The 144,179-nt window shown below is 42.1% G+C and overlaps 1 protein-coding gene across 1 annotated transcript; it reads right to left on the bottom strand.

Annotated features, from left to right (window-relative positions):
- Window positions 1-32,586: 32,586 nt before the first annotated feature.
- On the bottom strand, window positions 32,587-82,151 carry LOC147631962 (ubiquitin-conjugating enzyme E2 7-like). The gene is made up of 6 exons (XM_086808500.1): window positions 81,848-82,151; window positions 81,643-81,745; window positions 81,241-81,338; window positions 80,743-80,843; window positions 80,516-80,593; window positions 32,587-32,945 (listed from the first exon to the last, which is right to left on the bottom strand). The coding sequence occupies exons 1-6, from the start codon at window positions 81,891-81,893 to the stop codon at window positions 32,868-32,870; spliced, it is 504 nt and encodes a 167-aa protein (XP_086664626.1). The 5' UTR covers window positions 81,894-82,151; the 3' UTR covers window positions 32,587-32,867.
- Window positions 82,152-144,179: the final 62,028 nt, after the last annotated feature.

The following is a 144,179-nucleotide window of genomic DNA, read 5'->3' as shown; positions in this document are numbered from 1 at the left end:
ACATCTACATGCACATTCATGCATCCACATCCATACATCCATATCTACATGCACATTCACATCTATACATCCACATCTATATGCGTACATTCACATCTACATGCATACATCCACATCTCTATGCATACATCCACATTCACATTCACCTCCATACATCTACATCTACATGCATACATCCACCTCCACATTCACATCCACATCTATACATCTACATCTACATGCATACATCCACCTCTACATCCACATCTACATCTATACACCTACATCTACATGCATACATCCACATCTCCATTCACATTTACATCTTTACATCTACATCTACATGCATCCATCCACCTCCACATCCACATCTACATCTATACATCTACATCTACATGTATACATCCACATCTCCATTCACATCTACATCTATACATCTACTTCTACATGCATCCATCCACCTCCACATCCACATCTACATCTATACACCTACATCTACATGCATCCATCCACCTCCACATCCACATCTACATCTATACATCTACATCTACATGTATACATCCACATCTCCATTCACATCTACATCTATACATCTACATCTACATGTATACATCCACATCTCCATTCACATCTACATCTATACATCTACTTCTACATGCATCCATCCACCTCCACATCCACATCTACATCTATACACCTACATCTACATGCATCCATCCACCTCCACATCCACATCTATATCTATACATCTACATCTACATGTATACATCCACATCTCCATTCACATCTACATCTATACATCTACTTCTACATGCATCCATCCACATCTCCATTTACATCCTCATCTACACATCTATTTCTACATGCATACATCCACATCTCCATGCATACATCCACCTCCACATTCACACTCACATCCATACCTCTACATCTACATGCAAACATCCATATCTCCATGCATAATAATATTCTTTTAATTAATCTAGGATGATAGTTCCTAGAATATGGTAGGAAGTCCTCTTTTTATGCTTTGAATGAAATTATTTTATGCGTAATTTCTATAAAAATTTTGCCATAGCTCTGCTACTATGACTGATAAATCTCAATTTTTTTCTAAGGGATAAGGCTCATTATTAAAGAAATAATTTGAATGGTCTCTAATTGGATCATCAATCCATAATGGTCTCTAATTGGATCATTAAGAAAATAATTAGAATGGTCTCTAATTGGATCATCAATCCATAATGGTCTCTAATTGGATCATTAAGAAAATAATTAGAATGGTCTCTAATTGGATCATCAATCCATAATGGATTGAATCATCAATATACATAAACTAAAAGCATAGAAAAAAGCCATTAATTTGGCCTCAAACATAGCTTAATCTTGGATTAAAGAAAAGCCTTATGAAAAGCTTCATTTGGATTGAAGAGGGTCATGAGTATGACCATTTCTTAAGTGAGAAAGAGAGAAAAACCATTAGAATTAAATATAAATAGAATTTTATGTAATTCTTTACTATCATTAATTAATTAACTTCAATAGCATTTCAAAAACCATACCAATTAAGCTTCTCAAGCTTGAGAGGGGTTGAGAAGAGAGAATCATTGAGAAATTATAGAAAAGATCATAATTAACTATACTTATCTTATAATTTGCTTGATTCTTTGTTCACGGTAGAGGCCCCCAACCAATCAATTGGTTTAGTATGGTGATGGAGCCACCAATGGAGATTGAAGAAAGAGAGAAGTATCAAAAACTAGTGAATTATTAAAGAATTCACAGTTCTTGGCTTAGGTAGAGTAGAGTAACAATGCATAAGACATTATATTTTTTTCAACAAGGGGAGGCTTCTATTTATAGGAAAATTTGAGCTCCTAACCAAACAAACTGATTCTAGAATTTTCCAAGTCAGTTAGGTCACTTTTTGACCATTTTTAGGTCAGTTAAGCTAACTTTTTGGAACTAGACTTGAATGAGAAGAGAGGAGAGATGAAATATCTCAATTTTTATGAGTTTAAAACTCATTCAAGCATGTGAAATATGCACCTCCTTTAAAGAACTCTCCTTCCTGACATATACATGTCATAGTTTTTTTTTTACTAATAAACTTTGTACATTTTCAACTCTTCATCTTATGTGAAATATGCACCTCCTTTAAAGAACTTCCCTTCCTTACATATGTGTTTTTTTTTTACTAATAAACCTTGTACATTTTCAACTCTTCATCTTATGTGAGCATTTACTCATTTTTGGATACCCAAAATATCTCATATTTTTAATATTGCTCATAGTTTTTTACTAATAAACCTTGTATATTTTCAACTCTTCATCTTATGTGAAATATGCACCTCCTTTAAAGAACTCCTCTTCCTTACATATGTGTCATAGTTTTTTTTTTTTTTACTAATAAACCTTGTACATTTTCAACTCTTCATCTTATGTGAAATATGCACCTCCTTTAAAGAACTCCCCTTCCTTACATATGTGTTTTTTTTTTTACTAATAAACCTTGTACATTTTCAACTCTTCATCTTATGTGAGCATTTACTCATTTTTGGATACCCAAAATATCTCATATTTTTAATATTGCTCATAGTTTTTTACTAATAAACCTTGTACATTTTCCACTCTTCACCTTATGTGAGCATTTACTCATTTTTGGGTATCTTCTTTTTACAAATTGAATTTATCTCCTCCCTACACATGTATTGATGCTATTGGCCCATAGGAACCTTAATTGGACCATAGTCTAAAGATTTTTGAAAATCTAGACCCTTAGACTAAGGTTCTTTATACCTATTTCCAATTAATTTCAATTGCATATTTAAAAATTCTTTTTGAATTTCTATTTCAGGGGAATTCATCTTAATTATATGAGATATTTTTCTATCCAAAAATATTCAAAATTTGAATATTCTCTCTCTAGAATATTTTCTCTCTCTAGGTTAAAACAGTTAGAAACAAGGTCTTTATATTTCTGAAGAGGGATTGATTACAGGGGAAGATACTAGACATCAAAAAGGGGGTTGGGGGAGGAATCTTACATTCTACCCCACTTAAAAAAACACGAGATGTCCTCATCTCGCAACTTGTGATAAATTCGCAAGATGCACGAATATGAGACTTAGAGAAAAATTTTAATCAAGATTAACCACCAAGAAAAGTCTTAAAAAGAGCAAGATTCAAAATAAGAACAAGATTTAAACTTTATTCATTCTCGAAACTTATACAGTAAAGATAGAAGAACTCTTTACACTTCCATAAGCCCGTCCATCATATGGTCACAAAAGCAGTCCTCACAAGCTGCACAAGTATAGGGTAACTCATCTATGGGAATGATTCTGCTGGTTATTGCCGCACCTATCTCAGTGGTATGAGGTGATCTAACAAAAGGACCTCTGAGAGGCAAGCCAAAAACGGGGTAAAGGCATATCTTCTCATGAGGACGAAAACACGCCAGTAAGAAGACCCGCTCAGAAAACCCAAGATGTCTTGATCTCATGACGCAGTAGTATCGGGGACCCAAACCCAAGGCTTCAATAACCATGGCCAAGCGGACATTATTACGAAAGTGCTGCTGACCCCAGGGTGTTACCCTAGTTATGTCTTGATAGGTCCGCCATTTGGTCTGCGCTACAGAAGTTCCCAAGTGAGGGAAAAGTGAGCGCTCATACTGTTCTATAAAATCTTTCTTCACAGACTCTCTTGCGTCTTGAAGGTGAGAAATCATCATGGATAAAACTAATTTCTGTTGCCAAGCCATGAAGGAGATTAAGAAAGAAAGGAGATTGATGGGAGTAAGATTACTGTGAGCGACAAGTAAAAGTTATGACTTATATAAAGGAAGGAGCTAGCATAACCTAGAAGCCAACGGTAACTTGCCACTGAAGTTTTACCGTCTTTCCATGATTTGTGTTTGACACATTTTTCTATAGAAGGCATTAAAAATTTTGAGATGAGGAGATAAAAGAAGCTTGTAGGCTAAGTCACCTACTTTCATATTGAATTCAGATATAAGGGTCACAATATCTGGGGGATAACTTCTTATACTCCCCAAGAGTTTATGAACTTCTTTTGAGCCGTACTCGAATGAAACCAAAACCTTGATATCCAAAACACCGATTCTCACTTCTGAACTCATTGTTCTAAATCCTTAAAAGGTGGGACTCCTGAGAAGTATTCTAGGAAAAGGGTCTTCCTTTTTTTAAACAGAAACTTTCTTTTATTTTAGAGAGGGAATAATTATAAGATCAGAAAGGGAGATTCTTACTCCTTTATACCTCGAAGGCTGGGGAGGAATCTTACACTTGTATTTAATCTAGGTAATGCTAACCCTTTTTATAACACCTTTCAAGGTACATGCATAAACCCTCCATATACCGGTTATTTTAAGTCTTACGTTTTTATTATTAGCACCCTTTTTTGAGTCAGATTTAGATGTTTCCTTTTTTCTCTAATTGTAATTAGCATTTTATGGCCAAAGTACACTTAAACATTTCTTTTCTTTGGCTAACTTAGTAATAATATGACCTTACTTTGAAAAGTACCACCAAAGTTTGAAGGAGTTCCATGCCTTCCCATCCATACATAAAAATCAAAATGCAAAATAATTAGTCTAGTATGTCTACCTTCATCACTTGAAAAATCATTGGATTTGGACCTCGAGAGGAAAACGTTGTCATGAGAGGCCAAGTCCATGGGCGCTGAAGTTGGAAGAATCTGACCAATAGGATCCCTAGACAAATAATTTATAATATGATAAGGTCACAAGAAAAGTTTTATAGAACATGATTGAATCATAAAGAAAATTCTTGTACCTTGAAAAGTCAATATAAAATTTGATCCTCGTCACTAATCAAGCTAGTGGGACACCAAAAGAGAAAGCAACATCTTTGTCAGAATCATCTATGATCACCATGCCAACACCTCCAACGCAGATAGAACACTTATGTCTTCATCATTGTCACCGTTGTCACATAAAACTATCTTTCCCTTCACTTTCGTAGCATCCAAAGAATTCGTGCTACAAGAACTGTGATGAGAGAAAAAATTTCGATTGAAATGACATAATAAGGAAGGGTAATTGATGCACTATAATTGCACCAATGCCACAAAATATAACTAAAGTGTCAATATGATCTTTACCGTGCAAATCCATTCAAGCTAGCATCTGCAGCATATATGAGAGGATATGTGCCATTGGGCACCTTGGTGTTGATGGCTTTTCCCTACAAGGATCGACCACAAATGGTTAACATACATCCACAAGGGACCTATACAACTTGCAATGAGTAAGGAGGTGACCATACCATCAAGGGGTACTTCATTTATCTATTGTGTGTAACGTGTGGGTGCACATTACAAGGACTTATCTATATTACGTGTAACATGTGGGTGCACATGTTACACATAATGAGGATTTATCTATATTATGTGTAACATGTGGGTGCCCATTATGAGGATGAACATCATCTATATGCAATGGCTAAGAGGCCTTTTACTACAAAAACCCTTGGATATATGGTAAGAAGGGTATATAAGTAAAGTTTTCAAGGGGGGCATATTTCAAGGAACAATGCATGTAGTAATGTATGTATTAGATCCACCATCATGTGCAAAAACTGGGTAAAAACACATGTAGATTTTGAACATACCTGTAGAGTTTTATTGTTTCCAAGCACCACATTTGATATAAATTGGAGATCAATGAAGCTTGCTCCCACAGAAATCACCCAAGGTGCCACATTGACACCAATAGCTAATCCTGGACCATCATTTCCTATTGCATAAGAGACCAGGATTCCATGTTTCATGGCATGATAGGACCCAATGGCAATGCCATCTGTGAACAAGTAGTTGCCAAATACTCCCATGGAGAGAGACCACATCAACACCATCATGAATAACATCGTCAAATGCAGCCAACACATCCACTTCACTGCCACTTAGTCGCCACATAACTTTATACGCACATCTCTTGTTGATCGATAATCAACTTGTTTAGATGTATAGTGTATGTACACATTTGAAGGTGTTTAATTGTATAGCATATGTACACATAATTGATGTATAGCATATGTACAGTTTGATGAGATGAGTAGTTGGTATGCTACTCAGTTGAGCAAGAGTGATACGCATGCTATAACCCTGTCACACGTGAAATGAGGGTAAGCAGGGATGTTGTGTTTGATAAGATGAGAAGTTCGCATGCTATTGAAAAACACTCTGTTGGGGTGGTTGATATACATAAGCAAGTGGTTGCACAAAATACAGGTCAACAACAATCACAATCATTGAGTGGATCTTGGTTCCTTTGAGGGATGATGACTATTTCATCACCTTAATTCCTCTCACTCCCTCCCTCCCACTCACCCACAATCCCCTGCCCCCTTTCCCCTCCCCTACCCTCCTCCTCTCCTCTCCCCTACCCTACCCGCCTCCTCTCCTATCCTCACCCACAAGCCCCCGCCCCCTTTCCCCTCCCCCTCTCCTATCCCCTACCCACCCCCGCCCCCTCTCCTCTCCCCTACCTGCCCCCACCCCCTCGGTGTTAAAACCCTAAGATCTCTCTAGATAATCAACATACATAAATCAAGCATACTCTCATCCACCCAACCACCCCCGAGCCTAAGGGATGAACACATGAATTATAATAAAGTACCTCATATCTTAACCTTGATGACCTATACCACCAAGAGGTATGACTCCAATCCAACAACACTCAGCTCTAGTATGAAATGGCAAGAATGTAGAGACAATCCTCTACACAAGAGAACATCCCATGAGTGTGCCCCCCATGCCCCTATTATATAGAAGGGCCCTCAAGTGACTCTTGACTCTCCATTTCCCATGTGTGACCCTTGGATGCCTGACCCTAACCTTAAGGTTAGTCCTAACCCATGCTCCACTAGAGCTTGTTCCCATGCTCCTATGCTCACAAGCCTAATGTGGGTTAACCTCCTAGTATATGCACATATAATGTGCATATAATACTCGGCTCCTCTCCACGCCCATGCCCCCACCCCTCCCCCTCTCCTCTCCCCTACTCACCCCTGCCCCTCTTCCCTCCTCCACACACCCACTCGCCGCCCCCACCCGCTCTGCCCTCCTCTCTCTCTTCCCCCCTTCTCCCTCCCTCCCACCTACCTTCCTCCCATGTAGCCCCACCTGCCCCTTCCCTTGCAACAAAAAAACAAACAAAAATTTAATTAAAAAATCTTTAAAAAGACCCCCCTCGCAAGAAAAGGTAGACCACCGAGTGAGCTAGGAATTTGTCTTTCAATTGGAGGAGGCCACTCTTGCCCCACCAGAAGGCATGGGATGAAAAGCACGGTGCTAAAGTGGAGGTACTCATGCACAAGGCCAAAGAGCTTAAAGAGCAACTCAACCAAGCGCACCTGCACACACAACATGCCGAACGAAAGTGCTCAGCAACACTTCCACAACCTCTCCAACTTCCCATCGCCATATCCTCCAAGCGGATGTCAGGAGCATCCAATCCCTACTTGTGGGTGGCTAAGAGTGCCTTGACGCTGCCACCTACCCCCACCATGAAAATCCAGCCAAAGTGGCGGCGTCAGTGGCTCCAAAAAAAATTACTGATGCAACCCTCATCTATCGCCAAGTGACTAAGACCTCATTCACCGTTGCTTTGTTCTCTACAAAGCAAAAATCTTTCCTTCCAATGAGATATGCACTCATTGTTGGTTTGCATTTCTTCTACATCATTGTATGTGTGTGTATATGTATGTGTGTATATATATATGTATGTATGTATGTGTGTATGTATATATATATATATACACATACGCACATACATATGTATATATGTATGTTTGTATGTATACATACACACACATATATATATATAGTGTTGCAAGATAAGGGGCACCACTTTTGACAGTTGGTCACCCTGAAGGTAGCCTGAAAACAGATATCTTCACAACTTAAAGGTCCAATCTCACGTGGTTATGTTTGAAATTTAGTGGCATGGTGTTTGGGACACATTATACATATAGTGGGTATTCAAATGGCACCCCCTGATCGAAAATCCAATTTACTTTAGGGATTGTTTCATTCCACGGAAGTTTCGTTATTTACATTTTCTAACTTTCTTTACTGCAGTATATGTCACACATAAAATGCTTAGTACTTCCGCATCCCAACTCTAATGATCATCCCAGCTCGAACATGAAAAGATGCATTGTATAGAGTTTAACTTGATTTATTTGAAATTTTTTAGGTATTTAACTATTTTTTATAAATATTTTTTCTCCACTTTATATTATAAAGCAACATATAATTTTCCATTCAAGATCTTGGCAAATATGAAGCTCATCATTGAAATCCAACGGTGAGAAGTTAGACAAATATGTATAGAATGTGGCCATATTGTCAAATTGTAATTTTAAGGGTTGAACTTCTTCTAATCTTCTATAGAAAATTCACTCAGTCTCTTAGAGGACCTGTAGAAGTTTAATAATTTAATTATATAAATTGAATACGACCCTCATTGTACTTCAATTTCTTGGGGATCAAAGAACTTGTCATGATGAATTTAATAATAAAAAATAGATTGAATTTGAGTAAGGGAAGCCCATTTTCCAATCATCTTAATCAAATTTTCATTGTTTATCTGCCCAAAGTCTAAAACAAAGGATGCCTATTAGGCTTAGTGTTTCACCACGCCTAGAGATGCCATTTGTCAAGCAATTGAGCTATGGTAACATAGTCTTAGTCCTACATGTACATGCCACATCATATGGAGGAGAGTCCACATAAGCATCTTGCCATCTCATCATGCCACCTCAACTTAGTCAACAAGGTTGACTCCCTAAAGTCTACATGGCATGGCCACATCACATGCATACATGGCATTTCCACGTAAGCAAGAATGTCCATGTCATATTGCCATCTCAGAGCATAATCAACTTGGTTGACTTTCTGTGCCTACATGGCATGGCGGCACATCATATACATGCATGGCATTGCCACCTCAATATTGAGCATAAGGAATGCCCATGTGAAGGTTCCATGTCAACAACATTTTACCACGTGGCAAAATGCCTGCCACCTCACCATCATTTTTCTTGATTTTAATTTTGAAAAAAATAAAAAAATATTATTAAATTTTTTTAATAAAAATTTTAAAATAAATTTATGTAATATAGTTTTAAGACTTTCCTCCAAAAATAGAAAAAATATAATTTTATTTATTTATCAAATAAATATTATTTATTCAAGTTAATATTATTATATAATTAAATAAATTCCTACCATTTAAAAATTTTATATTATTAAAATATTTTTTTGGAAGAAAACTTAAAATATATATTAGAAATGGGTCTAAAGATATTTTAATATTATTTATTAATCAAATAAATTTTATTTATTAAATAAATAAAAAATAATATTTCTTACTTAAAATAATTAATTAATTCATCATTTCTAAAAATTGTAATTATATTTTAATATTTTTTAATATTTTACACAAATTTATCATTATGTGTAAAAAGATTAGATAAATTAACAGAAATACAAATTTTATCCATAATCTAATTTAACCAATGAAAATAACTAGCTTGGTATATATAGCCCAATTTTTTGAGTCTCCATCATTCTTAGAGCTTCACCAAATTTGGAGATAGCTCCATTACAAGCTTATGTTAATCTTGTTCTAATATTACTTTAATCTTAATTATCTTCAATTTTATGCTTAATCTCTTTTTTCCTACATCTTAGCATGGGTTCACAAAGTTGTAGGAGTAGAAAAAGTAATAGGCAACAAGATCCACCGGTCCACCTTATTCATGTGAGGAGCAAGAAAGGGTTCACATAGAAGATAGGAGAAGAAGAGATTGTGAGCGCAAAGCAAGGGCTCGAGCATTGCAACACACGGCGGGTTCAATTGATGAGACATCATCTCCTCCCCCCATCCATTCTCCATCTCTTCCCCATGACCCCACTCCACCTCCTTCTCCTCCTCATTTTCCCACAATTCTTTCTCCACACTATTTTGAGCCCTTTGCCACTCCTCCCTTACACCTTGCCCATGCGGTTGTCACTCCATCCTCAAGTGCCACCCATGAGGTGGACACTCCTATCTTTGGTGCCCTCCACCTCTTGGCACGCCCTCTGAGTTTGGCACTTCTCTCTTGGGTGTTGCCCACCATGAGCTAGCCACTCCTCCATTGGGCACCTCTCCATCTTTGGGTGCACCATCTGAGCTTGCCACTCCTTTATCAAGTGCCTCCCATGAGCTTGCCACTCCTCTACCCGATGCCTCTCCACCTCGCGCACGCCCCATGAGTTTTTCTCACCTCTCTTGGGTGACACCTACGAGCTCAGCACTCCGCCATCTAGTGCAGCGCACGACCTTGATGCCACTCCTCCTCGATGTGGTGTACATGCCCTTCCTGCCCGACACTCCTCACTTCGGCAATGCTAATGACATTATCGACCATGTGCTTGCCACTCTACCCTCCGGTGTTGCTCATGAGGCATCTTCTCATGGGAAATCCCTTTCCAGGTCTAGTGCACGAAAACTATGCCAATGCTATCTTCGACAAGTACCAGGACATTTAGTCAGAGTACTACTTTTTTGAGCAGGTATTCCTTGAGACATTGTCAATTTAAGGTCTTCAAGATATTTTATATTATTGTTGTCTATGAATCTAACATTTCCCATTCTTGAGTGCTTGACTAGGTGGCCATCATGGTGCATATTAGTTATCGGCATGTAATGGCGGTAATGGATAGCATAGCAAGCACCCCAGAGGAGCGAGTCATCATTAGAGAGTCTCACTTTTACATTAGTGATGATCGCTCTCATAGCACCCACTTTGTGCAACATTGCTTCCATAGTCATGATGCCTTTTTGAGGGAGCATGGAGTCACATGGACAGGGCAGTGGATATGGTGACATGGATGTGGGGCACAATTCAAGAGTGCTCATCAGTTTTACTGGCTATATTCTTGGCATTGCATGAAAGGCTACCAGGTGATTTGGAGCTTCTTTGCGATAGGGCATGGAAAGGGGGAGCACAATGGTGTGGTTGTGTGTGTCAAACACGCCCTCGGATGTCACCAGCTCCACTGTGACAGCAGTGAGCGCTTTTGAGATGCACAACAGGTAGTGGATTGGTGCAATGCGCATTTGACCACTAGTGCTACCTCTTCTGTCCCCCTCAGTGAGATGCCAGGATTGTGAGGAGGTTCTTTTGGTGTGTTGGCAATAGTGTCCTTGATGGTGCTTCTCTAGATTGTGCGATAGTGGATGGCACACTTAGGCTACACTCTCCTCCAAAAAGTAATGGTAGAAGAATCTTGAAAGTATTTGTTTATCTTGGTTGATTACAAAAGTCCTTAATTATAGTAATCAATATATAAAGCTTGATGACCCCACCATCTTCACACACGGTGCCGTTCATGCTTTTGTGGGCCATGCATCAATGGTGACTACTCATTGTCCAAGATGGGAGAGTGGGCTGATCCTTGGTTGGATCAGGTGTTGAGGACAGAGCGAGGAGCATTACCCTTGATTCTCTCACACTACCTGAGGGGGCAGATCATGATTGACAGTGGGTGATGTTTTTGCAATCTCATTGTCGAGAAGGGCAATGAGGAGGAGATGGACTACTACATTCTAAGGTGCACTATGCCCAAGTGCACCCTTGAGTGTGATGCGATTGATGATTATGGATTCTCATTTGATGCCCACAGCATGATAGTTGTAGGTCACTACTATGTGCAGGGTCAGATGCACAAGGGAAGCATTGCATTTGTGCAGTATTAGCAGAGCAAGGAGGTGATTATATACTCTCATCTAGTTCTTGCTATGAAACTCACGCTTTGGCAAGTTAACAGCAAGGGAGGCCCCCCACGGTGGTCCTTAGCCAAGCACGAGCATGTGAGCATCTTGGAGACCCTTAGAGCTAGAGAGTCTATGGATTGATATTAGAGCCTCCTCCCTCTTATTTGTAGTATCTACTTCTCTTCATTTTGTATCTTTCTCCCAATTTGTATCTTCTACCTATATATATTATGAGTTGGCTTTTCATTTATGCCCATATATTTTGTATCTTTCTGTTAACGGTTTGGGGCTGAAACTTTGCGGTGGGAGGGACGTCACACTCGTATGGCATCCGATGCAAGTGAAACTTTGCGATTAGGTCCATGCTGCTACTACTAGCCCTCTAGTTTCACCACCACCATCGAATGCTAGATGGGCGGGAGGGTATGTTGCCACCCGCTATTTTTTGCAGTGTCCAAGGGGTTCCCTATGCGAAAAATTATGGGTTTAGGTGAGACATCACACTTGTATGGCATCCTATGGGGGTGAAACTTTGCGAGTGGGTCTATGCAACTTCTTCCCCTCCACTCGCAAAAGTCTCACCACCATTGGATGCCAGATGGGCAAGAGGGTGTGTAAACCTGCTATTTTTTGGATAGTGCCCAAGGGGTTCCCTATGGAAAAATTACGGGTTTGGGTGGGACATCACTCTCGTATGGCATCCGATGAGGCTGAAACCTGGGTCCATGGGACCGCTACTCCTCCACTCGCAAAGTCTCACTACCATCGGACGCCGGATGGGCACGAGGGTATGGTGATGCCCACTATTTGGGACATCATGCTTATATGGCATCCGCGATGGGGGTGAAACTTTGCGAGTGGGTTCATGGGACTGCTACCTCTCCACTCGCAAATTTTCACCACCATATGCCAGATGGACAGGACGGTGTGTTGCCACCCCCTATTTTTTGCATACTATCCAAGGAGTCCCCTGTGCAAAAACTTATCGGTTTGAGCGTACATCATGCTTGTATAGCATCCGTTGGGGGGTGAAACTTTACGAGTGGGTCCGTGGGACTTCTACCCCTCCACTCGCAAATGTTTGACCACCACCATTGGATGCCAGATGGGCAAGATGGGTGTGTTGCCAACGCCACTATTTTTTGCAAGTGTCAAAGGGGTCCCCTATGTAAATAATAATGGGTTTGGGTGGGACATCTTGCTCGTATGGCGTCCGATAGGGGTGAAACTTTGCGAGTGGTTCCATGGGGCTACTTCACCTCCACTCGCAAAGTTTCACCACCATTGGATGCAATATGGTGGACAAGACGGTGTGTTGCCACCCGTTATTTTTTACATAGTGCCCAAGGGATCCCCCATATGAAACATTATGGGTTTGGGTAGGACATCACGCTCGTATGGCATCCCATGGGGGTGAAACTTTGTGAGTTGGTCCATGGGACTGCTACCCCTCCACTCCCAAAGTTTCACCACCATTAGACACTAGATGGGCGGGAGGTTGTGTTGCCACCCACTATTTTTGGCATAATTCCCAAGGGGTCCCCTATGCAAAAAATTATAGGTTTGGGTGGGATGTCACGCTCGTATGCCCAAGGGGTCCCCTATGCAAAAAATTACGGGTTTGGGTGGGACATCACACTCGTATGTCGTTCAATGGAGGTGAAACTTTGCGAGTGGATCCATGGGGCTGCTACCCCTCCACACCTAAATTTTCACCACCATTGGTGGATTCTGGATGGGCAAGAGGGTGTGTTTCCCCTAGCTATTGTTTCCATAGTGCCCAAGGGGTCCCCTATGCGAAACATGACGAGTTTGGCTGGGACATCACGCTCGTATAGCATCCCATGGGGGTGAAACTTTACAATTGGGTCCATGGGTCTATTTCCCCTCCACTCGCAAAGTTTCACCACCATTGGACGCCAGATGGGCGGGAGCGTGTGTTGCCATCTGCTATTTTTTACATAGTGCCCAAGGGGTCCCCTATGTGAAAAGTTACAGATTTGGGTGGAAAGTCACACTCGTATGGCATCCGATATGGGGGTGAAAATTTGCGAGTGGGTCCATGGGGCTGTTACGCCTCCACTTGCAAAGTTTCACCACCATCAGATGCCGGATGGGCAGGACAATGTGTTGCCACCCGCCATTTTCTGCAAAGTGCCCAAGGGATCCCCTATACAATAAATTACGGGTTTGGGTGGGACATCGCTCGTACAATATTCGATGAGGGTGAAAATATATGATTGGGGTCCATAGGATTGCTACCTCTCCACTCCCCAAAGTTTCACCACCATTGGTTCTCATCCGATGGGCAGGACGTTGTGTTGCCACCCTCTATTTTCCGCATAGTGCCCAAGGCGTTCCCTATGTGAAAAAGTACAAGTTTGGGTGGGACATCAAGCTTGTATGGCATTCTATGGGGATGAAACTTTGCAAGTGGGTCCATGGGACTGCTACCCTTCACTTACAAAGTTTCACCACCATTGGACGCCGGATGGGCAGAACGGTGTATTGCCACCCATAATTTTTTGCATGGTGCCCAAGGGGTCCCCTATGCAAGGGACATCACACTCCTATAGTGTCTGATGGGGTAAAAATTCATTACTAGTGGGTCCATGCGACTGCTACCCCTCCACTCGCAAAGTTTCACCACCATCAGACGCTGGATGAGCAGGACAGTGTGTCCCAAGGGGTCCTCTATGCGAAACATTACTGATTTAGGTGGGACATCACACTCACATGGCGTTCGATGTGAGTGAAACTTTGCAAGTGGGTCCATGGGGATGCTACCCCTCCACTTGCAAATTATCACCACCATTAGACGCTAGATGGGCAGGATGGTGTGTTGCCACCTGCTATTTTTTGCATAGTGCCCAAGGGGTCCCCTATGCGAAACATTGCCGGTCTGGGTGGGACATCACGCTCGTATGGCATCCGATGGGTGTGAAACTTTGCGGGTCCATGGGGATGACACCCTCCACTTGCAAAGTTTCACCACCATCGAATGTCGAATGGGCAGGACTGCCTGTTGCCACTCCCTTTTTTTTGTAGTGCCCAAGGGGTCCCCTATGCACAAAATCACGGGTTTGGGTGGAACATAGGGCTCATATGGCCTCCGATGAGGTTAAAACTTTATGAGTGGGTCCATGGGACTGATACCTCTCCACTCGCAAAGTTTCACCACCCACCATTGGGCAGGATGGACAAGACAGTGTGTGTTGCCACCCATTATTTTTTGCATAGTGCCCAAGGGGTCCCCTATGCAAAAAAAAAAACACGGGTTTGGGTGGGACATCACACTTGTATGGCATTCGATGGGGGTGAAACTTTGTGAGTGGGTCCATGGGCTTGCTACCCCTCCACTAGAAAAGTTTCACCACCATCAGACGCCATATGGGCAAGACGCTATGTTGCCACCCACTATTTTTTGCATAGTGCCCAAGGGGTCCCCTTTACAATAAATTATGGATTTGGGTGGGACATTACACTCGTATGGCGTCCGATGTGGGTGAAAATTTACGAGAGGATCCATGGGGCTGCTACACCTCCAATTGCAAAGTTTCACCACCATCGAACGTCGAATGGGCAGGATGGTGTGTTGCCACCTCCGTTACTTTTTGCATAGTACCCAAGGGGTCCTCTATGCAAAACATTACGGGTTTGGGTGTGGGACATCACGCTTGCATGGCGTTCGATGAGGGTGAAACTTTTCAAGTGGGTCCATGGGGATGCTACCCCTCCACTCACAAAGTTTCACCACTTCAAGCTAATATTTTTTTTTAAAGAAAATCCTTGCAAAACTTATGCCAAAATAAACAAGGTGGACCTTGCAAGATTGCAAAACTCATGCAAAAATAAACAAGATAGACCTTTCTACTTTGTAGAGATATACATCATGTCAAATGGAAGATGCACGAAGCCAATGTTAATGAGGAGGACGAGGCTAGTATAAATCCTCCTGGGTCAAATGGATAAATGTAGTATGCATCACGGATCCTCAAATCCAATGTAACAATAGCTCTCGGGAGAAAAGAAAAGCTCAAGTCTGAGGGATAGCTCATAAGCCCATCCTTGTGACTAAAACATGGAACTGGCATCCAGGGTATCCGCCAATGGAAGCAAAAATCGTAACTGGAATGTTGAATATTCCATGTAAATCAAGACCAAGAGATGTCACAAGTGCATCTGAATGGTATGCCACATGTAATCATCTACTTTACATCCCAAGTAGCATATGATGCACCCGAAGATAAATATCCCGGCTCTAAAGAAACTAAGGTCATGCAAACAATCATGGAAGCCGAAGAAACACATCTCAAAGTCGGCATTGTGGAAGAACCCATGTGAACCAATTCCCTCATCCACTATAGCATAGCTTGAATCATCTAAGGCATGATCCACTATATCAATGTGTATATGGGCACCATCCAAAATATACAACATGCCCTCATGTGTGAAACCCTCTGCATGCGTGGTCCTCCAAAAAGCAAAAGAATGATCAATAGGATCGTTCATAAGCATCATCATCACTGAATACTGATAGTGTATCCACACATGATATGAAAGTGGCATCATCTATCAAATCATTGACCATGTCATCCTCACAATCTCTAAATTCATCATCATGATCATGGTCTATGTCCATTAATGGTATCCATGTATGATTTATATCCCAAGATAGGTCAACCTCTCTAATCACTGAATCTAAGAAAATGTTTAAATCAAATATAAAACTCTCTAGATCCATATGCACAATCTTGCCTCTCCTACAAGGTCTAACCTCAAAAAAATCATCACTACTCTCATGCACTATACCTAACTGCTCAAATACATGAATTCTATCCACACATGAACGCTACCAAGAATGTTATTACTACTAGGAGTGGTGGTCGTATCAACGATATCTCTATAAATAGAAATCCTAAAAGAATAGCCTGATGCATCTGGCACTAAGAACTCGGGTCTATGCTCATAGGTGTCTCTGTCACTCGTATGCGGAGTATCACTACCCTCAAGTGTGCTAATGGATACACCACTAATCAAATGTACACTATCCTCTAGCATGTCACCATGATCAACTAGAGTGTTCACATGATCCATAGGAAAGACGATAGGCATAGAAATGTTGACGCTCGGTATGCTCGTTATGCCATTTCTACCCTCGAGATAATGACCACATGATCTGACTAACACATCACTATCACATACACCGTCATCATGTGCATGTGTCAGTAGCATCATGTGCACGTATATCACTATGATCATGTGCATGTGTGTGCGATACATCAATGTCATCATGTGTGTACAATACATCATGTGATACAGCATCATCATCATGATAAGTATCCGTGTCGGTGTAGTCTGCATCCTCCGTAATATAATTATGGTGGCTCAAGAGTGTTGGACACTCATGTAAGCAGCTGAAAGAAACCTTGTCCCATGCGAACAATGCCGTCTGTATTAAGGTAACCAAGCAATGAAGCAACAAAGTCACCGTTTGTGGACCATCTAGACCATCTAGCAGCACAAACCTCCCTCTCATCACAAAAAATACTGCCAGTGAGACTAGACAATAAACCCGCAAGCTTGAACATCCAACCGTGGCACGAGTATGCCACCTCATCATAGCGAGAAGTCAACGTATGAGAATGTAGAGGTCTAAGACTCGATGTGCCAAAGGTATGTGTGAATGTGGAAAATGATATGTGATTCACAACACCAAGTGGCAACTCATGATAACGAGCATAGAGCCATGAAGATAATACATTGGAGGAAGCCCTATGATCAAGATCCGTTAAGAAAATGAAGTGACATCGATGACGAAGGTGACGTGTAGTGCACCATATCTATCTGTTTGACCCAGGAGGGTTGACCAACCGCATCATCAACATTGGCTCTCTACATTTTCCATTCGATCCAGGTGATTCAAGGGCGATTGCTTTGGAGTCTACATGGCTTGGGTTTCTCTTTTATCCAAGCGGATGTGGTTGTATGGATTACTTCATCTTCGGGGGGGGGGGGGGGGGGGGGATTCATATCTTTTCCATTTGACCCTGGAGGATACCCGACTTAACCCTGAAGGATACCGACTAGCCTCATCATTGATAAGAGTCCTTTATCTTTTCATTTGATCCCGAGGGTCATGAGATCCATGTATTGGTATTGGTGCTCTGCAATGGTGCCACTTGATCATCTTTTTAGTTCATTGTATATAGCCTTTGTATTTGTTTTGTGCACGACCACCCTTCGATTTTGAGGATGAAATCATGTTAGGAGGGAATAGTTTGTGACAAAGTGTTCTTAGGATACACATGCACATGGGATGGGCCTCGGCACATGGGCTTAGTATCGTTTACATATGGGATTAGGACACATGGGCCTTTGGACTATAAAAGGCATGTGCTCTAGGAGTATTGTACCTTTTGATATACCTCTTGACACTCATTACACTTACTTTCCATATTCCTTAGTGCCTGCTATGAACACTTGAGAGAGAAGACAGTCGTTGAAATGACTGAGAGAGAAGAGAAAGCCTCTATAGTGCTCCTTCTGACTGCAACGCGTTTGTAGCTATCCTGCTACACCAGATGGCCTAGGCACATGAAATGGAAAGCTCAATGACTTCTGCTGCCCTCAAAAATGTATGAGTGTCCGCCGATGTGCAAGTTGCAATTATGAGTGGAGGGGAGAATGAGAAGGTGCAAGACCTCTTCTGCTCGATGTGACTCCCTTGTCCCTTAGTCTAGAAACTGTCGGAGGAGTAATGGTTGTCTTTAATCCTCGCAACACATACATTGCATTTTAACCTATATGGCTTGAGCTAAACCTTCCAAAAAATAATTAAACACAAAAAGTCTCATCAACTCACCAAACTAAGGCTCGAGAGTCTAACCTACTTAAACATAGATGCTTCTCATAATGGGATAAGAGCATGCACAACATTTTCTCAATATCCACCTAAACATAAACATCACCAGGTTATCCACATGTATAGGTATGTAGCACTTAATCTAATTATTATAATCTATATATATGATCACAAATCCACCATTGTGGTGTCCAATAAGAAGAAGCAATTGAATCAATTTGCTAATTTGACTTTTCCTATAAATCCATGAAAACAATAACCCCTTCTATTTAATTTGCATGTTACCTTATGTACTTCACTTTTTCAATTAAATTTTCCTTGTGTATGTACTTTTTCTATAAATCCAATAAAACAATAACTTCTATTGAATTTGCATGTTATCTTATGTACTCCTACGAGATCCCAAAATGTTTTATCGAGCCCCCAAGGTGTTCGTGTCAAACATTATAAGGATTTATATGGTTCACCCTTAAGATGGAGTGGAACAGATTAGATCACATAAGCACCCACTATACTTATCAAGAGTTGTGAATAGCATGATGGCCGCACATACTTGTGATGTAGCTTATGCACCCACAACTTATGAGCAACCCCAGTTTCTTTGACCGGATCCATCAAGGCCTTTGGTTATATGTGCATCAAGTTCTACTCTACCTCCTCCTAGAGATGCACATATTGATCCAGATCATGTCCTCATGATAGAGGGGACTCACATTGACCACCACAAGAGGAAACTAGAATTGCTCTAGACCCTTTTCTTCACGAGAGGGGACTAGCATTAACCACAAGAGTGTCCTACCCCTTGAAGTGAAAGTGAAATAAGACCTTGAAATAAAACAAGAGCCCTTAACATATGTACTATATATAGATAGAATAGAGACCGAGTTGATTGAAAAGGGTGAATCTAGATGACCACCTCTATGATTCTTTGATTGCAACGGATCCCACAAGGTTTCTGAATTCCTAACCAAGTGCTCTAAGGAAATGCCTAACCAAGTGCTCTTGTAAGATTCCTCTCTCCAGCTTTTGAGGTGTAAAGGTATAAGAACCTCCCCTTCTGTTCTTGTAATTATTCTCCTCTGAAATAGGAGAAAGATCTTGTTTTACCCTGTTTTGACCTAGAGAGAAAATATCTAGAGAGAGATAATCTAAAACTGAGATATCTTTAGATATAAAAATCCTCCTAATGTCTAAAATGATTTTTCTCTGAAATAAAAGTTTAAAATAAACTTTCCAATGTGCATTAGGAATCAATTATAAATGATATAAGGGGACCTTAGCCTAAGGGTCTAGATTTTCAGAAATTTTTGGATTATGGTCCAATTAAGGTTCCTATGGACCAATAGGATTAATCCAAGTGTTGGGATGAGATAAATCCAAAGAATAAAAGAAAATACCCAAAAATGAGTAAATGCTCACATAAGATGAAGAGTTGACTGAGTACAAGGTTTATTAGTTCAAAACTATGAGATATTACTAAAAAAATAAAATATTTTAAAATAATAATGCATTTTTGACACCTTGGTAAGGAGAGGGAGACTCTTGAGGTAGATGCCTAATTCACACATGTGAATGAGTTTTTAATTCAAAAAAAATTTATGATATTTTTCTCTCCTGGATCAAACCAAATCAAAAAGAGAGCCAAACTAGTCCAAATTGAGTCAAACTAAACCTAAAAAATTGAGTCAAACTAAACCTAAAAATTTCTAGAATCCAATTAGACTTGGTTAGTGACCTCCCTCACCTATAAATAGATCCTTAGTCTTTTGTAAAAAAAATCTATGAACTATACTATACCAGTATTATATTAAAATAATGATATATTATATTATCCCTTAAAAATCCTCTACTTTTGAAAAACTTAGAGCTTATCTCTCTTCAACAACTCTTGGAGCTTTCTTCTCAACATACTAAACCAATTGATTGGTTTTGGGAGCTTCCTTCTAAGATAAAGAAGCAAGCCAAATCAAGAGGTAAGAAGTAATTTCATGGTTTTCATTAATATTCTCAAAAGATTTCTCTTCTCAACCCCTCTCAAGCTTGAGAAGTTTCAAATTAATTGTTTTCAATGCAAATCAAGCTTTCTATAAGAATTCTAATGATTAATCATAAAAAGTTAGTTTTTATACTTAATTATGATACTTTTTATGTATCTCTCTCTCCCTAAAAGAAGTCATTCCTATGACTAATTCTTTAGCAAATGAATGCTTCTCATTGATAAATTCTTAATTCAAAATCAATCTCTAAACTTATTAAGCTAGAGGTTAGAAAAATAGCTTTTTATGCTTTTATGCTAATAAAATTATGATAAACTTATAAATTAAATTCCATAAAGTGGATTTAAGTCTAATGATAGTATTCTATCATAATTGTATTACAAAGTCTTATTCTTTTTAAAAATATTAAAAATTAATACATAACTCATTTTTATGTATAATGTGAAAAGAGAACTTCCTATTCTAGGATTGGACATCCTATGCTAAAAGAATAATTTTCATCAAATTCATGAAAAACTAATTTTTAGTATTTATGCATAAATAATTAATTAAAAAAAGTATATTTTGATATTTTTATTTTTATGCAAAAAGAAGAATTTTCATGATAATGGAGATCCATGTAATTAAATAAAAAAAGAGATATTTTGGTATATTAAAATAATAAATATTTAATTTAAAAAATAGATAAATTTATTTTATGCATGAAAAAAATTAAATGATAAAAGAGAAATTTCCATGACAATTGAAATTCAATCATTTAAATGGTAAAAGTGAAATTCTTGGCATATTTGAAATAATGGATATTTTTATTAAAGAGAAAAATTTTAGATAAATTTATTTTATGATAAAAGAGAAATTTCCATGACAATTGAAATTCAATCATTTAAATCCAAAAAGAGGAATTTTCATGATATTTGAGATCCAAGAAATTAAATGAAAAAAGAAAAATTTTTAGCATAATTCAAATTATGAGTATTTATCAAAAGTGAAATTTTGAGCATTATTGAGAAATATAAGTAGAATTGATTTTTATAAATCCCATGAATCTTTTACTCAAAAAAAGAATATTAAATATATTTCACTTGAGAAATTTGAGAAAGAATATGAAAATATCCATCGAAAAAAAGTACCTTTGACTAGACCAAGCAATTGACAGAAATTTAGAAAAAGTCCCATCGGTATCGAAAATAGAAAATATTACTAAATGTGAATACGATGTGAATACGATGTGAATACGATGAGAATACGATGTGAATACGATGTGAATACGATGAGAATACGCTGTGAATACGATGTCAATACGATAAGAGTACAATGTAATAAGATGTGAATGCAATGTGATAGGATGTGAGTGGACGTGATAAGATGTGAGTGGATGTGATAAGATGTGAATGTAATGTAAATGGATGTCGATGTCATGTGATGTAAATAGATGTCAATGTGATGTGATGTGATGTAAATGGATATGGATATGGATATGAAGAGATGTGGATGGGATGTGATGTGATGTGGATGTGGATGTGGATGTGGATGTGGATGGGATGGGATGGGATGTAAATAGATGTGGATGTGAATGTGATGAGATGAGATTGAGATGTAATGATATGTGAAAGGAAGTGATGTGATGTAAATGGATGAGAATGAGATGTGAAATTGATGTAATGTGAATGGGATGTATGTGATGTGATATGGATGTAATGAATGGATAGATGTGAATAGATGAGATGTGATGTGAATGGATGTGATGTGATGTGAAATGGATGTGATGTGAATCGAGATAGATGTGAATAGATGAGATGCAATGTGAATGGATATGATGTGATATGGATATGGATAGATGTGAGTGGATGTGATGTGATGTGATGTGATGTGATGTGAATCGAGATAGATATGAATGAATGAGATGTGATGTGATGTGAATCGATATAGATATGAATGGATGAGATGTGATGTGAAATGGATGTGATGTGATGTGATGTGAATCGGGATAGATGTGAATAGATGAGATGTAATGTGAATAGATGTGATGTGATGTGATATGGATAAGGATAGATGTGAATGGATGAGATGTGATGAGATGTAATATGATGTGACTAGATGAGAATGGATGGACGATGGGAATACATATGATTGAATGTGAATTAAGCAATGTGAATTGATGTAAAAGAATGTGGAATAACAAGAAATGATGTGGAACAATGTGGAAAGATGAGAGTTCGTTAGAAACTGTATTTATAACCTGTTTTTAAATGATTGTTTTATGTCAAGAATGCTGGGGAAGCATTTTGACCATTTTGTGAATAAGGTCGTGGAGACCTAAGTTTTCGGGTACTATGAGCTAGGAACTATTGAAAAGGTCCCTGAGTGAACAGGTGGTGAGCGTTCTGGTTGCTCATCTTCAACAGAGAGTCCATCTGGATTTTTATAAGTGAATATATTTTCGGGTACTATGAGCTAGGAACTATTGAAAAGGTCCCTGAGTGAACAAGTGGTGAGCGTTCTGGTTGCCAATGATGCCTAGTAGATGAAGGAATGATTAAAAAATAGAATTCAAGCTAGATATTTTGGAGAATTATGATCAGTGATACTATGGTTTCATTAAAAGATTGTTTTAAAGACAGCTAAATCTGTGAAAAAGGTAATTTCATATTGTGGGTGTGTAAGTGGTGTAACTATCTTGAACTTTGCTTGAAGCGCCGGCTAGGGGACCTGGGAACTCTTTTCCCTAGTACTCGGGGCAAAACATAACCAAATTCTTAAATGGATCCTATCACTACAGTGGTTGGGCGGTTGGCTAACCCATGGAACTAGATGGGGTTAGGCTGGACTAATGGATCCCTAAAATGTCTCAATTCTGTTATGGTACGATAGATAAAGTAAATCCCGGATAGTCCTTGTTCTATGGAAAAGAATCAACGGCTGTGCCTCTCGACGATGAGAAAAAAAGCATTGGTCTGTATGATCCAAGTGCAAGTCTTCTCCTTGATCTGACCATGTGACTTACGGGTTCGGTCGGATCAGTTTGGTTAGTTAACGTTCTTGACTACGTTAGAATAAAAATATCTTGGAGGAATCGCTCGTGCTTTCTGGGCGAGGGAAGTTTTTTCGGGTTCGGTTTTGGAAGAACCGAGGGATTAGTCTCTTGTCTGGATATCCGTGGACGAGGCTCCGAGTGAGAGGCTTTGCCGTGTGCAAGAAGTGCTACTTCCGCTGCTAGCACCCCCGAATTCGTTACGCGGAGGGAGCAGGGATCTTTCTGCTCTAAGGAAATTATTGCAATATTAAATTGCACAAATGTGGGATAGATCATCTCTACACAAATTTTTCAACTCATGTAAAGATGAAGGGAATTATAGAAGAAATGGAACCACTCTCACTGAGCTAAACCTCTTGAGTGTGCAATGACGAGTGTCACAATTGCAAGCAAAGGGTGTTGCCATATATATAGGCAGTGATGTGTGTGAACACACTTAGGACCGCCGGGGTACTTTTTCCCTCTTTAGGAGGTTTTTTCCCCCGGCTTGTAGATACGCCCATTATTCTAGGGCTAACTTATCTTTGTACATTGACACAATCTAATACACTGTGTGTTGTGTGCATTCTTGCTACTTTTTCTCCAAGCTTTGTGTGCTTTTCTGCAATCCTAATTCCAACAATTGGTATCAGAGCAGGCATCGGCTCCCAGGGCTACGTCGCTAGCACCCTCCGACTCACGTTCTCTGATTGAGGTGAGCTTTCACGAGCGCTTGCAGGTCCCTATACTCTATAGATCGGCCCGTACGGCTCCGTGTTCTCAGAAATTGCATTTGAGGTCGTTTCGGGCTCCATTTTTGCATTACAAGTTCTGTACATGTGTTTTCGTCATTTTGTGCAAAAATTTTGACATTGCAATTTTCTACAAAACAGGCATACGTATTCTATTGTGGACCGTGCTACATAGCACGAGTTGTTTTCTGTTCAGTCTTTGCTTCATTACAGGTAGCTTTTGCATCAGTTTCAGTCAGTGGCCATGGCTGATAACAGCAATGATGTATTTCGCATGTTGTCTGCTGATGACAAATTGGATGGAGACAGCAACTACCCACTTTGGGCATACATGATGCAGCATGTTTTGGTTGCAAAAAGAGTGTGGAACATTGTGCAGGGTATGGATGTACGTCCAGGTTCTATGGATGTAGGATCTGTTTGAGGATGTTGCAGGTTCTAGCAGCTCTACTGTTGCTACTGTTTTACCCACTGCTGAACAAGCTCATTGGGATGGTAAAGATGCGCAGGCTCATGCCTTGATTGCACTTTATGTCAAACGTAACATCACTCCACATATTTGTTCAGCTAAAACAGCAAAACAGACTTGGGATATTCTAGCTGGTTTGTATGCAGATCGTAACGAGGCAAAAATCTCTTACCTGCGTAAAGAGCTAGAATCGAAGATTATGCAGGAAGATGATGACATGAATGTTTTTCTTGCTGAGATTAAAGATCTCAAGGAACAGTTGATTTCTGCAGGTGAGATTATTCCTGATCATTCTCTTGTGCAGACTGTTCTCGATGCGTTACCTGAGTCATATCAGACTTTTGCTTCCACGTGGAGAGTTGTTACTGAGGACAGACCTGATGTTGTCAAGTATGATACTTTAGTCAACAAGCTCTTGCAAGAAGCGCAGTCCAGGCAAAATAGGGCTAGGCAGCTACAGTTGATCAGGCATTTGTTGCTGCCCAGTAGAGAAGAAGTGGTAAGGCAGCCCCTTCCACTGTTTCTTCTCCTATTAGTAGGTCTGCAACTTCTTCTCCTTCCACAGGTAGCAACAATAGGTCTGAGAAGGCTCTTGATAAAGGCAAGAAAAAGATCAGGTGCAACTATTGTAAGGCAACTGATCATGTCATTAAGAATTGCCCTAAGCTAAAGGCTAAAGAGGCAAAGAAGAAAGAGTCAAATGCAGCCACAATAGTGGATGCTTCTACAAATGCAGATTCTGCAAATGTTGTGCAGGATACAGAATGGGCGTTTAGCGTGTATTGCCAGTATGACCCATCTGTACATGATGCATGTTTGGCAGTTTCTGTTGACTCTAATGTATGGTATTTTGACAGTGGTGCTACAAAGCACATTACCTCGCATCGTGATATGTTCACTTGTCTTGAGGCTGTCTCTAATGGGAATACTGTCACATGTGCCAATAATGCTTCTTACCCAGTGAAGGACGTTGGTAAAATTATGCTTACTACTGCAAATGGCAGCACTTTCACACTTTCAGATGCTTTGTATGTGCCAGGGATAAAGAAGAATCTATTGTTTGTCTCTGCGCTTGCTAGACTTGGACTTGTAGTCAAATTTGTGGATGACAGATGTACTGTTCATGATTTGACTTCTGGTGATACGATTATTGCATCTGGCACCTTGTTTCGTGGGCTGTATAGGCTCAATTCTTATGACAAGTGTGTGGAAGATTTAGCAAATGCAGTTTCTGATGAAAAGGCAGTTTCAGATGCAAAACTATGGCATGCTCGTTTTGGTTATCTGAACTTTGCTAGTTTGCTGCGTTTGCAAAAATTTGATATGGTTGCTTCATTGCCCCCTCTTGAGGCACCATTGAAACATGTTTGTGAAGGCTGTATTTTGGGCAAAATGCAGCGTTCTGCGTTTCCAAAGGATGGTTCTGTGCGGGCCACTCGTAAATTGCAACTTGTATATAGTGATGTATGTGGGCCTATGCAAACTCCGTCATTTGGTAAACACTTGTACTTCGTGACTTTCATTGATGAGTACTCAAGGCATGCATGGGTATATCCACTAAAGGCAAGTCCGAAGTGTTTTTGTGCTTCAAACAATTTTTATTTATGACTGAAAATGTATCCAGTTGTTGTACTGTGGGCACCCTCCGTTCTGATCGAGGGGGGGAGTACATGTCTAAAGAGTTTGATGCATTTTTGGCTAGTTGTGGGATAAAACACAAATGTACAGTGCCGTATACCCTCAACAAAATGGTGTTGTTGAGAGGAAAAACATGTCACTTATGGAGATGGCACGATGTATGGTCAAGAGCCAAGCTTTGCCACATGCGTTTTGGCTTGAGGCTGTCATGTGTGCTACATATGTACTCAACAAGTGTCCCACTAAGGCCTTGCAGTCTGTTACTCCATACGAAGCTTGGCATGGCAAGAAGCCTTCTATTGGTCACTTGCGTGTCTTTGGTTGCTTGGCCTATGCTTTAGTGCCTGTGCAACAACGTAAAAAATTGGATGATAAGGCTGTCAAATGCATTTTTGTTGGTTACAGTGCTAAGAGCAAGGGTTACAAATTATATCATCCGCAGTCAAAGCGTATCTTGATTAGTCGTGATGTTTTTGTGGAAGATGCTGTGCAGCCTTTGTTATCATGTACCAAAGAGACAGGTGTGAGCTCCACGGGATGCTCGTTTTGGTCATCTGAACTTTGCTAGTTTGCTGCGTTTGCAGAAATTTGATATGGTTGCTTCATTGCCCCCTCTTGAGGCACCATTAAAACATGTTTGTGAAGGCTATATTTTGGGCAAAATGCAGCGTTCTGCGTTTCCAAAGGATGGTTCTGTGCGGGCCACTCGTAAATTGCAACTTGTACATAGTGATGTATGTGGGCCTATGCAAACTCCGTCATTTGGTAAACACTTGTACTTCGTGACTTTCATTGATGATTACTCAAGGCATGCATGGGTATATCCACTAAAGGCAAAGTCTGAAGTGTTTTTGTGCTTCAAACAGTTTTTGCTTATGGTTGAAAATGTATCCAATTGTAATGTGGGCACCCTCCGTTCTGATCGAGGGGGGGAGTACATGTCTAAAGAGTTTGATGCATTTCTGGCTAGTCGTGGGATAAAACACCAATGTACAGTGCCGTATACCCCTCAGCAAAATGGTGTTGCTGAGAGAAAAAACAGGTCACTTATGGAGATAGCACGATGTATGGTCAAGCGCCAAGCTTTGCCACATGCGTTTTGGCTTGAGGCTGTCATGTGTGCTGCATATATACTCAACAGGTGTCCCACTAAGGCCTTGTAGTCTATTACTCCATATGAAGCTTGGCATGGCAGAAAACCTTCTATTGGTCACTTGCGTGTCTTTGGTTGCTTGGCCTATACTTTAGTGCCTATGCAACAACGCAGAAAATTGGATGATAAGGCTGTCAAATGCATTTTTGTTGGTTACAGTGCTGAGAGCAAGGGTTACAGATTGCATCATCCGCAGTCAAAGCGTATCTTGATTAGTCGAAATGTTGTTTTTGTGGAAGATGCTGTGCAGCCTTTGTTATCATGTACCAAAGAGACAGGTGTGAGCTCACGGGATGTATTTGATACGTTGTTGCCTCTGTTTACATGTGGGAATTCAAATGTAAGTCCTAATGAGGCAAATATTCAGCATATGCAGATTTCAAACGACATCATAGATCAGCCTATTTCTGATGCAGATTTACAAGATGTAATTTATGAGGATAGGGCTGAAAATGAGCAGGCTAGAGGTATGCCTAAATGGCTGGTGCAAACCTTGCGTGATAGTAAAAATGATGCACCTATGTCTAGTCGTACTCGTTCAGGTTTTCAGCATGCCTCTTATGCATCAGATTGTTATGCTTTGGTTGTGTCTAGTATGTGTGAAGAGGAAGAACCTCTTTTATTTGATGATGCACAAAAATCAAAAAATTGGTTGGCTGCAATGCAAAGTGAATATGATGCTATAATGAAGAATGGTACATGGTCTTTGTGTGATTTGCCTATTGGTAAAAAGGTCATTGGATGTAAGTGGGTTTTTAAGTTGAAACAAAAGCCAGATGGCAGTGTTGATCGCTATAAGGCTAGACTTGTTGCAAAGGGTTATGCTCAAGAAAAGGGCATTGATTCTGATAAGACCTTTGCTCTTACTTGTCGTATGACTACCATTCGTAGCATTTGTGCATTGGCAGCTCATAATGGTTGGAATGTACATCAGTTGGACATAAAGACTGCGTTCTTGAATGGAGATTCGCATGAGGAGGTGTATGTATCGCAGCCTCGTGGTTTTGTTCAAAGAGGGCAGGAAAACAGTGTGTGCAGGTTGAAAAAGGCTTTATATGGTTTAAAGCAAGCTTCATGGATGATGTACATCTTATCATTGCTCTCTATGTCGATGACATGCTGCTCACAGGACCAAATGAGAGTCATATTGCTGATTTTAAGGCTGGTTTGAATGCCTCTTTTGAGATATTAGATTTGGGGCATTTGCATCATTATTTGGGGATACAAAGCAGTGTGATGGAGGTATTGCTTTGTGTCAAACAAAGTATATTGAGACATTGTTGCGGAGATTTGGCCTTGAAGACTGCAAGCCTATTGCTACTCCAATGGAGACAGGTTTGAAGTTGAGTCTTCATGATGCTGGAGATCACTTTGATGTCACACTCTATCAGACAGTTGTTGGTTGCCTCATTTATGTATGCATTACGAGGCCAAACATTCAGTTTGCAGTCTCACAGGTGAGAAGATTTATGCATAGCCCAGGGTCTCAGCATTGGAAGGCAGTTAAACGCATCTTTCGCTACTTGAGTGGCATCATACATCTTGGGCTGTTTTATCCCAAGGGAGGATCGTTGCCGCCAGATTTACATGCTTTTTCGGACTCAGATTAGGCTGGTGCTATGACACAAGAGTGTCCACAAGTGGTTTTTGTTTCATGCTCGGTAGCTCATGCATATCTTGGTTGAGCAAGAAGCAACCTACTGTGGCCACTTCTAGTTGTGAAGCTGAGTACAAGGGACAGCTTTCACAGCTACGGTTGAGTGTGTGTGGCTCAGACAGCTTATGGCTGACTTGGGTGTTGGACAGGAGTCTGCCACCTCTATCTACACTGACAGTCAGAGCGCATTGGCAGTTGCGAGAAACCCAGTTTTTCATGCTCGCACAAAGCAAATTGAGGTGCATTATCACTTTGTCAGGGGGAGAGACTCTCAGCAGGAGAGATCAGCTTGGCATATGTGCAACCTCGCCGATCTTTTCACAAAGGCGCTTCCTCGTCGTGAGAAGTTTGAAGCTTTCCACAAAGCTTTGGGCTTGCTCCCCTTTGTGGACTGATCTACTTCAAGCATGGCACTTCCCTATACATGAGTGCCAGCTCTCGTTTACACCATCACTCCCAGGGGAGATTTGTTGCCATATATATAGGCAGTGATGTGTGTGAACACACTTAGGACCGCCGGGGCACTTTTTCCCTCTTTAGGAGGTTTTTTCTCCCGGCTTGTATATACGCCCATTTCCTGGGGCTAACTTATCTTTGTACATTGACACAATCTAATACACTGCGTGTTGTGTACATTCTTGCTACTTCTTCTCCAAGCTTTGTGTGCTTTTCTGCAGCCCTAATTCCAACAAAGGAAAGGCTTAAAAAACCTCAAAAAAATAGAGAACAATTTAAAATTACACACTTTCCTAGAATAATGAGAACCCACAATTGATCTTGAAAAACAACAGAAAAAGACAATCAAAAGAAAAAAGGTGAGATGAACTAGAGGAGCAATGCTAGTGTGAAAACAATCCTAGAGATGAGATGAACTAGAGGAGCAATCCTAGAGTGAAAACAATAATGAGATCATCAAGGCAAAAACAACTACAAATAGAGCCTTAAAAACTACCCAAGAATTCAATGAAGACATTAGAAACTTGGAAAATTCCTGTAATACTGAGAAACCTCAACATGAGGATCAAATATCCAAAGAACTGCAAATTGGAGAGTCAATCTCCATGTGAGAAACCATGGAGTGATGCAACACGATCAACATGAACAAGATGGAAATATTATTGCTGACAAATAAATACATGCGGTACAAGATCTCCTCTCTCTCCACATGCGTTGGGCCAAGACCTTTAGTTGGTGGAGACTCCACGTGTGATTCATACGGCTATCATTGAGTGGATGATTATAATGCCAGACCTTGGCCCTAACTAATGGATTCTCATTGATGAGGTCCATCCCTAGAACAAGTTTCCGTTCCTATAAATGTTTTTGTTTAGTGACTCGATGGCATCCCCAATGAGCACATAACCAAGAAGAGGCTTGGGCTCCCCCTTCTTACATTGTAATTTCTCCCATTCACTAGTCAACTTCTTAATCGAGAGTTTGTACCCAACATCACACTTCACTTTCATGTATCTCCTGAGAATCGATAATCCCAATTTCTTGAGACTTCACAAAATGATCTCAAGAGTTGGGCAGTGTCCATCTCAACACAAGAAATCTTAGAATTTGAGCTCCCATGTTAAATCTTAGAATTTTAGCTCCCATGTTAAGGAGGTACCTACTAAAATCTATAGTGTGCACGTATAATGAGCCCATGGGCAGCTCCCATGTCGAGGAGGCACCTACTAATATTTGTGGTTCTATGATGTCCTCTGCATCCATATATCTCTAGGTTCTCTACCTCATGTATCAAGATGGGGTCTCCAAATTCTCCAATAGATGAGCCTAATGACTCCAAAGTCCAATAAATGAACCTGATGTGGTTTCCAAAAGCCAATAAATGAACCTCATGTATCAAGATGGGGTCTCCAAAGTCTTATTGCACTCCAATATGATGTTTCAGATAAATTGTTTCATGCAATGAATCATTGTTGAGTCGTGCAAGGATCTCAAACATGCTTCTTTTGCCTAGGTAGCTAGAGATATGACAAATCCTCTCTTAAAGACTATCTTACTTTTATCTAAACCAACTAGCTGGCCATGTGGTTGGGCGCCAATAGTTGACTAATGATCATGTTTTAAGGCAACCATATAACTAATAAGTTGACGAAGATGATTTTAATTCTATCTGAATTGACTCACGAGTCATCTAACTAAGATAGGGCGGTTGATAAACAAATCATGTCTAAGATGCCCGTGAGAGTAGTTCTTCTTTAACAAGAATATAACCTTGTCAACTCTTTGATGATAATGATCATGTTTGAGGAAACCAGCTAGCCATAGTGATGTGGGTGCCAAATAATTATGATAAGCAAGGACTCTAGCAGCAGCAAGAACTTTTAATTTAAGAAACCCCTTCCCAATGAGGAATCTCTCTTTCTGTTTTGAGAGACATGTACCAACTTGTTCATACTCCCAGTCTTCATCTTTGGTCTTCAATGAACAAAAAGGGATATTTGACCAAAGCTGGTCAGAGAGCCCGTGAAGGGTTATCCAAAATAATTAACAATAAATCAAGCTCTTCCTTATACTTGTTAAATTTGCTCACCCTATTCAATACTCTCTCCCCATGCAACTTGGGGCCTGTAAATCCAAGTTAAATCTAGGTTTACTGAATATACTCTCCTCACTTAGCATTATGTCAATGCTTCCAGAGGCTTCTAATATAGCACTTCCCTGATATCCCCATTATAAGTGTTTTCTCCCTTTCAAAAATGGCACTTCCCTTGACTCTCCATTCCTTTGATACCGGTGACCTTCATTCACATGTATGACCTTTTTGCTCGGAGGCTCTGATTTAAATAACATGAGTAAAAGAGATTGGAGAGTTGTAACACCCCTCTCGTTTACACCTGGGTTGTAAGAGCCATCACGTATACGCGTGTGTGTGTGTGTGTGTGTGTGTGTGTGTGTGTGTGTGTAGAGAGAGAGAGAGAGAGAGAGAGAGAGAGAGAGAATTTAGTAACACCCCTCTCGTTTACACCTGGGTTGTAAGAGCCATCACGTATACTACGTGTGTGTGTGTGTGTGTGTGTGTGTGTAGAGAGAGAGAGAGAGAGAGAGAGAGAGAGGGGATGCGACCTTGTTGTTGGCAGCTAAGCCACACTCCATTCACCAAGATACATCAACTTTAATATCTCTGGCATACAAAAGGAAGACATCAACTTTAATATCTCTAAAAGAAAGAAACCAACTTGCTATGGCCAATCAGCAAGCTAATATATGTAACCAAGCAGGGTAAGCAAGACTAGTTTGATGAATGTCCATTAAGAATCTTCTCTTGATTGAACCTTATTACCTTCGTAGGCATTCAAACAAAACGTGCAAATAGGCGTGGTCATCATCACTACCAAAAGAAGATTCAAAACAATAGTTCCTCCAGTCATTCATAAATACCAAAACAAGTTCTGTGTACACAACTTGTTCTCCTTCTATGCCTAGAAGATCCTCGTAAAAGCAGAGTTTTGCTTCTTTGCCATCTATAAGCTTTCTTTCAAAATGATCCATCTCGTCAATGTACCGCTTCGAAAGATCACAGAACTTCCTGAGAGCGCCGGACTATTCGACCCACTTTTCTTTTGAACTCCTCTCTATTCTCCCGCCACTCTTTCTGCATTGTTAAAGCACAATGTTTGAACCAACATTTTCACTGGAAAATCTCTCTTTAAATATGTAAGTTGTGAAACAGATTTCTTATAGAAAAATACTCTCACCACAAGATATAGTTGAAAACAAATATCATACTCTTCCAATGGTCACCATTCAAGCACATTTACCAGGAAAGTTACGATTTGTTTGCTTTTCATTGTAAATGCCTTAAATAAATTCTTTACATGCTACAAACACGATACATGTATATATGCCATTAGCATGTACCTTTCATCAATTGAACACAATTTGTTATTATTTCTCAAAATTACAGCAATTACAACGGTTTTGAGCCACCTTTTAGCATTTTAAAAATTTGAACTTTGCCAAATATATGATTTTTTTTTCGAAGCTATGCATAGATGCATGCTGGCTACACTAAAGTAATTTCACGTTGATTGCTTTGTTTTTCTATATTCCAATGATTAGGCATTTGATAACGGAAACTTCATTCCTGCGTCTAAACCGACACCTATGAAATATGCATTTCAATATGTTCACCTATCTTATGTCCTTCACATGACAGCTATCGCTAGGGAAGTACTCGTTTCTCATTTTCCTTTCCAAGAAAAGGACCTTCCATTAGGATAGAATTAGCATTTCTCTAATGAGCTGGGGTTGTTGGGATTTGGAAGGTTGTTATGTACTTGATGCTAACCGCAAGGTTAGTCGACCTAACCTCGGGGCCAGGGAACTTAGGGATTATGAAAGGAGGCTGATTATAAGGGTTAAGGCTTATAAGATAATAATCCCATACGTATAGCTTTGATTGGCAGAACAGGCTCATTATAAGGTTCAAGGCATGTAAGATAATAATCCCAAAAGTATAGCTTTTATTGGTAAAAGGTATGTAAGTGAGGGTTATGTGATGAGTGGATTATTGTATTGTTGTAGCCTTGAGATACGATGGTCAATACCTCGGCCACGAGTGCTAATCCACTCAGTTCATAGTGCCATAGGCAGTCTATTGATGGCCCCTTGAGGCAAGTCCTAGTGGTACAAGACACCAAGGTGAGGATGTATGGACGAGAGCCTTGACCCCTATGCTTGGGGTTGATCCATTGTATTGGATCTACAGTTGGGTGGCGGCGTAACCTAATTTGGATTAACCGTGTTTTATGTCTTGTGTTTGGGAGATCTTGGAGAGGGTTTGGTCGCAACAAACCCCTAACATTTGATATCAGAGCAAGTGCTACACTCATGAATCACTCGTGGATCCACACCTTTTTTTTCCCGGTCTGTGGCCTTAGGCCCAAGATCCCCTCATAGTTACTAATTTTTCGCCGCCCGTAGGTGCTTAATTATATGCCCGTAGGCGACGCCACAGAGGAAGCACCAAGGAGGATTTTGAACCCAGAACCTCTTGGTCCTAGGCAAACACCTTCACCACTTGAGCTATCACCTCATTGACTGGAAGTCTCGATCGACATACTTTATGTGGATTTCATCCATGGATTACCATGGGATTACCAATTTGAGGGTCAAAAGAACCACAACAGCAAAACCGAGGAGGGTATCCACTTCGTTAAAATCTTCAACCAGACAATGAATGGCATTACGAAGAATGCCTTTTGGAATCCCTGAACCACCACTACTGAGCTGGGACCCAGGGTAAACAAAAGTTTAAACCTAGGAAGGCCGTTCAAAAGCAAAGCGATGCCAATTCACAAAAACCTCTTGTGAAGAGACTACGGAATCTTCGAGAGAGTTGATGCTTTAATTGCAACCAGAAGGGCTACACTCAAAAATTTACTTGCAGACAAAGAATAGTGATGGGGCGGCAACAAACGTGAAAGCTTAAAGGTAATCCTAAGTTTACTTCTATTGATACTTTTCTACTTCTTGAATTGATTGAAACTTTATTTCGGACGTCTTCGACCCCAATGATCTAATCGGGTCAATCACGCAGAAGACTGTGCTCGTCTTATTTGATCTTGGAAGTACTCACAATTTTGTGAATACCCAATTGATGTTGAAATAGGAGGTACCAACGTAGCCAAGTGATCACATGTATCAAGTGAAATTGACAATGGCACATTGACAAGTATGGGATGGACGAGTGTCCCAACTACCTATTGTGATACAAGACCATACCGAGCATCTAGATTATCTACTTATGAATCTAGATAGGGTAGATCTTATTTTACATAAAGAAAGGTTCTATGGTAAGAACCAAGATGTCCATGTGGATTGGAAGGGTCGTACCATCTCCTTGACATGTGGTGTCCATTTTGTTGGGAGTAGGGATGCAGGAGCAACAATGCACAGAGAGACACACACAGTCATGGAGATGCAGAGAAGCGTGAGAGGCAAGAGAGCACAAAACTCGATGGAGATTACTTGATAATGAAATGTGTACCAAGTACAAAAGATAAGTACACCCCCCCCCCCCCGACACAAGCAAGAGTATTTACTTTATTTCTTCTTCTGAAGAACTGTATACAAGCTCAACTGTGTCCACAAGACTAAGGAGACAAACTGACTAACTGACCACCAAACAAGGACAAAGAGACCAAATGTTGGGCAAAACTATGCATAAGCCTTAGGCGACTGTGAAGCTATCTTCAAGAGAAATAAACTGGCCCGAGACTGAGGGTAGGTGTGCTGAGTACTCCTAAAGAGACTGAGCTTCTTTGCCTTGGGCTAAAAGCACAAGAGTGGCTATAAGTATGCAGAAGCAGGAGCCTAGGCATACATGCTTGACTTTTCTTGATAATCTCTAGTTTTACCTGTTGATTTCTGGGACTGAATATGCCTTGCCTTTTTATATGGCTCAAGTCGGCTACCTGAGGAGGTTGTCGGCCTGTAGAAAATCTCACAATTAGCATTAAATGCTTAATCGGCTGGTTTTGTCTAGTCAGGCTGCTAATGCATTTCAAATTCATTGCTTGGTGTAGCAAAGATTATGCACTGGATGTGTTCCAAGTTCATTGTCCGAGGTTTTGTGACATGATGTGTTCACAGTACACTGTTGGGGGATTATGGGAGTGGTATGTCCGTCAACTCATCATTCTATACTTGGAGTTCATTGCACATTGGTGTGGGAATTCGGAGCCAAGCAGATTTCTTTGTTATTCAAGGTGGCATTCTGTTTTGAGAAGACAAGTTGGTAGGTGCATCTTCCACGGTGTATCCAATTTCTGCAGTACTACAGTAAGGGGGTGTCAATGTTCGCATCTTCATCACCTTTTCTTCTTCAAACATTTGCACACTATGAGCCGCAGAGGGAGTGTCAAAATATGTGCATGGTTGTTTCTCGTACCGGTACGAACTTGTTCGTACCGTACGATTCATACAGTACGGTACAGTACAATATCGTATGCTATTGTACAGTCCATTGAGCACAATTTCGATTGTTTGCAGAAGTGCCATTTTTTGCCTGTTTTTTTCTGTTTTCCAACAGTCTTTTTTTTGGGCTTGTCTCCGCTATAGGCTTGAGCTTTTGAGCAACTCCTTTAAAGTACCCTCCCCCCAACCTTCCCTCACATTCAAGCTTGAAGCTCCATAGTTTATAAGTGTTAAAAAAAACCTTGTATTTTATCATACGGTATCCCAAATTTTCATATCGTACCAAAAATATTGTGCGGTATCGTGCCCTACGGTATCGTATTTTTGTGCCGTGACAACTATGATCTCATGAGTTGTGCGGGACTGGATCTTATATAAGGGTTGGCCACTTTATTAAGTTGTTCTTTATTAATGCTAGTCGTGAGGCTTCATGCAGGTCATGGCGCTTTATGGCTATCCTATTTAAAGGCCCCTCTCCCCTCTTGTTATATCCATCCATCGTCCAACATGCATATTGTTGACGCCTATATTTTGGCAAGTATTGCCCATTGTAAACCTCCTGCTAATATCAAGGTGATCTTGTATGCAATCTCTCTCTCTCTCTCTCTCTCTCCTCTTGTTCATGCTTCCACTTGTGCACTCCAAAAATCAGACTCTCCCTTGCATAATGATAATGCACCTCAATGTGCTTAGTGCGAGCACGCAACTGCCAATGCGCTTTGACTGTCAGTGAATATGGTAGTGGAGGCTGATAATCCCAAAGCCCAGATCAGCCATAAGACATCGGAGCCAGACACATTCAACTCTACCTATAAAAGCTTCCCTATACTCAACTTCACAGCTCGAAGTGGCCACTCTTGGTTGCTTTTTAGTGAGCCATGAAATACATGAAACACCAAGATGGAAGCAAAAACCACTAGGGGACGCTCTGGTGTCGTAACATCCAACCCAATGGGAATCACTAAGGCATGCAACTATGGCCCCCCCTCCCCCCGATAGAACAATCGAAGGTACTGAGCACCCTGCAATTAGCAGAAAACCCACTTGACAACCTACCAATGCTTGGTACCTAGGATGTGCGTAAATTTTCAGTCCCCAAACTCCATGTCTGGCCTTGTATTACATAAGTAAATCAAACATCCAACAGCATGTCATCAAAAGGGTCAACTGGATCCTTGAGACTAAGCATGGCACCTATCTCTACTCGTGTAGCAAGTTGCAACTGGCACTTGGATTCTGCAGACTAAGCATGGCACCTGTCTCTACTAGTGTACCAAGTTGGTTACAATCTTCAAGATTACACCTCTTCAACAACTTTTGTATATACTTCGACTGCAACATGACAATACCATCATCACGCTAAGAAACTAAATGCCCAATGGACCCAAATCTGTTATCTCGAATGATGCATTTAATTCAGCCTCAAAGACTCGAATCTTCTCATCATCAGAGCCTATGGGCAGCATGCCATCAACTTATAGAACAATGACAAAAATTTCCTCTTTAGTCTTCTTAACATAGACGGTACTTTCAGTTGGACTGTTGCAAAAATACATTTGACCGCTTTTCCTGCAATGTCGCCAAGCACAAGAATAGCTGAACACACGCATGTGAGCCACATAGGTCTCCATGCCCTTCCAAGCTTCATAAGGCATCATAGTCTGCAAGGCTTTGGTGGGGCGTCGATTTAGCACATAAGTGGCACACGTTACAACCTCCAGCCAATAACTATAGGCAAATCTTGCCCCTTTACCATGCAATGTGACATCTCCATAAGAGCCCTATTTTTCCTCTGCCACACCATTTTGCTGAAGTATGTAGGGCATCCTACATTGATGGTTTATGCCTCTTTCAAACACGTATGTAGAAAAATTCCTTTAATATATACTCTCCCCCTCGAACTATACCGAGGGTACCAGGTTTACGTGCAGACACATTTTCAGCCATGGAGAGTGACTGAAGCACATAAAAACCTCTGACTTCTGCTTCGACAGATACACCCAAGCATGCCTGGAGTAATCATGTCACAAATTAGAGGTATCCCCCGATTGATGGTGTCCTCATATGGACCGCATATATCACAATGCACTAGCTGTAATTTTCTGACAGCTCTCACTGAACCATCTTTCGAGAATGATGCCTGTTGAATCCTTGCCAGAGGATGGCTGAATCTATTTTAGACTTGTTTCCCCCCCCTTGGTGAGAATGCTTTGCCTTTACCACACTCATATGCTGCAAAGGCACAATCCCCAGTACACATAAGACCTGTTTTGCCTCTGGCAATGATGCCCACTGCATCCTTGCCAAAGGACTGGGCTAAATCTGTCTTAGACTTGCTCTCTCTCTCTCTCTCTCTCTCTCTCTCTCTCTCTCTCTCTCTCTCTCTCTCTCTCAGAGCATCGTGTTGCTCTCCATGGCATGACGTTGCGCAAGCCCCCCTCCCTGCTCGCGCTGTGCGCTGGTGGTCTCTCCGCCCTTGCTGTGCTGCGCCCCCCCCTCTGTTCGCGCTGCACGCTGGCGGCCCCCTGCTCGTGCTTGTTGCACCCTTGCTGCGCATCCACTCCCCTTTTCCCCACCCGCGCTGCGGTACTGTGCCTGTTCGCACCCTTGCTGCACCTGTGTGTCAGCTCCCCTTTTTCCCACCCGCGCTGCTGTACTGTGCCCCCCGACGAAGATAGTGCAAAATCGCCATAACAGAGTTTCGGATCCGAAATGAGACCGAATCGCATCTGAACACAACAAGAAAGATCCGGGTTTCTTGCCACACATTTGTCCATGCATGATTCGAATTTCATGCCTCTTCGGTGTCGTTTGGGCTACTGTTGAAAATTTTCGCCATTTGCCACGCTCGTGCATCTTTTTCGAGAACCCGGATTCGGACAGTTAGAAGTTGAGAATCCGGGACCCCATCAGAGAACGGACCACACAGACTTGTGCTAGGGAAGTTTCTCTATGTCCACATCAATCCGTGCATGGATTTGGGCATCGCAACCACTTCTCCCAGCGCGTCAAAGTTGGGTCCCGGCGAAGATAGTGCAAAATCGCCATAACAGAGTTTCGGATCCGAAATGTCCGAATCGCATCTGAACACAACAAGAAAGATCGGGGTTGTTTGCCACACATTTGTCCATGCATGATTCGAATTTCATGCCTCTTCAGCATCGTTTGGACCACGGTTGGAAATTTTTGCCATTTGGCATGCTCGTGCATCTTTTTAGAGAACTCGGATTCGGACAGTTAGAAGTTGAGGATCCGGGACCCCATCAGAGAACGGACCACACGGAAGTGTGCTAGGGAAGTTGCTCTATGTCCACATCACTCCGTGCATGGATTTGGGCATCGCAATCACTTCTCCCAGTGCGTCAAAGTTGGGTCCCGAGACGAAGATAGTGCAAAATCGCCATAACAGAGTTTCGGATCCAAAATGAGTCGGAATTGCATCTGAACACAACAAGAAAGATCCGGGTTGCTTGCCACACATTTGTCCATGCATGATTCGAATTTCATGCCTCTTCGGCACCGTTTGGGCCACGGTTGGAAGTTTCCGCCATTTGCCATCCTCGTGCATCTTTTTCGAGAACCCGGATTCGGACAGTTAGAAGTTGAGGATCTGGGACCCCATCAGAGAACGCACCCTTGCTGCGCATGTGTGCCCGCCTCCCTTTTTCCCTCCGCGCTGCTGTGCAACCTGCCTGTTCGCAGCCTTGCTGCGCCTGTGTGCCCGCTCCCCTTTTCCCCACCCACGCTGCTGTACTGTGCCTGTTCGCACGCTGTGCTGCACCCTTGCTGCGCGTCCGCTCCCCTTTTCCCCACCCACGCTGCTGTATTGTGCCTATTCGCCACCACCCCCCGGGCTGCTGTGCTGCCCCCCTTTTTCCGCACCCGCCCTTGCCCGCCCCGTGCTACTGTGCTGCCCCTTTTTCCGCACACACCCCCCCCCCCTGTGCTGCTGTGCTGCCCCTTTTTCCGCACCCACCCTTGCTCGAGCCCCCAAGGCAGAAACTAGGGGGAAATAGCCACAATGAACCTACAGGAGCTGGAGGCATACATCAAGACAGTGGAGGACAACACCAAGAAGTTATTGAGCGAACAAAAGAAGGTGCTAGACAGGGTTCTGAACCAACATGAAAAACAGTTGGAAGGCCTCCGCAAAGAGATACAGGGAAAGAACAACAAGATTGAAGAACTGGAAGCCCAGGTGAACCACCAGGAAGAGGTGATTCAGATGTTGAAAGAGACCCAGCTGCAACAAACAGGAATGCCAGAGGCTGCCCCAATAATAGGGGAACTCCGGGCAGAAATGGAAGCCCTAAAGGCTACCGTCAAGGACCATACAGTAGAGGAAGGGGAACTGAATATTCAGGAGGGTTTAAGGACTGACTTGGAGCAGTTGAAAGCTGCGAGTGATAAGCTGCGGGAAGAACTGCAGACCACTAAGAAAGATTGGGTGGAGGTGGTGAAGAAGCACAAACTCCCACAAAGTATCATACATGAGACTCTCGAGGAGGAGAAATGCAGGAAGGATAAGGCCCTCCATGTGCGAGTACGGGGGCTTCCCCCAAGGAGGATGCCATGATGCTTTGCCAGATGCTAGGAGTGGACGGGATCGCCCCCCCCTTTGCAAATTCATGGAGGGCAGGCAAGGATATGACACGAGAGCAGCCCCTTATCATTAGATTCCCTGATGCCACCAGCAGACAGGCCTTCTTAGACAGGCGCGCTGCCCTCAAGGGCACACAGATGTACATGGGAGATGATCTCACTCCAGGTGGCATGAGGCAATGGTGACTATTCATGCGGCCTGCAGAGCAAGCAAGGAGTCATTATCACTGAGCGTCGTCCCAAATAGGGACGCGGGGCCTATGAGACCAAACACCTAAGATTGGCAGTATGGAACTGCAATGGCATGCTGTGGTCGAATCCAAGAGGCTTGAGCGAGATTCTCAAAGGCACGGATGTCATTTTTTATACAGAGACTCATTAGAGCCCTGAGAGGGGCTTACCATACATAGCCGGGTATGAGTGGGAGTCAGCTTTTCGAGGCGAGACCCGCACGTCATCAGGAGTACGTGGCTCTGGGGGGGTAGCTGTCCTTTTTAGATCCCATCTCCAACAAATTCTCAGCATTGTCCGGAAGGACAAGGATGCCCGATATCTTTGGGTGCGCGGCTACAGCTTAGCAATGACAGAGTCGTCCACATTGTTGTGTGTTATTTTGCACCACTCACTCCCCTTACGCCGCACAACATGGCCAGTCACCGTACTTACCATTATATGATGTCCGCAGCAAACCAATAGTCCCACACCAGATTATCCAGGCAGAGTTTGCTGCAGCCCCGATGGTAGTGGATGCACTCAACCAGACAGTCACATACCTCCATCGCATCAGTCACAGGGATCCCCAGAGGTACCCGAGGCTTGCCCTGGAGTCCTCCAGACAGCTAGCACTTGAGGGGCACTCTGGAGTATGGTATGCACTAGTTTCCACTTGGTTCTCAGTATATGGGCTCTGCCTGGACCGATCCAGTTAGATCTTCTCAACCTCTACACACATTGCACATGGATCACACCTCCGGAGCTCCCCATCACAAAGATGCACTTCTACAGAGATCTCTTCCTCACACTCACTGAGGATGGATTCATCCAACAGCCGGGCTACTTGAGTGTTCACATGTCCCATGCCATGCAAATTGCGAATGGCCAGATACGGGTTTCATCCCACCGCCTCAGAGTGGAGACAAGTAGAGCTGAGCGCATCTTCAGAGCCGGGAAGCTCATACAGAGACCCAGAGAGGAGAGGATCTGCCAACTATGCCACACAAAGGTTGAGACAGAGGAGCATTACATATGCCGCTGCCCAGTATACTATGAGATCCGCGGGAGGTTTCACTGTCTATTTCGTGAGGGATTCGGTCCACTCTCCAGGATCATTGACTTCCAGGACCAGCGTTGCCTGGGCCTCTTCCTGCTTGAGCTCCGCAGACATAGGGACACCTTCTTGAGAGAGCCTCGGCCCCAGCCACACCACCCCCTCCCTCGCCAGCCAACCATCACCAGACCCAGGAGGTGGAGGACACCGACACCTCAAAGTGGATCTTGTGGACCCTCAACGAGCTGCTATGGACCTACCTCACCCGAGAGGAGTTACCTCGGACCGAGCCTTTGCACTCCAGCGTGCTCGACGCGCCCCGCCCCCCCCCCCCCCCCCCGCCCTGGTCGGCCACAATCACCTCATCAGCTCCAGATCCAGGACATGCTCCACCACCATCAAGCTACCTTTCCACGTGACATAGCTGAGGGAGACCTCTCGGCCATACTCATTAGCCCCATGCTTGATATTTTGGAGAGTGGTATACCATCTACTCGGAGCTGATGTTGCTCTCATGTTTCTATGTTCTTAGTATTCCATTATGAGTTTCCAAGGACAGTTTTGTATCACCCCAGTGAGATAGCTATGTTTATGTTTTTTTTCTGTTTTGTTTTCCATTCCATGATGAGAAATGCCATGGACATTATTGTATCACTTTGGTCTCATAGGCACATTGGGTCTTTAGTAGACGCCACACACTACCATCTACTTCACACATGACATGGCAGACATATACACTGGCAGAGTAGAGGATGGGCTCCTACTCATGGATCCCCTGGCACCTATGGATACCATTAGAGCCCAGCTGGCATCACTCCTACACACAGCTGCATTACAGAGCTTCCCACATCATGTCCACTCAGGAGAGCCTGCGAGATCTGGGACGATGTCACCAATTGGCCGACCATTTGGTCCATTCCCACATTTTTGCGTCTCGTTCACTTGAGGCCAGGCCGGTGTCTCATGTGAAGAGGCCAGTATTTTGCTGACATGGACGGGAGCCAGACTGGTGCCACCCGTGTGTTAGCAGGATGGTGTCGTATGGACGGGAGCCAGATCAGTGCCACCCGTGTATGACCTGGACTGTGTTCGATCCATGGGACTGTCACGCCATGGAAGAGCCAGTATTTGTGCCGTGTTTTACCTATGGGACTGTCACACCTAGGGAAACTCGTGCCTGGAACTGTCTTACCTATGGGACTGTCACTCCATAGGAAGACCAGGTTTTTATGTAATAAATGTCGTGCCAGTTTTGTGCCGACAGATATTTTGTACATGTTCCATGAACGGGAGATATGTCCATGTTACTTTTTGCACATGCACACATATTTTGCATGTTTGAAACTGTTTTCGCATGACATGTATTCGTGTGTTTGCCTGCCTGACGTGTTACTTACTGAGCGGGGACGCCTGCCAGTGAGTCGTGAAGTGTGCCCTGTATTCTGACGAGTTTCAGTGCATGTGAACAGGTGGTAAGTATATGGTACATGTTGTTTTAATGTTTTAAATACTAACCCTTTGATTTATAAGGTGAAGTGTTCACATTCATTTAAATGTGGGCACCCACTTTGGGGCCAAGGTGGGGAGCCCCATTTAAGTGAGTGTGGGGGTGGGCAAAGGCACCTACCCAAACTCCCCCACCCTCATGCAAGCGTGGAGTTAAACTCCACATTAATTTTATTAAAAGAAAGGGCCCCCTTCAAGCGTAGCATCCATCGCTTCTCCCTGGCATTGATTTTTCACCAATTGGCGACTCTTCCCATATAATTCTGCTGGCGACTAGCTTACTGCAGGCGGCTCCTTTATTCTGCACGTACCTGTCCCCAGGCGGCTGGCTGCGAACTGCACAACAGGTGGCCACCACCTATCTACGTACTGCTGCGCATGTTGTCATCCAGGTGGCTGCGCAGGTTGGTGTTTACCCACAGGCTGTACTGCTGCGCATGATCTTCTCTAAGGCGACTACACTTCTGTACCCTCTGCTGGCGGTTACAACCTAAACTAGTGGCTGCGCTGGTTATCCTGTGGGCTGCTCTCTACACCACAGGTGGCTGCGCCTACACCACCTTCACTTCTACAGGCGGGCTACGCAGTCTACAGCCAAGTGTTACTGGTTGCAGCCAAAACCCTCTTACATGCTCTTACAGGCGGCAGTAATTTGGCAAATAGGTGCTGCTTGTTTTATCTTACAAAGGTGGTACATCCTATCTCCATTGGTGTTCTACAAGGAGACTCCACATCACCTGGAAGACCTCTTCATACTCTGAGGATTGGTTTTCATATCAACCATCTACAAGTAAGTGATTTTCAGATTTGAGTAAAGTATTATATGTTTAAACCTGGTAAAAGATTCGTCCCGCTCGGTCTACACCCGTTCGGTGCCGGGTTGTCCAAGCTATATGGGCGAACCTCGGTCCAAAGGTGCTGAGATCGGGAGAGCCAGGCGTTAGTACGAGAGCGCCTGTCTGTGCGTGGTCTCGGAACACCAGTGTGGTGCTCTCCGCGGAGTCCAGTGAAAGCACAGGACCGTAGCGATTGGACCACACTAGTGGTCAATCTGCTTCGAGCTTCTACATCGAAATTCGAGCTATTTGTTTAGTACTGTTTTCATATGTACATGGACATTATCTGGTTCTCAGAACCCATGGAGCATTGTATTCTTTAAATACTCCCAATAAATATATCATATATTGAGGGGGGGGTCGGCCCGTTCCGGCCCCAGTGCTGGTGTCCATCTTTCCATTTCTGTTCATTTAAATTTCAAGTTGTTTTAAGTTGTCCATTTCATATTTGTGGTTTTAAAGTTGTGCTATTAAACGTGTAGGTGTCCAACTGAGTCTTTCCCACTTGACGGGATCGGTTTCATTGGTATCAGAGCCACGGTTGTTTCCCTCTTCCTAGTGGGGAAACGAACCTGTGTACTGGACATCCCGCTTTTAGCAAACTTTGAACACAATGGACAGCCAAGGCAACCCTTTGGAAGTACCAAATTCGAGGGGTCCCTCTAGTGCTTCTCGTGGGTCTGATGCCCTGCGAGGTAGACACAAGCCCCTTGAAAGGGTTATGGATAGTGAATCCAAAGGTCAACTGTCTCCAGGAAAGACAGTTATGCTTGAACAAGACCCTGATGCTATGAGGGCTGAAATGGAACATATGAGAAAACTTTTGCAGGCTCAAGAGCAAGAATTGAAGTTTTTGCATGAAGATCCTCATCTACAAAGTGCTATTGAAGCCAGGAAGGCTGAGGCTATGGTTGATGTAACCTTTGAATCAATGGCTCGTGAAGTGGGCAAGAAACCAAGGGAGTTGGCACTTGCCTATCTCCTTCGCAAAGGTGATATCAAAGAGGGGGATGACGGAGAATTAAAATTCAGAAATCCACCTCGTTTGAAGCATGGAGATCCCGCATCACAGAGGCTGAAATCTTTTATGCAAAAGGAAGAGGTGACTGTCACCTCTCGTCATGCATCCTCTCCACAAGGCACTAAGCCTGACAGACGTATGTATGCCAGTGCTCATGGAGGGCATGAGAGTCACATGCATGCAAGATATGTATCTCATGGTGACAGGTCTGCTTCCAGAAAAATTTTGCCTTCTGAGTTGTCTCATGGAGAGACCATGCCATATGCAGGTAAGTCACATGCATCTGAGCTTCGAGTTCGTGGAGCACATGCCACCGTGCCCCATGAAGCTTCTATGACGGCCCATGGAGCCCATGCAGACAGGGCTACCCCGTTGGATAAGGGGAAAAGAAAAAGAGAGGACCATGAGCCTCATGCCAGGAAGCTCAAGGAGTTCAAAGCAGGTGATAAATCTGTCAAATTTGATGTCTTTCATGGTGAACACGATGCTTCTAAGGTGTTAGCGTTTGTGGCACAGTTCGACATTGCTTTTAGCGATGAGGACTTTACAGAAAAGTCGAAGGTGCGCCATGCTAGCATGTTTCTGAAAGGCACTGCTGCCCATTGGTGGATCACCGAAAAGATCACCAAGGATCCCATCTCTACTTGGAAGGAATTCAAAGATAGATTTTATGCTCAGTTCTTGCCACCCAATGCAGAGCAAACTCTCACTCAAAAGTGGGATAGGCTGGAACAAAAAGATAACGAGAGTGTGCAACAGTATGTTAACAAATTTTGGAAAGTGTTGCTGGAAGTGACTCCCTTCATGTTAATCTCTGAGGAGGAAAGAAAGAGGAAGTTTCGTTCTGGATTGCAACCTGCATATAGATCGGGTATTGAATTGCACCCAAAACATACGTTGCAGCAACTCACAGCTTCTGCCCTTGCTACAGAGCAATTGGTGCTCAAGATCAAGCAAGATCAAGGAGGTTCCAAGGCAAAGGACAAGGCTGTCCCAAATCAGCAAAAGGGTGGACAGCCACCTAAAAAGAACTTCCGAGAGCCTTACAAGGGTGGTAAAGCTGAAAATATCACATCCAAAGAACAGGGCCCAAGGAAGAATAAATTTGGATTAACCCCGGAGCAAAGAGAGCAATATGCTAAGGATGGAAAATGCTTTTCTTGTGGTAGCAAAGACCACATGTTCCGGCAATGCCCAGATCGCAAACCAAAGCACGAGGACAAGCACACCAAAGCAAATGTTCATGCAGTTCCTGATGTGCAAGGTAATACAGGTCATGATGCTAAAGAGAGAATGGTTTGCAAGGCTTGGGGGCAAATCAAGGATCAGCCCGCACTCTTTATGTTTGATGACTGTGCAACTGACAATTTCATCTCTATGCAAATGGCAGCTGCATTGGGAATTGAGGTTGAAAGCATGGGACCTCAGATTGAAGCCGAAGCTGCATTTATTGGCAAAGAGGTGCAGGTTACCCCTTTGATTGGGAAGTTGCGTATTCATATTCAGGGCTATCTGGATAATGAGCATTTCTTAGTTGCTCCACTGAATGGATGTGATGTATTGTTGGGCAAGCCGTGGCATCATAGGCTTGAGCCCCGCAAAGACTACAAGTCTAATATGATTTCTTTTATGCATAAAGGCCGCATGCACCTTATTGATGCTGGCAAAGAAGGGGATTCTATCCCAGTTGTATCACACATCCAAATAAATAAAGCAATGAAAAAGAGTCTTTCAGCGTACTTGATTTTTGTGCGTGATAGTCTTGTGCCAAATCATCAAAGTGTGGATGCTATGTCTAATGATAGGCTGAATTTTCTTAATGCATTCAAAGACTGTTTTGCTGACTCATTGCCAGGTGAACTACCTCCCCAAAGGCCCGAAGATCATTGCATAGATCTTGTGCCAGGTAGTTCTCCACCTAACAAACCCGCATACCGAGTAAGTGCTGCACAACAAGAAGAAATTATGAAGCAGGTTAACGAGCTTTTAGAGAAAGGTTTGGTTCAGCCCAGTTCCTCACCTTACTGCTCTCCTGTGCTTCTTGTTCAAAAGAAGGACGGATCATTCCGTATGTGTGTAGACTATAGAGCTTTGAACAAGCTTACCATCAAGAACAGATTCCCTATTCCACGTATTGATGATATCTTGGATAAGCTTGATGGTTCAGCTTGCTTTAGCAGACTTGATTTGAAGAGTGGTTATCACCAGATTCGCGTGGTGCCACAAGATGTCCATAAGACTGCATTCAGGACAGCCTTCGGATTATATGAATTCTTGGTAATGCCTTTTGGTCTCACCAATGCTCCTGCTACTTTTAATCGTATGATGGATAGGATATTCCGATCCCATCGCAAGTTTACAGGAGTCTTCTTTGATGATATCTTGGTTTTCTCCAAGAATGAGCAGGAACACAGAACTCATTTGGTCACAGTGTTCGAAGAGTTGCGGAAGCATAAACTTTTCGTCAATGCCAAGAAAAGTGAGTTTTTCCTTTCAGAGATTCATTATCTGGGACATATTGTATCCAAGGATGGAGTTACAATGGATCCTGCAAAGATAGAGACTATTCGGAATTGGCCCGAATTGCAAAACGTACATCAAGTACGTAGTTTTCTGGGATTATGTTCGTATTACAGGCGTTTCATAAGGCATTTTGCTATGATTGCCACTCCTCTACATGATCTCACAAAGAAGAAAACTGTTTTCAAATGGACTTCAAAGGAACAGGATGCTTTCTTGCAGCTCAAGCATGCGATCATATGTGGTCCAGTATTGATTGTTCCTGACTTGCACAAGTCATTCGTAGTTGAATGTGGTGCTTGTGGTGATTGCATAGGAGCTGTCCTAAATCAAGAAGGGCATACGAGAGCCGTCGTTTGCATGATGCTGAGCTTCATATGGATATCTATGAGAAAGAGCTCTTGGCTGTAATTCACGCCTTAAAGATTTGGAAACATTATCTTCTTGGGGCTGAATTTGTGGTCAAGACAGATCATCAAAGCTTGAGATACTTTCTATCTCAAACCAAGCTTTCAGAGAAGCAAATGAGAATGGCGAATTTTCTTTCCATGTTTCATTTTCAGATTGTGCATACTCCAGGAAAGAAAAATGTCGTGGCCGATGCACTATCTAGGAGGCCTTATATTGCTGCAGTCTCAGTGGCCTCTCATGGAGATCTATCTGCTATGAGAGATTTGTATCATTTGGATGCTGATTTTTGCCATATATGGACTGATTTGATGGCTGGTCATTCACATGCCTCTTATGTTATCAATGAGGGTTATCTCATGAAGGATAATTGCCTATGTGTGGTGAAGGATTTGCGTCCAAAGGTTATGGACGAATGTCATGCTCCACCTTATGCTGGTCATAGAGGTATTATGCCTACTACTCGCATGATTCAGAGGTATTTCTTTTGGCCAAGCATGCCTAAAGATATTGAGGCTTATGTGCGTGCATGTATTACTTGCCAAAAGGTGAAATTTGACAGGCAAAAGCCTCCAGGTTTGCTTCAGCCATTGCCTATTCCCTCGCAACCTTGGGAAAGTATTACGATGGATTTTATTATGGATTTGCCTAGATCCCAGCATGGGAATGATGCTATTTGGACTATTGTGGACAGGTTTAGCAAGCAAGCTCACTTCTTGCCCGTCAAGAAAACCATTAAAGCTGATCATATGGTAAAGCTTTTTCTTGCTAATATTTTCAAGCATCATGGTATGCCTAAATCCATTGTTGGGGATAGAGATCCCCGATCTACAAGCCTATTTTGGAGGGCTTTGTTTGATAATATGGGTACTAAGCTTGAATTTTCATCAGCTTATCATCCCCAAACGGATGGCCAAAGTGAAGCTGCGAATTCAGCAGTGTTGGATTTATTGAAGTGTTATGTGGCAGATCAGAAGAGTGCATGGGAGAAGTATCTTCCACTTGTTGAGTTTGCTTACAACAATACAATCCATGCTTCCACAGGAAAGGCTCCGTTTGAGATTATTTATGGCAGAGTGGTCTTGCCACCCATCCTTCGTACCAAGGATGAGATTTTTGCTGCTGATGAATATGTTCGAGACTTGGATGTTGCCTTTGGTCAGGTGCGAACAGCCATTGCAAGATCTCAGGATAAGCATAAAAAGGCTGCTGACAAGCATAGAAGGGACATGGAAGTCAAAGAAGGTGATTGGGTATTGCTGAAATTTGAGAAGGCTAGGCTTCGGAAGAGGCCAGGACGAGAAGGATCATATCCTAAGCTTTCTCCTCGCTATTATGGACCCTTCAAGGTGATTCACAAAATCAATGAAGTGTCCTACAGGCTTGCTTTACCTAATCATTGGAAGATTCACAATGCTTTTCATGTGAGTCTATTTCGGAAATATGTGGGGCCAGATCCTGCTGAGCCTGTCACAGAAGATCCGCCAGAGATTGAAGAGCTTGAGGAGATCCTCCAGCCAGAACAGATTGTTTTTCACAAGGAGAGAAAGCTACCTGCAGGAAAGCTTTCCAGGAGATACCTTGTGAAGTTTAAGAATTATTTGCCTATTGATGCCAAATGGGTAAATCAAGATTATTTTGCAGATTATCCACAATTGTTGCACGCATATCTTGAGGCTTTTAAGTTGAGGTCAACTCTTTAGAAGCCCGGGGGGATGTCACCAATTGGCCGACCATTTGGTCCATTCCCACATTTTTGCGTCTCGTTCACTTGAGGCCAGGCCGGTGTCTCATGTGAAGAGGCCAGTATTTTGCTGACATGGACGGGAGCCAGACTGGTGCCACCCGTGTGTTAGCAGGATGGTGTCGTATGGACGGGAGCCAGATCAGTGCCACCCGTGTATGACCTGGACTGTGTTCGATCCATGGGACTGTCACGCCATGGAAGAGCCAGTATTTGTGCCGTGTTTTACCTATGGGACTGTCACACCTAGGGAAACTCGTGCCTGGAACTGTCTTACCTATGGGACTGTCACTCCATAGGAAGACCAGGTTTTTATGTAATAAATGTCGTGCCAGTTTTGTGCCGACAGATATTTTGTACATGTTCCATGAACGGGAGATATGTCCATGTTACTTTTTGCACATGCACACATATTTTGCATGTTTGAAACTGTTTTCGCATGACATGTATTCGTGTGTTTGCCTGCCTGACGTGTTACTTACTGAGCGGGGACGCCTGCCAGTGAGTCGTGAAGTGTGCCCTGTATTCTGACGAGTTTCAGTGCATGTGAACAGGTGGTAAGTATATGGTACATGTTGTTTTAATGTTTTAAATACTAACCCTTTGATTTATAAGGTGAAGTGTTCACATTCATTTAAATGTGGGCACCCACTTTGGGGCCAAGGTGGGGAGCCCCATTTAAGTGAGTGTGGGGGTGGGCAAAGGCACCTACCCAAACTCCCCCACCCTCATGCAAGCGTGGAGTTAAACTCCACATTAATTTTATTAAAAGAAAGGGCCCCCTTCAAGCGTAGCATCCATCGCTTCTCCCTGGCATTGATTTTTCACCAATTGGCGACTCTTCCCATATAATTCTGCTGGCGACTAGCTTACTGCAGGCGGCTCCTTTATTCTGCACGTACCTGTCCCCAGGCGGCTGGCTGCGAACTGCACAACAGGTGGCCACCACCTATCTACGTACTGCTGCGCATGTTGTCATCCAGGTGGCTGCGCAGGTTGGTGTTTACCCACAGGCTGTACTGCTGCGCATGATCTTCTCTAAGGCGACTACACTTCTGTACCCTCTGCTGGCGGTTACAACCTAAACTAGTGGCTGCGCTGGTTATCCTGTGGGCTGCTCTCTACACCACAGGTGGCTGCGCCTACACCACCTTCACTTCTACAGGCGGGCTACGCAGTCTACAGCCAAGTGTTACTGGTTGCAGCCAAAACCCTCTTACATGCTCTTACAGGCGGCAGTAATTTGGCAAATAGGTGCTGCTTGTTTTATCTTACAAAGGTGGTACATCCTATCTCCATTGGTGTTCTACAAGGAGACTCCACATCACCTGGAAGACCTCTTCATACTCTGAGGATTGGTTTTCATATCAACCATCTACAAGTAAGTGATTTTCAGATTTGAGTAAAGTATTATATGTTTAAACCTGGTAAAAGATTCGTCCCGCTCGGTCTACACCCGTTCGGTGCCGGGTTGTCCAAGCTATATGGGCGAACCTCGGTCCAAAGGTGCTGAGATCGGGAGAGCCAGGCGTTAGTACGAGAGCGCCTGTCTGTGCGTGGTCTCGGAACACCAGTGTGGTGCTCTCCGCGGAGTCCAGTGAAAGCACAGGACCGTAGCGATTGGACCACACTAGTGGTCAATCTGCTTCGAGCTTCTACATCGAAATTCGAGCTATTTGTTTAGTACTGTTTTCATATGTACATGGACATTATCTGGTTCTCAGAACCCATGGAGCATTGTATTCTTTAAATACTCCCAATAAATATATCATATATTGAGGGGGGGGTCGGCCCGTTCCGGCCCCAGTGCTGGTGTCCATCTTTCCATTTCTGTTCATTTAAATTTCAAGTTGTTTTAAGTTGTCCATTTCATATTTGTGGTTTTAAAGTTGTGCTATTAAACGTGTAGGTGTCCAACTGAGTCTTTCCCACTTGACGGGATCGGTTTCAGACTATGCCCCAGAACAGATGGTATGATGACGAGTGCAGAGCCCTATACTCACGGCTCCGCTTACAGAGAGCCTTGGGAGCCATCACAGAGCAGGAATCGAGGAGAGAGATGAGGAGACTTACTCGCCGCAAAAGGCGGGCCTTCGCAGAGATACAGGAGCTAGAGATCTTCCATTTCTTCATGAGTAGAGATAGCCCTATCTCATGGCGGCACTTCAGAGAGCCCCGGACACCGACACCCATTGCAAACCCACAGACATGGCACACATATGCAGAGGGCCTATACCACGCCCCACAGCAACCACCTATACCTCAGCCACACGAGCCTCGACCTACCACAGCTAGCTTCTTTACCCACTCGATGGTAAAGGAAGCTATCCGCCGCCTACAGCATGGACGGGCCGCCGACCATATGGGCCTACAGGGTGAGCATCTCATATATGCAGTAGATTCTTTGGCTCCTTTTCTTGCACACCTGTTTAACAGGGCACTAGCAGAGGGTTTGCCTGCGGAGTGGACGATGCACACCATTGTGCCGATCCACAAAACAGGGGATATGCTCGATCCGAGCAACTACAGGACGGTTATGGTTGGTCACGTGTTGGCCAAACTCTATGGTGCAGTGTTGGAGCAAGAGCTTAGCTTATATGCTGAGCGAGCAGGTTTACACTCCTCAGGGCAGGCAGGCTTCAGGAGAGCTTTCTCTACCACTGACCATGTATTCACTTTGAGATGTATGATTGATCAGGCCAGAGTGAGGAAGAGAAAGCTCTATTGCTGCTTTGTGGATTTCCGCAAGGCATGACACAGTACCACGAGAGAGGCTCTTTCAGCGCCTGTAGTCTCTTGGCATACCAGCAAATATGACATGGGGCATCTATGCATTATATGAGCAGGTTTTTGGGCAAGTCAGATGCCTAGGAGGTATGTCCGAGACTATTGCTAGCACCATTGGTGTGAAGCAAGGATGCCCACTTTCCCCCACGCTATTTGGGTTATACATTGATGAGGTGGCTGACTTCATTACACGGGGAGGCGGAGATGGAGTTGATCTAGCAGGTACCTCAGTACATATTATGCTTTATGCTGATGATATTGTATTAGTGTCTGAGTCTCCAGGAGGTCTACAGCAGCATCTACATGCACTCGATGATTTCTGCACACAGAAGGGTCTTACTGTGAACCTTGGGAAAACCAAGGTTATGGTCTTTCATACATCGAGACAGGGCAGGAATCAGTTGACATTCACTCTCGCAGGACGCCAGGTGGAGGTGGTGACATCATACATGTACCTAGGGGTTACCTTCTCTGCAGCAGCCACGCGCTTCACCATGGGTTCAGCAGCCAGAGCCAGATTGACACGGGGATATGCAACATTGGCTATGCTAGAGAGACAGTGCCACCAGGCGCATTTTCAGGAGCCCCGGACGAAGGGGTGGCTATTTGACACATTAGTCACACCGGCACTGATGTATGGAGCAACGGTATGGGCGCCAGGACTTGCTACCCATTGGTGGACACAGATAGAGAGACCACAGGCCCTCATGATGGCACGCATGATACGCAACGAACCGTCAGTACCTCATGACATTATCCGAGCAGAGTTTGCTGCGCCTCCTATGATGGTAGAGGCCATATTCCAGACTATATGCCTGCTAGACAAATTCAGAGAGATGCCACAGGACAGATTGTCATACAGAGCTTTTGAGGCATCTAGAAAGCTGGCTGAGGCAGGAGACAGAGGATCATGGTATGCACAGGTCACACATTGGTTCTCACAGCATGGCCTAGACATGGATCATCTACCACCATTCCAAGCCGCACGGATCCCCCGAGAGGAGAGGGTATGCAGATTGTGCAGAGAGGAGGTGGAGAGTGAGGAGCATTATGTATGCAGATGCAGAGCATATACAGCCATCAGAGAGAGATATCCCATTTTATTCAGAGAGCCACATTCCCTACGCCAGATCTTTGAGGCAGCAGACCAGCGCATACTGGGGAGATTCATTTTAGACATACAGCGTCACAGAGAGACATCATTACAAGCTCAGACAGCTCCAGAGGGGGGACGACAGACACAGATTACTACATTTTTTCAGAGATCCACCCCACTCCCAACCCCTACACAGCAGGGAATTACTCTCCAGAGAGCAGAGACACTCAGAGCCCGCAGGAGACAGAGGACACCTGGCTTTCGGACACCACGCCTATACCAGAGAGAGATGACAAAGATCAGAGCTCAGTTTCACAGAAAGGGTGCGGAGCGACTAGCTCGCTTCAGAGCAGACCCAGGCATGTTCTTCAGGGAGTTGTGGACACCCCCTTCATTGATGTATACCATTCTATACCCCCAGTATGGTACAGGATGGAGCTAGCTAGGTTGCATATCATGATTGTGTACTCCATGCATATAGCTTTGCATTCTCCTAGTAGTAGAGCTCCATCACCTCCCCCACTCATTGTACTTATTGCACACCCAGATTCAGCTTTTTAGTTCAATACTTTTTCATTTTGTTGGGATGACAGAGGATACCCCACATAGGTACACTGATTTGTCTCATAGGCCGAGTTCGGTCTTTTGGAAGACGTTAATAAAATCTTTCTTTCTTTCTCTCTTCTCCCCCCGCCCGTCAACTGCAAATATGGGATATGCTTCATCGACACCAATCAGCCCCTTGCGACCCAGTGGATGTCACGGATATCTAATCTACTTGTATCACCCATGCTAGATATCCTAGACGGTCCTCTACCCACCCCGAGGAGATGATCATACTAGCTCTAATGATGATGTATTTTCATGGCAGTTTCTAGTAGGCAGCGGTTGTTTCTCGTTTTTCATTAGTCAGCTTCATTTTCATTTTCTCTTTCTTTTGTTCCATGGCAAGATATAACATGGACTATGATGTGATCTTTTGGTCTCATAGGCCCTTTGGGTCTTTTGAAGACTCTCTCTCTCTCTCTCTCTCTCTCTCTCTCTCTCTCTCTATGTTCCCATGGACAATTGTGTATCACCCCAATGAGATAGCTATCCGATGAGGATTGGCAACTAGTTGAGGGGCCCTAGGTCATGATGTTCTAACGTACGATCCGCAACAAACCATATGTCCAATGTCAGGAATATTCACATTCACGGTAGTAAAAATGTGTAATGGGTCGGTAAATAAAAAGGGTGCTAGGTGGTTGTGTAAACTAGCACTTGTTTGTGTGTGAACAAGGGCTTTAATAAAGCGGTAAAGCGGTTCTAGTGTGTGCAAACAGAAGCTATTCATTTATGTGTGAGATCACCCCCTTAGAAGGATCTTATGTGGTGTTCAGCCCATCTCCGCAAACTGCCCACCTCCCAGGCGCATCCTGTCTAGCAGAAGCGCTGCCCCCAGTCAACCTGCCTCAGCCATCACCTGGGCCTGGGCGTTTCAGGAGGATAGAACCTGCTGTTGCCCGCCAGGGTCCTTGAGTTCTTTTGCGCACCTGTTGTCTGATGGTCAGACTTGAGGCATACCTACTGCTTCTGTTCAGAGGTCTACATCATCTCCCATGCCCATAAAATCAGAGGTGCTGCTGCTGCCTGAAAATCTGCATCTCCTGCCACCTACACAGCCACAAGGTGACCAAGGTGGTGAGTGTCGATTATTCAAAGGCTTTAGTATCTTTATGACTTTGTGGTGAGCATAAAGAAGAGAAAAGAGGAAGACCAGTACACACCAGCATCTTCTTCACACAGAGGTAAAATCAAATTTGGGCCTTTTTGCATATATCAGTTTTTTGGGCAAATCAAAGGCATGTCTTGTGTGAATTTTGGGGATTCTTGTTTATAAGAGGAAATCAATGGAGTGGGAGCATCTCAAGCACTCTTGTTTCAGTGCAATCTTGGTGTTGTATACCACACCTCCTGGTGCTAGTATACCACACATCTTGAAGCAGCTAGGTGCTCATCTTCTAGAGCAGTGAAGCTCAGCTAGGTGCACATCTAAACCTTGGAGCATTTCGGTCACAAAATCTTAAATCCAGTATTTTCTCAGTGCAATTGGCACATTCCAAGTGTACCTTTCACAATTTCAGTGTAGTAAACACATTCCAGGTCTTGTGACATCTACTTCCGTTGTTTTCCTAAAGGTGTTTTGAAGCTCTCATCACAAGGGGGGCTCTTCTTGTACACACCAGAAATTGCAATAAGGAACTCAACAATGCATGACAGACTACAGTGTAGCATTCAAAGCAAGTGCTATCCATAAGAACCAATTCCCATCATCATACCATTGGCCACCTGCAAAGCATACCTTCTAGTACTTACAAGTTCTCATGGCAGGAGAGCAGCACATGCTTGAAATGGTGCCAATACAAAAGGGAGCTTCACAAGAGAAGATCCTTGTGGAGCTGAGTACAGAGAAGCTGCCAAAATCAAGCATGAAGAAGAAGCCGCTGCTGGACATCCATCCTTTGTAGATGACTCATCAGCAATGGACCAAGCTTCAAGGGAAGAGAAGAAAGAGTGCCCACACGCAAAGTTCAACGCTTTCGGACAAGTCTTGGACTTCCAGTCATTTGGGACACATCTCTGTACATACATACGTTACCATTACCACTACAAGGGATTTTTAAGAATATTCACATTCACGGTAGTGAAAATGTGTAATGGGTTAGTAAATAAAAGGATGCTAGGTGGTTGTGTAAACTAGCACTTGTTTGTGTGTGAACTAGGGCTTAAATGGGAGAGCATCACGGAAATAAATATTATCCCTGAAAGCGTGAAAGGAAGCAGGCAACTTACTAAGAATTTGTTGATGGTGCTCCTGTACTCCTCAAGCTGCAGCTTGAAACGGGTGAACCCTCCAATCTTCTCAATCAAGTTATCTGACTCATTGATTGTAAGGTTCTCTAGATCTGACTCCAATTTGGCAATCTTCACTGTCGAAATTCTCCCATACCTCCTTTGGATCTCTGTCCACATCATTACTCCATGAAGAGACAAATTGTGCCCGTATAGATGGAGTCATGCAATGGACGATGATAAGACGAGCCCGAGCATCCAATATGCTTCTCAAAGCAGGGTCCACCAAGTGAGGTGTGGAGATAGCCATCCACACACCGGCTCCTTCCAGCAACAATTGAGTGTAGAAAGACCAAGGATGATAGTTGGTTGCTGTAAGCTTCATGGAGTCACTGACTTGGGAGGATTGTAGGATGGTATGTGGGTAGGGGTGGGAGCAAGACCTAGATGAGAGAAACTCACAGAGGAAAGATTGGAAATAGGGACCACCTATGGAGTAGCGGGAGCAAGGGATCCAAGCTATGATGGAGCGGGAGAAGAGAGGATAAGGAATGGCTGTAGAGAAGTGGTCTCCTGAAGCCATGTCTACATACAAATAATCTTCCTCTGTCGCGCAGATGGTTTGCTGACAACCTGCTACGCACCAATGTTGTAGTGCATAAGAGTATAGAGAAGTAACGGGGGCAAAGAATACTCTAGTAGCCCTGTCCTCTGACAAAGAATCCTTCTCTTACTCAAGTGTGCTGTAAAAAAAACAGCAAAGTACCTCCTCTCAAGCTGTGCACAGCAAGAGAAAGAAGAAAGAAAGGGAAGGGAGGGTGGGAATCTGAAAATAGAAGAAGCAAACTATCTCAAGGTTCCTATCCTAAGCACCTATGAAGAGGGTTTCAGCTAATAACAGCAAAACACAGAAGCTATGTAGAAAACACAGCCTACATTAGCAAAATGCAACCACTCTGTAGAGAACGCAGCCCTGATGTAGGGTTCTACCACTGGTCCGGGGTATGACCACTTTCAGCCAAAAAATATCCTAGATATAGAACATGGGCTCTGATACCATGAAAGAAAATGAAAACGCAGAAAGAATGCCCAAGTAGATGGCTGGAAACTGAGTTTATTGCTGAATAAGAACACGCGGGAAACCCTTAGGTGCTTACAAGATGCAGATAGGCTATTGCAACAGCCAATGATGATAGGTTTTATCACAAACCTGAGATAATTGAATGAGGAAAGTAGCTAGGCCTTAGATAGTCCTAGGGGAGCACGTAGGCCTATTGTAATAGGCGGACAGCAGCAAAGTGGACAAAATAATCATCAATAACCTAAAAATGCTAGAAATCACCAGAATTGGTGCCAGAAAAATAGGTAGACTAAATGCAGATGCAGGGCCTCATAAGTCTGGCATGTACAAGCTTGAATAGACCTAGATATGAGTCCATCTAGAGATGACACTTTCCAACACCTCCTCTTCAGCGCCAGATGGGTGGACCAACTCCGGCACGCTACAAAAAAACGTCCAAAGAGTCTGAAGGAACAACCTACTCATAAAAGGTACAAAGCTCGCGAAGATATAGTACATCTAAGTACTGAGAAGGTCTCCGAAAGAAGCCACGAGAAGATCGAGAAGATATCGAAGACGAAACACCAGGATCAATCTGGAGAGAGAAGCCCTCACGAGATGGAACCATAGATGGCTCCGAAAAATGTGGTACCTCCTCTCCATCTACAACAAATATCGGGACCGAGGTAGAATCCTCCTCTCAAGAAGGAGGAAATGCAACAACCACTGGAACAAACTGATCATCAGTGATAGCTGAATTTGCCAGGTTCGAAGTAGGAAGAGGCTCCAAGATGGTCGAAGATGCCTCCTCTGAAACATAAGAAGGAGAAGCAATTGCCAGGAGAGAAGCCGCCAAAGTAGGAAGCTCCAGAATATATGAGGATATCTCAACAAAATCATTCACCTGCTCTGTAGAAGAACCATTATCCTCCTCTGAAAGAGAGGAGAGAGCAATAGTGGGTGTAGAACTTGGTATCAATATATGCTCCCACACCCCTCCCCCCCCTGACACGCGCGCGCGTGCACACACACACACACATAAGAGCATACATTCATACAAAGGTCTGTGTACTGAGTTTCTGTCATAGCTCCGAACATAAGGTGACATCTAGGATATTTTTGGGTGAAAGTGGTCATACCCCGGACTAGTGGTAGAATCCTACATCAGTGTTTTCTCTCCAGGAGCTGAGGTTTCTTCAAAGGGCTGCGTTTTCTACAGAGTGGTTGTGTTTTGCTACTGTAGGCTGTGTTTTCTGCATAGCTTCTGCGTTTTACTGTTATTAGCTGAAACCCTCTTCATAGGTGCTTAGGATAGGAACCCTGAGATAGTTTACTTCTTCTATTTTCAGATTCCCACCCTCCCTTCCCTTTCTTTCTTCTTTCTCTTGCTGTGCACAGCTTGAGAGGAGGTACTTTGCTGTTTTTTTACAGCCCACTTGAGTAAGAGAAGGATTCTTTGTCAGAGGACAGGGCTACTAGAGTATTCTCTGCTCTCGTTACTTCCCCATACGCTTATGAACTACAATAGTGGTGCTTAGCAGGTTGTTAGTAGCCCGTATCAAGCTGCAGCTTGAGGAGTACGGGAGCTCCATCAACAATCCCATCCATAAACTTCTTGGTAAGTTGCCCGCTTCCTTTGACTCTTTCAGGGATAATATTTATTTCCGTGATGTTCTCCCCCCCTTTTGAGGAAGTTATCTCCACGACAAGTGCATGCTTCGCGAAAAAGGCAAGTCAGAGTTTGCCTTTGTTGTCTCTGGCAAGGGCAAAGGCAAAGGCGGAAAAGGGAACTCCAACAACAAGCAGAAAGTCACCACAAAGTCATCTTCCGATGACGACGATTCTGACAATTCCAACAGCATCAAGGGTTCTAGGATGAAGGATTCTTGTGAGTTTTGTGGCCGACTTGGTCATTCAGAGGCCAAATGTTTTGCCCGACAGGCTGCTTCCTGCCAAAGCTAAAGCCAAAGCTAAAGCAAAGCAAGAGTCCTCCTCCGATGGCTCAGACACTTCACCCACGACAGATGGCTCAGATACTTCACCAACGATTGAGGAGAGTACTAAGTCTTATGCTAAGATGGCTTTTCTTGCTGTCTATGATCCCCCTGTTCTTTCATCTTCACAAGAGCAAGATGAGTCCATCTTGGTTGTCACACAGGAGACTTTTGATTCAGAAGTCAGTGCCCTATCTGCAAAATAGGATTATTTATAGGAGTTTCTGACAGAGATCTTATCAGTTCCACTAATCCCTTTGGATGAGTATCTTCCTTCCCTCGTGTTGTTTCATGCTGATGCTATTATTGTAGATTGGCACTGATGACGTTAGTGGGGATGTCGTAGTATCCAGTCCATACTATGCATGATGGTCTTGATAGTTTATTGTCTTGTGGATGACTACCATGAGGTTATAAATTGCATATTCTTATAAGGTGAATTTGGGCATGTTCTTGGATTCATCTAGGTATACCTTAATGCTTATCTTATCTGCTGCACTAATAAGGGATTAAGCCAATTCATGCTGAAGATTAGCCATGGCACGGGCGTGCAAGTGACATTCCCTTCTGCTAAACTTGATTATGGGGTGGAACCTTCTTTGATTGATGTTTTTGGTCTGAACACCTTCACTCCTGTTGTCCACTTCCAAATCTTGGATGAAGAATTGAGCATCTGTTCATTGCTGTCCCCATGCTTGCTTTTCCTTAACCTTGACACAACGTTGGGTCACCTGCCGGAACTGATCATGTTGTTGCTAGGCCTTTGGAACTGATCTAAGAGCTTACTGAGGTACTGGGTCTGCGTACCTACCCTCAGGGACTACATCTGCTAGCTTCCCCTGTTTTGCAGACCACTCCATCGGCTACCCTACTGCATCCTTCCTGCTGGAACTGTGCACCTTCCTTGGGAGATAGCTTAGTGGGCTGAGCTTGAATGCTCTGATACCAATGTTGCATGCGCGGAAGGCTTGCTGTACTGATCCACAGCCCTAAGCATACTTAAGAACATTGATGCTAATTAACATATGATTAAGACGAGAGGAGAGAGAAGAATAGAGAGATTAGGTATCAAGTTTTCTATATTACTATGTTAGAAAAAGATAACGGATGCTTTTACATGGTTCAGGGCCTGTGGTCAGCCTATGGGCTAACCCTTAGCCCTTCTGCTTATGCTCTACTACCTGTCATGCTGAAAACGATGATAAATCTGACTTGTCTTATGCTGAATTATGAGATGTGCTTATATATGTGTTGCGGCTGTAGTCGGTCAGCATACTAATTGAGTCGGCCACTTCTGTTGGACAAAAACCCCTTTCACTTGCTGATTATGCTGCGCTTTCCCCCTTATACTGTTGGCCAAAGGCTGAGCACCCAGCCGCCTGTTGTGGGACCTTTGATGGTAGCCGACAACATACCTGCTAGCTGCCGATAGGGTTGACATTACTTAAAGGATTTTACATTAAAAAGGCCAAAAAGGGTAATACTTACCACCTGTTCACATGCCACACCACCTCATCAGCAAACAACACACCCACGGTACACTGGGGGCGTCCCCGTCCAGTGTACTGGCACACCATAGCAGGCAAACACACGAGAACAAGTCATGCGAAAACAAGTTTATGCATGCAAACATAAATGCAATGCACATGTAATGGACGAAATCTCCCTTTCATGAAACTTGTACAAAGATTTCTTGTCGGGCACGAAACTGACGCGATAGAAATGTGAAGTCCTGTCCCAAAGGCACAACACAAGTCCTTGCACTGGCCTTCCTATGGAGTGACAATCCCATAGACAAGGTCGGCACAAATATCAATCCTACCATGGAGTGACAGTCCTATGGATAAGACATAATCCTGGTCATACACGGGTGGCAGCAAATAGGCTCCTATCCATATGGCACAATACTGGTCACACACGGGTGACACACAACTGGTTCCGTCCATGTGACACCAAATGATTGACCCTTTCACATGGGGCATTGGCTTGGCCACATGTGAACATGGTACAAATCTGGTTGCTCTATGGAGTGAGAGTCCCATAGAAGTGGCTCCAGAAGTTGATAGGGCATATGCACCACTAAAGATAGAAGAATTAACACAATATCAACTCGCTACAACTTGGACAAAAACTTCACAATGTGAAATTTGCATGTCCGCTAGTACAGCATAAAAACATACCTAGATGAATCCAAGAACATGCCCAAATTCACCTTATAAGAATATGCAATTTATAACCTCATGGTAGTCATCCACAAGACAATAAACCATCAACTCCATCATTAGTAGCAGAAGCATTAACATAAGCATTAGCATCAGCATGATCATCATTAGCATCATCAGCATCAACAACCACAGTATCATCTCCATCAGCATTAGCATCTTCATAGGGGATTGGGAACCCTGTCAACAGCCAGCAGGTATGCTGTTGGCTGCCATCAGAGGTCCCACAGCAGGCGGCTAGGTGCTCATCCTTTGGCCAACAGTAGAAGTGAGAAAAGCACAGCATAATCAGCAAGTGAAAGGGGTTTTCGTCCAACAGAAGTGGCCGACTCGATTAGTATGCTGACCGACTGCAACCTCAACACATATATAAGCACATCTCATAATTCAGCATAAGACAAGTCAGATTTATCATCGTTTTCAGCATGACAGGTAGTAGAGCATAAGCAGAAGGGCTAAGAGTCAGCCCATAGGCTGACCACAAGCCCCGAACCATGTAAAAGCATCTGTTATCTCTCTCTCCTTCTCTCTCCTCTCTGTCTTAATCATATGTTAATTAGCATCAATGTTCTCAAGTATACTTAGGGCTGTGGATCAGTACAACAAGGCTTCCGCGCATGCAGCAGGATTGGACCTGCATATGGTTTTAGCCAACTGACATGGAACACATCGTGCATAGTCCAGCTCGGAGGTAGCTTCAATTTCATTGAAGCCTCATTAATGTTTCTCTAGATAGAAAAAGGTCCGAAGCTCCTGAACGATAACTTTGGGCATCGCTTGCCCACCTGTTTCAGTCTTTGCTTCATAATCCGAAGATAAACCCAATCTCCTTCCGAGAACTTCACATCCCTTCGGTCTTTGTTGGCCTGTTGAGTGTAGGCCCCTTGCGCTTTAGCCAACCTGTCTTTCACTACCTCTAAAATCTCCTAGTAAGACTCCATCATTATGTTCGCTTCAGGTACTGAAGACGAGGTTCTGGTCAACAGCGACTGGAATGGTCTTCTAAACGTTGCTTCATCCAATAGCTAAAGAAAAAGAATCATTCAAAACAGCTTGAACTAAAGACAAATATGATTCCCACTCACCTTGTGGCGAACTGGTTGTAGATTTCTATCTGGCCATCAGTCTGTGGGTGAAATGCACTGGAAAAATTCAATGTAGTACCAAAGTTACCAAACAATGTCCTCCAAAAATGACTCGTAAACTTGGCATCTCGGTCTAGCACTACGGTCCTAGGGATCCCGCCAATCGGGTACCAATTCTGAATGAACAAATGGGCAACATCTTCTGCGGTCACATTGACCTTGCATGGGATAAGCATAACAAATTTGCTAAATCTATCAACAATAGTCAAGCACTGAGTATTACGCTTACCCGGTTTGGGTGGCAGATTCGTGACAAAGTCCATCGATATATCTTCAAAAGGTCCTTCGAGAATTAGTAAAGGCTGTAACAGCCCTATCTTCTTCCCACGAGGAGCTTTCGCTTTCTGACAAACGTCACACTGTTGCACATGAGCGAACCCATCTCGCCTCATTCTTGGCTAATAAATAATATTGCCTTTCTAACTTCTCCAAAGTCGAATTCATGCTCCGATGACTACCAATGATGGTGTCATGTGCATCATGGAGAAAAGCTACCCTGAACGACTTCATGAGACACAGCCGGGCTTTGGAGAAAAGCCACCCATCGCGTATCAAAAAGTGGCATGATCTTGTGGCATCCATGCCTACTCCCACTGTGTACCAAATTCCTCGGAATCCGCGTACGTGTGCGTCATCTAGTCCCATACCAACAAGGTCGAGTCTAGTGGCCTGAATCAATGTCACTATTCCCTTCCTACTCAAAGCATCGGCCACTAGGTTGACCTTTCTTGGGATGTACTCAATCATAATACCACCAAATTGCTGGAAGATTTGACTCCATCTGCAACTGCTCCCTACGGGAGACCAACCACGATCGGAAAACAAATGTACAAACTTAGATCACTTAAACTTGATATTAATGAACAATATAAGCATCCACAAATCTGAAAATGACAATACACAACTTGACACCACCACTGGGGCCGGAAAGGGCCGACCCCCCCCCTCAATAAAAAATGTATTTCTTGGAATATTTGATGATTACAAGTTTCACCGGCATGAGAGCCAAGCCAGATTCTCCAAAACATGGAGTGAATACAAATACTAGAATAGTATATGTGTCGGTGAAGAATTCCGTTGTGATGAAGACCAATCTCGGGCAATCCTCACCTTTCCTGGGCTAAACACTTGCACGAAACTCGTGTTCCGGGACCGTGCACGAAGGCACTCCTGTACTAACACTTGACAAAGTGCTCAACCACGGTGACAGGATAGCCGGTTCACCTAGAGAAAACACTCCCAGCTTCAATCCAGGTCTCTTGTCCCGTCCTCTAGCATCCTGACTCTTGCATCCTCAAGAGCTCCATTAGTAGGAAGAGATTTGGCTTGCACAAAATTCTAGAAAAGCTCTGCAAAACAGGGTAAAGAGATTTGGCTTGCACAAAATTCTTGCTAGACAAAAGCAAAAAAACCTGTTTTTGCAGTATGAATTAGTGCCATTCCACGTGGAGCTGAACGGTTCAGCCTACAGGCTCAGGTGCATACTAGTTCGGGCAGGTACTTGGTATACGGAGTAATAACCATGTTGCACACAGGTTGGTTCAGGCATATACTTGTTATACGAATCAGGTACAACTTGCTGTACAGAGTAGGTACGATGTGCTGAGAGATACCGGCTGAGTTACAGGTTGTCGCCTTTTTCTTCTTCGCATGCTAGTCCAAGAAGAAAGAAAGAAAGAAAGAAAGAAAGATTTTATTAACGTCTTCCAAAAGACCGAACTCGGCCTATGAGACAAATCGGAGTACCTGTATGGGGTATCCTCTGTCATCCCAACAAAATGAAAAAGTACTGAATAAAAAAGCTGAATCTGGGTGTGCAGGGGATGGAGCCCTATTACTAGGAGAATGCAAAGCTGTATGCATGGAGTATACAATCATGATATGCAACCTAGCTAGCTCCATCCTGTACCATACTGGGGGTATAAAATGGTATACATCAGTGAAGGGGGTGTCCACAGCTCCCTGAAGAACATGCCTGGGTGTGCTCTGAAGCGAGCCAGTCGCTCCGCACCCTCTCTGTCAAACTGAGCTCTGATCTCTGTCATCTCTCTCTGGTATAGGCGTGGTGTCCGAAAGCCAGGTGTCCTCTGTCTCCTGCGGGCTCTAAGTGTCTCTGCTCTCTGGAGAGTAATTCCCTGCCGTGTAGGGGCTGGGAGGGGTATGGATCTCTGAAAAAATGTAGTAATCTGTGTCTGTCGCCCCCCCCTCTGGAGCTGTCTGAGCCTGTAATAATGTCTCTCTGTGGCGCTGTATGTCTAGAATGTATCTCCCCAGTATGCGCTGGTCTGCTGTCTCAAAGATCTGGCGTAGGGAATGTGGCTCTCTGAATAAAATGGGATATCTCTCTCTGATGGCTGTATATGCTCTGCATCTGCATACATAATGCTCCTCACTCTCCACCTCCTCTCTGCACAATCTGCATACCCTCTCCTCTCGGGGGATCCGTGCTGCTCTGCCAGTCTCAATCTCCAATCGGTGTGATGAAACTCTGAGCTGACCAATAGCCACTCGGGAGCCGTGTGGTAAAAATCCCTCCATGTATCTAGGCCTCTCAATAAATCCATCATCAGTGATACTCATGAAGTGATCTAGGCCTCTCTCTGAGAGGCCTAGATACTCATGTATCTAGGCCTCTCAGAGAGAGAGAGAGAGTGTCACAAACCCCTATATTCTAGGGACATGCGGATGCGTGTCAGGCCTAGAAACATGCGGATGCATGTATGTATTATACCTAGGCATGTGTATGGATCATATGAGTGGATGCATATGGGTCCAAGGACATGGCAGGACATTTGTGGACTTTCGGGCAGTGCCCGTGTGGATTCCGGCCATGCACACATGGTGTGTTATGATGGCAAGCGGAATATTTTCAAGTAGCAGAAATGCTTATGGAACTCCAGGTTATCTATGCCTGCGAGTGATTGTTTTATCTTGTTACTTGAGCCCACCTCTCATCCAAGGTGTGTGGTCAGAGTACCAACACGGAGTGCAAGTGGTAAAGTGGACATGACGGGACTTATGTCTATGCCAAGGGTCATGTGGACCGATGTCTTGTTGGCAGGAGACTTATTTTGTCTCGCCCATTTACTTGGGACATGGATTATGATATCTGGACTTATGGGACTGATTTGTCTCGCCCATTTATCTTGGGACATGGATTATGATATCTGGACTTATGGGACTGATTTGTCTCGCCCATTTACTTGGGACATCATTATGATATTTGGACTTATGGGACTGTTTTTGTCTCACCCATTTATCTTGGGACATGATTTTGATATTGGTATTATGGAGACTTATTTAGTCTCGCCCATTTCTTTGGGACATGGATTCTTCAGTAATATTGGATTTTTGAGACTGTCTCGTCTCGCCCAATCGATGGCACATGATTATATCTTGGATATATGGCTTGAAGCTTAAAGTTGCAGACGACTTTTAAGAAGCTGGGGAGGATGTCACCAGCCTGGACATTTCCCAGTCTGAAAGGGATCTGGTGGACTCCAAGATGTTTAAATATTTGGAAAGTACAAGCTTTGGGAATGGGGGATTATCCTAGAATACAAAGGACCACACTCCTAAAATTTAGGAGAGTTGCTATTTTTGGCCCGACTCCGATGGAAATTCTGTTCGCGTCATTACATCTGGAATTGAGCAGATACCAAGAGTTGGCAAAGTGCCTATGACAGAATGTCTACCAGTTGGGATATTTTTAGAGGTAAAGATTATGGAAGGACCCATCTCTTAGATTGGGACATGTGGCAAGAAAGTGGACCAAAGTGAGACAAGTGGCCTGACACTTGTTAGAAAAAGGATCAAAGTGAGACAAGTGGCCTCACACTTGTCACCTCAGCTATTGTGTGGCTCTCCACTTGTCATCGTAACCTTCTCTTGCCATTTTAGCTCATGGGAGGCCCAAATCTATAAATTGGAGCCCTCTCTCTTCATTAATGGAGGCTTTGCTCAACACTAGCCTCTACCACCGTTGAAGGCTGCCCTAATGATGGCTACTCTCTTTCTCTCTCTCTTGAAGGCTGCCCATGAAGAATACCGGCTGTTGGGGACTGTTTTGGAGGCTTCCATCACGAAGAAATATTGAAGGCAAGGGTATTTAATCATTTATTATGATTTCTAGCCATTGTACTTGTTGCACCAGCATTTGTACTTGCTGTACCTGCTGCGAGTTTCATTGGTATCAGAGCATAGGCTTTCTTGGAAGCGGAGGCTTCCTTCTATCAATAAGGAAGAGAAAAGATCTCAAGTGGGGACCACACTTACCATCATTGTTGTTAAGCATGGCCAACCGCTTCATAGCTTATGAAGCAAGAGCATGAGCAGTAAACAGCTTGTTGATCGAAGGATTTATGAATTCACAGAATTTTATCGTGGAAGTGTGAAGTTGGCTTTATGTGCACACGTTTAGCACTCTTTCCATATGGATATTGTGGATTATATTATCAAGCTTACAGGCAAGCTATATGGAGATATATCTCAGGATATCTGAAGGATATGGTGACGAGATATTTCTTTTGGCTTCATGACAAACCTGGCAAAGAAAAGCTAAGTATACTTTGAGTTTGCAAAGTTAGTGCTTTTGCTATGAAGTGTTTTTGATGTTCACTAACCCTTGTATAGCTATGCAAGGAGAAAGGTGGTGTTGTTTGCCTTGAGATGGTTTCAGGGAAACATTGTTTATGGCTCCCTTTATTGGGATGGATTATATCTATGGAGATTTCTTTCTTGGACGAGATTTATATAGATATTGGGCTTAACAGGCAATTTCTATGGACGAATCTGTCCGAGTTTATATAGAAGAAATCTTTGGATATCTCATGGATATGATGCTTTTATGGATAAATTTAGTCCACCTCTACTCCAAGGTGTGTGGTTAGCACAGAGTGGATGAGGCCTATCTGGAGGCTTTTCAGTTGCGGTCAACTGATTAGAAGCCGGGGGGAATGTCACAAACCCCTATATTCTAGGGACATGCGAATGCGTGTCAGGCCTAGAAACATGCGGATGCATGTATGTATTATACCTGGGCATGTGTATGGATCATATGAGTGGATGCATATGAGTCCAAGGACATGGCAGGACATTTGTGGACTTTCGGGCGGTGCCCGTGTGGATTCCGGCCATGCACCATAGTTACCACGGAACGGGAACGTTCCGGGAACGTCGGATGCTAGAACGGGAGCGGGAACGGGAACGGGAGCGGATCGAGAACGTCGCGGAACGCCACGTCATATGACATGTCAGCATATGACACAAAAAAATGTAACTTTTTGTTTACGGATAGCCAAATATGCTTCCTAATATTTGCTCCCCCAAGACATGAACATACATTTCTGCAAGCAAAACACACCCCCCCCCAAATTTTTTTTATTTTTTTTTTGCGGAACGTTTCGACGTTCCGGGGACGTGCCTTCGCCCGGAACGGCGTTCCGGCGTTCCGGGAAGGCGGAACGACGTTCCGTGGTAACTATGCCATGCACACATGGTGTGTTATGATGGCAGGCGGAATATTTTCAAGTAGCAGAAATGCTTATGGAACTCCAGGTTATCTATGCCTGCGAGTGATTGTTTTATCTTGTTACTTGAGCCCACCTCTCATCCAAGGTGTGTGGTCAGAGTACCAACACGGAGTGCAAGTGGTAAAGTGGACATGACGGGACTTATGTCTATGCCAAGGGTCATGTGGACCGATGTCTTGTTGGCATGAGACTTATTTTGTCTCGCCCATTTACTTGGGACATGGATTATGATATCTGGACTTATGGGACTGATTTGTCTCGCCCATTTATCTTGGGACATGGATTATGATATCTGGACTTATGGGACTGATTTGTCTCGCCCATTTACTTGGGACATCATTATGATATTTGGACTTATGGGACTGTTTTTGTCTCACCCATTTATCTTGGGACATGATTTTGATATTGGTATTATGGAGACTTATTTAGTCTCGCCCATTTCTTTGGGACATGGATTCTTCAGTAATATTGGATTTTTGAGACTGTCTCGTCTCGCCCAATCGATGGCACATGATTATATCTTGGATATATGGCTTGAAGCTTAAAGTTGCGGACGACTTTTAAGAAGCTGGGGAGGATGTCACCAGCCTGGACATTTCCCAGTCTGAAAGGGATCTGGTGGACTCCAAGATGTTTAAATATTTGGAAAGTACAAGCTTTGGGAATGGGGGATTATCCTAGAATACAAAGGACCACACTCCTAAAATTTAGGAGAGTTGCTATTTTTGGCCCGACTCCGATGGAAATTCTGTTCGCGTCATTACATCTGGAATTGAGCAGATACCAAGAGTTGGCAAAGTGCCTATGACAGAATGTCTACCAGTTGGGATATTTTTAGAGGTAAAGATTATGGAAGGACCCATCTCTTAGATTGGGACATGTGGCAAGAAAGTGGACCAAAGTGAGACAAGTGGCCTGACACTTGTTAGAAAAAGGATCAAAGTGAGACAAGTGGCCTCACACTTGTCACCTCAGCTATTGTGTGGCTCTCCACTTGTCATCGTAACCTTCTCTTGCCATTTTAGCTCATGGGAGGCCCAAATCTATAAATTGGAGCCCTCTCTCTTCATTAATGGAGGCTTTGCTCAACACTAGCCTCTACCACCGTTGAAGGCTGCCCTAATGATGGCTACTCTCTTTCTCTCTCTCTTGAAGGCTGCCCATGAAGAATACCGGCTGTTGGGGACTGTTTTGGAGGCTTCCATCGCGAAGAAATATTTAAGGCAAGGGTATTTAATCATTTATTATGATTTCTAGCCATTGTACTTGTTGCACCAGCATTTGTACTTGCTGTACCTGCTGTACCAGCCATCGTACCGGCTGTACCAGCCTCTGTATCGACTGTACCAGCCACTGTACCTGTTGTACTAGTCATTGTACCTGCTGTACCAGCATTTGTACTTGCTGTACCTGCTGTACCAACCACCTATACCGGCTGTACCAGCTTCTGTACTTGTACCACCCATCGTACCGGCTGTACCAGCTTCTGCACTTGCTGTACTTGCTGTACCAGCCATCGTACCGACTGTACCAACCACTGTACCGGCTGAATGGAGAGTTGTACTTGCTGTACCCTTTCTATTGCATGAAGACCCGTGGTTTTTGGGGAAGAATCAGTACCCACACGGAGGTATATGGATTATATTGTTGGCTCGGCATTTCTACAGCCTATGTTCCGGCTTGGTTGCCTCGTGTTGGGCTGTGTTATGGCATTTGTATATGGATAATCCGGCATCTCCCGTGGGGAGAGTAAGGCCCTCAAAGCTTTTACATGATATTATTCTCCTTGGGTAATAAAATACTCCAAGGGGGGGGGTCGGCCCATTCCGGCCTCTATGCGGTGTCACACGTGCAAGCTCCATTTTCAGCATTTGTGGATGTTTTGTCCAGCTTTATGTTTTATGCAAAGTGATGATGGATATGTGTTAAGGCTGTGGCCATGTTTAAGTGTTTTAACATGCATTGATGGTATCAACAAGTGTGTCAAAGGCCCTAGTCCCCTGGGCACCTGCTGCGAGTTTCAGAGAGAGAGAGTGGGTGAAGGTCGCTTTCACCTTTCCTCCACGCCTTCCTCTTACGTGGCCCCGTCCAACCTCCTCGCGTGTGTTTAATCTTCATGGCAAGATTTGTTTACACAAGACTTTCTTCAAATGAACTTTGGGCACCCACACTTATTATTGCCCATTGTCAATGGTTTAATGAATGTGAACGCATAACATTATAAATACAAAGGTTAGCATAAGTTATACATATCACATTAGAAAATGGGTTTAAAAATATACTTACCACCTGTTCACATGCCACAACCAATGCATCAACAGACAGGCACACCCACGGTACACTGGGGGGCATCCCCGTCCAATGCACTGGCACGACATAGCAAGCAGTCACAAGAAAACAAGTCACGCGAAAACAAGTCCAGCATACACAGATGGATGCACATGCACATGTAATGGATGAAATCTCCCTTTCATGAAAATTGTACAAGACATTCTAGTCGGGCACGAATCTGGCACAACAAAATGTGAAAACCCTGGCCTTCCTATGAAGTGACGGTCCCATATTTGGATGACTTGTCTTGTTTGCCTGGACATTATTTGGGCCTCCTTCAAGTAGGCGCCCCCTTTTGGACCTAAAAAGCACACGTGGGAGCTAAAACTGGCGGAGGAGCTCTAATCTGGAGTAAGACTCGAGTTTTATGTGAGGCGCCTGCTTTTCCGGGTGCATGGGAGCTGGTCGACTGCTTCTACAGGCTGTTTACAGCCTTCTATCGTGACAAAAACCTAACAGGTGCATGGGAGGTGCTGGCCGACCCCTTTGCATGTTCTCCACTACTAGCCGGTTGATTTACAGCTTGAACAGAGGCTGGACAGAGGATAAAAACAGAGAGGAAGAGCTGGTCGTGGGCATTTGGATAGTTTTTCTTCTGACCGGGGGCTTGCAGGCTTGTGTATAGCTGCTGGTCGATTTCTTCTGAGGCTATTGAGGGCTGGTTGACTGTTGAAAACAGCCTTTGAGGGCTGGTCGACTCGCTCTATGAGCCAGACAGGAAGAAGACGATGATGTTGAGTTGTCCCGGGCTGATGTGGGAGTGCTATGGGCTGTCCATAGTTGTCTTGCATGTACTTGATGCCGGGAATGCTCACTTGTGTTGAGAATTATTAGCAAATTCAGTTTATGTTATGTTTTCTTGTTTTCGTGTTGTATCGGAAGAAACAGGTGCAGCCAGTGGTGAACCCTAGGTACCCGCAAAGTTGTATTGGGAGCAGACTCCTTTTTGGTAATCTAACCATAAAGGGGGGGGGGGGGGGGGGGTTCAGCCCATCTTCTGGCCCCTAGTGTGGTGTACTGTGTAGATTTGTCATCTTGATTTATCTTGCATGCTTATGTGTATTTTTAGATTTCATGATTAATAAGATTTTCCGTGTACAGTTGCCCTTCCGTTTACAGGGGGACATCCCCAAGATAGCCTTTCGTACGGAACGAGCTCACTATGAATTTGTGGTCCTTCCTTTTGGTTGGACGAACACCCCAGCCACATTCAACCGCATGATGATGCGTGTTTTCAGGGACTTAATAGGAAAGTGTGTGTTTATATTTTTGGACGACATATTGGAATTTTCAGCTACTGTTGAGCAGCACAACATTGATGTGGAGAAAGTCTTCAAGTTGCCGGAAAGCAACGAGCTCTATGTCAATGAGAAGAAGTCAGAATTTTATTTGTTCGAGGTTCATTACCTTGGATATATAATTAGTGTTGAGGGCATCCGACTTGATCTTGCCAAGGTGGTCGAGCTTGTCAATTGGGAAGTACCATAGATTGCATATGACATTATATCCTTTGTGGGTATATGCCAGGCGTACTCCACCTACAGACAAATTTTTTGACCTCTCGGTGGATCTCACCGATCTGCTAAAGGGTGTCAAGTCTAGAAGGCAACGGATCTGAATGACTCCACGAGCGTGGGAGGCATTCAAGAACCTCAAGGTGGCTTTGTCAGAAGTGCCTATTATGCTGGATTCAGACAATGCCAAGTGCACAGTGGAGTGACCGTCAGTCCCAATGGTGTCACCATTTGGCTGCCCGTTTGGTTCATCTCCATTTCTGGTGCCACTTCTATGGGACTGTTAGTCACTCCATAGAGAGGCTAGATTTGTGCCATGTTCACATGACGCCAGCTGGTGTCTCATGTGAAAGGGCTAGTTACTTTGTGTCACTTGGATGGGAGCCAGTCTCGTGCCACCCGTGTGTGAACAGGATTGTGTCATATGGACGGGAGTCTGTATCGCTGCCACCCGTGTATGGCCAGGACGATATCTTGTCCATGGGATTGCCACTCCATGGAAGGACTTGTGTTTATATCGTGTACACCATGTCAGGCTACACCAGCCATACATGTATGTCATGTCAAGCTCCACATGCCACACATGAATAGTAGAAAAAATAGAAGCTGTAAGGAATTTTGTGACATTCCCCCCGGCTTCTAAGCAATTGACCACAACTGAAATGCTTCCAACTAGGCCTTCAGAAGTTCCGGATAATCTGCAAAATGATCCTCGTCCATCCATTTAGCATCCATAGCCGAATAGTTTTTAAACTTCACAAGATACCTATGCACTAGCCTGCCACCTGCATGCTTGCGTTCTTATGAAAAACTATCTGCTCAGGTTGCAATACCTCCTCAAGTTCATCCACTTTTGGTGGATCTTCCAAAACTGGTTCCATAGGAGGTGGTCCCACATAAGGCCTCAACAAACTGACATGAAAGGCATTGTGTATTTTCCAATGCTCGGGCAATACCAATCTATATGCCACTTCATTTATTTTTTGCAAAATTTGGAATGACCCGTAAAACCTATTTGAAAGCTTAGGAAACCGGCCTTCCTTACCTAGACACTTCCGAAGACGTGCTATCTCAAACTTAAGTAATACCCAATCACCTTTCTTGAAAACCACCTCTCGCCTGTGTTTGTCAGCTACCTTTTTCTGCTTAGCTTGAGATCTTTCTATGGCTATCCGAACCTATGCAAACGCAATATCCAAATCACGGACATACTCATCGACTGCAAAGATTTCATCTTTTGTTCGTAAGATAGATGGAAGTACCACCTTGCCATAGACTATCTCAAATGGAGCCTTATTAGTTGAAGAATGCACTGTGTTATTGTATGCAAACTCAACCAATGGCAAATACTTTTCCCAATCTAACTTCTGCTCAAATACATAGCACTTGAGCAAGTTAAGCACAGCTGAATTTGCAATTTCACTCTGACCATCCGTCTGAGGATGATAAGCTAATGAAAAACTCAACTTTGTGCCTCCGCCACTTTCAATAGAATAATGGACAGAATTTTTAGACATCGCCGCAAGTTCACAGGAACTTTCTTTGATGATATTATCATTTTTTCAAAGAGTGAGGCTGAACATAAAGAGCATCTTGCCATTGTTTTTGAAGAGCTAAGGAAACATAAGCTTTTCATCAACGGGAAGAAGAGTGAATTCTTCTTGTCAGAAATTCACTACTTAGGGCATATTGTTTCCAAGAATGGAGTACGCATGGATCCCACAAAGATACAAGCCATCAAGGATTGGCCAGAACTGCAGAATGTGCATTAAGTTAGGAGCTTTATTGGTTTATGCTCTTATTATCGTCGATTTATTCGACACTTTGCTTTCTTAGCTTCACGGTTACATGATCTAACGAAGAAAAAAGTAACATTCCGTTGGTCGGAACCCGAAAAGACAGCTTTTTAGAAGTTGAAGGATGCCATCATATCAGGGCCAGTTCTTATTATTCCAGATTTGCATAGACCTTTTGTGGTCGAGTGTGATGCATGTGGAGATTGTTTGGGGGCTGTTTTGACCCAAGAGGGACATGCAACTTGCTTGGGGAATCCGAGCCTGGGAGGAGGTCTATCTTGTGGTCCTCAGGTCTAGACCGGGTGGGGGGGGGGAGGGGAGGGGGAGCTAGGGAGGGAGATTGTCCCGAAGAAAAATCTTCTCAAACTTTTCATGGAGAGCTCGGTACTTCTCAGAAGCATTAGCCACCGTCTGGCAGTCTAGATGTATATCATCGCACAATGTGCGCCTTTTCTAATTGCTCGTTTGGCTTGCAAGTGGCTTATGAGAGAAAAGTTCAAGATTCTTGGCTCACACGTAATGGTTCCTGGAGCTTTGGACACATTCCGGATAATCCGAAAAGTGTGCCTGTCCCAATCGATATCTAGCTGGAACTTGTGAAACGGTGAAACCACTGAATTCTCAGAATCATGTCTGCTCCTACAAGAGGGGCAACCATAAAATCTCGCACAAACTCTGCCCTCAATCACTAATTTAGCACCTTGAGCTTCAAACTTGATGTCTGTCGTCATGCATGTGCTAAACCCCTCAACTTTCTTGTCCACTGAAGTCGGGACGAAACAAGCTTGCCGAGCGCTCTGTTCCGTGACCACATCCTCCATGTTACCGCTGTCAAACAAGTCGACTCTCTGGCCACCTATGTAGCCAAAGACCACCTATCTTCGAGCTCCCGGCTAACGATTGCACCAATCGAAGCACTGGGATCTAAAGAACTAAGAACAGCCGCTCTCACCACAAAAGCCATGAAGGCTGGGGTGATTGTCTGTGGAATGGTAGTTTCTTTGGACAATCCCTAGCAATGTGTCCTTTTGTGTGACAAAAGAAACACCTACCCTCCTTGTACTAAGCTGTCTCCTCAGCACTCAATTTCCCACTTGTAATATGCGGAAGCTTCGGAGAAGGATCAGTACTTCAAAACTCAGAAATCAGCACTCTTTTCGCGACGGAATTAACGCACAAAACTGAAAGAAGATGTGCAGAAAATAGAGAGAGAGGGGAGATGGAGAGAACACAGTATTGGGTCCCAATTACCCTCTGTAGGGCCCCCACCACGGATGGTGTATTTGCTTTATTAGAATGATGTAAATCTGAAAACAAATACAAAGTACTTGACCTTTTCTTGGCTGGAAAACCTGCCCTTGACCTTCAGTCCTTCACCCCTTTGCTTTAGCAATGTTCTTGGCTGTCCTGGCCCTTGGTTGCTTGGAGCACTTGGTGAATTATGAGATGGAAACATGGATTATGGGCTGGGGTATTTATACCACCTCTTGTCTCCAGTCGGCTGGCTTCAGGGAGCTCCACGACTGAGATATATTCAATAAAGTGTTTTCACACTCTATACTATGCTGTCCAGCCTGCGCATGATTTTGGGCAGCACCCTGGCTGCTGGGCATGCTGCGCAGAGGTGTGGGACGGCTCCCTACACCTGGCCTCGGACAACTGAGATGGATCCCTGGCTGACTCGTCCCGGACTGGGCTCACATGGGACCAGTTCACCATCCCAGGTCCTGCACCTACTGTACAGAAATGTCTACGTGGCATCCAAGTGCGAGATGCACGTGACACCACTAGTCTTACCTGCTTGAGCTTTCTGGTCTGGAGTAAGCTTCGGCGCATTGGTCGAGTTCTTAGAGCCAGAGGCTCCCATGCCTTGTCCTAGAGAAGACCCCATCTGGTTCTGGCCTTTCCCCCCCAAGGCGGTTGCCTTGGGAGTGGCAAGCTGGGAAGTCTTGGGGTTTCCGCCATTGTGCTTCATTTCAACACTCTGCGCAAGCAAGAGTGCGTACTCAAAGGTGGCTGGCCTAAACATACGCACCTCCCACTGGATTTGTGTGTCAAGGCCATAAAGGAACTGCCCTTTTCTTATCCTTGTCACATAAGCCCAATTGCAAACATAAGTTTGAAATTTTATTGACAAACTATTAGTTTCGCATTTTGACGCGCCCCCTAAACTCGTCTTCGAGTCGCTCAAGGTAATGAGGCAGTAGAAATTGCCGCTTAAGGTCAAGGACAAACTCGTCCCAAACATTAGCCGCCACCGTACCTAATCTAGTGTGGGCATGAGCCCACTGGATCCACCAAGGAATGGCCCACCTTCCAAGTACCAACTAGCCAAGATCACTCTATAAGTTATTCATTTTTCTAACATGCAACTAGGAATAAAGAGTTGTGGGATCAAGTTTACCATGAAGTTCATTTTCTCGAGAAAATGGCTCGAGGAAGCCATTGGTGTCATTCTTGCGTCTAAAGCCGCAAGGTATCTTTCGTGTTCCACGTGAGGCCCAACGTCGTCTTGTACAGCAGCACGAGATGTTGCCGCACGGTCTTCCATCATTCGAATCTCCATTGCTCCCATCTGCAACTCGAGCGTCCAACTCAATTGCGGTCATAACCCTTTAAAAGGTTGACATGCTACTGATGAGAGTATTTGAGATGACAGATATGGGTGGATGACATGTTACTCTCGGAACCTAATGATGAGGGTATTTGAGATGATAGATATGGGTCCATTGCACTACTACTTGAGTATACACTTCATCAACGTGATGATGGCAGTCCAAGTATATAAAAGGGCTGCTAAAAAGGTTTAAACTTGAATACTTTAAGCTCATTTACACTGCTATGAATCAGGTGCTAGGCTGAGTCTTCATGACCGGTGAACCATTTGGTACCAAGATTTATAGCCAGGCCGTTGGATGCTTGATTTACTTGTGCAATATGAGACCCCACATTCAATATGGTAACGGAGGAGATTTATGCATAGCCGAGGATCTAAACATTGGCAAGCTGTGAAGTTTTTCTTCAGGTACTTACAAGGCACCTAATCTCTTGGATTGTTTTATACCAGGGGGTGATATTCAGCTACATGTTTTGTAACATGCGGAAGCTTCGTGGAAGAATCAGTAACTTCAATGCTCAGAATTCAGCAATCATTCGCGATGAATATAACGCACAATACTAAAGAACATGTGCAGAAAATTGAGAGAAAGAGGGAGAGGAAGAAGAGGACACAGTATTGGGTCCCAAATACCCTCTTAGGGCCCCCACCACAAATGGTGTATTTGCTTCCCCTTGGCTGTCCTGGCCCTTGCAACGCACCACCGATTGTGAATTATGAGATGCTAAAACTGAATTCAATGCTAGGTATTTAAACCCCTTTCTTGCTCTGGTCGGCCAGCTCAACAGGGGTCAGCCTACTAGATAATCCCTCACGACCTGGACACAGCATTAAATGCTGCCTTTTTCCATCGTTTCACACTGGACAACCAACTAGCCAGTCTGTGCATGGACTAGGCTGCGCAAGCAGTGTGGTCTACCCCCACACCTGGCCGCCGACAGGCTGGGCAAGGCCCAAGGGCCTGTAGGCTGCCTGGCCAGGCCCCCTAGGGCTGGCCGACAGCCTGCCCAGCCCACACTAGGGCTGGTGGGCAAAGCTTGGGGCCCTACTGCCCCCTTGGGGTGGCTCTAAGCCTACCCCATGCCCATGCAAGAGCCTTGGCTCTCTTCTGGAGTAGCCCTATGGGCTGGACCCCTTTTCTACATGCAAATCCTACATGCTTCTACAAATGTCCCGCATCCGGTTGCAAACCACATACATAGATCATCTAACATCATTCCAGAGGGAGACTCACCGTACGGACTAGCACTGCTTCATGTGCAGGACAATGCACACCTGACCTCGGATGCGTAGAGTGGAACCCTGGCTAACTCGTCACGAACTCAGCTTACATGGGACCAGTTTCCACTCGAGGTCCTGCACCTTCTTGTTCAAATATGTCTACGTGGCATCCAAGTGCGGGATGCACGTGACATGTTTTCAGCGATTTGGATTGAACTGCTTGTTTTGACACTCGAGTATCCACTAGTGGTAATTGCTTCTTTGGGTACTTCTTACATATCTTGGTTGAGCAAGAAGCAACCAACACTGGCCACTTCATCTCAAGTACAGAACAACATTCATAGCAACACTTAAATCTATATGGCTCAGAAGACTATTGGCAAATCCTCGTGTGGGGGACTTCAGTTAAGCACATATGTAGCACAACCAACAACTTCCATCCAAAACTTATGTGGCAATTTCTATGCCTTAACCATGCATCGTGCCATCTCCATAAGAGACATGTTCTTCCTCTCAACCACACTGTTTTGCAGAGGTGTAATGGCACCGTGCATTGATGCTTCATGGCTCTTTCCAACAAATAAGCATTGAAAGCATGTGACATGTATCCCCCTTGCATCTATACGTAGGATCTGAATTTTCAGATTCATCTCATTCTCAGCCATCAACACAAAGTGTTGAAAGCATATGAACACATCTGACGTTGCCTTTAGTGGATAAACCCAAGAAAATCTAGAAAAGTTATCAATGAATGTGACAATCATGTGTCCTCCGAAAGACCGTGTCCTCATTGGACCACAAGCATCAGCATGTATGAGCTATAATTTCCAAACAGCCTTGTTTGAACCATCCTCTGGGAATGTTTCCGATGCATTTTACCCAATATATGCCCCTCACAAACATGTTTGACATGACAGGTGTCTCTAAATATGGCATCTCTGAAAATATGTGATGCCTCTCGAAAAGCATCAAACTGCCAAAGTTGACATGCCCAAAACGTGCATGCTAAAGCTCTACACCAACCATTGCAAATGTAGCAGTTACTGCAAATGCATCATATACAACTCCATCATACTTATCGGTACAACCATGGCATAGTGTACCGAAAGCCACAATTATATCACCAACATTACAATCATACTCTGCACTTACCATCAATGAGCTACACTGAAAGCAAATTCTTCTTGATGCCAAGTACCTATAACACATCTAACAAAGTGATAGTCCCACCATTTGAGCACTATCTTTGCAACACCCTTCGGAGGATATGAATAGTTGTTGGCACAACTGTCGAAGTACCATGCCATCCTCTATAGCAGTAAAACAAGTATCCTCTTTTGCAGGTTCATATTTGCATGTGATCAAAAAGCCCAATCATCTTGCACAAAGTTTGCAGATTGGTCTTTAATCTTGGCACATGGAGCTAATCTTGGTCTTTAATCTTGGCACATGGAGCTAAAGCATCAACCACTGACATGCCAAAATCTCTCTTCTTTTCTTTTGCAAGCCTTTTCTTGCACTCATGAATGTAATGGCTAGGTTTCTTGTAGTAACGGCATTTGCCCTTTTTCTTGGCTATCCAAGCATCATGCTTATCAACATTTGACTTACTGCATGCCAATCAGCTTTTTACTAATAACCACCCTATGAAGATGCCTTACCCTTGCCCTTGTCTTTCATGGCAAATGCCTTATCATCACCACCACGCATACCTGACATGTTTATCCTGGTTTGTTCCTCCTACAATAGTAGACCCACCAACTCCTCAATCAAATGTGTGAGAATTTGGGTTTCCTCTCATAAACACGTTGAAGGAGATGTAGAAACAAAGATAAGATGGAGACAATGAATTCAAAGTAGCAGCGATCAGCTATTTGTCTAGGATCACCTCAACAATGTTGAGTAATAGCTCTCTATGGCATCAACCTCCCTCCGTTTTGAGAATGTCAAGCTGCCTCTTCAAATATGCAAGTCAGGCCTCATTCCTTGTCCAATACATATACCATCATAAGGCCAGATGAACCTGAACTTACAAATAATTTTAAAAGAAACTACTCCAAGACTAACAAGATAGAGAGAGAGAGAGAGAGAGAGAGAGAGAGAGAGAGAGAGAGAAACGTGTTGGGCACACACACGCGCGCACACACACACTTCCACATATAAGAAAAAAGGTATGATAAAAAATCATTACAGCTGCATCAATATTGGCAGGGGACTCATCATTTGGGCTTGATAACATCGATATTATGCTCAGCAATATCGTCTCTACCTGCACAAAAACAACCAAACAATAAATGTAACTATAAGAACCTTCCAGACAACGTAAGGTGCCATGACACCTTCAACAAACTCCAAAAAGCGATTTTGAACACAGGTATAACTGAAGTTGGGTTACATGAAAATGATGTTTTATAATACCGTGTGCACAGGAGTCCACCGCTCACTTGCAAGCTCGTAGCCATTTGGATCATCCCCAGGAGTGTGTAGTATTGATATACAAACACGCCCGTCGGGATAAACTGGAAAAAAGGGGGGCAAAAAAATAAGGCAATTATCAGCTGATGTAAACTACTGAAAAGGATTGCAAACAAGTTAATTGGAGTGAGGGATCCATTGATAAAAATGAGCCAAACGAGGTAAGAAAGCAAAGAGCCTTTGAACACCCATCAGCAAAATGTGCACACGGGGAGTTATGAACAGGCATGATCGCCCGTCGATAAACACAACACGCATCATCCAAATGCTCCGGCAGCAAGAGGGGGCAGGTTATATGTGTAAGGAGATAGTGTGGGTGCTTAGCAAAAGTTCTTCATATTCTAGTAACATGTCTAATAAGGACTGGACACACTAAAAACATCTCTAATAAGGACTGTTGACACTGAAGCCCTTCATAGTCCATCGATGAGATCAACCTACCATTTGGATGCCACATTTCAGAGGTGAACCTCACTGATGGGGGGCTGTTAGGATAATTTACTGGGAAACTCATAATGGCATTGAAGTAACCACCTTCGCTGCATTCAAAAATCATATTGCGAGAGCGATAAGAACCCACTGAAATTGAATATATTCTCCACTCACCTGTATTTAAATCGTCTCCATAAAATTTTAAATAGATTGGAGCAACGTAATAAAATTTAGAAATATCAATTACTCAATACCCTAAACAAAAAAATTCCTCTATAACTCTCCATAAAATTGATAATAATTTTCAACCATTCGTAGGCAGCCCTCCAGACCTAAAATATTATTTAAAAAAAACTGGTAATTAAATGAAAAACAATTTCATTATTAGCTAAATTCTTTATTTGGACGTACTAGAGTGTATCGGGGGGGCCGATAATCGCCACGTCCCATTCGAACAAGTTTGAATCGTCCACAAGACCGGCAGAAAACCCTTCCACAGGGTGTCTGCTGAGATCTGCACAAGAGTAGAAAACCCTAAAAAACAGCGTCTTAAAGAAAAACTAAGATCCAGAGAACCCTTCAAAAACAGCCAAGATAGCCAAAAAAAAAAAAACACCTCTGAGCTGCTTGCGCAGCAAAAGGCTAGCTTGAGTATCCGCCATGATGCAGAGGGTCCAGGGTTAGGGTAAGGATAAGGCTAGGGCAAGGGTTTAGGGTTAGGGCTTGAAGTTATGGCTAGGATTTAGCAGATAAAAGCTGCATAGATGAGAGAGAGAGAGAGAGAGAGAGAGAGAGAGGCAAACTTGGGTGTAGGGGTGGGTGTGATGATGGTGCAATATGGACAACTTGTCAGAAGATGGTGGAGAGTCCGAATAGATGAAGCGGACGCACAGAACGATGATCATCACCAGCTACCCGTGATTCTAAGATATTATAAAATGCTTTTTGAGAAAATAAACACGCTAAAAAATAAGAATTCGTTAATGGAATCCAGATATTAGTGCACAGGATCAACCTACATCAAGCAGGGGGGGATTTTAACCCCATTTTTGGCCATTAACTAGGTAGACGCCTTTGGTGGGCCATGTAAAAAATATTTTTATTGCCAGAGTTGTGGACAAAGCACTCGAGTTTCAAGAAGTACAAATTTTTGGTGCTTTGTATAATAACTAGTGGCTTGACTCGTCCCCTGATAGACAAGAGTATTCTTGTATGTATAAAAACGAAGGGCTCGTCCGTGTCGACCGCTGCCGCAAATTAGTGCAATAGAGAGAGGTGTTGTTTTAGAGTCCCAAGGTCACAAGTTCAAGCCCTCATTGCACAAGCGATAGCACGCATGGATGTATGTGTTGTGTTACACTTTCTAATTCCAGCCAATTCTAAAATTTAAAAGACGCTCGTCCTCGAAGGGTAAGTAGAGATAAGCTTTATATTTGAAGCCCATGATGGGCCCCATGGTCCTTACCTTGTCAACCTATATATAAATATGATTCGAAAATCTAACCTATCAGGCTTTTCATAGTCCACAAACATTGCATGTACATGAAGTTGATCCGCGATCTTTCGCAATCTTAGATTGTAAATTCCAAGGAGCCCAAAGCTCTTGTTGTAAATGTATCAACCATACAAACCTATCAATAATCTGGGTTCTAAAAAATAAAGATATTCCCTGTCTCGCAAAAAGAATGTATCAATAGCAATATAAATTTATCAAATAAAACGCAAAAGCTACATAAAAAACAAGTTTCTATATATATCGTAAAACACCGGTGCTCTCTAACAGTTCGATAACTAGAGATGTTGTTGCCTGTCCTTCCCAAAATGGAGAGTCTACAATTGAGCCGTTAATATTAAATAGATTATGAAAAATAATAATACTTATATTATATCAATCATCAAAAATGTTACCTTCAATATCTTGTCCACCACCATCACCATAAACAAATGAAAATTATCTCCTTGCCACATCCATCCTAAGCAATATACCCTTGATATCAAATCTAACACTCACTACACTAATCATTTAACACTTTAAGCTCTCTCTCTCTCTCTCTCTCTCTCTCTCTCTCTCTCTCAATATATATATATATATATATATATATATATATGTTGCCAAGCAAGAAAAATAAATAATGCCACTGTATATAAAAGCAAGTCAAAAGCAAACGTTTGCTTATCCAAATGTTTAAAAAAACAAATAGGAACTCACCGAGCCCCTTCAACCATCTCAACAAATTGAACCACCTCTTGAGCAAGGATGGGGTATTAAAAGACTAAGGTTATGTAAAAGGGGAGGAGAAGGGTGTGTGTGTGAATGGACTTAAGGTCCACTAGCTCACCTATTTAAAGGTGGAGCTAGAAGGCATTTTATGAGCATGAAGCTTAGTTGTATTTTGAGCAACTTAATAAGCAAGATCTTTTCTTGTATTTTGGGTCTCTCTCTCCTCCACACATTTTGATCTAGTATAAGCACCACAAATTTTATCATGGTATCAGAGCTAGGCAACTTGCAAGGTGTAGAATAGGTCAAAAAAGTGGTTTTTAGAGTGCATCTCATCTACCCCTAGCCAGTGGAGGCCTTCCAGCAGCTTGAGGAGGACGAATCTCCGCGTGCTTTCAACTAGAAAGTTGAAGAAGACTTTGGGCACTCAGCTTCGTTTCATCAATTTTGCTAGGTTTACTCTCACGAGGCCGCGGCATTGAGCTCTAAGCAGGCCGACGCCGTTTCTTCTACGCTGCTGTTGTCGTACACCAATACGTCGCCTGTGGGCACCATAGGCCTGAGGTAAGTTAGGGCTTTTGAAGCCCATGACCTAAGGGCTTAGGATCTCAAATCTCAGCCCTAATGGCGGGCTGAATCGATCGTTGGAGTCGAAAAACCAGGCGCCTACTATTTTTTTCTCCATGAAAGCTTGCTCAAGTTTGTTAATAGTGTTCATAAACACTAATAGTGTTGATTAACACTAATGAGAATACTAATCCAGCAAAGGGGAGCCATTCCAAAGTGTTTCTAAACACTGAGTGAGTGTTTAGAAACACTAATGAGAATACTAATCCAGCAAAGGGGAGCCATTCCAAAGTGTTTCTAAACACTAAGTGAGTGTTAAACACTAGTGTTGATTAACACTAATGAGAATACTAATCCAACAAAGGGGAGCCATTCCAAAGTGTTTCTAAACACTAAGTGAGTGTTAAACACTATTGAATATAATCACCAATACAAGTGTAAATTGATGCCAAAAATATGCTCTTAAGCACTAATCGTGTTTCTAAACACTAATGGTGATCTTAATCACCAAACAAAGTGTTCTTTGACACTAATAAAGCTAATCTCCATCAGAATTAGTGGTTGGGCACAAACCCTAAGTGCTAAACCATAAGCTTCACCATCTTAATCTCCTTTTTTTATGCAACATCCTTGGCTTGATTAAGGGTTGTTGCACTCTCATTAGCCTTTCTCTTTCTACTTAAGCCAAAACATCACAAACTTTCTGGTTTTCTTCTTCATCATAAATCAGCCCATTACTCTCTTGTAATCTCCCTTCAATACACAATGTCAAAGGAAAATACCCAAATTAAGAAGTTCTCAGGGGAGGGCTTCCACACTTGGCAAGTTCTTGTCAAGTACAAGATGATGTCCAAAGGTTTTTGGCCATTCATCTCTGGCACTAAGGTTATTGATCAAACTAAGGCTGAAGATATTGAAGATGATGAGAGGGCACAAGCCATCATCATGCTCCATCTTGATGAGGCTCTCATTCACCATGTGGACCAGCTTCCGACTGCTGCAAAGGAGAAATGGGATGAGCTTGACAAGCTCTATGGAGCTCGTGGTAAGAATTCCAAGATCTCACTTAAAATTGAATTTTTCAGCTTGGAACTCAAAGAGGGAGACACCATTGGAGCTTTTATCTCTCACTAAGGGCCTTATAGCTCAACTTGCATCAGTGAATGCGAGAATGGATGAAGATGATGCAGTAGCTGTTTTGCTAAAAGCAGTCAAGAAGGTGTACCCCACCTTAGTCACCACCCTGAAGAACATACCTAATCACACCCTTGAAGGAGTCATTCAATCTTGTCTTGATAAAGAAAAGAGGCCAAAGGGAGGAGCTGTTGCCATATATATAGGCAGTGATGTGTGTGAACACACTTAGGATCGTCGGGGCACTTTTTCCCTCTTTAGGAGGTTTTTTCCCCCCGGCTTGTATATACGCCCATCATTCTAGGGCTAACTTATCTTTTGTACATTGACACAATCTAATACATCGTGTGTTGTGTGCATTATAGCTTCTTCTTCTCCAAGCTTTGTGTGCTTTCCTGCAACCCTAATTCCAACAATTGGTATCAGAGCAGGCATCGGCTCCTAGGGCTACGCCACGAGCATCCTCCGACTCACGTTCTCCGATTGAGGTGAGCTTTCACAAGCACTTGCAGCTCCCTATACTCTGCAAATTAAGCCTGTAGGGCTTTGCATTCTCAAAAATTGCATCTGAGGTCGTTTCGGGCTCTGTTTTTGCATTTTAAGTTATGCACAGGTGTTTTCGTCATTTTGTGCAGAAATTTTGACAGTGCAGTTTTTTGCATATTCTATTGTGGACCGTGCTACATCGCACAAGTTGTTTTCTGTTCAGTCTTTACTTCATTACAGGTAACTTTTGCATCAGTTTCAGTCAGTGGCCATGGCTGATAACAGCAATGATGTATTTCGCATGTTGTCTCTGCTGATGATGACAAACTGGATGGAGACAGCAACTACCCACTTTGGGTATACATGATGCAGCATGTTTCGGTTGCAAAAGGAGTGTGGAACATTGTGCAGGGTATGGATGTATGTCCAAGTTTTGTGGATGTAGGATCTGTTTGAGGATGTTGCAGGTTCTAACAGCTCTACTATTGCTACTGTTTTATCCACTGCTGAACAAGCTCGTTGGGATGGTAAAGATGCGCAGGCTCATGCCTTGATTGCACTTTCTGTCAAACATAACATCACCCCGCATATTCGTTCAGCCAAAATAACAAAACAGGCTTGGGATATTCTAGCTGGTTTGTATGCAAGTCGTAACGAGGCAAAAATCTCTTACCTGCGTAAAGAGCTAGAATCGAAGATTATGCAGGAAGATGATGACATGAATGTTTTTCTTGCTGAGATTAAAGATCTCAAGGAACAGTTGATTTCTACAGGTGAGATTATTCCTGATCATTCTCTTGTGCAGACTGTTCTTGATGCTTTACCTGAGTCATATCAGACTTTTGCTTCCACGTGGAGACTAGTTACTGAGGACAGATCTGATGTTGTCAAGTATGATACTTTAGTCAACAAGCTCTTGCAAGAAGCGCAGTCCAGGCAAAACAGGGCTAGGCAGCGTGCAGTTGATCGGGCATTTATTGCTGCCCAGTAGAGAAGAAGTGGTAAGGCAGCCCCTTCCACTGTTTCTTTTCCTATTAATAGGTCTGCAACTTCTCCTCCTTCCACAGGTAGCAACAATAAGTCTGAGAAGGCTCTTGATAAAGGCAAGAAAAAGATCAGGTGCAACTATTGTAAGGCAACTGATCATGTCATTAAGAATTGCCCTAAGCTAAAGGCTAAAGAGGCAAAGAAGAAAGAGTCAAATGCAACCACAATAGCAGATGCTTCTACAAATGCAGATTCTGTAACTGTTGTGTAGGATACAGAATGGGTGTTTAGCGTGTATTGCCAGTATGACCCATCTGTACATGATGCATGTTTGGCAGTTTCTGTTGACTTTGATATATGGTATTTTGATAGTGCTACAAAGCACATTACCTCGCATCGTGATATGTTCACTTGTCTTGAGGCTGTCTCTAATGGGAATACTGTCACATGTGCCAATAATGCTTCTTACCCAGTGAAGGGCATTGGTAAAATTATGCTTACTGCTGCAAATGGCAGCGCTTTCACACTTTCAGATGCTTTGTATGTGCCAAGGATAAAGAAGAATCTATTGTCTGTCTCTGCGCTTGCTAGACTTGGACTTGTAGTCAAATTTGTGGTGGATGACAGATGTACTGTTCATGATTTGACTTGTGGTGATACGATTATTGTATCTGGCACCTTGTTTCGTGGGCTGTATAGGCTCAATTCTTATGACAAGTGTGTGGAAGATTCAGCAAATGTAGTTTCTGATGAAAAGGCAGTTTCAGATGCAAAACTATGGCATGCTCGTTTTGGTCATCTGAACTTTGCTAGTTTGCTGCGTTTGCAGAATTTTGATATGGTTGCTTCATTGCCCCCTCTTGAGGCACCATTGAAACATCTTTGTGAAGGCTGTATTTTGGGCAAAATGCAGCGTTCTGCGTTTCCAAAGGATGGTTCTGTGCGGGCCACTCGCAAATTGCAACTTGTACATAGTGATGTATGTGGGCCTATGCAAACTCCGTCATTTGGTAAACACTTGTACTTCTTGACTTTCATTGATGATTACTCAAGGCATGCATGGGTATATCCACTGAAAGCAAAGTCCGAAGTGTTTTTGTGCTTCAAACAGTTTATGCTTACGGTTGAAAATGTATCCAATTGTACTGTGGACACCCTCCGTTCTGATCGAGGGAGGGAGTACATGTCTAAAGAGTTTGATGCATTTCTGGCTAGTCGTGGGATAAAACACCAATGTACAGTGCCGTATACCCCTCAACAAAATGGTGTTGCTGAGAGGAAAAACATGTCACTTATGGAGATGGCACGATGTATGGTCAAGAGCCAATCTTTGCCACATGCGTTTCGGCTTGAGGCTGTCATGTGTGTTGCATATGTACTCAACAGGTGTCCCACGAAGGCCTTGTAGTCTATTACTCCATACGAAGGTTGGCATGGCAAGAAGCCTTCTATTGGTCACTTGTGTGTCTTTGGTTGATTGGCCTATGCTTTAGTGCCTGTGCAACAATGCAGAAAATTGGATGATAAGGCTGTCAAATGCATTTTTGTTGGTTACAGTGCTGAGAGCAAGGGTTACAGATTGTATCATCCGCAGTCAAAGCGTATCTTGATTAGTCGAGATGTTGTTTTTGTGGAAGATGCTATGTAGCCTTTGTTATCATGTACCAAAGAGACAGGTGTGAGCTCACGGGATGTATTTGATACGTTGTTGCCTCTATTTACAGGTGGGAATTCAAATGTAAGTCCTAATGAAGCAAATACTCAGCCTATGCAGATTTCAAATGACATCATAGATCAACCTATTTCTGATGCAGATTTACAGGATGTAATTCATGAGCAAACCTTGCGTGATAGTAAAATTGATGCACCTATATCTAGTCGTACTCGTTCAGGTTTTCAGCATGCCTCTTATGCATCAGATTGTTATGCTTTGGCTGTGTCTAATATGTGTGAAGAGGAAGAATCTCTTTCATTTGATGAGACACAAAAATCAAAAAATTGGTTGGCTGCAATGCAAAGTGAATATGATGCTATAATGAAGAATGGTACATGGTCTTTGTGTGATTTGCCTATTGGTAAAAAGGCCATTGGATGTAAGTGGGTTTTTAAGTTGAAACGAAAGCCAAATGGCAGTGTTGATCGCTATAAAGCTAGCAAAGGGTTATGCTCAAGAAAAGGGCATTGATTTTGATGAGACCTTTGCTCCCACTTGTCGTATGACTACCATTCGTAGCATTTGTGCATTGGCAGCTCATAATGGTTGGAATGTACATCAGTTGGACATAAAGACTGCGTCCTAGAATGGAGATTTGCATGAGGAGGTGTATGTATCGCAGCCTCGTGGTTTTGTTCAAAGAGGGCAGGAAAACAAAGTGTGCAGGTTGAAAAAGGCTTTATATGGTTTAAAGCAAGCTCCACGAGCTTGGTATGAAAAGATACATGCATATTTGACTGCACATGGTTTTCAGAATAGTCCAACAGAAAGCACTTTGTATGCTAAACGTGTGGATGATGTACATCTAATCATTGCTCTCTATGTCGATGACATGCTGCTCATAGGACCAAATGAGAGTCATATTGCTGATTTTAAGGCTGATTTGAATGCCTCTTTTGAGATGTCTGATTTGGGGCATTTGCATCATTATTTGGGGATACAGTTTAAGCAGTGTGATGGAGGTACTGCTTTGTGTCAGACAAAGTATATTGAGACATTGCTGTGGAGATTTGGCCTTGAAGACTGCAAGCCTATTGCTACTCCAATGGAGACAGGTTTGAAGTTGAGTCTTCATGATGCTGGAGATCACTTTGATGTCACACTCTATTAGACAGCTATTGGTTGCCTCATTTATGTATGCATTACGAGGCCGGACATTCAGTTTGCAGTCTCACAGGTGAGCAGGTTTATGCATAGCCTAGGGTCTCAGCATTGGAAGGCAGTTAAATGCATCTTTCGCTACTTGAGTGGGGGGATCGTTGCCGCCAGATTTGCATGCTTTTTTGGACTCAGATTGGGCTGGTTGCTATGACACAAGAGTGTCCACAAGTGGTTTTTGTTTCATGCTCGGTAGCTCATGCATATCTTGGTTGAGCAAGAAGCAACTACTGTGGCCACTTCTAGTTGTGAAGCTGAGTACAGGGCAGCTTTCACAGCTACGGTTCAGGAGTCTACCACCTCTATCTACACTGACAGTCAGAGCGCATTGGCAGTTGCGAGAAACCCAATTTTTCATGCTTGCACAAAGCACATTGAGGTGCATTATCACTATGTCAGGGAGAGACTCTCAGCAGGAGAGATTAGCTTGGTCTATGTGTCAACACAAGACAACCTCGCCGATCTTTTCACAAAGGCGCTTCCTCGTGAGAAGTTTGAAGCTTTCCGCAAAGCTTTGGGCTTGCTCCCCTTTGTGGACTGATCTACTTCGGGCATGGCACTTCCCTATACATGAGTGCCAGCTCTCGTTTACACCATCACTCCCAGGGGGGATTTGTTGCCATATATATAGGCAGTGATTGTGAACACACTCAGGACCGCCGGGGCACTTTTTCCCTCTTTAGGAGGTTTTTTCCCCCGGCTTGTATATACGTCCATCATTCTAGGGCTAACTTATCTTTTGTACATTGACACAATCTAATACATCATGTGTTGTGTGCATTCTAGCTTCTTCTTCTCCAAGCTTTATGTGCTTTCCTGCAACCCTAATTCCAACAGGAGTTGAACCTTCAAGTGCAACAACTTCATCGAATATCGAACAAGCTTTGTCACATCAAGTGATCAAAGTAAGGTGTGTCCATTGCAAAAAGGTGGGTCATTTGGCAAATAATTGTTGGATCAAATATTCCAATAAAATGAAATGTAACAAGTGTAAACAAACGGGACGTATCACTTCTAAATGTCCTAACAAAGAGTCAGAGGCTAACTTTGTATCAACCTCTAACTCCACTGAGAAATTATTTTAAATCTCAATGTAACCACACCTATATTCCTAACCTTGTACGCCTAATGTTATAAAGGCAACCTATGTTCAATACCACCTATTCCAATTTTTTTCATAGTTGGTATTGAGGGGGGGTATTAAAAGACTAAGGTTATGTAAAAGGGGAAGAGAAGGGTGTGTGTGTGAATGGACTTAAGGTCCACTAGCTCACCTATTTAAAGGTGGAGCTAGAAGGCATTTTATGAGCATGAAGCTTAGTTGTATTTTGAGCAACTTAATAAGCAAGATCTTTTCTTGTATTTTGGGTCTCTTTCTCCTCCACACATTTTGATCTAGTATAAGCACCACGAATTTTATCATGGGGCGCTCCCTTTTATGGATCTACATGGTAGCTTTAGCTCAATGCAAGTATATTTATATACATGATATACTTTCAAATGCAACTGGTCTTTCCTTTTGCAATAATACTACTCCTACTACAGCAAAATTACTAGCATCCATTTCCAATACTTAAGCTTTATTTAAATCAACTATTTGCAAAATAGGAGTAGTAGCTATTGCTACTCTCAATTTTTCAAAACTAGTTTTGCCGATCATGAGTCTAACTAAATTGTTTCCCTTTTCCTTTAAGGTGATTCGTCATTAGAACAGCTAGCTTAGCATAATTCCTTATAAACTTTCGATATAGAACCCTACAAGGTCTAAAAAGGTTTGTAACTCATCTATATTAGATCGGGCCTTCCATCTCAATATAGCTTTAACTTTATGAGGATCCATACAAATCCCTTCCTCGGACACTACGCGTCCACGATATTGCACTTCTTTTTTGAAGAAATCACATTTAGACTTTTTAGCAAATGAATTGTTTTTCCTCAATAATTGAAATATTTTTCGAAGGTGCTTAATATATTCTTGTTCATTTTAACTGAAGACTAGTATATCATTAAAAAAAAACCATCACAAATTTCCCTCAATAAGGATGAAGTATAGTGTTCATCATGGTCATAAAACTAGCAGGAGCATTAGTTAGACCAAAAGGCATAACTAAAAACTCATAGTGCCCAAAAGATGTCATAAATGCTATTTTTGACACATCTTAAATTCTAATTCTTACTTGATGATATCCATACATTAAATCTATCTTACTAAATATTTAGCACCTTTGAGTTGATCAAAAAACTCATCTATCCTGGGAATATGAAATTTATTTTTTATTGTGATGCACTCAATTCATGATAATCTATGCATTCAATCCATGATAATCTATGCATTCAATCCACGATAATCTATGCACAAGCACATACTTAGCCTAATAAAGCCTCGTTCTAAATATTTAGCCAATGTTTTTTCAACTTCTTGTCTTTCAGACAAACTTACTATATAAGGTGGCTTACTAATTGGCTTTGAATCCTTTAAAACTTCTATGGGCCGATTTATCCCTCTATCCGAAGGTAAACCTTTTGGCAATGTTTCCAGAAAAACATCTTTAAATTCTTCTAATAAATTGTTCAAAGAAGAATTAACTACTTCACAAATACTTGAATCAAGCTTTTCACAATGGTTTTTAAATTGAGGCATTGCATAACAGAAAAACATTTGTTCTATTTTATTATCTTGATGAAGATTTTGGAGGTCAATATTACCTATCAAAGGAGAAGATTTTGGAGCTCAATATTACCTATCAAAGGAGAAGATGGTACATTGTTCTCTCCTTCTAATAAATTTTCCTTTATGCTCAAATGTTAAGTGTATTATGCAAATAGCTTTTCCCCCAATGAAAATAACCATTACCTCCTACTAAGAATTACATCTGTGGTCGATAGACACATCACTTGAAAATCCAAAAGTGCTTCATACTCTTGAATTTTTATCCCAAATTGGTTTACAACAGAATCCCACTCATCTTTATCATAGCCATTTGGCTAACAATACTATATACTTATGAGAATTTGGGACTTGAGGCAACTTAGGTTCCTTAACCAAGTTGTAATTTAAAAAGTTGTGTGTGGCACTATCATCTATGATGATTCTAACTTTTTTATCTTTAATATTTCCATGCACTCAAACCAAACCATGTGGTCCAAATGATGGTTCTCACATAGATTTTGCCACCATACAATAATGCTTTTCATCAAAATGACAGAACTTGACCGATTTATATTTAGGAGAATTCTTAAGTGTTAACACTTGCACTGATTTTTTATAATTACCATTCCCAGTAAGTTCTTATCCTTGGGACTTAGGACAATGCTTTTTATCATGTCCCAACTCAAGACAAGAGAAACAAATTTTTTCTTTAACCACTCTCTCAAAATCTTACTTTTTTAGAAACTTACTAGGATTGGATTTTTGCTTTTTTAAAGGTTCTTCCTTTTCAAAGAAAAAACCCTTTCTTTTTTCAGGGCTAAAATTTTCTCTAAGAGGCTTATATGAAAAAACCTTATCTTTTTCTTTACTATTACCATTACCCATGGTATCGTCAACATTTTTTGCAAATCTTATAGCCTCATCTAAGTTTTTTAGCTCTTTGGAGCGAACTTCCTTCTTGTACTCCCTTTTAGGCCTCTAATGAAGCCTCTTACTTTTTGAAAATTGTCTATTTCCTTAAGCTTTAAGAAAATTTCTCTATAGCAAGCTAGTATTGGGTGAGATTTAAATTCTTTTGTTCCATAGAACAATTATCTCACTCCTTCCAATTTCGGCCTTCTTCATTTCTCAGGAAGATATTCTTTTAAGAATAATTCCTTGAATGAATCCCAAGAATTAGGTACTTGTCTAGCTTCTGCTAAACTCATCCACCACTTATAAGCTTTACCTTGTAGTAAGGATAGGCTAACTGCATAGGGCGGTTATGATTCTGCACATTTCTTAAAAGATACAAATCTTGCCATTTTTGTAGAAAAATATGGACCGCATCTTTATTTCTCTCCTTCTCTTCTCCACTAAAAGTGGGTGCTTTTAAATCTTTGAATACCATACCTTGGTCTCTAGTTTTGGGACCTTCTTCAATTATGGTTTCATTCAACCCCTTTTCTATAGTTTTTTCCCTTCCCTCACCAATATTTTTAGATATTTCTTTTACTCCCAATCGTTCCTCTCCTATCAAGGTGCTATGAAGACCCATCATTTTCTTAAGTTTATTTTCTATATTAGAGATTTTTTCTTTCATTTCCTTCATTTCTATATCCTCATAATCATTAAGGTCTAAATCTTGCATATCTATTTTATTTGGTTTTGTTATATCCTCTTCCATGTGGAAAGAGGACATTGGGTTTTTCCCCTTCTCACCAATTTCGTCTTTCCCACCTTGAGAAGCCATTTACTCTAACACTAAGCAAAATGAAAAATTTCTTACAAAGTTAAAAAAATGTGACGCAATGACTTTACTTGGTGGGTAATTATGAAATGTCCCCAATCATGTGAAGAACAATTCCATTGATTCCTCCTTGTTGATATTTGCTTCAAAGATCCTTCAAGGTTGTCTTGTACTCCATTTGCTCCAGCTAGAACTCCAAAGTATGCCCAATTTAACAAACAAGAGGTATGCGCAATTTATTAGGCAAGAGGTATTTTATATGGAGAAGATAGAGATTAGCTTATGGAAATGAATAGAAAAGAGATTAAGGAGTAGAGATTAGAGTTAGCAATGCGTAGCTCAATGGAAGCATGGAAGAGAAAGAATTAGGTTGATACTTATGCAATGGTCCTTGCAGTATAAGCTTGAGGACTTGTAAGACTAGTACTTTGATTCTCCACACAACCATATTCCAAATAGTCCCTAAACTCATGGTTATATAGGCCTAAGCGGTGCATGACCTTCCAACTTCATCCCCTTGACCTTTCAATGGCTAGACATTGGCTTTTCCTTGTCCAATGCCTCTTTAACTACCCCTAGAAGGGACACCTACTTTTGTGTCCCTTGGAATTCCATTGTGCACTATCTACTTTCCTTTTTACTTTAACTTTAATGCATATTAACCATTGCTTAGGTATTTCCCATTTGAAATCTCCTGAACCTTATTTATATGCAGCCTTTTACATATAAATAATATTTCCTAGTCTTACCTTAGTGTTTCCTGTTAGTCTTATAACAAAGCTCGATAAAACGCCCTCCTGTTTCAAAATTAATTTATATACAAGTGACTAGATTTCACACTAGGTCAGTTAAACTTAAAAATAGTCTGGCTATTATGACTAGTCTTAAGCAAGAATGTACACAAAATCCTTAGACTTTCAATATTACTAGTCTTAAGCAAGAATGTACACAAAGTCCTTAGACTTTCACTGTTTGACATTAAGCTCATGTTTGCACCACAATCGCTTTATATATTTCAACGTGCTCTATTATAAAAGACAAGTGCATGTTTGAGCAAGTAAGATGGCAAAGCACCTTACGGTAGGTCGGGCATATGAAACCATGTTAACCTATTAACATATCCCCCTTCCTAATGGTGATTATTTTCTCATGTCACCCAAGTCAGTTTTGGTGAAGCTGCTCTTAGGTCAAAGAGGTGTGGATGGTCCAAGGTATACCATGAAACAAGGTTACGTGGGATGGTCCAAGACCAAATGCAAAGCATATTAGTAATAATATTTTGGTAGTTGTGGTAGCTTATCAAGGTGGCATGGAAGGTAGAAGCAAAGTAGAAGTTCTCCATGTAAGGACTCCTCTTGTGAAAATAGCTTGGCTCCTTCAAATTCAAGGAATTGGTATAAGCAACTCATGCCCTTTCATTGCTGCAAATAAGCACACTAGAACCACCAATGAATGATCGGCATGGGTAGATGGTGGTACGGACCTACTTGGTGCAAGCTGATATTATGCCCCAACCTCACACTGTGATGCGTAGGCATGGGGCTCATTTGTGGTTAATACATCAATAGGGGTGATTGGCATGGATCGCGGTGGTGGTCCGGACCTACTTGGTGTAAGATGATATTATGCCCCAACCTCACACCGTGATGCTTAGGCATGGGGCTCATTTGTGGTTAATACATCGATAGGGGTGAGGTGGGGTTAATACATCAATAGGGGTGATTGGCATGGATCGCAGTGGTGGTCCGGACCTACTTGGTGTAAGATGATATTATGCCCCAACCTCACACCGTGATGCTTAGGCATGGGGCTCATTTGTGGTTAATACATCGATAGGGGTGAGGTGGGGTTGAATTGGAATCAAAAGCTCTTGGAGGTACCTACAAGGTTGATGGTTTTCTAGGCGATGGGTCATACCATGGGTCATGCTTGCACCACCATGGTTCCCCATCCAAAGATGTACTTGGAGGGTAAGTGTTGACAAGGTTAACTGCAGATGCATGTGTGTGTATATCGTGAGGTACAAGATATGTAATGCACATAGTGAAATATGCAAGTGAAGTGGATGGGCAAGATGTACCTTGTGTGTGTACTCCTTCAAACTCGAGGATTTATCTAAAACTTCTTCAACTCTCTTTATTACTTTCCTTGATATTTACTTGACATTCCTTAGGGAGTTAAGATCATTAGATGTTTCTCCAACCCAACTCCTTTTTTTAACTCTCTTTACTAATTAGCTTTACTCAACATCCCTTTTCTTAGGGAGTTAAGATTGTTAGATGTTGATTCTTAGTGTAGAAAACTTTGCCACAATTATAACGGACCTGGGTTGCATCCTCTCTGGCTACTAAAGGGATTTGGCACTGGCAAACATTGGGGATAGAGCTACTAAACATATAGCCCATGTGTATATTTTAGGTGTCATGCATGGGCATAGTAGGGAGAAAGAAGGTGTGTATACTAAATGTACAACCCATGTGCGTATTATAGCTATCATGAATGGGCATAAGGCAAAAGAAAGTGTGCCCATGTAGAAGCTCCTTTTGGTGAAACTGATGTGTCTACTAAATGACGAGCCCATGTGTATTTGTAGGTGTCATACATGGGCAAAAGAAGGTGTTCCCATATAGAAGCTCCTTTTGGTGAAACTCCAACTCACTACTTTCTTTGACTCTTATTTTTTTTCCTTTCTTTTACATTTTCCATGTAGCTTTTTGTTCCCATACATGTGTATTTGTAGGTGTCATACATGGGCAAAAGAAGGTGTTCCCATATAGAAGCTCCTTTTGGTGAAACTCCAACTCACTACTTTCTTTGACTCTTATTTTTTTTCCTTTCTTTTACATTTTCCATGTAGCTTTTTGTTTTATGGCATAGCTTGGAACTCAAAGAGGGAGACAGCATTGGAGCCTTCATCTCTCACTTGAAGGGCCTTATGGCTCAACTTGCATCAATGAATGCGAGAATGGATGAAGATGATGCAGTGGCTGTTTTGCTAAAAGCAGTTAAGAAGGCGTACCCCACCTTAGTCACCACCCTGAAGAACATACCTAATCCCACCCTCGAAGGAGTCATTCAATCTTGTCTTGATGAAGAAAAGAGGCCAAAGGGAGGAGCTGAATCTTCAAATGCAACCACCTCATCGAATATCGAACAAGCTTTGTCACATCAATCAAAGTAAAATGTGCCCATTGCAAAAAGGTGGGTCATTTGGCCAATAATTGTTCGATCAAATATCCCAACAAAATGAAATGTAACAAGTGTAAACAAACGGGACATATCACTTCTAAATGTCCCCCATCTACCATGTTACAAACTTGAACCCATCCTTCCAAGTTCTGTGACAACACATCATCTCTATGCTTAATGATGAATTTAACTTTTTTGAATCTTTTCGAGTTTGCTTGTTGCTCATAACACCGGTTTCAACCCATCAAATTTGTGTCTACTACCACTTCATCTTGTTCAAACTCGTTGTCTACTTCCCTTGAGACTAACTTTGACTTGTTGAATATGATCATCTTCAAAGTCCAAACCCATCGTGAACCAAAATTGTATAAAGGCCAAAAACCTATCTTCTTTTATTAATATGAGTCTATCAAATGCATCGTTGTGCTATCAAATTTCTTGCAAACTTTGTCTCTATCGCCATCTCCAAAGCAAAGTAGCACTTCCAAGTAGGCTTGGGTTTTGATGAGCACGCACCCTTGCCCTTCAAAATTGACAAGTTTGGTGAAATATAGCAAGTTTTTTGTATTTATGTGTAATTTTTGACATGCATTTTAAAAATTTACAAGTATTTTATGGCCATTTCATTTTGAAGTGCTCTTTTTGCTTGTGTGTGTGTAATCAATGGAAGTGAAGAATCACTAGAAAGAGAAATCAATGCTCCATTATGTGTGAATTTCATAGTGTGAGTGTGGTAGTCAATGCTAGGATTGTGTTAGTAACAGAATAGTATGCCAAGAATAATATCCGTGGAATGTAATAGTGCAATCAAGAAATTTCGATGCTCTTTGTATGGCCCTATCTAAATTTAAAGACTTTTAACTTCACATGTACCATTGTAACGAGTTCCTTGAAATGCGGATTTGACATATGTAGAAGGAGAGGTGTGCAATTGTGTTTTTGAACAAGCTTTTCAGAAATGGAGTCATGCGAGCTTCCATCGTTATAAAAAACACAAACTTGACTACCATTGATGGATCCTTTCATGCATAATAATGAATGGCAAATGCCTAGAGGGTCAGTTGATTCTTGATTATAACCTCATCATAAAGAGTATTCTCAGTCCAATCTGAAGCAACATCATAGTTGGCCTCACGAGCTTCTTCTTGGATGTAGTGGATTACAGTAGTTGGTTTCTTTGGAGGTAGTAGCTTGGAGTAGCAATTCACTGCAATGTGGCTTGGTTTTTGACAATGATGACAAATAACACTAGGTCTAGGCGGTTTTGGTGAAGCATTATGGGTGCTATTGTGATTAGGCTTGGGGTTTGAATTTACAAGATTTTGATTTGCAATTACCCCATTAAATACATTTTTAAGAGAAATAGTGGGTGCACGTGAATTTGGAAAATTAATAATGTGATTTAAAGTGAAAGAATTGGGTTGAAAAAGATTGCCTGAATGGACCATTATTACTTACGAAAGACTATTGGCAAATTTTATGGGAGAGGGACTTGCATAGGTTGAACTGATGGAGTGAAGTTTTTTCTTTGCATCATGAGGTAGAGAAATAGCTTCATAGAGAGAAGGAGGTTTGAACATATTCACCTTTGCTTGTATACCTTCTTCGAGACCATATTCGTATTTTTGTTACAAAGTATCATATGGGACATCCTCAAGCATACGAAGATGAAGTAAAGTTTGCCAAAAATTCTATGTATAATACTAAGATATAATGTCACGATCATTCCAAGAAAACTTGCTCCATGCACGATGTGCTTGTAGATGAAACTAGGGTGGCAGAAAACACTCCTTCACTTTGTCTTGGAAATCAACCCAAGTGGTTGGTTTGTCAGCAACATGATGTAATACATTCCACCATAAAGTTACCTTATCCACCATGTCATTAGTACCATATTTGATCTTATCATTTTTTGAGAAAGTTTCATTTGTAAAATAGTCATCAAACTAGCTTAATCATGAAAGAATAGAGTTGCCATCCTTTTAATTGTGAAAGAATAAAGTGATCGTCTTTCTTACCATCAAACTTTGCAAAAATAAAAGAGCGACAACTTATCTTAGATTCCTTATGTGCATGTTGAACATCAAAAGCTGCTTTGAGAATTTTGGCAATGTGGTCATCCTCTTGAGAATCCTCAGCCCGAGTGCGCTTTTCACACTCCAGTAAGGATTCCACATGCATGTATCGTTGTTGCTCTTTTTCTAATTGAGCTTGGATTAAAGAAAGCTTTTGATTGAGTGCTGGCTTAGAAAGTGGGGAGTTGGTGAAGCCATGAGTGTTGTTGATATGCAATTCATCATCACTTGAAGAAGGATTCATTATGAATTTTGTGAAATTGGAGATTTGTTACCTCACTTGCACAATGCGAATCAGATCGGGTTGATTAAAATGACGCTATGTATGCCAAATGTAGGTAGAGGTTTACCTTGCTTTGTATAAGCCAAAGAAGAAAGATAATACCACCATGACCAAGTTGCTTCGGTTTTCTATTTGACCACCACAAAATAAAGATTTATAGACATTTGTGAAGGATGCACAAACGTTCACTAGTTGATAATGGAAAGGTCGGCACTCTCATAGAGGAACACTGATTGTGAGCCTTGCAAACAACTTTGCACATGAATTGAGCTTAAAAATGATGGAGAAGCCAAGAAAAACATTCTAAGATTTTATGGGATTTGTATGGGATTTTTTTTTACATTTTTAAAGTTTTTTTGGGGATTTTTTTATATTTTGGGTTTTTGGGGCTAAAATGATGTTTTTAAAAAAGATAATAAGGTTGAAAAAATTCTGAAAAATATGGAACTTTCACAAAAGCTACAAATGTTTCACAATGCGATTTAGAAAAAGCAACTTAAAAAATAAATTTATGGGCTTTTTAAAGCTTAAAAGCTTGTAAGCGAGCTTCAAAACCATGGTTTTCACAAAAATGAATTTGTGCAGAAGAAGGGAGTCTATTTGGAGTCACCTACAACCATTGATTATTGGAGAGGGTGAAATTGAAGCTTTTGATCATGTTTGAGGGGATTTGAAGCCTCCTATGCTTGCTCTATAGTGCCCGATTAAGCAGATGATTAGTGTGGAGAAAGATGGTTTGGGATTTTTGAGTGGATTTGAGAACTCTAGCTTTCAAGTCTTGATTAAAACCTTTGATTTGGCATTTCTTCCTTCAATTTTCTCACCTCCTTGTCCACTGGTCCTTCACTACTTCAAGATTTGGACTTATCCTTGGCTCTGATTACCACTATTGCAAGAGGGTGATGGTCCTCTTACATAAAAATAATTAAAATAATCCACATTCTCTCTCTCTCTCTCTCTCTCTCTCTCTCTCTCTCTCTCTCTCTCTCTCTCTCTCTCTCTCTCTCTCTCTCATTTGCTTGTTCAAAACCATAGCATAAAAATATATCCAATGTGCTAGAATACACAAAGAAGAAGAAGAACATTCATGACACCAAAATGGATTAAATCTCCCCCACTTTCTTAATGGCTCATGCTTTCAAACAAGTGTATTTAGATAATTTTTGGCATTACTAGTGAGCCAATAATAGTTTTTACACTCCACTTTAGGCCTTGCTCTTAAAAATAGAAAAGTCTAAGCTTTTATGCACGAACCTTGCTATAACTTTAAATAAATTGGTCTATGAACTTACTAAGGGTAAATAAATCATATGAACAAATGTGCTTGGTCACCATTTGGCTACAAAATAATAACAACCATAAATCCAAAATAATAACGGCCATAAATTTGCTACAAAAATATAATGTCATATAAATACAATGTCACCCAAAATGTGCACACATTGCACCCACACTAGTCCTATCATTGTCTGCTATAAAAAACATATGCCAAATATTATATCCAGTGACTATATACCTAGCACGATGCGACCAGTATCTTGCGGTAAGTCAGTAACCATGCGACAAATAATAAAAAATAAATATCCATGATAAATGAAACACATCACAAAAATACCATTTCAATAATTTTAATAATTTTCATAACACCTTCACTACCTTAGTGTAACTCCTATTGAGTATAATATGCACCATAGTGCTAATTACCTATTGAGTATAATATGCACCATAGTGCTAATAAAATAAGAAGAACCACCCACATCTTCCTACATAATCATCAATAATATAAAATAGGAAGAACCACCCAATATAATTATAGGCATCTTACCACATTGATCAGCATGTACATACAGAGAAGACAGCGTTAGTACTACTCTCTTGAGAAAGGGTTGTTGACATTATACAAGTTTTACATGCATCTCACATCTTTAAAAATGTTGGTAAATGCTCTATAATCCTAGACTTTGCCATCTCTTTCAAGACCACATAGCTTAGGTGTGTTTGAACATCTTGTGCCCAACAACCTACTAGTGCCTATATTGGCTCAGGTAGCAGTAAAGGCTGAAGATTGTTGCAATGGGTTCCTCTCCCAACAAAATTAATAGTAGCATCCAAGATGACTACACCATCCTGATCAAAGTGAACCACCAAGTCATGGTTTTATAATGATTACAACAAAGGGCATATTTTGCTTGTTATTTAGAAGACATATGACAAATTTTTAGTATCACTATTGCTTAACACAATACAAATAGTATCAATGTCTTTCATTGTGCATTTAGCATTACTGTATTGGTGTCTTTCATAATCAAGCATTTGATATCATTCCCAACTGCTACATAACAAGATGGACTCTCCTACACTAGTTGTAGTAGGAAGGTATACCAATCCTTCTAATAGTCATCATGTCTTGAGATGCTCCATCGTCAATTGCTCACAAAACCATCTGGTGTTGCTAAAGAATGCTTTTTCTTTACAAAAATCTCTTTTACATATTGCATTTATTTTCTTGACTTATTTAAAAAGTTAAACTTTTATCTAAAATTTAGAAACTTCTCAAATTTAATTTATAAATCAAATTTAGCCCAAATTATTTTCATACAAAAGAAACTTTTGTGTGTGTGTGTGTGTGTGTGTGTATTGTAGAGTGAAAGATATTTCCTACTATAAAGACTCGCGTAAATTTGTTTTCTTTCATAAAAAATTTACTTGTCTTCCCTCCCCAACCGCCCTCCTTTGCACATTGGGGAGAGCTACATTGAGGTGTGATGGAAGAACTTAATCCACCTTGATGGAGGTAAAAAGAATAATTCCTAAACTTGGCTCTAACTCACAAGAGGTAGAAAGAGAGGTGAAATTAAGGTAAGAGAGAGAATTCCCAACCAAGAGAGTAGAGAGGAGAGGGAAGAGAGCTCACACATATTCCATTGCAAGATTATTGATTATATGTCTCTTATTGTCAAAATTTTCCTATATATAGTGTTCACACAAGTAGTCATGACACACATGTGGTGTTCTTATATATATAGTGTTCACACATAGGTAGCCATGACTTAAAAATAATGTTCACACTTGGGTAGCTAGTATGACTTAAAAATATTCCTTGGCACTTTATTTCTAGCCTAAGAAAATATATACATGAAGTCATAGAGACTTCTTTTATTTGGCATACTTTCACATGGTAAGGTTGCTTTATATAATTCAATGCCATCTTATAGAATATAACAAAATATATCTTATTTCAAAACATTTAGATGTGATCATTACATGTGCATGTTCCAAACATTAAACCACACTGCTCATTCTCTTCGACAAAATCGAGTTACAAAAAAAGGATATAATTGTAATCTCTTTTTACCCAAATTTATGATTATGCAAATGAAAGTTCACCTAATTGTTTTTTCTTTTTGTTTGGTTAGTTGTTTTATGCCACTTTTTTGGAATTTAAGGAATGTGAGGCCACTAAATGCCATGTTGTTTGTTATTCCCTTATTCTTATTACAAATTTCATGGGAGACAAGGGCTTATGGTGCAATACAAATCAAAGAACAAGCATATTATGAAGAAATTTGGAGAAAATAATGGAATACTCTAGATAAGTATAATTTCAGAAGAATGGATCAGAATTGGCTTCTTAACCATAAGAATACATGCTACCATTGTTAATCTTCCATACTTGTGAAGTCTAAGAATTCAATCTCATAAATATGGCCTATGAGGGTGTAGTGTAGTAGTTAGGGGAGTAGCTCTTGTGAGAGGAAAGATTTTGTAAGTTTTTAAACACAACTACTTTGGAATTGACCTACTACCAATGTTATAATTTCCTAGATTTGAAATGCTTGTGAATTCTTCACAACAAGTACCTTCATAAGTATGATATTTATCCTTTTTGTTGAGAGTTTAATTATCTATAAAATGCACTATTTATAGATATGATAAGCCCACATACCTATGGCTTGATGATATAAATATTCAAGTTACCAAGTAGGAACTGAAGTTCAACTCCCGCAACCCTACACGAGGTAGATGCATATTACTAAATTTGTATAGTGTGTGAAAATAAAATAGTTTATGATTTGAGATTAGGGAAAAAATAGTGTGTGAAAAAAATAGCATATTTGAAACTAAAGTTCAAAATTAGGAGTGTGAGAAAGCATGGGATTGGATGAAAATAGGCTCTTATCTCTTCACATTGAAGAAACCCAATTACATGGTATCAGGTTGAAGAGTGTGGAAGCATGTTTGTGAACTTGACAAAACACGTTGTGATCTAGGCTTGAAAAATCAATAGGATTAAGGAGATAAAAGTATATTCAACTTTGAGTAAGACAAATCCTTGAAGATGATAATATTAACAAATCGATGGGATTAAGGAGATAAGTATATTTAACTTGAATAGTAAACAAATCCTTGAACACGATATAGATTAACAAATGTATTGAATGGTTTCTTCTTATCGGATTAAATTAGAGTCGAGCTAGATTAGAGTAGAATTAGATTAAGTGCTGTTAAAGCCATGGCGAGACGGCTTTGTGCTTTCACTACACTAATCCTTCTTGCAATTCAGCTAATTTCCATAGGCTAGTGTAAAGCAATCTAAGATAATGAGAGAAAGGTAAACACGCTTCTAAATTTGCAACTAATCTACCCCTAAAGATGAATTTGATCTCATTATTATAATACTAACAAATATCTCACTAATTTTACATTATAATAAAAAAACTCGGAGCCAATTTGCCTTTAATTAGGATAACTTTGGATACCATCAATTAAACATAAATGACGTCCATTGTGGCTTAACTAATCCTCTAATCACAATCATGTGGTGTTAAATTGCAATAAATGTCTAATGTGTGTGTGTGTGTGTGGAGAGAGAGAGAGAGAGAGAGAGAGAGAGAGAGAGTCTCTAGAAGTGCATATTACCTAATTATTAGTTTCATGTTTTTTAACTAAGATTTTTTTTTTCCCAAAATAAGAAAGAAAAGGGAAAAGGGAAGACAAGGAGTATGTTATTTCTTCTAAGATTAGGATTTAGAAGTGCATATCATCTAATTTTTAGTTTCATATTTTTTAGCTAAGATTTTCTATTTCGAAATAAGAAAGAAAAGGAAAAAGGAAAGATATGTTATTTTTTTCAACTATTTCTAAGATTATAGCTAGCAAAGAAATCGAGTTTTTCTAGCATTAAAATATCAGGGATTTGAAATAATAATAATAATAATCTCTCTCTCTCTCTCTCTCTCTCTAGCATTGAAATAATAGGGATTTGAAATAATAACAATAATCTCTCTCTCTCTCTCTCTCTCTCTCTCTCTCTCTCTCTCTCTCTCAGGAATGCCACATATAGAGAAATTATTTTTCTTGCTAGAAATCTAGAAATTTCAATTAGAAGTTGAACTTATTATTAAATAAAGGTTTAAAATTTAGAAGGATAATGTACATTTCTAGAATCCTCCCTCCCTCCCTCTCTCTCTCTCTCTCTCTCTCTCTCTCTCTCTCTCTCTCTCTCTCTCTCTCTTTTCGTAATAGAAGATATATAACCAAAATTTCTTAACAAATGGCCACATGGCCACCATGTGATGTACTACCTTTCCCTCACTAATTACTTTGAATCACAGGTGTAGCTCAGAGTACCCTCATCCAATATATTGCCGTGTTGTTCTCCATCATCAAATGAGCTGACCATAAGGAAGAGACTTGCCACAATAGTAGCCCTTTTATACGACCTATGTGAGCTGTAATACCAACTTTTGCATTAAATATGAAGGCATCCCTAGTTAACCAGATATGTCACAAACCTGTCCACCTGAAAAAATAAAAGAAAACTGAATGTTCTGGGTTATCTGGCCTATTCAAAATCTTGCCAAAAATCAAATCTTTAACCTTTACAGGCCTATCTGTCGACGGAGTCCATACATGAGAAAGGAAATCCCACACCTTCTTTGCCATCGGGCATGAAATGAAAAGATGCGGGCATGTTTCCAAGCATGTAGTACAAAAAACATAATTACTAGAAGCAATCCACTAGTCCCCCAATGGTAGGCCCCCAACTAGCATGCACCATAGAACACCTTCCCTTAATATGGAATCTTAGACCACCAGCCCTGTAAGTTTACTTCCTTCCACTAGGCCCTACTCTTCTTGATGTTCCATACTCTATTAGCCTTCTTAGTGATCTAGCGCTTATCTTCCACCATCATATGGTACACTTGATTTGTTGTACGTTGGATAATGTCATGAGGCTTTCTAAATGCCCAATCTAACCACGGCTACTGATCCTCCAACTGAGGAATATCACCAAACTGTGTAAGTGCTACCCTCACCTTCTCCCATAACTCTACATATCCATGTGGAACCTGAAGTATTGACGGGTTTTCTGAAAAGACAATAAGCAACCTCTATGTGGCAACAAAGCATCCATAATTCTCACTAGTCCCAATCGAACCATTCTATTGAATTTTGGCCGCTCAACAAGTTTGTCAAGCCACTCCATAAGTCGTGAAGTAGCCAACGTCTCACCTACCATGGAATTCAACTGCAAAACACAAAACACGTTAATATGAAGGCTTCCAATTAGTGTGTGCCAACACCTCCTTCCATGAGATCATCAAATGAGAAAGGAGAGGTAAAGCCACCACTTGAACCTATTGGGAACCAATAGGTTCAAGTGGTGTGCCAACACCTCCTTCCATGAGATCATCAAATGAGAAAGGAGAGGTAAAGCCACCACTTGAACCTATTGGGAACCACTCACTACATCCCACCATGTACAATCAATCTTGGTATTACCATGCACAAGTGCGACCTCCTCTATGAGGGCCTTAGCCATTCACTACATCCCACCATGTACAATCAATCCTGGTATTACCATGCACAAGTGCGACCTCCTCTATGAGGGCCTTAGCCATTACCACCCATGGCTCTTGAGATACACACATATCTTGTAATAATAAAGGCCATCTCCCAGTGACTATATGTAATTTGACATCTAATAGGGCTGCTCCTCCACTCCTCTTCGGGGTAGTAACATGTTCCCAAGAAATCCACGTCTACCCTGGCTTATTTCTTGCTCTTTTCCATAGCATAAGTCTAATCGGCTGTTGTATATCTGATGCAAAGCTTTGCCCATCCATGGCAATAAAGACAAGAAAAAAGATATCATGCTAATCATAATGGATTGTGCACTTTGAGCCGAACATGTATAGGCCAACCCTGAGATTTCCAGTACACAAACTTATCCTTTATCCTTGCAAAAATCCATGCTAACAAAGCCTGTGAATCAACATCAATTCTAATCAAATAATCCAAGTGGCATGTGATGCATCCCCTTTGTATGGCATACCCAGTCCATCCTAAACTAAGCAAATCGCTCTCGGTACTTCATCATCCTCCACTAGCTTATCCAGTTGAGATAAGATTGGATGTGTAGAAATTGCAAACAAGAGAGGGCTAAGTGGGCATTCCTACCTGAACAATCTCGTTAAATGAATGGGCTCAGTCATCCCACCATTAATCATAAGCCTAGCCATTGCTAATAGTATAAATCAAAGAAGACATGCGAGGGCCAAATCCTATAGCCTGCATAAGCTGTGAAAGAAAAGACCAACTAACGTGATCATAAGCCTTTTCAATATCCAATTGAATCATAACAACCTCTTGCCTTGAAGCCCTTGCATAATCAATTCCAATTAGTACATTCAGTATATTATGAATAATATTCTGACCTTTAATAAATCCATGTTGCCTTGGATGAATCAAAGTAGGAAGAAAACACTACAGCCTGTTGGCCAAGACCTTTGCAAATATCTTATACATGGCCCCTATTAATGTGATTGGTCTCCATTGATGTATAATAATTGAGGATGGAACTTTAGGCAGTAAACGTACAAGCCCAATCTTCCAACTCACATGCATGATACCTATATTCCACACCTCCTGTAAAATAGAAGCGAGAGGGGCCTTCAACTCATCAACATACTTCATGAAAAGCTCATTGGGGAGCCCATCCCATCTTGGACTTTTCCCTTTAGGCAAATGCTTCAACACACAGCTTCCACCTCATCCTCAGAAATATCTCTTTGTAGAAACATCTGATACCTGGTGAAACGAACCAAGTGAAACAAAGACTCTCTAGCTGCAATGACATTAGGAGATATGATCTCCTGCGGACCCAACAAATGGCGATAAAAGTCCATACACACATCTACAACATAAGCAGGATAAATAATCAATACTTCTTGCCTATATTGTGTCATGACAATATTCTCACATGCATGCTTTTGTTGCAAATGAGTAAAGAATATATATGATTGACAATTCTTACATGCATGCTTTTGTTGCAAATGAGTAAAGAATATATATGATTGACAATTAGAATCCATTTGAGCCATAAGCTTATATCTCACATATTGATTCTCATGCAATGGTGCAACCTGATGGGATAATCAATCAATGGCTATCTCAATGTCAGGGCAAGAACCGTCCTCTTGAACCACCTGTGGTTCAAATTAACCAATAATGATTCTAGGTTCTACAACTTCTCCCTAAAATATGATGCATTATGAATCCCATATTGGCGAGCAAGCTTTTCAATATTGAACATACAACACTCCCAAGCTGACACCCCAACAGAGATTACATGGCCTCAAAAGTTTTGTAACACATGCAACATAAACTGATGGGAAACAATATGCTCCAAGAAAGTCTGGTTAACCTTAAGAGGATCCTTTTCTAATAATGGCCTATAAGCATTCACAGAATGGCTATGCGTCTCTAATACCAAAGGGAAATGATCTGATAAAATATGAGTATATTCCACCTGCATGGACAATATCTCTGGTAGAAACAAATCATGCTGGCAAATATACATTCGGTCAAGTTTCAAAACTTGATTAGCAAACACATTCCAGTTGAGCCTCTCTGGCCCACCATCCATAATAGAGTGCGGTTTAGAAGCATGCTCCGGCAATTCACAAACAACACAAAGTAAGGCCTAGCATTTCACAAACACAATAAATCATCCCATAATTGACGATGATGTGCAACACCATTAGGCACATACAGCCCCATAAGCCATAATGATTCATCCTCCATAATTGACGATGCTGTGCAACACCATTAGGCACATACAGCCCCACAAGCCATAATGATTCATCCATAATTGACGATGCTATGCAACACCATTAGGCACATATACAGCTCCACAAGCCATAATGATTCATCCATAAACTCCACTTCCACAACAATGAACCGCCCTCGGACATCCTGCATAACCAATGATGGATTAAATTGAGCTTTCATTGCAATCATGACCCTTGATTGTGTAGTGGGGTGCCCACTATAAAACACATGAAATTCCTTGTAATCATATACTTGTCTAGCCATGGAATGTTGTTTATGCTCCATAGCATAAAACACATCCCATTGACCTTGAAACACAGTACGCCACATGCCATAATTCTTGGACGGTGAACATACACCTTTTACATTCCAAAGAGCAATCTTCATAATCCATCAAAACAGAAAGCCAATTAATGAGAGGTACCACCATCGGCCTCTCTTTCCTTAAAATATTGCATAAGATCCTCAATGCCTTCTCTCTCCATTTGTTCCCATACTCTTCACAGCAAAACTTCTACTAGTTCCTTCTCACCTAAAGTATGGGCATCACTAGGTGATGTATCCTATCTCCACTTGACATCCGAATACTTCTTGTGCTAGGCTGAGACCATAGCCCCTTTTTTATGAAATAGAAGAGGAAAATTTACCTGATTTTCTTTTGTGACTCGAGGTCTCAGATTATACAGAGAGTGTGATACCCTGCCTTGATTATCTTTCTCTCGAGTCCATCTTGTGGCACCAAGACAAAATGATGAATAGGCACCATGAACAGCACCCACAAGTAGCTGTCTAGAGGAGTGCCTCTCTTCACCAGCACAAGCCAAGGTCTATCTTTTGTATCTGCCAAAACTTGTTTACCTTTTATCTGCCAAAACTTGTTTACCTTTATCTACCACTTGCTCACATTATTTTGCTACTTGTTTGCCCTTCTCTATATTCAAACCAGATGGTAAAACAGGAGCTAATGTATCCTTATGAGTCGGACCCTGGGACACATTCAGTTGTGGCTGAGCATTCACCTCCTCATTCACCTCCTCTGGAAACTTTGAAATGAAGTGACCCATCTCCCCACAACATAAGCAATGGCTAGCAAATGATCCCCACTTTAATTCGAAATACAAAGGGTCAAATCCATCCACACATAACCTCAATTATCAAGGTTGGGGCTTCCCAGTATCCCACAACATGCAAACCTTGTTTTTATTCTTGGACGACATTTTGGGCTCCACCACCAACACCTCCCTAATAGTACACATGGCCAACGATAACAATTCCCACATAGTTGATGGAAAGTCTACAACCTCCATCCAAATAGGACATGCTTGGTGCAACATATCTCTATACTTTGCCATAGGGCGCCAGGGTATACTATGCACCAACTGTCCATCTAGAAATGATGAGAGTTTCTGCATAACCAAATCTCCAACTTCTTTGGATGAGAATAGGACCTCATAGAATCATCTGGGAATGTTAAAGATCTTCTCCACAACATTACCAACAACTGATAAATCATGTAACCAATCTGTAATCCTATTGAAGAATGGAATTTGTCCAGTAAAGAAAATTGCAGCCTTGTTATGAAAGGATTCCACTTGTGCCGCCACCACAAACTCATGTGTGACCCTTGGATGCTTGACCCTAACCTTAACCCTTAAGGTTAGTCCTAACCCATGCTCCACTAGAGTTTGTTCCCATGCTCTCATGCTCACGAGCCTAATGTGGGTTAGCCTCCTAGTATATGCACACATAATGTGGGTTAGCCTCCTAGTATATGCACACATAATGTGCATATAACACACACACACACACACCACCACCACCACCACCACCACCACCACCACCACCACCACCAATATACCCTCTTCCTCTTTCCTACCACCTCTTCCATCTCCGTAGTTAGCATTATTTTTATTGCATCCGTCCCTACAAGTACAACCTTACCTTGTAAGAAGACACCACATACATCTCGTATAGGGTCTAGTAGCTCCAATAACCCACCTACACACCCACCCACCACAATACCCTCTTCTTCTTAGACCCTCTTTCTTGCCACCTCTTCCATCTCCCTAGTTAGCATTATTTTTATTACATCCCTAAATGTACAACCTTACCTTGCAAGAAGACACCACATACATATCCTATAGGGTATATTAGCTCCAACAACCCACCTACACACCCACCCACCATAGTACTCTCTTCCTCTCAGACCGTCTTTCCTACTAGCTCTTCCATCTCCCTAGTTAGCATTATTTTTATTGCATCCCTACCAGTACAACATTACTTTGCAACAAGAAGACACCTCTTCACCCATAAACCCACCAATTTCCTCTCCATCACACCGACATTTGCACATTTCCTTTTTCTACATGATGGACCCCATTGTTTGACTCATTTAAGCTTCTACTACACCCCTATATACTTGCATGTATCATTGCCATCATCCTCACTAGTGGTCTCTTCTACTCCCCCAACTCCTACCATGACCCCCTCTACTCTAGTGGTATCTCCCACCTCATGGGACTCTCCATTATAGCACCCCACAACACCACCCCTTCCACCTCAACCACCCTAGAGAACTATAAGGTCAAGGTGGACTTCTCTTTCGAGGTAATAAATGGCATGCCATTAGACCCATGAGAACTCACGTTGTCTTCTCTGCCATCTTTGATCTCCTCCCTAAGGCTGTTTATTGAGCCTTGCATCTTTGGACCTTGTACCCTAGCCCATGACCATGCTTGCAAAGCATTACCATCATTCAAAAAGGGGAAATTACTTGGGGGGAGTGTTAGCTCTTACTAGAGTGGCCTATGCTGGCATAGAAGCCATGGATCACCTTCCACACCTCCAATAGACCAAGCTCAATTGTGGAGGACAAGCACAAAGAAGCAAAGAGGACTAGAAAGGATTTTGGAATAATATCTCTTAGTAGCCAGGGTGAAGAGAAGTCCAGTGATGAGATGAAGAAGAAACTGCCAAGGGCCTTGAAGAAGAATGGGACAAAATGAAAGATTTTGCAAAAGATATGACAAAAGAGCAACGGTCAGAATTGCTCAGAAAGTTCAATGTGGCCATGGGAGAAGCAGGTCCCTGGACCCTCAGGTGTGGAAGAAGAAGACCCCATTTTTGAAGAACCCACATAGGAAGAGCCTATACAAGTAGAGCCTATACAGATAATGGACCCGAGAGGACTGCAAAGCAAAGATGTAGTGGAGGAACAAGATGCCCCATCCCCCTAGGAGCCTACAGCAATAGAAGAGACAAGACAAGGGGAAAGAACATGCTCAAACTGCTCATGAGAGGAGAAAGCAGTCAGGAAATCTGGAGAAGCTTTACACAAAAGGGCTGCTGAAGAAGCCTTGCAAGCGAAAGAAAGAAGCGGAAGAGCTCAAGCAAGCTCTTGAAGAGTCTTTGAAGTTGGAGAGAGAGTTAGAAGAGATCCACAGGCGAGAAGAAGAGGAAAGGCTTCCAGAGCAGGAGTTACAAAGCAAAGAGAGCTTGAAGTAGTAGCTCAAAGATGGGGGAACAAGAAAGGATAGCAGAAGTCGAGGTAACAAAGGGAGATGGATGAAGCTCAAAAGAAAGAGAAAAAAGAAAAATTAGTAGGAGCGACGGCGAAAGACTCTAAGGTAGCAATTATAGAAATCGGCAGCCCAGTTGAAGGAAGAAGAAGAACGAAAAGCCAGAGAAGAGGTTGCACAAAAAAGCTGGCAGAGCAGCAAGCTGCAAAACAAAAGAAGCGGAGAGGCTCAGGAAAGAAAAACAGAAGAAGAAGCTCTCAAGCAAAGGGAAGAGTCTCAGAAGGACGAGAAACAAGAAGAGGAGATTTCCCTTCCAAATCCAATGGAGATTCCCACTTTTGAGGCCCAAGAAGATAGTCAAGAAAAGAAGCCCACGTGAAGAGAAGAAACAGAGGCTTGAGGAGCCCGAGAGACGATTAAGGCCACATAAACCCAAGGCCAATACATCAAGCAAAGTAGAAGAATTACAAGTGCCACCAATAGAGTTCACGTGACAGAAAACGAATTCAGTGAAGTCCTTGATAGTACTAGGGAGAAAAAGTTGGCTAAGGTACAGCACCAAGTGTTAGAAGACTATGCCAAAAAGGAGGGACTTCAACAAGAAGCTGCCAGATAGATAGAATGTGCAAATGCAGCTCTTTTGCTACCTCTGTCCGCCAAAAAAGTGACATGGCCGTAGAGTCAGAAGGAGGCTTTTCTTGCACATGCATGACTTATTCGATGGGTGATAAAAAAAGTGCAGCTGTAAAATAAACAAATTCTAAAATTACCTTTCATCACCACCGACTTCATGCAAGATACCTCCACTGCCATATAAGGACCTGCACTCAAACACATCACAATCTAGCCTATGGGGAATCGAACCCCAAAGTAGTATGTTTGTTGCTACTCTACGACCAAGAGGCTTCCCACCCACCCATCCACCCACCGACCCATCCCCAAGTCATTGCTCGAAGCAAGTCAACAAAAAAAAAAGAAACTAGAAATAAGTAAATCACCTGCTCAACCTACGATCCTGTTGCATTCTCTCATGGAAGTCAAAACAAGGCGGCTTGCATCCTCATGCCCATGATTGCTAGCACTTCCACTGTCTCCCCCATTTAAATGAGGATCTCGTTGATCTTGCAGTTCAACTTCGCCACGCATCTACACAAAACTATACAATACACAACATGCAACTACTAGTTTTGGTGCAAAAGACATGGCCACACATTTAAAATACGCCAATGATTTTTAGCATTCCAAAAGCATTCTCTACCTTTACTCTACCCTTTGACAAATGTTTATCAAAGATTATTTTCTCTTGTAAGTGTTCTCCAGCCTTTGATTTATAAGGTTTGACCAAGAAAGTAGTGGACTTATAAGCAAAATTAGCCACAATATACGGCCTTATGGACTTTCCTTTCAATTGCAACCTAGGGACATCAAGTACCTCTCTTCTCTCCATAAAGCCTACACCCTTTAAAGTGTGTCGATTCATGCATCCCCCCTGGGGCATTGCATACAATACTCCAGCATATCTTCCTAAAGTCCACAATACCTTGTAGTATAATACTATAGGGAATCCATGTCTACACATATATTGGGATGGAAAATACCTTTTTTGGTGGTTTCCATTGAAGCTTGATGTGAGAACCATCTACAACACCACACATGTTAGGCAAAGATGTCAATGCTTCAAACTCAGACATGATACGTTCTAGACGGTCACCAAATGGTACAATAATACCATGTCTCTTGAACATTTCCCGTGTGCACAAGAAATCCATAATGATACACATATACGTACAGATTGTTGACTCACCCACACCAAACAACTGGGATACGCTAGTGGATGAATGTCCATGTGCTAATCTCCATAACATGAAGGCTAATGCAAGCTCGCTTGATATGGGGTCTCGAACAAACTTTAGATTATTGGAGCAAGGAAAATGAGGCTCTATCAATGCACGTAAAACATGAAATGATGCGTACGACATTCTATGTGCATAGAAGAACTTGTGTTGATTCTCTAATCAAGCCTCGAACTAAATACTGGAGTGGATGGCTTGCCAAAAGGTCTCTTGTCGTGGAAAGCACCACCACACCCTCGGCCCATACCTCCAACCCTCCTCCTCCAAATATGCTAACAAGATGGAAAACATTGTAAGGCAACTAATGACAAGCATGTACCTACTCAACTACCCATACTCAACTACCCACCAAACTTATGCAAATGAGGCAAAGTAAATGAGCATGAATACATAGGCATACTTTTATTGGTTCTACAATCCCACATCAACATTATCCACATAAACACATATGGATCCATGACTATGAAGGATGTAGTTCCGTACCTGTATGGAGAGTCCTATTACCTGTGGTGGCGAAGATCCAAGCAGCTTGCACAATGTTGAAAATAATTTGAGAACATTACCTAAAGCAATGACGCTATTATTAGTGAAGGATATGACAAAGAATTATAAACTCACTATTCCCTAGCTTTCCTCAAAAGCTTCACTATTTCAAGTTGAGTAGCAAGATAAGTTTGTTGGCATTTCATTTCCTCTTCCTCCCTAATCCACATGAGCCGTTCCTCTAATGCAATTCCATTCTCCTCCAGTTGTCGCAATGTCACATTACGCTTGTCTTCAACCTCCGAATAGTCTCACACATCCCCTACAAGCCATCGCCCTTCGTGTGAGCAAGATTTGCCAACGTTGATTTCTTTGATACCTTGGCCTTCTTCCCCTTCACCCCTTCCAAGTTGACTACATCAGCTACTCCTGGCAACGGCTCCTCCAAGTCTATTGTGTTGGTTGCATGTACTTGTGGTTCGTCCTCGTCTTTGCTAGCTATTTTAGTTGGTGTTGCTTGCAATCCTTCAGCTGGTACTTCACTATCAATAGCCCCATTCAATCCAAAGTATTTAGGAGTACTACTACACATTGTTAAGGCTCACCCTAACCCTCCTCCAAAAAGAGATTACCTGGTGAACCGTAACTGTCGTGAGGATCTTTCCAATGGCCGAGCTTGTAACCCTTGAGGTCTCCAAGCTCTAAAACTCCTTGAGAAGTAATTCCATCGCGCATCCCGCGAGCGTTGTCACACTGCCACATTGCACTACGGGTACTCGTCCTCCCTCCTCTTAACTCACTTTACTCACACACTCTCACTAGCATACATTAGGGAGAGAGATTAGCAAGAGGATTAGCAAGAGAAATACTTAATTGCACAATGGGAGAGTGTCTTGTATTATGAGAGAAATTCACTTATATACATGGCCATAAGTGTTTACACTCACTTAAACTATGGCCGACCGGGCACTTGAGGCCTAATGCTATTACAATGACTACTATCATAATATATCCATGAAGTACATCACTTAGGACTTCATCCTAACTTGCTACCACACACTCTTGAAGCGGGAATTGCCATAAATACTCCGTCACACCATTACGGGTGCCCGTCCAAGTTGTAGCTTTGGACACTATTGCTTCATATCTTGAATGCCCTTTGGTGTTTCTATCGTGACTCCTTGATGTAAGATAATGGCGGTAGCTCTTGTTAACCCTAGAATTGGGTTAACATCCCCCTTCCTGATGGCGATCACATCCTCGTGATTGCGTTGAAGACCTTTGTGCGGGGAGAATGGACAAGCTTTGTCGATGGCTTTGATGTTGAGTGACGTTCAATGGTCTTTGTTTCTTCGGAAGGATTACGAAAAGCTAGTTAGTGAATGAAGAGGTTAGAGGTTCATTGGGAATTCTTAACCGGGAGGAGGGGGGGTTGTGAATGATTACATTTTTGTGAGCATGTTTTTTTTGGGGTTATTTTTTAATGTATATTTAAGTGCTCTTATGAAGAAGATATACATGGAGTACAAGAATTGAGTCATACAGACTCTTATTGAACTGCTATGTGTTGAAGTAGCCACTTGTTGGTGAGGATTGAAAGAATTACATCAACTTGTGAGGTTAATATAGATATCTACACTAAGGATTGAATATCATTGATTTGTGATGATGATGGTGGCGTTGTTTGGAGAGGTTTTGTAATTTGAAGAAAAATTCCAGGTGATGGGTTGTACCATTGACCAGACTTTTGCCTACCATGGCCCCCCCATCGAGAGATGTACCTGGAGGTTGTTGATGGTGAGGCTTTGGTGCAAATGTTCTCCTATGCATGAGTATGGATATGTACTCATGGAGCAGCTTCTACATTAATTTAGCCAAAAGAATAGTAAGTAATAAGCTTAACAAATATATAATGGCTATCGAAGATCATCTGGAAGGTGTTAATGTGTGAGATGGCTTAATCTGTGATATGGGGTAAATCGTGAAAGTGCAGGCAACTGGATTTCATGAAATGTAATTCCGTGAAAGTGCAGGCCGTGAACTGGAATTCCGTGAGATGGAATCCCTTGAAAGTGCAGGTCATGAACTGGATTTCGTGAAATGTAATTCCGTGAGATGGAATTCCGTAAAAGTGCAAGCCATGAACTGGAATTCCGTGAGATGTAATTCCATGAGATGGAATTCCGTGAAAGTACAAGCCGTGAATTGGAATTCTATGAGATGGAATTCCGTGAAAGTGCAGGCCATGAACTAGAATTCCATGAGATGGAATTTCATGAAAGTGCAGGCTGTGAACTGGAATTCCGTGAGATGGAATTCCGTGAAAGTGCAGGCCGTGAACTGGATTCCGTGAAATGTAATCCCGTGAGATGGAATTTCGTTTGAGATGGAATTCCATGAAAGTGTAGGCTGTAAACTAGAATTTTGTGAGAGGTAATTCCTGGGAAGTTGCAGGTTTTGACCCCCGAGAAGTTGCAGGTTTTGACCTTGATGGTTTTTTGATTTTAAATGATTTTATGAGTCAGCTAGGTTATGGCTTGCAGACGAGCAATAGATTCTTGTGCACTTATTTCTCACATCCAGAGGGGTGATAAGAGCATTGTTAGTTTGTCCTTGATGCACTCATAAGTCTCCGTTGTAGACATGGGTATTGATTCTTGAATTTGTTGCTCAAATGTTGTCGAGGTAGTAGGGAAGACTGCTGTTGATTGTTTGTTTGAACACATAAGCTCTTGTGTTGGTGCTGAATGTACGAGAGTGGTTGAGTGATTTGCTTGTTGTTTCTTAGGTCTCCATTCTTGTCAAACCTTAGGTGAATCTATTGAGGTTGAAGTCGGTGGTGAGGATTTCTTCACACTGTCCAATTTTGGCAACCATATGATGGGATTAGCATCATAGTATCCATGTTGTTTTTTGAAGCACAGGCACAGGCACACAGGCACCCATCTTTGATGAACATTATAAACTGGTGGCCGATGTGCTTAGTGTTGAGGCATCTTTTTTTGTGCAAGCTTAAGGGATTTTGTGATGCGCTTGGGGACCCAAGCTTTGGTATTTCTTTGGTAGTACCCTTGTGCTTGCAGTAGTGCTTTTGGTACCCACACTTGTTGACTTGGTGGAGTTCTTTGAGGAACTCGCACACATAGGCTTTTGTGTGGACTGTGTTGTGGAGTACTTTTCTTTTTCCTTGGCCTCTAAGTGCTACGTTGGGGAAGAGGCTTTGACTGTCGAGGCACCCAAATTTGATTGGCACCTTCATTGTAGCCTTGAGCTACAAGTGTAGCTGCTTTTCCACCCACATTTTGATACCATTAAGATACCTTGATTGTGGTTGTCTTGGTGGAGTTTTCTTTTGGGTTGATGTGGAAGGTTTGGGGCCCTCCTTGACTTTGGTTGGCACTAAGGCTATAGGTTTAAGACTCATGGGCATTTTTGACGTGATGATGAGGCTACAGCCTCTTGTGGAGTGGCTGTCGATAAAGAGGCCTTCGAGCTTGTGGTTGTTTGTTTGGTGAGGTTTGTCGATGAAGATGCATAGGCTCCGAGGATTTCCCTTTGAGTTCCTTGTTAGACATAGATGGTTGAGCTGTGGGAACTTCTTCAAGAATAGCTGTTGATTACGAGGTTTTGGTATTGGATGGGGTCGAAGGAGTAGATGCTTTATCGGAGTTGGTCATTGACGTAGATGGTAGGTCATTGTGTAGAGGGGCTTCTGTGGAAGAGGCTTATAACCTTTTGCGTTCAGCATGATAGAAATCCATTAAAGTTGGATCCTCTTCCTTGCAGTATGGTATTGTCAACTTTTTATCGTTGATCATCATGATGACTCTATCGCTATAGCAAAGCACAATGGTGCTTGGGCAACAATAGTCCATTTATGCCCCAAGATCAAATCTGCTTCCAACACATACCCAAGATCAAATCTGCTTCCAACACATACTCAACCACAAAAAACTTACAAGTGAGGGGGTTAGTTTCAATATACATTATATGTTCAAAGTACCCCAAACATGGCATATTCAAGTTTGGTGTAAAGGGAATTCTTTCAGGATGTGTCGTGAGTGTGTTGGTTGACCTAACAAATCCCATAGCTCAAGGGTCATGAGATTGTGTTCTCGTGTTGGATAAAGCTGTGCTTGAGCTGTGGTGATTTTATTTGAAATTTCTAATCCAACTAGAATCCTAGGGATCTTCAATAAGATACGTTGGAAGTTCCAGCTTCTCTATAGTCTCGTTCTCCCATAAAAGAAATTGTACAATGTCTGCAGGAGTGTTCAAGGTGACTGTTTGCATGGATTCATCTATTGAATACAACGATTCACTTATCCAAGTTCCACCAAGGACGACATCATACTCAAGGGAATCTAGGGTAACATGGAATGTAAATTCCATATCTCCATCGATTGTTTGAGTAGTATAACTAAAGTAACTTGGAACTTCAATGTTTTGTCCATTAGCCCCTCTTGCAAGACTATTGTCTGTAGAGATGAGTTTAGGTTGTCCCAATGACACCCAAGTATCTATTGTCATGATGTTATGGATTAGCTCGAGGGCTAATCAATGCCTGTTTGCGCTTAACATCATTGCATGTAGGGAAATCCAGCCATACCATGATAGAATCTTCCAAAGGAACCATGGATGTTTTAGTTTTTGTTTCGGCTTCAAATCTCGTTTATGTTTCATACTCCCATTCATTTTCATCCTCATTTTGGCTCTCAGATTTTTCAAGAGTACCCAATGTGTACACTGGCACACTTGGCCCTTTGACAATTTTTAATGAGGTTTGTTTCGAAACTTGCGAATCCTCAGAGTCTCATTCTATGGAGCTCTTTATGTCTTGGTATAACTCATGTTGAGTGCTTAAAGGTGCAAGTGCTGATGTTATGCTGGCTTCACCCCATGAGAGAAGAGAATTCCTCCAAATGAGATTTTGAGAGACTCCTTTAATTTTGTAAGGGAATTATCAAATTCCTCACGTGCTTTCTTAAGTGTATAGTTCGTGCAATCTGTCTCAAATGACTCTTGTGTAGAGAGTATGTCTTTCTCTTGAAAGGGGAAGCAGTACTCCTCTGGGCTTTGTATTTTGGTTGCTTTTTTAGGATTGGCATTATGAGGTTCAATCACAACCGGTGACCCTGTAAGACATTCAACCAAGCTAAGCATACTCTCTTGAGCTTGCTTTTTACGTTTTGCATATGTCATGTGATCATTATTATCTATTTGGGATGGTTGGGTGGGTTCTAGTTTCTTGATTGGTCTATGTGGTGTACTGAGTGAAGAGACAGAACTTGTTTCATCCTCACTTAGTGAAGTACTAGAACTTGTTTCATTTTCTGACTTTCTTTGGATTGTCAGTTTTTCATTATGTTTGCCCATGCGACAAGATCGAATTTTCTTTTGGACTCTATGTCACACATATGGGTTTTTGAGGTTTGTGTAGTTGTCTTTGAGGTGGATGCTTCTGCATTATGTATAGCTTTTGGCTCTTTTGGGTTTATGTCCCCTTTTGGGTTTATGTCGTGTACATGCTTCCTTTCTCTGTCTTTTAATTCAACTTTGGTTTCGATAGTTTGTTGTCCCTTGTCTTTCTTGGGTTTAGAAGGTTTTTCTTTTTCTTTTGGATTCTGCTTTAAAGCATGTTCTTCTACCCATGTTGAGGTATTGTCTTTTGCGTTCTTTTTGACCATTTCTCGTGCCTTGTCTTGTAAGCGTGTAAGCACATTCAAGGGTACCATGGCCAATTGCCCATTTTGTACGCTTAATATGTTAAGAGTTGTATTTTGTGAGACAAGTTGCATCATGGAATCAACTCGTCTTGGGCAATTTTTGAACATGTTATTAATTCCACATTGTTTACACATGGGTCGTAAAGTGTCAGTGGACGATGGGCATGGAAGTAATCCAAACTGTGCAGTTTGCCACCTTGTGAGTGAGGTCCCCAACAATAGAAACACTGAAGTGTTCGATTAATTACTTCTTGAGCAGTTTCTACCCTTTGGACTATTTCTGTTTGGTGCATAGGAGATGGAAGTTTTGAGTCAATTGTGGATGAAGTGGGACACTTTTTAGTATCATGGTTAAAGGTTTTTAAATATATGCAGTATAGAAAACATCTCTTCAATTGAGAATCGTTTAATTTTTCCCATGACACATCGTGAGTCCAAGAATTTTATCTGAAGGATAAAAGCTCTAATGGATTCATTTGGTTGACGCTCAATTAATAGAGTTCCGTTGCTGCACTCCACCGATCACCTTGTCTGGAAAAGCCATGTATAACGGCTGATTTCAAGGTTTTGAAGTTGGTCTTGATCGCTGGCATCAATGTGATGAACCATCGACTAGCTTTTCCCTCTAAGCATAGGTTCAATGCATGTACCTTAGTGGGGTAGTTAGGATTTCCAAAGGCTTCACATCTCTGTTTAAACATTTGAATGAATTGAATAGGGTCTATTGTTATGTCGTATTTGCCCATAATTTTGGAAATTTATACAGCCGTATTTCTGTATGAGTCATTGAGGCCGTATGTGAGTGCTCTTGTTGGGAGAGACTCACTGAGTTCTTGGGCTACCCCCCTTCCTAGACTAGTTAGTATGTCGAGGGTGTCGGCATCTAGGAAAGGATTGGTACTTATAGGATTTGTGGGAATGTTAGGTAAGGGACCAAAGCCCGGTGGGATCGAAGTGATAGGGGGTGTAAAATCCGATGACACGCTTGTTATAGGCATACCTAATGGTATCAAGAGGTGCATTTGCGGCATAGATCTCAATGGCGTGAAGATGTCAGCTCCATTGGGTTCTGACCTTGTGTGATCCCTGGCAATCCCTCTATCGTAGCCCTGTTGGAGTGCCTAAATGCACCTTAATGAGAAAACATAGGTTTAAAAAAAAACTTTTTATATTCTCTCATAGCCCGTTACAGCCTCAAAAGAGGCATGGCATTCTCTTCGTTGGGTCAAATGGGTGTCCGTTCGCCCCCTTAATTAGCTTAGAAGCTATATGCACACGAATGATCTGAGATAATTTTTCGAAGAAAGCATGTGCTAGTAACTTCCCAGATGGAAGAGGAGGTCCTAAAACCTATTTTCCATCATTGTCTTAAGACGAAAAATTTTTCTGGGAATTTTTTCCCTGTTTCGTAACACGTTTTTGAGGGTGTTCCAAAAGGAATTTCGAAAAACTCGGTATGAGGGAGTTGTAGTATTTTTGGAGTAATACAACTTTGTTTTCCCCTGAGTCATTCTTGACTTTGTCATTTAGACCCCAGAAGTAGCCCGAATATGGTTCATCGTCGTTTTCGCACTGTTTTTTGTGATTTTTCATGGTTTTTGGGCTGTTTTTTGCCTCGATTTTCGGGTTAGAGTTTGAGGCTGCTAGTCGGAGGTCCAAAATGATCGATTTTGACTTCGGATGGCAGTCCAAATTTGAAGAGCTTGATGTCAACTTTCTGACGAGCCCTAGATTGCCTTCATCGGATATATGGTTTAGGAGATATGGGTCTCCAAATAGGGTGTTTTTTTGGCTGATGGACCCCTTTTCACGTCGTGAAGCGGACCCTACAATGACTACTATCATAATATATCCATGACGTACATCACTCACACAGGACTTCATCCTATTTGCTACCACATACTCTTGAAGCGAGAATCGCCATAAATACTTTGTCACATTTCTTTCTTGTAAACTTTTTTCAAAATGTTTATTCTATTCTTCATTTGATTTGGGTTGTAGGCGCCGTTAGTGTCCAAGTTCAGTGCATGTGATAGTTTCTTCCAGTCCTTGGCCTGTGAATTCCCCTTCTTAATATGTGACCATGCCTCCTCATACTGTTTGAGGGGCATTTGAGAAGTGTGAATGTTGCAAAATCATCCCACACTACAGGGCTCACCTTTGCATCACTAACATCGCTTTGGTTCGTTGTGCTGATATTCTAAGTTGAGAGTGTTCCATTCATGGGAGATTCACCGGCAACGATGCATTCTCTTTATGCCCAATGATCTTAATTTCATCTATTAGGCCCCCCCCTAAGGAGTAGTCATTTTAGTAAAAGAAATTGATCCTTGTTGCCCTTGTACCTTGTGGGCCTCTTGAGAAAGAGGCACATACTCCTCACAATCATCCCCGAAAGGGCAACCCTTCAAAAAAGGTGTACGCATGCAAGTGATCAAAGGTATGGTTGCTAGCAAGTAAGACATCCAAGGATGGTTTACGTTACTAGGTGGTAAAGCACACAGGCGGAGTACCCTAAGTGGAGAAAGTTCGTTTTTGAGAATGGTGCCATGCAGTAGCAACATTAAGAGAGCAAGCAACAGCAGGGGACACAATGCAACGGCGGCCAAGAAGAAAATTCGAAGTCTAGCAATTTCCCATGGCTAGCTTCAAAGGGAGAATGTGAGAGCTAAGTAAAAAGCTGCTCTAGGGCCACCTGCTCCAGGGCCAACAAAAGATACAAGAAGTTGAAGATCAAATTGGGGCCAAGGAAAAAGACCTTCAAGAGGTGAAAGCACAGGTAGACAAGGCTAAACAAACATATAGTTGAGCAAACAAAGATGATAGAAGTGGGGTCTTAGAAGTCGGTGGCTGCAAAATGCAAGGAAAAGACATTGCTTAAATAGTTGGCTGACCAAAAAGAAAGAGCCCAAGTGGCTAACTTACAAAAAGATGCAAAATTAGCGGAGCTGCAAACAAGAACTACAAGAAATAGCACAAGATGCCAATGAGGACCTGTTTATGCCAAGGGGCTAGTGGGAGGCTGGAGGGCAGCCCATTGCTCTCCATGCAGTTCACACCACAATGAAAGAGAACTCTAGTTGTGCAAACTTTGCTGCCCTCCAATGGTTTATGTAACCACTACTAGAAATGGCTGGTCATGGCGTATGTAACCACTACCATAAATGGCTAGTCACAGATGTAACACCTCTGTTTTCTACTTGAAATCTTTTGACGTTCCAGCTTTTTGATAGCTTTTCTAGGTCGCAGCCAATGGTTGCCTCTTAATTTCAACATAAGATTTGTTTTTTTAATCTTAAACGAATCTTACCACTTGTGTTCACTTAGTCTAATGGGAACTGAATCCCCTCTGGTGGCAGCATTTAGAGGGCCATTGGTGGGGCTCCTGGGTGGATGGCGTGAACATGCCATGAAAGAGCAACCAAGTGTAGCATGGTTAATTTAGTGGTATGACACTTTAATGTTCTTGGGCACCTTTATGCTAAAGCAATGTTTTGGTGAGTTTTCACGAGAAGCACACATTGTTTTTTCTTATTCTATCATCAACACTTTGCTTCTTAAGATTCAAATAATTTATTCTTCAAAACATATTTTGCATCCTCATGAATTTTAAAATCCACATAAAAGAAATAATAGCTTTACAATAACCATGTTTTTTCTCTACAAGAAAGATAACAAAATGTTCGAAATTAGCTTCTCAAAGGATTGAGTCTATGACACCTTTTGTGTACACTTTTGGAGATTGTAAAATTATGTATTTTAGGCCAAATACTAAAACACCTATTTTTGATTCATTTTTAAAGTTCCAGTAGAAAAAATTAAAAGTCCTGACCTAATGAAAGCATGGCCTCTACATAATGATAATTTTCATATTATATAAAATCTTCTACTAGTTCTCTCACATGTTTCTAGTTGGTCAAGTTTATAATGTTTGATTTTTTTTAAAAGTGTTCTCAAGAGTAAAAACCCTAAAAGAAAATATAAGGTTTTCAAATCTATTTTGGTACTTTTTTTTTCTAGGAAAAATATCTTTCTATTAGTTACTAAAAAAACCAGCCATGAAGGGCTAAATACAACCCCGAAGGGCTAGATACAAACTCGCCTCATGAAGGGCTAAATACAACCCCGAAGGGCTAGATACAAACTCGCCTCATGTACAAGGCAGGGATCAAGTCATCAAAAAAGGGGAAAGAGACACTTTTCCTCCAGCTAGCCACTCTATGAGGAGAAGGTTATCTCGTACAGGGGGAGGGGGGCGAACAACCACACAAGTGGTTTGTAATGATAACTGGGGTCACCACCTCTATCTGTAAGAAAAGGGCTAGGCCGCCAAAGCCTCAAGAAAGCCTCCCGCCTTGCTTTCGCATGCGGTCAAAGCCACCCTGTAAACTTCCTCCACTGATGGCATAAGGTTATGTATGATGTCAAGACAAATGCTCCTGATAGACTTTGCAGGTGAAGTGTGGGTTCCCTTGATTGTTTCGCTGCATCTAGCTTGCCATATGTGTCAAGCTACAATATTATTGCAAATCTCCCACCATCTGTGGCATGAGCCTAGTCTCTCACCAATGGTCTGTAGGTGGGGCTATGACTGGAACTGCTGAAATGAGGAGGTGAGAGACTTGAAGGGCTAGCCCTCCACCATCCTCCTCATAAGCCTTGACCACCTCAGCCTCTGTGGTGGCCCAAGCAATAGTGCCCCATGTAATGATCCAAGTCAAGGCCTTGTTTATCATGACTATGCGGAGAATCTGCCTCCAAACTTGTTGAACCTTCAGGCAACCCTAAAGACAGTGTCACTGAGATCCTGAGGGTGGCCGCACCTCGGGCAAAGCTGGTGGCCAATCTCCTGAGGGTGGCCGCCTCCAATTGCCAGTCAAGTGCCAACTGCCAAGCTCTTGTGTGCCATCAGCAAAACCAAAGAAAGATGGTGATTTTTCTAGGTTGAGAAAACACTATGACAAGCCTTGTGACTACCAATGTGTTGCTGTTATCGAGGTGCCATCAATCTCTGGCATCTGGATCCTACGGCCTAGCCGTGCTGAATTTGCAAAAAAAGGGGCATTCAGAGTCTCCTCCTCCCGATCAACGATGCCAAGTCCACTCTGCCTAGTCCCAGGCGCATGAGGGGTTGACACTCCCATATCCATAGCTGCTAGAATCTCTCCCTAGCCTACCTTGGCCGGTGGTGGGTTTATGTGCCACTCATGTGCATGAAATCACCCTCACCCTCCCCCTATGTAAGGTGCAACCACTGCAATCCTCCAAGGGGGCTCAGATCTCTCCAATTTGCCATGGGATCCAATAGAAAAAGTGAGCAAACCATTGCCCTCATCTGCTCCATAAACTTCCAAAACGATAGCATACCTCGTAAACATGCCTAGACACACTGGGGGAGTTGGGTTTGGGATAGGAGTTAGCCACTCCTCCTGAGGAAGTAGTAGAGTCGATGTCAATGCTAAGGCTATCTCTACCCCTCGGATCCCTGCCAAACTTGTCTCCTGAACCTCTGGGGGTAATTGCTTGTGTGCAAGCTAATCTCCAAGGGACCTAGCAGGTAAGCTCAATGTGCCCCCATGATACATGAGGTCGGGCCCACAGCATGTGGCCACTAGGTAAACGGATCAATGGTTGCCACCCAAAGACGCTCCTTTGAGGTAACCAGAGCTATCTACCAGAGGGCCGACTTGGTCCCCAGCTCAGTGTAAAATCCCTTCAAATCTGTTCTCAAAGATAGGGCTAAATCCGTAGGCCCCATCTTTGTGAAGATCCATCTGGTACTGTGTGGCCAGGCACCCCCTAGACTCGGGGTGCAGGCTAAAATCTAGGCCAAGAGGAAGTCCTTCCAAGGCTCACCATCAAGATGAAGGATTCCTCTAATAATCAGCTTGCCTCTAGCAGGGTGCGGCTCTGAATAACAGGGTAAATGATGACTAGGCCCCCTCTATGTCGTCATCACTGGCTGAATGATTCCTCTCCATGCCACCTTGGCCCTGGGAGGCCTCTCGTCTCACTGCTGGCCCATAAGAAATTTTGGATCAACTACTTTACTTGACCAATACATGCTTGGGAAAAGGCCCAAGAAGAAGTAACGTACCACGTGGTGGCAAGAAGGACCTGGTTCGCCATTACCACTCTAGGAACGAGGGAGAGTCTTGCGAAACTCCAGTCTAAAAGCTTCTTCCAAATGCTCAAAAGAAGAGGGGGCAAGCTGGTGCTCCGGGGAGATATTGATGCCCACCTGACATCTAAGATAGCGAATTAGAGTGCCCCTCAAAATGCGCTGGAAAGCCTTAATTGGACGCCAAGTTGGGGCAGGTGTAGAGCCTACCCAAAAGCCACACGACTTGAGCTCCTGATGCATGACAAATGATCTTGATTGCCTCATCAAAGCTCTGGAGATTCCCCACATCTCCATAAAGGTAAGCTACTGTATCATCTACAAAATTTGAGTCCAGAATCTCCTCTTGAGTATGGAGGGGGAGACGCAATCCCTGGAGCCTCGTCTCCTAAGCTGAGAGAAAACTGCTCATGAGTCGTCAAGTTCAAAAATTTTGGATGAGGAACCTACATGCTATACAGAAGTTATTTGGGAAGCATGCACACCAGGTGCAAGGCAGGATAGATATGTGCCTCCACATGCTAGAGTGACAGGTGTTCAGAGTGATCCGCATGCATTGCAAAGATCCCAACAAAGGGTCAGGTATCCAGTTGACAGGTTGACATATCGTGACTTTGCTATGCATTACGCATATATGACCTCTTTGGTGAAGCATGTGGAACCTACATGCTAGCTATTGGGAAGCATGTATGGGAGAAGGCAATGGATGTTGAGATGGACGCATTGGTTCATAATGAAACTTGGGATTTGGTTGCCTTACCACAAAAGGCAAAAATGTCATTGTTTGCAAATGGGTTTATAAGGTGAAATGCAAATCAGATGGTTCCATTGAGTGCCATAAAGTGCAGTTGGTAGCTAAGGGTTATGCACAAACCCAAGGCTTGGACTATGATAAAACATTTAGTCCAGCTGCAAAGATGGGAACAGTGAGAGCAGTCATTGCTATGGCTACAGCAAATGGTTGGGAAATGCATCAAATGGATATGAAAAATACATTTCTACATGGTGATTCACAAGAGGAAGTTTATATGGCACAGGAGTTAGATAATCCATCTATGTATAGAAAGATGGTTTTGTTGCCATATATATAGGCAGTGATGTGTGTGAACACACTTAGGACCGCCAAGGCACTTTTTCCCTCTTTAGGAGGTTTTTTCCCCCGGCTTGTATATACGTCCATCATTTTAGGGCTAACTTATCTTTTGTACATTGACACAATCTAATACATTGTGTGTTGTGTGCATTCTTGCTTCTTCTTCTCCAAGCTTTGTGTGCTTTCTTGTAACCCTAATTCCAACAATTGGTATCAGAGCAGGCATTGGCTCCCAGGGCTACGCCGCCGGCACCCTCCGACTCACGTTCTCCGATTGAGGTGAGCTTTCACGAGCGCTTGCAAATCCCTATACTCTGTATATAAACCCGCAGGGCTTTGCGTTCTCAGAAATCGCATCTGAGATCGTTTCGGGCTCCGTTTTTGCATTTCAAGTTCTGCACAGGTATTTTCGTCATTTTGTGTAGAAATTTTGACAGTGCAGTTTTCTACAAAACAGGCATACGTGTTCTATTGTGGACCATGCTACATAGCACGAGTTGTCTTCTGTTCAGTCTTTGCTTCATTACAGGTAGCTTTTGCATCAGTTTCAGTCAGTGGCCATGGCTGATAACAGCAATGATGTATTTCGCATGTTATCTGTTGATGACAAATTGGATGGAGACAGCAACTACCCACTTTGGACATACATGATGCAGCATGTTTTAATTGCAAAAGGAGTGTGAAACATTGTGTAGGGTATGGATGTACGTCCAGGTTCTGTGGATGTAGGATCTGTTGAGGATGTTGCAGGTTCTACCAGCTCTACTGTTGCAGTTGTTTTACCCACTGCTGAACAAGCTTGTTGGGATGGTAAAGATGCACAGGCTCATGCCTTGATTGCACTTTCTGTCAAACGTAACATCACCCCACATATTCGTTCAACTAAAACAGCAAAACAGGCTTGGGATATTCTAGCTGGTTTGTATGTAGGTCATAACGAGGTAAAAATCTCCTACCTGCGTAAAGAGCTAGAATCGAAGATTATGCAGAAAGATGATGACATGAATGTTTTTCTTGCTGAGATTAAAGATCTCAAGGAACAGTTGATTTCTGCAGGTGAGATTATTCCTGATCATTCTCTTGTGCAGACTGTTCTTGATGCTTTACCTGAGTCATATCAGACTTTTGCTTCCACATGGAGACTTGTTACTGAGAGGACAGACCTGATGTTGTCAAGTATGATACTTTAGTCAACAAGCTCTTGCAAGAAGCGCAGTCCAGGAAAAATAGGGCTAGGCAGCGTGCAGTTGATCAGGCATTTGTTACTGCCCAACAGAGAAGAAGTGGTAAGGCTGCCCCTTCCACTGTTTCTTCTCCTATTAATAGGTCTGCAACTTCTTCTCCTTCCACAGGTAGCAACAATAAGTCTGAGAAGGCTCTTGATAAAGGCAAGAAAAAGACCAGGTGTAACTATTGTAAGGCAACTGATCATGTCATTAAGAATTGCCCTAAGCTAAAGGCTAAAGAGGCAAAGAAGAAAGAGTCAAATGCAACCACAATAGCGGATGCTTCTACAAATGCAGATTCTGCAAATGTTGTGCATAATACAGAATGGGCGTTTAGCGTGGGCGTTTAGCGTGTATTGCCAGTATGACCCATCTGTACATGATGCATGTTTGTTTCTGTTGACTCTGATGTTTGGTATTTTGACAGTGGTGCTACAAAGTACATTACCTCGCATCATGATATGTTCACTTGTCTTGAGGCTGTCTCCCTAATGGGAATACTGTCACATGTGCCAATAATGCTTCTTGCCCAATGAAGGGCATTGGTAAAATTATGCTTACTGCTGTAAATGGCAGCGCTTTCACACTTTCAGATGCTTTGTATGTGCCAGGGATAAAGAAGAATCTATTGTCTGTCTCTGTGCTTGCTAGACTTGGACTTGTAGTCAAATTTGTGGATGACAGATGTACTATTCATGATTTGACTTCTGGTGATACGATTATTGTATCTGGCACCTTATTTCATGGGCTGTATAGGCTCAATTCTTATGACAAGTGTGTGGAAGATTCAGCAAATGCAATTTCTGATGAAAAGGCAATTTCAGATGCAAAACTATGGCATGCTCGTTTTGGTCATCTGAACTTTGCTAGTTTGCTGCGTTTGTAGAAATTTGATATGGTTGCTTCATTGCCCCCTCTTGAGGCACCATTGAAACATGTTTGTGAAGGGCAAAATGCAGCATTCTGCGTTTCCAAAGGATGGTTCTGTGCGGGCCACTCGCAAATTGCAACTTGTACATAGTGATGTATGTGGGCCTATGCAAACTCCGTCATTTGGTAAACACTTGTACTTCGTGACTTTCATTGATGATTACTCAAGGCATGCATGGGTATATCCACTGAAGGCAAAGTCCGAAGTGTTTTTGTGCTTCAAACAGTTTATGCTTATGGTTGAAAATGTATCCAATTGTACTGTGGACACCCTCCGTTCTGATCGAGGGGGGGAGTACATGTCTAAAGAGTTTGATGCATTTCTGACTAGTCGTGGGATAAAACACCAATGTACAGTGGGATAAAACACCAATGTACAGTGCCATATACCCCTCAGCAAAATGGTGTTACTGTGAGAGGAAAAACAGGTCACTTATGGAGATGACACAATGTATGGTCAAGAGCCAAGCTTTGCCACATGCGTTTTGGCTTGAGGCTGTCATGTGTGCTGCATATGTACTCAATAGGTGTTCCACTAAGGCCTTGCAGTCTATTACTCCATATACAAAGCTTGGCATGGTAGGAAGCCTTCTATTGGTCACTTGCGTGTCTTCGGTTGCTTGGCCTATGCTTTAGTGCCTGTGCAACAACGCAGAAAATTGGATGATAAGGCTGTCAAATGCATTTTTGTTGGTTACAGTGCTGAGAGCAAGGGTTACAGATTGTATCATCCGGAGTCAAAGCGTATCTTGATTAGTCGAGATGTTGTTTTTGTGGAAGATGCTGTGCAGCCTTTGTTATCATGTACCAAAGAGATAGGTGTGAGCTCACGGGACGTATTTGATACGTTGTTGCCTCTATTTACAGGTGGGAATTCAAATGTAAGTCCTAATGAGGCAAATACTCAGCCTATGCAGATTTCAAATGACATCATAGATCAGCTTATTTCTGATGCAGATTTACAGGATGTGATTTATGAGGATAGGGCTGAAAATGAGCAGGCAAGAGGTATGCCTAAATGGCTGGTGCAAACCTTGCATGATCGTAAAATTGATGCACCTATGTCTAGTCGTACTCGTTCAGGTTTTCAGCATGCCTGTTATGCATCAGATTGTTATGCTTTGGCTGTGTCTAGTATGTGTGAAGAGGAAGAACCTCTTTCATTTGATGAGGCACAAAAATCAAAAAATTGGTTGGCTGCAATGCAAAGTGAATATGATGCTATAATGAAGAATGGTACATGGTCTTTGTGTGATTTGCCTTTTGGTAAAAAGGCCATTGGATGTAAGTGGGTTTTTAAGTTGAAACGAAAGCCAAATGGTAGTGTTGATCGCTATAAAGCTAGACTTGTTGCAAAGGGTTATGCTCAAGAAAAGGGCATTGATTTTGATAAGACCTTTGCTCCCACTTGTCGTATGACTACCATTCGTAGCATTTGTGCATTGGCAGCTCATAATGGTTGGAATGTTTATTAGTTGGACATAAAGACTGCGTTCTTGAATGGAGATTTGCATGAGGAGGTGTATGTATCGCAGCCTCATGGTTTTGTTCAAAGAGGGCGGAAAACAAAGTGTGCAGGTTGAAAAAGGCTTTATATGGTTTAAAGCAAGCTCCACGAGCTTGGTATGAAAAGATACATGCATATTTGACTGCACATGGTTTTCAAAATAGTCCAACAGAAAGCACTTTGTATGCTAAACGTGTGGATGATGTACATCTAATCATTGCTCTCTATGTCGATGACATGCTACTCATAGGACCAAATGAGAGTCATATTGCTGATTTTAAGGCTGATTTGAATGCCTCTTTTGAGATGTCAGATTTGGGGCATTTGCATCATTATTTGGGGATACAGTTTAAGCAGTGTGATGGAGGTACTGCTTTGTGTCAGACAAAGTATATTGAGACATTGTTGCGGAGATTTGGCCTTGAAGACTGCAAGCCTATTGCTACTCCAATGGAGACACGTTTGAAGTTGAGTCTTCATGATGCTGGAGATCACTTTGATGTCACACTCTATCAGATAGCTGTTGGTTGCCTCATTTATGTATGCATTACGAGGCCGGACATTCAGTATGCAGTCTCACAGGTGAGCAGGTTTATGCATAGCCCAGGGTCTGAGTATTGGAAGGCAGTTAAACGCATCTTTCGCTACTTGAGTGGCACCATGCATCGTGGGTAGTTTTATCCCAAGGGGGGATTGTTGCCGCTAGATTTACATGCTTTTTCGGACTCAGATTGGGCTGGTTGCTATGACACAAGAGTGTCCACAAGTGGTTTTTGTTTCATGCTCGGTAGCTCATGCATATCTTGGTTGAGCAAGAAGCAACCTTCTGTGGCCACTTCTAGTTATGAAGCTGAGTACAGGGCAGCTTTCACAGCTACGGTTGAGTGTGTGTGTGGCTCAGACGGCTTATGGCTGTCTTGGGTGTTGGAGTCTGCCACCTCTATCTTCATTGACAGTCAGAGCGCATTGGCAGTTGCGAGAAACCTAGTTTTTCATGCTCGCACAAAGCACATTGAGGTGCATTATCACTATGTCAGGGAGAGGCTCTCAGCAAGAGAGATCAGCTTGGTCTATGTGTCAACACAGGACAACATCGCCGATCTTTTCACAAAGGCGCTTACTCGTGAGAAGTTCGAAGCTTTCCGCAAAGCTTTGGGCTTGCTCCCCTTTGTGGACTGATCTACTTCGGGCATGGCACTTCCCTATACATGAGTGCCAGCTCTCATTCACACCATCACTCCCAGGAGGGATTTGTTGCCATATATATAGGCAGTGATGTGTGTGAACACACTTGGGACCGCCGGGGCACTTTTTCCCTCTTTAGGAGGTTTTATATTGACACAATCTAATACATTGTGTGTTGTGTGCATTCTTGCTTCTTCTTCTCCCTCCAAGCTTTGTGTGCTTTCCTGCAACCCTAATTCCAACAGGTTTGGCAGTCTTATTTACATGACTATCACACACCCGGATCTCAGTTATGCTGTGGGGCTAGTAAGCCAATTTATGCAAAGCCCCAAAAAACCTCATTTGGATGCAGTGAGACGCATTATGCAAAGCCCCAAAAAACCTCATTTGGATGCAGTGAGACGCATTATGCGCTATGTAAAGACCACTGCACATTATGGTCTTCTTTATGAGCATGGTAAAGGCTTGGATGTACACGGCTACACAGACACAGATTGGGCAAGTAGCTCGTATGACAGGAGGTCTGCTAGTGGTTATGCCTTTACATTTGGAAGTGCAGTGGTGAGTTAGAGTAGCACGAAGCAACCTACCGTTGCTTTATCTAGTACAGAGGCTGAATACAGGGGTGCAGCCATTGCTACATGTGAAGGAGTATGGTTAAAGAGTCTCTTGGCTGATTTGGGTGAGCCTATTGATGGCAAAGTTGTCATTCATTATGACAACATAAGGAGCATATAGTTGGCCAAAGAATCTAGTTTTTCATGCACGGACCAAACATGTAGAGGTCCACTACCATTTTGTCAGAGAGAAAGTGTTGGATGGTATAGTGGATTTGCAGTATGTGAAGACTGAAGAGCAGGTGGCCGACATCTTTACAAAGCCACTTAGCAGGGAGAAGTTTGAGTACTTCCGTACTATGTTGGGAGTACATGGGATGAGCTTGAGGGGGAGTGTTGAGAGCTTTGATAGCCCAAGCTCATCTACATCTTTATCTATGGCAGTACATCATGAGCTTGAGAGGGGCTATTGAGATTCAAGCTCGATGTCAGCTTGTGCTAGTTGCACTATGTGCTGTCATGTTAGGTAGTAACATGTGTGAGACATAAATGACCGCGTCCAGCTGGTCATAGTGTGTGGACATTAGCTAGGGTTAGCAGTGTGTGGACACAACACATGTAGTGTGTTGTAGATTATGGATTATGGCTTTATGCATTGTGTGAGAAGGGAGATGGCTTTATGCATTGTGTGAGAAGGGAGATGGCTTCCCTCCATGGTTAGGGTTTGATAATACATTAGGGTTTGCTCCTGTGTGTGTGTCTCCTCTCCCTCTACCTGTTTTTCATCAACTCTATCCTCTTAGCTGATTCTGACTGAGCACACTGACTCAACAACAGCTTCATAGTCATTAGACTGATACACAGAGGGGTTCAATCACCATAAACTTAATCAAACCCACACTTTCATCACAACAAAAACATCAAGACAACAAAAACATCACAAGAAAAAAAAAATACACTTTCATCATCACAATAAAAACATCAAGACAATAGATAAAATCCACACTCTTTGTCTACTTCAGATAGACAAGAAAACACTTCAATGTCTCAACAGCCTAAGACGTGGGTACAACACAAGAAGAAAACACCAAAACAACTCAAGGATTCCCCAGAGATAGATCCCAGGCGATAGCATTTCAAAGCTTCATCTTCACAACAGCTACAGTCGAGGATAAATTGATCTGGGTGAAGTATCTCCTAGCCAACTCTTCGGACTTAAGCACACCCTCTTCTCTGACTCATCCAATCTTCTCTCGTTGTACTATGCCTTACTCTGCAATCAAGAAAATCTACAGGAGATCTAGCCTGCGAACTTCGATTAAAAAGAATAGACCTATAGTCCACTGCAGTCTAGGACTCCTCTCTCTCTAGTCACACACTCTTGCATAACGTTAAAAACTTTTCCCAATTTTCCTTCTTCAACCCTCTCGCCGCCTTGACTTCTTCCAGAAGGTTGTGTCGCCCATCTTCTTCGATCACCCATGCACTTTCTTTTTTGATTTCATGCACCTATGTCTCCTCTTGGTCGCCACGTCGCTTTTGCCACCTTGGATTCACCATACACTACCTTAGATACATTGCAGTCTGGGACTCCTCTCTCTCTGGTCACACACTCTTGCATAACGTCAAAAACTTTTCCCAATTTTCCTTCTTCAACCCCCTTGCTGCCTTGACTTCTTCCAGAAGGTTGTGTCGCCTGTCTTCTTCGATCACCCATGCACCTTCTTTTTTGATTTCATGCACCTACGTCTCCTCTTGGTCGCCACGTTGCTTTTGCCACTTTGGATTCACCATACACTACCTTAGATACATTGCATTATCTATTCATCATGTTTAGGAAGGGCTTGGGATTATCCTCACATATAGCCCACCCCCCTCAGTGAAAACATTCATGTTTTCATTGACTCCTTTATGCTCCAAACTACTCTCTTCCACAAACCACTTTATCCAGCTCTATATACAGCAATAAAGGCACCATCTAGCATCTCAACATCCACCTAGATCAAATGGGAATGATGCCATCCTCCAAAGCCTTCTGACTAAACTGATCCACCCACCTAGATCAAATACTTGCAACAAACAGTCTGCAGAGAACCTTAGAGTCCTGCCTCTATCAAATAGTTGCATCATCCATGTGAATTTACTGTCTAGCCTCCTCCCTACCTCTCCATCCTTGTTGTCAGTTATGAGCCCACACATCTCAGAACATTTTGCAACTCTTTGTTTCCCCATCAAACCTTCATTCCATTCCTTAAAAGGATCCTCACCATCACAAAAAAACTCCCCAACCATATCATCCTTAACACTATCAAGCAAAGAGCCCAAATTAGCAACCCCCTGCATCTCCTAGTCAGCATCCTCAGCTTCCTCACTCCACAGCCTGCTCTCACAGCATCCAACACCTCATCATCACTGACATACACTAACATACACTGTAGCATCCACACGGGCATCAACCTTGTCACCATCAACTAGATTCATAGATTCATCAAACAAAACCAAAACACCCTCCAAGGTGTCATCCAAAAAAGCATCCATAGCACTATCCACACCACTATCCATATACTCAAGCGCACCTAACTTCTCATCCATGCCAGCACTATCATCGCATGTGTCGTCATAGAAGGGAAATTCTAACCAACAAGGCCAAAGACGGCACCAATAACCCCATCATCTATATCACCATGTGTGTTGACGAGGCAGAAGTCTCACAGGTTGATAGCAGTCGGGTAAGTAAAGCTGGCATAGAAGATATCATTCGGGTGAGGGTGAGTCCAATCATGGCACCAACATTCCCCTTCTATCATATCATCATTCGGGTGAGGGTAAGTCCAATCATGGCACCAACACTCCCCTTTTATCATATCATCATTCGGGTGAGGATAGGTCCAATCTTGGCACCAAAAATCCCTATCCAAATCATATATCAGAAAAAGGATCCTCACCATCACAAAAAAACTCCCCAACCATATCATCCTTAACACTATCAAGCAAAGAGCCCAAATTAGCAACCCACTGCATCCTCAGCTTCCTCACTCCAGAGCCTACTCTCACAGCATCCAACACCTCATCATCATTGACATACACTGTAGCATCCACACGGGCATCAACCTTCTCACCATCAACTAGATTCATAGATTCATCAAACAAAACAAAAACACCCTCCAAGGCGTCATCCAAAAAAGCATCCATAGCACTATCCACACCACTATCCATATACTCAAGCGCACCTAACTTCTCATCCATGCCAGCACTATCATCACATGTGTCGTCATAGAAGGAAATTCTAACCAACAAGACCAAAGACGACACCAATAACCCCATCATCTATATCACCATGTGTGTCGACGAGGCAGAAGTCTCACAGGTTGATAGCAGTTGGGTCAGTAATGCTGGCATAGAAGACACCAACACTCCCCTTTGATCATATCATCATTCGGGTGAGGATAGGTCCAATCTTGGCACCAAAAATCCTATCCAAATCATATATCAGAAAAAGAACCAACATAGGGGTCAGTGGCCGTGCAACCAATATCGCACAAAAGGGTCACAAAATTAGAACTACAATCCATGGACTCTCAGGTGTCACAAACACTTTGGGGTCCATGACAGCCCAAAAAAGAGAAATATAGGGAGAGAAAACAATGTTGAGAATACAACGTGCTAAATAAGGTCAAAGCTAGGACCATGAAGGCACATATGCAAACCAAGGGTAACTTGAAAGATGGAAATAGCTAGGAGTGCAGGTGGCAATGTACCTATGGTTGGATGATGGTAGCAAGGTGGCAATTGCTCGTATTGAAGTCAGATGGTGAAACTTGGGCCAGGTGAAGTTAAAGATGAAAATTGCATGTGCACAAAGTGGCAATTGAGCTATGTACGAGTGAATGCTTAGTGGCAAAGTGTTCACTGGAGTCCAAGACAACACTTGGTTTTTGATGGGAGCATCTATACTTAGCCTTTTAGAGGGCGAACAAGATGCATAGCTTGTACTCAAAGGCTTAAAGACAACTCAGACAAGTGACTTAGGATTAGCCTACTAAGCTACTTGTGTCCTCAAGCTTCAACATCTGAGCAACCAGGCGCTCAAAAATATGAACAAACGAAGATTCGAGCATGAAGGCTCACAAGTACAAGGGTACAACTTCCAAAGGTGAGAGATTATGTAAAGGCCGACATGGTGTCATGAAGGCTAGAACTAGCTCAAGCTAAAGGACTTTATGCCCAGGAGTATAAGCAGGGTAATCATGACACAATGGTCAAAGGAACCTGAACAAGGTTGCAAAAGACAGACAAGACAAGAATCATTGCAAGCCGAGCAAGTGTTAGTAAGTTCATTTAATTTCTTGCATCTCAAATATCATAGGAATTCCTCTTTTTACATTTAAATGATTGAATTCCAAATGTTGTGAGAATTCCTCTTTTATCATAAAATAAATTTATCTAAAATTCCTCTTTTCTTTAATAAAATATCCATTATCTCAATTTTACCAAAAGTTTCACTTTTACCATTTAAATGATTGAATTCCAAATGTCATGGGAATTCCTCTTTTATCATTTAAATTTTCTCATGCATAAATTAAATTTATCTAAAATTTATCTTTAAATTTAAATAAAAATATCCATTAATTGAAATATGCCAAGAATTCCACTTTTACTATTTAAATGATTGAATTCCAAATGTCATGGGAATTCCTCTTTTATCATTTAAATTCTCTTATGCATAAAATAAATTTATCTAAAATTTCTCTTTAAATAAAATATTTATTATTTTAATATACCAAAATTTCTCTTTTTTTTAATTTAATTACATGATCTCCATTATCATGGGAATTTCTCTTTTTGCATAAAAATAAAATTACCAAAATCACCTCTTTTCTTAATTACTTATTTATGCATAAACACTAAAAATTAGTTTTCCATGAACGTGATGAAAATTATTCTTTTAGCATAGGATGACCAATCCTAGAATATGGTAGGAAGTCCTCTTTTCACATTATGTACAAAAATGATTTATGTATTAATTTTTTAAAAATTTTACCATAGCTTCGCTCTGCTATTACTGAGATAATTTTCAATATTTTTGAAAAGAATAACACTTTATAATACAATTATGATAGAATAACTATCATTAGACCTAAATTCAATTTATGAAATTAAATCATAAGTTTACTATAATTTTATTAGCATAAAAGCATAAAAAAGCTATTTTCTAATCTCTAGCTTAACTAGCATAGAGTTTGATTTTTGAATTGAGAATTTATCAATGAGAAGCATCCATTTGAATAAGAATTAGTCATAGGAATGACCATTCTTTCGGGGAGGAGAGAGATACAGAAAAAGCATAAATATAAACTTTTTGTGATTAATCATTAGAATTCTTATAGAAAGCTTAATTTGCATTGAAAAACAATTCATTTAAAACTTCTCAAGCTTGAGAGGGGTTGAGAAGTGAAATCATTGAGAATATTAAAGAAAACCATAAAATTACATCTTACCTCTTGATTTTGCTTGCTTCTTTATCTTAGAAGGAAGCCCCCAACCAATCAATTGGTTTAGTATGTTGAGAGGAAAGCTCCAAGGATTATTGAAGAGAGAGAGAAGCTCCAATCTCTCCAAAAGTAGAGGATTTTTAAGGGATAATAGAAAATATGCTTATTTTAATGTAATATTGGTATCATGGTCTAGCTCACAGATGAGAATACAAAAGAATGAGGGTCTATTTATAGGTGAGGGAGGCCACTAATTGAGTCCAACTAAGTTCTAAAATTTTTCAGCTTAAGTTTGGCTGAATTTGGACAAGATTTGGACTAGTTTAGCTCCCATTTTGATCTAGTTTGATTCAGGAGAGAGGAGAGATAAAAAATATCTTAATATTTTTGATCTAGTTTGATTCAGGAGAGAGGAGAATAAAAATATCTTAATATTTTTGAATTAAAAACTCATCCACATGTGTGAAATAGGCGCCTACCTCTCAAAGGTCTCCCCTTCCTTAAACAAGGTGTCAAAAATTCATCATTACTCCAAAATATCTCATAATTTTTAACTAATAAACCTTGTACTCAGTCAACTCTTCATCTTATGTGAGTATTTGCTCATTTTTGGGTATTTTCTTTTATTCATTGGACTTATCTCATCCCAACACTTGGATTAATCTTATTGCCCATAGGAACCTTAATTGGACCATAATCCAAAATTTTCAAAAAATCTTGATCTTTAGGCTGTCTTTTAAATCATTTTTAATTGATTCCTAATGCACTTTGGAGAATTTATTTTGAACTTCTGTTTCAGGGAAAACCATTTCAGACACTAGGAGGATTTTTATATCTAAAGATATTTCAAATTTGGATTACCTCTCTCTAGGCCAAAACAGGGTAAAGCAAAAGCTTTCTTTTATTTCAGAGAGGGGAATAATTACAACAGAAGGGGAGGTTCTTACACCTTTACACCTCAAAAGCTGGGGGAGGAATCTTACATTGCGGCCCGATATCCTGGACCCTGATCTTGGGGCCCATGACATAGACAAACTCATGGCAGAGTCCGACCAAATTGTACAACTGAGGTACTTCCTCCTCTTTAGTATCGGCATTCAAATCAAACTGATGGTGGGCATGTGTGGACCCAGTGTGTTCCGAGCCACGAGGTTCGCGTGATTGGACTCTGTCTCCTTCAGTCTTCGCAGAGCAGCTTGTGGTGCATGTTGAGCACTCTGACCCTAGAGGGCGCATGGCATCTTCGTTTGCCACAAAAACATCACCTTGCCGTGCGGGGACTTCAGCTGGCAGTGGGCTGGCACATTTTTCGTACATAGCAGATTCTTGCATGTCTGTGGCCTCAATACCCTTGGGCTGGCGTCAGCAATAAACTGATCTCCATACGACATGTTTGGGAGAGCTTCTTGTATTAGATGATCAAAGGTACCACTGGGCGTGGCTTCTGGCATCAAGCTTCCCTCAGCTTCTTGCAGCCATTGATGCCACTTGCTCGTGCATTTCATCAATTTTGGGGACCGTGGATGGTCCTGCGCCTTAATAAGCAATCTCTTCCATTAGCTCGTGTCCCGTTTGGACTGCATCGTCGACCATTTGCCATTTCCTAGCAGTAAGCTTTGTTCTTATTCTTCTTGTGGGGGCCTGCATCTTGACGTTCGTGTGGTCATATATATATAGGACATTGGGGTGTGTGGCTTGACTCAAAGCATCCATGCAAGGCACGGACACTATCCATGGAGCATCCACGCCACGCATACAACCCATTACAGACTGAAAACGCTCTCTGATTTCACTCAAAGCATTCATGCAACGCATAGACACTATCCATGAAGCATCCATATAGGGCATGGATACGACCCATCAGAGAGAGAAAACGCTCTCTAATTTGACCATCCATGCAGGGCATGGATACTATCTATGGAGCGTCCATGCCCTGCATGGATGCTTTACGACCCATCAGAGAGCGAATACGTTCTCCCATTTAACTCATAGCATCCATGTGTGGCATGGCACTTTACGACCAATCGGAGAATATGGTGAATTTGGGCATGTCCTGGATTCATCTAGCTATATATCAAACTACCATGAGGTTATAGACCACATTGTCTCTCCAAAAAGAGCAGAATATTCGCTCTTCGGTGGGTCCTAAGGAAACCATGCAAGGGCTCCATGGATAGCATCCATGTCTTGCATGGATGCTTTGAGTCAAATCGGAGATCGTATTCACTCTTCAATAGGTCATAAAGCATGGACGCTCCATGGATAGTGGTCATGCCTTGCATGGATGCTTTGAGTCAAATCGAAGAGCATTTTTTATCTCTGATGGGTCCTAAAGCAACCATGCAGGGCATGAAAGCTCCATAAATAGCATCCATGTCCTGCATAGATGCTTTGAGGTAAATCGGAGAGCGTTTTCGCTCTCTAATGGGTCATAAAGCATCCATGTGTGGCATGGACACTCCATGGATAGCAACCACGCCTTGCATGGATGCTTTGAGTCTAATCGATCCTCCTCAGGTGATAAAGTCCACTATCTCATCTATGTACATGCCAAATAATGACGGTGACGAAGGACATCCCTACTGCTGTTGAAATGTCAAGCTCGTATACAGCTAGAGGATAGCACATGGGTGCTGACAGAGCGACATTATGGTAGATAGATATCGTGTGGTGTGTTTATGACCGCGTCCAGCTGGTCATGTGTGGTGTGGACATTACATTAGGTTTACTTTGTAGTGTGGACATAACACTATGTTGTGTTCTCCTTTGTGTGTGAGAGAGAGATGGTGACTATGGCTTCTCTCCTTCTCTATGATTGATGGATATGGATTAGGGTTTGCTTCTCTTGTGTGTGCTTCCTCCTGCTTCTGTTTTTTATCATGGTATCAGAGCCAAGAGCTCATTAGCTGTGTTGTGAGAGTGAGTGAGAGAAGAGGGAAGAAGAAGAAAAAGCTGTGAAGGAAGCCATTGGAGCTTGGAGCAAAGGAGAAGCTGTGGAGCTCACCTCGGTTACAGATCTGAAGCTTGGCCTAACTGGTAAGAGTAGCAAAACTCCCTTGAGCAGATTGCAGGTGCCAAAGAGCAGGTTCAGTGAAGATTGAAGTGCATAAAGCAAGCAGAAAATTTCTGGTTTTTCTCTAAGCTTTCATGGAAAGCTTGAAGTGAATATACTCTTGGCAAATGTATACACAAAGGCACGTGTATTTGAGCTTGCACATGTATTAGCAAAGTGGGCACAAGCAACATACAGAATCTTGAAGCAGATTGATGCATACAGATTTGAACAAAATCAAGTGGAAGTGAATTTATGCAAAAGGTTCTGGTTTTTTCACAAAAAACAGTGGACATACCCTCCGTGGAGGATTGATTGCGGGAGCTAGAGGAAGAATTGAGCCAAACCCTTCAAGCACAAGGTAGATTAGGTCATTGCTAAGCATCCTATCAATTCAATTGTGAAAAACCCTCTCTCCTAGAGCTCCAGGAGCAGGCGGCGCATCTCTCTGCAGAATTCTGGATAGTCTCATTTGATATCAAGCCATTCACTCATTTCTAATCCATTTGATGCCATTCAAAGCTTGGGGAGTTTAGCAAAGACATTGCTAAGGTCTTGTGATGCTTGGTTGCAGCTCATTTGATGTATTTGGAGGTCATTGAAGTAATTTATCAGAGGTGTGCAGGTTTGCAGAAAGTCTGTCCAGAAACAAAGCAGTATTAATCAAGGCATTAATCCTTGTCTATATCAAATTGGCCTAATTCCTTTGGTACAAGTAGAGTCCTATGAGTTGCTAAACTTTTGATTCAAAAAGTTTTGAATTTGGATAAGATTTGAAGGAGATAGAACACTTTTAGTGAGAGGTGGTACCTGACAGATGCAAAAAAAAAAAGCAAACCAGGGAGCTACAAAAATTGGTGGTTCTCATTCACCTTGAAGAATTTGATCAAACCCTTCTAGGATATGTTGGAGCAATGTGTTGGGAAGCCAATGCAAGTTTAATCATTGAATTTGGACAAGATTTGAAGGATTTAGAGCATAATCTTGACTGGTTATTGGCGAGAAATTACTGGCGAGAAAAAAACCAGAAAATTTTTTGTGAAGGAGTATCATTTGGTTTCAACTTTGATCGAGTGTACATTGTTGGTGAATCATTGTGGGATGTTAATGCACACAATTTGCAAGCATTTGATGTGATTTGGAGAGATTTGAAGCTTTACAGGTCCGGCATACAACTTGTCAAATGGGTACATCTACTATATTTTTGCAACAATGGGAGATGGTCCGATACAGATTGTTGGAGAGAAGCTTGACCGCACTAACTTTCAAGTGTGGAAGTTTCGAATGAAGAGTTTTTTGAAAGGCAAAGGTTTATGGAGTCTCGTCTCGGAGCCATACCTACCTCCTCAACCAAATAATGCTCAGTTGGTGGCTCATAAGCAATGGGTAGAGCGGTCTTCGAAGGTGTTGCATTATTTTTCAATATGTGTAACAGATGCCTTGCTTATTCACATCCAAGATGCAGATACACCGAAAGAAGCATGGGGTATATTGTGCCGAATGTATGAGACAGACACTGGTGCAAGGAAGATACAACTAAAGCAACAGATTCACAGTGTAACACGAAGGAATAGGAGTATACATGAGTATGTTCAGGAAATCAAGGGTTATGCAGATTCCTTGTCATCAATCCATGCCCCAATGGATGATGATGATTTGGTTGCTCTCACATTGCGTGGTTTAGGCAAAGAATACAAATCTTTTGACACTTCCATCTCAGTAAGGTTGGGAGGAATGCCAGACTTTAATGAGCCTGTGTCACTGCTCATTGTGGAAGAATTGAAGCTTGGCCTTGGTGGTATGAGTGTTACAGGTGGTGCATCCTCGTCAAGCAATGATGAGCATACAAGGAATCAGGCTTTTTACTCATCTAGAGGCTTTCGAGGCAGGGGGAGATTTACCCCTCGAGGCCGTGGAGGACGTGGTTGGAATGACAGGTCTACTCAACCACAATCAAATCAAAATTTTTAGAATTCACAGTCATCATTTGGATCACGTGGAGGTCGTGGATTTCAATCCCATAGGGGGAGATTTGGAACAGGTTCTCGTGGTAGAGGACGATGGCAAGGTCCTCAACAAAATTTGAATGGGATTGAATGTCACTATTGTGGCAAACTTGGACATATGGCAAAAGATTGTTACAAAAAGCAGAATGATGTGAGGAATGGAAGACCACAACATGGAAATTATGCATCTACTAGCAACAATGATGGGAGTTCAAATCATCTTTTTGCGATGAAGCACATTATGGGGACAATGGATTCTCAGAATGCTGGAGATGAGTCATGGTATATGGATTCAGGTGCCTCAAACCACATGACATGTCATGGTGAGTGGTTTGAGAAGATGCAACCATTGGATACAAATGGTTATGTGGTCACAGGAGATGATACTCAGCATCTTATAACACATGTTGGCAGTGTGCCTTTGAGGATGCATGATGGAAATGTGAAGAATATGTCAGAAGTGTTATATGTACCATCCATCACAAAGAATTTGGCATCAGTATGCCAAATGGTTGAGCAGGGATTACAAGTAAGATTCAATGAGAATGGCTGTTTTGTGGAAGACTTTAAGCATGGCTGTAGATTGATTGCCAAGGGCAAGAAGGAAGGAAGGTTGTTCAAATTGGATGCAGGCATACCAGAATTGAGCTCAGCCATGTTTTCAAAGAGCAATGGGATTGTACAGGACATTGACATGTGGCACAAGAGGATTGGACATGTCAATATACAGAGATTAAAGAACATGCAAACAAGAGGCATTGTCAGTGGATTGCCTCGATTCAAATATGATGGACATATGCATGTTTGTGAAGCCTGTCAGTTTGGAAAGCAGGCAAGGTTGAGGTTTCCTAGAGAAGGAAATATGAGTAACAGGCCACTTGAGATAGTA

The sequence above is a fragment of the Cibotium barometz genome, chromosome 14 (assembly GCF_041138505.1).
Source record: "Cibotium barometz isolate CiBa-2024 chromosome 14, ASM4113850v1, whole genome shotgun sequence".
In the NCBI taxonomy this organism is placed as follows: Eukaryota; Viridiplantae; Streptophyta; class Polypodiopsida; order Cyatheales; family Cibotiaceae; genus Cibotium; species Cibotium barometz.
The sequence above is the reverse complement of the archived record's forward strand: the minus strand, read 5'-3'. Positions and strand labels throughout refer to the sequence as shown.

Coding starts and splice junctions, on each gene's coding strand:
- LOC147631962 (XM_086808500.1), bottom strand. CDS start 81,893: ATGGCGGATACTCAAGCTAGCCTTTTGCTGCGCAAGCAGCTCAGAG. Junction 80,594..80,742: donor GGTGGACTCCTGTGCACACG/GTATTATAAAAC, acceptor GTTTTTGTGCAG/GTAGAGACGATATTGCTGAG. Junction 32,946..80,515: donor CTGCCAATATTGATGCAGCT/GTAATGATTTTT, acceptor TTAACAATGCAG/AAAGAGTGGCGGGAGAATAG.